The sequence below is a fragment of the Ictidomys tridecemlineatus genome, chromosome 1 (genome assembly GCF_052094955.1).
Source record: "Ictidomys tridecemlineatus isolate mIctTri1 chromosome 1, mIctTri1.hap1, whole genome shotgun sequence".
Taxonomy (NCBI): domain Eukaryota; kingdom Metazoa; phylum Chordata; class Mammalia; order Rodentia; family Sciuridae; genus Ictidomys; species Ictidomys tridecemlineatus.
The window spans coordinates 183,597,673-183,722,064 of record NC_135477.1 but is presented as its reverse complement, the minus strand read 5'-3'; the positions used below and the strand labels follow the sequence as shown (position 1 = coordinate 183,722,064).

Genomic DNA, 124,392 nt, shown 5'->3' with positions numbered 1-124,392 from the left:
AGCCGGCTTTCAGCGTCTGCCAGATCCCTGCCTGAGTTTGGCAGAGACCGTGAAATTCGAGAGTTGGAGCAGAGTCTATGTTGTCCCTGTTCAAGGCGAAACTCCAAAGTGATTTTGAGCCTGCTTCCTACTTTGGCTAAAAATCCCACGTCCCAGAGCCTGGTGAGCTGCTTGGACCTCCCCTCAAAAAGAACTCGCTGCAAGAAGCAGATTCAGCAGACAGCTGGAGGAACTCGAAGACTTGCCTTCCCTTTGGAGAAGGGCCAGTCCTTTCAGCCAGCCCCCAGCCATACCAAGCTCTGTGGAAACCCAGGCCCTGTCCCTGTCCACCAATGCAGGAGGCAGCAGGTCTTGGCTCTGTAGCTCCTGATGGGTCACCCAGGTGGAAACCTGTGTCGGGTCTGCATTGCCGTCCAGCCCCTGCTCCCTCCTCTCTGTGTCCTGCACAGGCAACTATCCCCGCAAAGCTCTTGCTTTCCTAATTCTGTCTCAGCGTCTGCTTCCTAGGGAATCCAAGTGACACATGGCTTTGGCAAAGAGAACTGGCAATAATCCATTAAAGATAATGCAGTGTTTATACGTAATTTCAGTATTTCCTCTTTGATTCCTCTCCCTTTTAATCTAAGTCTAATCCAATAGAAAATTCCATCATCTCCACTTTCAAAAATGCATCTTTAGTTTCTCTTCTTCCCCCGCCCCCCCCCTCACTCCAGTGCTGCCCCGCCCCACCCCAGAGCCTTGCTGCTTCTGGCCCTGGATAACTTGGCGAGGATCCTGAAACAAAGTACCCCAAGCCAAGGGGCATGAGGAACAGACGGACATGAGTGCTGTCATTGTTCTGCAGCCGCAAGGTCAAGGTCAAGGTGGCCACTGGATTGCTCCCTTCTCAGAGCTGTGGAGAATCTGCTTGGGTGGCTTGTTGACAGTCTCAGCCAGGCTGTAGATCTAGAAGTGTCATCCCAGGGCTGGCCTGATCTCCACATGGCATTCTCCTTGTGGGTGTCTGTGTCAATTTCCCTCTTTTTATAAGGATACCTGTTGTGTGGGTCAGAGGCTCTCCTCCTTCCAGGGTGGCTTCCTCAGTTCACTGTGTGTATAAGAACCCAATTTCCATGCAAGGTTGTGTGCTGGGCAATGGGTGTCACTGCTTCTGCACCATGTTTAAAATGGGTGATTACTATTTTTTAATTTTGCAGTGCTGAGGGGACCACCTAGGGCCTCACATTTGCTTAGCAAGTTCCCTGTCACTGAACCTATGCCCAACCCATTTTTTTTTTTTTTTTTTTAGGGCAGGACACAATTCAACCTACATTGGGCCTGGAGGAGGCCTCTTGTTCTCCCTGCTTCCTTTCCTGGGTTTCAGAGTTCAGGGTGATCTTCTAAGCACTTGATGGGACAGGACTCCCTTCTTTGCTGGGTTCTCGCTGTCCTCCTTGTCCTCTCCCAGGCCCCTCTCCTGCTCTGTTTGGCTCAGCAGGGTCCTCCCAGCTCGGGGCTCCTTGGTTGGCTGCTTTGCCTCCTCTGGAAGCTCCCACCCTGCTCTTCACCTAACTGGGTCTTTCTTTTTGTTCAGGTCTCAGCTCAAATGTTGTTTTTTCCAAAGAGGTCCTCACCGCCTACTAGTGAGGCAGTGATCCACTTGGAACTTAAGAAGGGACACCAGTCAGGATAGGCAGCACTGTTCCGTGCCAACAAGGATCCCCAACTCCCAGTGACTGACAAGAGCCACACGTCACCCAGGACCCTTGCAGCTCCCAGGAGGTCCGTGAAGGTTTGCTCTGGGACATACTTTGATGGACACTCTTTGCCTGGAATGTTACAGGGCTTAGGGTAGAGACGAAAGAGATGGTGACCATGAGCCTGTTCTCAAGGCTTCTGTCACAGGTCACTGACTGAACAAGCCCACGGACACTCTTGAGTTCCACAGGGCATGAGGCCGGCAGTGTTCTCCTGGGGCCTGCGGTCAGCCAGCTGGGAGCTGATGCCCCCTCCCCTAGGTGGCAGATGCTGATTCCAGAAAGGCGCCCCCTTCTGTGTTTTCTTTTTTTCATAGCAATTATGGCCGCTGGAAATTGTAAATAAATCCATATTTATTTAGGAATGGTGGGTCTGATGTTGCTCAGTGGCAGAGCACTGGCCTGGCATGGCCAAGCCCTGTTCCATCCCCAGCAGCATGAAAACAGAGCACAAGCAAAAAACCGCGTGTGAGTGTGTGTGTGTGTGTGTGTGTGTATGTGTGTGTGTGTGTGTGTGCATTCATAAGTGAACACACAAACTTGAAGGAGCAGACAAGAGCCCAGATTTTGTTACCAGATAGAGCTTCCTGGGAGTCCCCCCCTCCTGCTCTTGGCATGAGAATCAGCAGCAGCGTCCTTCAGTGTAAAACAGGAGACTGGGGCACAGTGGGCACTGGAGAAGCAGGGCTCCCTCCCAGGCTGCTGCTTCCCTGTCAGCCTTGTAGGTTAGCATGTGTTTATTTTAGCACATACAAGCAACAGCATCACATTTATTATGCTGTGATAAATACAAAACAGTGTTTTTATTATACTGGCTTTGATTCAGAAACCACATCCATTTGGGATTGACTGTGTTTTTCAGTCACCTACCCCAGTTAATTAATTTCGTAACTTATAAATCAATTAAAGTAAATTGATTTAATTAGTGAGCTCTTGCTTTGCTATCTCATACGTTCTAATTAATGAGTCATATTTGGCTTTAAAAAATGACATCGGTTGTCAGAGTGACTTCCACCATGCGGCCAGCACACTGGTTTCATTAAAGAGGTTCTTGGCATAAAAGTTAACTAGTGAGATCGTAATAAACACACAGACTCAGTTACCTTTTTCTATGACCAGGTCCGAGACGGCTCCCCCTCTGAACTCCCACCTCAAACCACCTGGTAGGGTAGCAAGGATTACTCAGGGCTAGCAGGAGAGAGAGAGGGGGAGCATGCCAAGGAGTAGCCTTTTATTGGGGAACAAGAAATTCAGGGGAGAATTCCATCCAATGAAGGTTGAGGAGGGTAGCACTCCAAGGTCAGGGTCAGTGATTGGCCCCCGGGGTCAGTGGTCAGTCACACCCCCATAAGGACAGGCTCTCACACCAGGAGAGGGCCGGGAAAGCTCCGACACAGTTAGCCAGAGCGCCTCAGACCCAAACCGGGAGTTGCCCAGTCACATGTGAGAATGGCTCCCCACAAGTGACTTTTGTTTCCATTTGTGAATCTGTTTTTTATGCCTTTAAGTAATTAACACATCTATTTTTCATAGTGTAAGGGTCTGTCGAAACGTCGGAGGGAGAGACCACCCAAGAGACTGACTCCATGCAATTGGCAAAAGGGGATTTACTGGGGATCCATTCCAGCGCGCTGGGACTCTGTGCTCACTCAAGAAGGGAGAGCAGCCCAGAGCCCAGAGCAGAGTTCAAGCGGAGCTTAAGTACACTTTCTGGAGAGGGCCGTGGGCTTTGCATACATCAGAACAAATCATCATGAGGCGTGGGAAAATTGAACAACAACCCTGAGTCAGGATTAGTGCATACATTGGCGGGAACAGATTGGACAGGGGTGATTGGTGCTCCTAAGTGGGGTACACATTCAAACTGATTGGTTTAGGTCCTGCAATGCCTACGTGCCAAGCAACTCAGAACCCTTAGCTATTAAAAAACCAGAAAGTCAGTGGAAATATTTACTGGGCAGTTCCAGTATTGTCCTAACAGCTACAGGGATTACAGGTTTTGGGGGTAGCAGAGGGACTCTAACAATACCTAGTCTTTTACTTTTTAACCCAATCCCTGCACTTTGGAAACTTTAGGATGCCTGGTCTTTTACACTTTAACTCAGGCTCTGCGGCTTAGAATCAGCTTGGAAATTTTACCTTTACAATAGCAATGATAAGTCCAGGCAGGGGCCTCATGGGAGGTCATGGGCTTGGCGGGGGAGGGGAGTCACCCTTGGAAGAGATCAGGAGCTCTCACAGGACTCCGGGAGTCCCTACAAGCAGGAGCTGTACAAAAGAGCAAGCCTGGCCCCGATCCTCTGACTTCCTGTCTTCTTTGGGCTCTTCTCTCTCACATGCTTCCACCTGATGCCCTCCAGAAGGCCTTTGCCAGAGCAAACCAGACACCAGTTCCCTGCTCTTGAACCCCTAGAACTGGGAGTTAAATAAACCTTTCTTAAAAAATAAAGTACCCCATCTCAGTTCTTTTGTTATATCAACTGAAAAATAGACTACCATATACAGACATTCTTTACCACAGAGAAATTAGGATTTTTGGAGTCAGACAGGCTTCCTCTTCCTCCTTCTGATCACATGGGATCCACTTGTAACTGATACAGTTGACTGTGGCTGGATAGGGTGCTGAAGCACCAGGCTTGGGAATGAACAGGGGATAAAGCATGGGAGCTTCTGGAAGCGAGAGCTGCCTGCACAGTATCCTAGCAGAAGCAGCCTGCTCAGGGGTGGAAGGACAATGATGGGAGGAACGACATCTCCTCCAATCAAGTATCTTAATCCTCTCTGTTCTGCTTGGGATTCAGAGCTCATGGAGGAAGTGCCTGGTGCACCTTCTCAGGTAGTACATCTGCCCCTCAGCTAGGGTGGGCATGCAATGGTGAGACCACCAGAATGCATCCAATAAAGAGCAGGCTATTCCCAGGAACCGGGATGTTTTCACCAGAAAAGTGGATGCCTGGCTGGCAAAACGGACAGATACCTGCTGGGCAGCCTTTGTAAGACAAAAGGTCCAAGCATGACATCTCCTGATCTGTGCCTACTTCCTCTTTCAGAGACAGGGAGTCACCTCACTTGCCAGCAATCTTATGGGGCACATAGTAACTTTCGCTTTTCTGGGGGTGGAACTGGAGGCCAGCAGGATGGAGAAGCCTGGCTACGGCCCCTGTGTAGACATTAATGAAGCCGCCCTTCTAGCCCAGGTGTGTCTCGCCCAGGTGGTCCCCCTGAGGCCGGCCACTGTCTCACAGTGTTAGGACACCTGGAGCCGGCTTGGAATAGAAGGCAGTTCTGTTGAGGGGAGAAGTGAGAACCAAGCTGGAGTGGGGGAAGGCCTGGGCACAGGATTCCCCTGGTGAGCTGAAGGGTGTTACCTCCTGAGCCCCACAGACGCGAGAGCAGCTTTTGCTTCTGACCAGCACTGACCGCTAGCCTGAGTCTACTTCCGCACTTGCTGGTTTGTTGTCTGTTTGTTTTCCTCCAGTCTCTCCCCTGAGCTTCATGTTTTCAATAAATGGTCTAGAGAAGACTCTCTAAGGTCCTCGAATAGATTGTATCACAATCTAAGCAATTTGTGTGAACTAGACTGTCTCTTTTCTTGCCGCAAGTTATGGTTTTGCTAGTAAGTGCATTAATTTTTTTTCAACAAAATTGAAACTCATGGCAATTTTATATATATATATATATATATATATATATATATATATATATATATATATTTGTGCAAAAGGTATCTGTCATTCACAACTAAAATATAAACTCTGAGGATTAGGATGCTGTTGAATTTACTGCTGTCAACTTAGTGCTAGGAAGAGAAGCCAGAGGTAACAGGCCCCCAAGCATTTTTCTGGAATGCAGGCTGGCGTGGGACCCTTCCAGCCCTGCTAAAGGTGTGACTGCAACCCCAAAAGGCTCAGCTGGGCTTGGTGCACTCCAGGCATTTCCTAAGACTGAGGGCTGTGGATGAGGAAGGGGACACCAGCCAAGGCAGAGGCACGGCCAGTGTGCGAGTTGGCTCAAGGGCAGACAGGGCCCAACAAAACCACAGGGAAGCTAATATTGCCGAGCTGTTCTCCTTGGCCAATCCTGATTTTCCTGGTCTGCCTCGATTCCTTTGCCTTTTTAGATTTAAAATCTAAAATGTTGAGAATAAAATTTTGAAGTGGAGACATTTCCTGATCTCTGCTTCAGACGAGATGGAGTCACAGGGATTGAATTTACCTCTCCCCCCTGGAACAATGGATAGCAGGACACACCACATTACAACTTGGTCTTCAAGATCCTGGGCACAAGGCACCAAGACAGCGATCCTCCAAAGACAGGAGGCAAGGGAGATGAGCTCAGCTGTCCTGGTTTCCTACACAGGCTGAGGTCAGGGAGGGAGGACACAGGGGAGTCAGTTAGCCTTCCTGAGTGAGGAAACAACACTGAGTCCGGGGGGACAGGCAGGCCAGCTGAGGCTGTGCAACGGTACTGGACTGGAGACCGTGGGGTGAGGCAGAGAAAGCTCCAAAGATCTCAGACTCACCTTTGAGTCTCATCAGGAACTAGCCAGCACACCAGAGCAAGGAAACAGGGTGGCCACCAGAGGGAACCAGATGTATCATCCACCCAAGGCCAGGAACAGTGTCTGTCGCCACCAGCTAGACCGGAAAACCTCATGCCTCAGGGAAACTGATCACACAGAAGAACCTGGCCCAGTGGTGCAGAATAATCAGCCCCAACAAAGCACTGCCCAGACCTGCCTAATAAATACCCAAAGCAAGACCTGCAAGGATTAGACTGCGTTCTAGAGCAAAACTCATTAATTTTCATAAGGGATGTCAAAAAGAGATGACATCCAACAAGATAAAATCAACAATATGTGAATTCCAATAAAAATCGATAGGCATGAAGAGAATTAGACAAATCTGAGGAGAAAAATCATCAGAGTTGAGCAAGGGTTAGAATTAGCAAAGAAGGACATTAACATAGTTACTCTAACTATATGTCATGTATTCAGAGAGGCCAGGAGAGACGGGGGCTATAAAAAGGCACTAAATGAACTTTGAGAGAATAAACAGAACTACATCTTAGCAAGAGATCAGACACTGCAGAGGAAAAATACTAGTTACCTCAAAGAAATGGCCACAGATACTCTCCAAAACGAAGAGAAAAGGGAGTCGGAAAGAGAGGTGGCGTCCTGAGCCGCAGACCAGCTTGAGCACTTGTGCTGAGACGCCAACAGGGAAAGGCAAGAAAAGAAAATACTGGGAGAAATAATGGCCCCAAATCTCCAAAGTTGACAGTCAGCTCATTGGTACAGAAAATCTCAACAAATTCCCAGCAATTCAGGGTGAACAAGACCAAACCAAGGCACATCTTGAGCAGATTGTCCCACGTCAGTGACGAGGAACAGAGTCTGAAAACTGCCAGAGGAGACACCACGTGATGGACAGAGGAGTGCTGGGGGCAGATTCTCACTGGAGAGTCAGAGCGGGCCACGCCTGAGCACACCTGCAGGAGCGCTTCAGTCTAGCTTGCCATACCTGGAAGACCCAGCTTTAAAAAATGAAGGCTCAGCGAAAAACTTCAGAGACACCAAAGCTGAAAAAAAATCAGTTCCCAGCAGAAGGAACTCCAAGAAATGTTGATGGTAGTCCTTGAGGTGGATGAAATCAGATGGAAACTTGGACCTACGGCAAAGAAGGAAGAACGTCAGAGATAGTACATGGGAAATATATATTTATTTCTCCTTCCTTAGATTTCTTTAAAAATAATTAACTGCTTTAAAGGACATAAAAAGAATGCCCTTGTAACATTCTGAACTACTCATGGAATGGTATCCTATCACTTGAAGGTAAATATCTGCATATTTAATTCTATGAGATGTAAAATCTGTCCGTCAGTTTTCTATCACTGTGACAAGATACCTGAGAAAATCAACTTAGAAGGAGGAAAGTGCTCTTTTGGCTTACAGTTTTAGAAGCTTCAGTCTGTGGTCACTTGGCTCCCTCATTTCTGGGCCTATGGTGAGGCAGAATGTCATGGTAGAGAGTCTGTGGCAGAGCTGCCCACCTCCTTGTGGTTAGGAATGGGGAATGGGGAGAGACAGGTGGATGTCAGGGACAAGAGGTAGTCCCCAAGGCCCTCCCTCCAGTAACCTACTTCCTCCAACCATAATGGGCTTCCAGCAGTTTGCACCTCCTCCCAGGAGGACATTCAAATTACTGATCCATCAAATGGACTTGCCCACTGATGAGGTCAGAGCCTTCACAGTCCAATCACTTCCCCCAAGCCCCGCCTCTCAACACTGCTGCACTGGGGACCAAGTCTTCAGTAGCTTTCAAGGGACATTCCAGATCCAAGTCACAACTCTACAGCAACTATGACTATAACCAAGAATCACAGAAAATAAGCCAATAGGGGAGAAAACAAAACGGTTTAAAAACTACTTAGAGGCGGGGTGCAGCTCACTGGTAGAACACTTGCCTAGCAAGCGAGTGGCCTTGGGTTGGTCCCAGCATTGCCCCAAACCAAAAAGCAGAAGAAAACAAAACCAAACCCTACTCAGTCACTTTTATAGAAGGGACAGGGGGCAGGAAAAAACATGAGGACAGGAAGATGTCACAATGGGAGACACGTGGCATAGGCCGCTATCTCTCCACCACTGCTGCCAGCTGAGGTGTTGATTTTTGAATGGCTTTAAACAACCTAGATGTTGATTTTTGAATGGCAATAATAACTATAGGAGAGGAAAACAGGACACAGGATTGGGAATTTTGGAGAACAACTTAAATTCATCCTCTGAAGCATTGCAGTTCTGTTAGTTACTCGGGGTGAGCCCAGCGCTTCTTTTCACCAACACTATAAGCAGTCATTTTGGGCTTGAAGTCAGCTTTAAAAATCCTGAACCCACCTACAAAGATCATCAGAGACACTTGACAGCTCCGCTGTTTTATTTATTCTTTTATAAGATTGAGCTCCCCCTTGGATAGTGTGCCTTCTGTATCCATTGACTTTTACAAACCTCGAATAAAAATCTGTTGAAAAGCAGCCTTTTAACCTCACACCCTCGTGGTGCATAAATCACCAGGCAGAGCTCAAAAGACATGCCAATCCCAGGAACAAAGGTGTTTTGTGTGGGTCCTTGCTCCTGGGGAGAGCTGATGCTAATACCTGCCTGCATTTAAGAGTCCTGAGCTTGAGGCTTTGTGGGGAGACTTTTACAGAATGAAATGAAAGGTTTGTGCTTTACCTTGCTTCAAGGGAGAAAAATCAGAAAAACCTCCAAATCTCTAGCCAAACTGTGAGTTCCTCTGAAATTCACACTCTGTGCAAAGTGAAAGTGAAGGGAAAATGAGAAATGAGAGATGGGAGAGTGAGAAGTGAAAGATGGAGACCAGGCAGACCTACCTAAGAGTTTATTTGTCAGAGCTGACAATTAAGGCCATCTCTCTATAGGAGAGAGAGGCAACACAAGCTTTACTTCTGGGACTTTTATGGGGCAGGCTCAGGAATTAGAGCTGGGCAGGTCCTAATGTGGGCAGTTAAGGGTGGGGTTGGTATGAGGGCATGGTGAGCCTTTCTCAGAAATGCCCTTGGGCGGGAAAGCGAAACTTTTCCCTTAAAATGGCAGCTGTCACTTAAGATGGCCATCCAGATGCTAAGCAAAGACCTTATAGAAACCCTGACATTTTAGCTGCATTTTACTTTTTCCTCCTCCCTCCACTATTATATTCAAAGTCCAGGGACCTACATCTGGCAGAAAGGGATCTCAGGTGTCTGTCTTTGAATTATAGAGATGTAGAGAAATAGTCCAACGCTCTTCTTCTCCTGGATTTCCCCCAGCCTCTCTTTGCGTTCACAAGTTTCTATTTGCTGCCTGGCTTTCTGGGTCTTTCTTGTATGCTAAAGAGATTTGATATTCTGACATTAAAAATGACAAATTTTCTTGGGGTTGGAAGTATGTCTCATCCACTACACAAGTGACATTGTTGATCTGATTACTTGGACCTGTCAGGTGAGGGAAAAAGGCAAAGATTGGCATGAGCTGGTTTGAAAGAATGTCAAGGATTTTTCCAGCAATGAAAGAGAATTCCTTTTGAAACACTGCCCAGCTTAAGACAGACGCAGACATGAAGTGTGTTATGAATGGCATTTTCTTTCTGCAAGATTTTGGTCAATAATGATGCTTTATAGCAGGTATATTCTGCCTGTTGAGCTGGTGCTGCGGAGTCCAATGCCCCTGGAGACTCAGTCTCTCTGTGGTTGACCTGGCTCAGGTGGGTAGAGTATCGGGTGTTGCAGGGTCTTTGTGGGAGGGGGGCAATTCTCAAGGACTGCCATTACACAGAACATTCATCCCCCAACTTGGTCTCATCCTGCCCTGCAGACCCTGCTGCCCTGATCTAGGGGTGGGTAGCCTGTTCTTTGGGGGTTTCTGCCCCTGGGTCCTGAGAAGCTTTCCCTCCCCACAGGAATAAGCAAGGGAGTCTCAGCCCTTTCCTGTCTGCTGTCTTTTATCCCAAAGTTCCCAGCTTTCCAAGGTGCTGAATCTGCCCCCTCCACCCTGCTTATTTCTGGGCAATGTTAGTAGAAACTTCAGGATGAGGAGAATGTGGGGAGCTACATACTTGGGCTCACATGCCTTGAACTAGAAACATCCTTTAATTTGTGTTTATTCCTAAAAAGGAAAGAGAGATGAAATAAAGCATAAAGAAGCCTGGAGAAGGCCTGCCTTAACTAAATGATCTGGAAGGGTCCCATTATACACACTTAAGGAATGTGGTTCTTGGGGCATGTATATGGAAAAAATTCCATGTGATTATGTCTGGGGCCCTGCATGTGACACTAAGGCTGTTGGAAGCAGGACAAAGTGATAAGCACAGGCAAAGGAGTCTGTCACTCATGCGGTCCCTCATCTAAAACCCAGAGGTAGTGGGTACAGATTCATTAGGTAGAATTATCATCTAGGTCCAAGGTTCTTACAGAGAAAATCCTGTGGTGTGTGGTGATCATGGAGGTAAGAGCATACATACTCACGTCTATTTTAGGATTCCTGGAAGTTCCTTGCCCAGGAGGGTCTGACTAGATCCCAGGTTTGGCCCCATGTTTTCTGCAACCAGCATCTCATTTAAGACTTGTAATCACCCTATTATATCATAGGGACAGAAATCTAGGCAGTGTGACTTCCCATCCCCAGGCTTATGTGAACACAGGGAGGCAACATGATGTCTCCATTTTTGCACAACTAGTGCAAATCCTGACCTGTGAGGCACTGCTGGGGGGTGACAAGGAATCCTGGGAGCTCTACCAGGCCTTCCTGTGAGCATCTTGCTCTGTCCACTACATTAGGTAGTTATTAGTTTGTGGCTTCTGGTTCTAGACTCAGTTAATTTGAAAGAACACTCAGGCAGAGGCCAGGCCACAGGCTGGGTGCCTCCTTAGCTTTGGAAATTGCCCTGGCCTGGCGCCTGCACCTCCGGAGCACCCTCTCCTACCCTGCCAAGCGGAGCTGAGCGGTCCTAGGTGCAGGGATTGTGGTACAGAACCGAACGTCATCAGGACGGTGTCTGGGACACAGGCTGCTCAGCAAATGCCTGTCTCTTCTCTCTGAGAGTCAGGTTTGCCGCTAGCTTACCTGGACACGGGAGGACACCTGTTCACGAATGGCGAACCAGCCGAAGGAACTTCCCGTCCTTATCGGCTTTTAGGGGTATTTCAAGCAGAGGAGTACCAAGTGAGGGAGATGGCGCCTCCCCTTGCCCAGGTTTTCAGGCAGTAACCGCCCAGGAGGAACAGAAGGAGGCGCTGGTCCTTTGCAGATTCCGGGCCAAGGCGAGGGAGGTCGAGACCCGGAGGCACTGCGGGCTCGGGAGGCCGCAGGCGCCGGCAGAGGGCGCCCCGGGCCCACGCAGTGGAGCGCGTGGCGCTCGGGTTGGGCGCTCGCGGGCCACCGGCACCGTCTGCAGACCGGCGTTGACCGCAGCCTGGGATGCGCGAACCACTGGGCTCTCGCGCGAAGCCAGCGCCCTCCGGGCGCAGCCGCACCGCCAGAGCGCCGCGCTTCCCGACCGCGGTGAGTACCCGCGCCTCCCCGACAGGTCGCAGGCTAGATCGGCGCGCTGGGACGCGGCTGGGGGGACGAGCGCGCCTGTGGTTGTGTTTGGCGTGCGTGGGGGAAGCCACTGGCTCTGGCTCGGGGTTTTGGGTCGAGTTTGAGGTTGACCCCTAGAGGCGTGGGACGTCAGGCCAAGCTTCGCGTACAGGCGACTTAGGGTTACTTGAGGTTTTCATGTTGGGATTTGTCCCGAGGGCCTTGCTGCGTACAGTCCAGGGGTCCAGGAACTGGCCAGGTAACCAGTGAGCGCAAGCGCTCACCTGGGCGTCACCCACCCCCTTTGCAGCAGCATCATCCAGGGGAACCACGTGTGGCTGTCACCCAACTCTGCCTGTCAAGCGCAGCCCGCCCCTAGGGCAGGGGAGGGAACGCGGGGGCCGGGAGGGCTGTGCCCCGTGGGAACCCAGCCGGACTGAGTGCCTGCCCGTGCCAGCTCGGCTCTCTGTGCCTCGCGTTCCCACAGCCTCCTGAGAGGCAGTGGGCAGCGCTGTAAGGAGGCTCAGGGTCCTCCCCGAGGGGGTGAAGGCCGCCCCAGGGCGCCCAGGCTCTGGGCTGCAGGAGGGGGGGAGCAAAACTGCCCCAGGGACTAGTCCTGGGGTGCCCTCTCCCAGGGAAGCTTCAGGAGCCGGTAGCCCTTTTCTTGGTTCCAGTCGCTTGGAACTGTCTCTAGGGGCTTCTGACAGCGGGGCGGCGCCTCCCCTCCTGGGGCCTGGCCCAGGGTCCCTTTCACTGACCCGCCCCGGCAATCTTTGCGCAGCCGGAGCCGAACTCCCGCTGCGAGCGGCTGGTCGGACTCTGGCGCGCTTCCTGGGCTTTGTGGAGTCAAGGCGCCTTGCGAAGTCCACTTTCCGAGCTCCGGGGGCTTTGAGAGAGAGGATCCAAGGCAAGGTAGGTGGCTTTGACAGGGTCGCCCAGCTAATGACTGGATTGGGTTTGACAGTGAGCAAAGATGCGATCTGCTGAAGTCTTGTAGAACGACTGTGTTTTTCCTTTGCTTTTTAGGGCGTTTAGAGAGCTGCAGAGGAGAGAGAGGGGCTTGGAGGAACAAGACATGTATTTTTATCTGCGTCTCAAAAGAGGAGAATTCTCTGTCCCCACCAGAGAGGCTGCAACCCGGAACTGTGACTGCAATTGACTGGCACAGCAGAGGCCTGGGAGTCTCAGGGTGGATGACTTAGAATATGTGCTAAAAAGCCAGTGCTTTCCTTGGGGAATTTAGGGGCCAACTGGTGGTGGTGGTGACTGTGACCTGAAGTGAAGGAGTCAGAAGACAGCTAAGGGAACAGCGGGAAGGGACAGGGGGCTGCCCTGGACTCCCCCTGAAGCTCCTGCTGCCCCTCTCTGATGGAATGCTGGTGAGGTTCTCTGCCAGGGGAGCCACTGGTGAGTGGAACAGTGGGGTCTGACCGACCCTCATCCCTGTTTAAGAACTGGAGGGGTGTCGGAGCCCTGAGGCTCTCTCCTTCTGGAAGATGGCTCTGAACACTTCCACCATGGATGGTGCCGGGCTGGTGGTGGAGAGGGACTTCTCCTTCCGTATCCTCACAGCCTGCTTCCTGTCACTGCTCATCCTGTCCACTCTCTTGGGAAACACTCTGGTCTGTGCTGCTGTCATCAGGTTCCGACACCTGCGATCCAAGGTGACCAACTTTTTCGTCATCTCTCTAGCAGTGTCAGACCTCTTAGTGGCTGTCTTAGTGATGCCCTGGAAAGCTGTGGCTGAAATTGCTGGCTTCTGGCCCTTTGGGTCCTTCTGTAACATTTGGGTGGCTTTTGACATCATGTGCTCCACTGCCTCCATCCTCAACCTGTGTGTGATCAGTGTGGACAGGTACTGGGCCATCTCCAGCCCCTTCCAGTACGAGAGGAAGATGACTCCCAAGGCAGCCTTCATTCTGATCAGTGTGGCGTGGACTCTGTCTGTCCTCATCTCCTTCATCCCCGTGCAGCTCAGCTGGCACAAGGCCAAGCCCATAAGCCCCTCCGATGGCAATGCCACCTTCCTGGAAGAGACCGAGGACAACTGTGACACCAGATTGAGCAGGACATATGCCATTTCATCCTCCCTGATAAGCTTTTACATCCCGGTGGCCATCATGATTGTCACCTACACCAGTATCTACAGGATCGCCCAGAAACAAATACGGCGCATCTCAGCCTTGGAGAGGGCAGCGGTCCACGCCAAGAACTGCCAGACCACCACAGGGAATGGGAAGCCTGTCGAGTGTTCTCAATCAGAAAGCTCCTTTAAGATGTCCTTCAAGAGAGAGACTAAGGTCCTGAAGACCCTGTCCGTGATCATGGGGGTGTTCGTCTGCTGCTGGCTCCCCTTCTTCATCTCAAATTGCATGGTGCCCTTCTGTGGGTCTGAGGAGACCCAGCCCTTCTGCATCGATTCCATCACCTTTGATGTGTTCGTGTGGTTTGGGTGGGCTAATTCCTCCCTGAACCCCATCATTTATGCCTTTAATGCTGATTTTCAGAAGGCATTCTCCACTCTCTTAGGATGCTACAGGCTGTGCCCTACATCGGGTAATGCCATAGAGACAGTTAGCATCAATAACAATGGGGCCGTGGTGATTTCTAGTCATCATGAACCTCGAGGCTCCATCTCCAAGGAGTGCAATCTGGTTTACCTGATCCCACATGCTGTGGGGTCCTCTGAGGACCTGAAGAAGGAGGAGGCAGGCGGAATAGCCAAACCACTGGACAGGCTGTCCCCAGCCCTGTCAGTCATATTGGACTATGACACTGATGTCTCTCTAGAGAAGATCCAGCCCACCACACACAATGGACAGCATCCAACCTGAGCTCCTGGGTGAGCCCAGCCACGCGCAGGCAATCTGAGAGCTGGAGGAGATTTTTTTTTGGGGTTGCTGCTAAGGTCTGGTGGGACTGAGACGTCAGGGGGACCTCTGCCCTTTTGAACAGACAACCAAGTTTATTTTCAAATACATTCCACTGTATTTTCCGTGGTTTTCATTGCCCATCAAACAGGGATACATGGGAGCCAACAGGGACATGTCTTTGGCTTCAGAATCATTTTTGAAACTTATCTTAGGATTTTAAAAATAGGGCAAAGAATCAGCAATGAACAGCTTCATTAAAATCAAAGCTTTCCGAAGGGTTGAGTTTGCTGTATACAAACAGGTGCTAAAACTGTTCCAAGCAAAGTTTTCAGATTGTAAAGGTAGGTGCATGCCTTCATCAATCATTTCTAAAAAATAACCGAGCCTTACAGTAGGAATGACAATGCTTTTTTTTTTTTTTTCAGAATGGAGAGATGTTTTGTTGATATTGGTTTTATTTATTTATTGTATTATATGGATATTTTGAATTTATCATAATAAATCTATATTTATCATATTTAATAGGATACACTCGAGTTATCTGAGCTTGAACTGTCCATTGAACTAGCACTTTAAAAAACAGTGAAGCAAACACAGAGTGAGGTTGCACAGGCTCATGAGCAACTTCTGGAACCAGCGCAGACTGACAGGACCTGCAGCTGGGATGGTCCCTTAGGATGCAGGGACTTGAGTAAATCCAAGGTGAGAAGGACAAATGCTGCGAAGGCTATTTTTTAGTCTAAAAAGATTGTGAAATTTTTTTAAAAAGCATAGCTACTCGTGTGTTTAAAACGTGGCCAAGGCTGGTCCCAGGAGCGATTGCAGTTGCGAGGGGCCAGCTCAGCCCTCCGGATACCTCTTAGGCGGCTGGGAGGTGCAGGAGGCTTTGTATTTATGTAAAATAGCTGGCTTCTGGGCTCCTCTCACTGCTCTGCTTGTGTGTCCCAGAGCTTTTCTGAGCCAAATGGCTGTCCCAGGTGGAATGATGCAGGAGGACAGTTTGCTGGGTTCTGTGTCGCAGCCGCCCCACCAACGGACCCAGCTGGAACCCTGTGTCTTCACCTTCCCAGCTCAAACCCAACTGCTCAATCGGGCTCCTCCCTTTGTGTGCTTTGATCTGAGTGGAGGACCCATTTTTTTTTAAAGGTCTTTAAATGTTAATGGTATCCTAATTAAGGAGCAGTGCCTCATTCTCGGTGTTAAGTGCCCCTAAGCCACAGCGGCCCTGCTCACAAACGATGTTCCTTTCTCTGAGCCTGGGGATCCTGTCACACCTGGATTGTGGAAAGCACCACCACAGCCTCCCCAGCTGCTCCCTTCCTGGCTAGTGTGGGGGTCCCAGTGGGGATGTGGAAATGTTTACAGTCTTCTCCAGATAAGCATTTGACTGATACGGAGATGACATTGGTACAAAGGACAGACATCTGCTGAAAACCCTCCCGCATCGGGTCTGTGACTTCTGTACTGTGAGTGTTTCTTTCATTTTGCTGCCTGTATGCTTTCTTACATCTAATAAAATTATTTTGTGAACTCAAATCAACCCTGAATGAGCTGTGTTGCATTTGTTAAATGCATTTTAAAAACTAGACTATTCAGGTATACAAGTAAGAAAACAAGGACATTTCCAAGTACATGTTACTTTTTTTTTTTCAAATTGGAAATTTCTGTTTTATATGTCATATTCTGCCTTTGAATATTTAAGCAGAAAATGTTTTCTGATTTGTTCTCTCTCTCTCCCCCTCTCTCTCTCTCTCTCTCTCTCTCTCTCTCTCTCTCTCTCTCTCTCTCTCTTACTTCTGTCATATTTTTTTTGAAAAGATATCTTTCTTCATTTGTGGAATTACCCTGTTTTTCAAATTTGAAAATTATGATATTGGCTTTTTCTTTCCAAGACCCTATTTCATATAAGGCAAAAATTTTAGCCGGGCACAGCCAAGAATTTTTTTTTTTTCCAGAAAAGACTGCAGCTTGTTATGGGTTTGAGTGGACCCCTGGCTAGGAGGGACCTCTGTATGTGTGGTATTCATTTAAAAAGTCAATTATAACAGGACTTTTTTTTTTTTTTCTGGAGAGAAGATGCTGTTGTTATGCTGGGCTTATCAAATGCCTCACAGGGCTCACCCCTAGGTCCTGCTTCCGAGTTAGCTGATATGCTTAGTTTTTTTTTTTTTTTTTTTTTTTAATCCCCAGGAAGGAGAGGGCTCAGCAGCAGGTGAAACTCAGGGTTCAGTTTACTTCTCGGGACATCCCAGGGCAGATGGTGTTTTAAGTCCCACATCAGCCTTCCCAGTATCTGACAATCACACCCCCAAGGAGAGCCCAGGAAGCACCACACCTTTGCTTTCTGCCTCCTAACTTTCTGAATATCTGCTCTTTAAAATTTAATTTTATTCTTAAATCAGAAACACAAGCCACAGTGCTCAGGCAGAGTCACCGAAACACGGAATGAAAACCTTCACTGAGCCAAATAGTGAAAATGGGTGCTTTATTAGAAATGATATTAAATAATGGTAACATTGAGCACACCTTGAGTGAGACTATACTCTGGGTTCCCGGCATATTGGATTGACTAAGGGCATCTTATAAAGTGTTAATTCTACTGAGCGAATCTTCCAGATGATTTGATTTCCAACTAAAAGCAAAATTACAGTAGGACTTTCATTTTTACTTCTAGCTCTGGCCATGAGCCTTATGCTGACTGTGTGTGAAACATTTTACCAGGACAGAGATGATTTTTGACAACTGCTCTTTCCCTGTGTCCACCTAAGAAGCTGTCCTTCCTCATGGCATGCAAGGCTCTTGCTAGTGACCGACAGACACAGTAGGGAGACTGAGCTTCCATTGGTAGATCTGAGGTTTACTCAGGAAAGTCCTCGGTTTCCCTTGGGATCTCTGCAGGTCATGTCTTCTGAGTCTCAGTTGAGCTGATCGGTTAAATGGAAAGAGCAGAACTTCTCCATTAGCTTCTTTTTCAGAGGAGCTCCCCACTCCAGAAGCAAGTCGATCTGTCATCCAACATTGGTGATTTTCTGAACCCTCCCTTCTCTCTGATTTCTCATGATTTCTCCTCAGGCAGGGCTAGCAGCATCTTAGTGTATCTCTGCTTTCCACATCCCAAGCCCCTGTTCAGGGAGCCAGCCTCTTGGGGCCCTGGGATGCAGGAGGCAGAGGCTTAGTTTCAGATAGACAAGAGCTCCCTGCAGGGACCACCTGCAGTCCATATGAACTAAGTCAGCCTCTCTGAGACTGGCCTGTGGTGCAATAGAAATAAACATGCAGATCCCTGAGGTGACAATGAACCGGCATCTGGGAGAGCCCCTGCACCAAGTCCTGGGCTCGCTGGTCCTTTCAGGATCCCTGTTCTGAAGAAGGGATCCACCACTTAATATCTGTTGCACCAGTAACAATGGACCTGCTGTCTTTTCACAGATTTGCCTGGTGGAGCGGAAGTGACTCTTAGGGGACATGTGGTTTGGGATTCTCCAGACACCATCATCTTTACTGTGGTGATCTGGTATCCCAGAAGCAAGGGGCTTTGTACCTCTGCATGGTTAAGAACGTTGATTGAAGTTAGGGACTGACTGAATAAACCTGTGCTCCATGTTTTAGTTGATCCATCTCCTTATCTTGCAGAGATCGTTTGAGGAATAATGAGTGAGTTGTTGGCCTGCCGATTCTGGGCTGCTAAGTGTAGGGCCGGCTAGTCTACATGACCTGGTCACTGTTGTCCGTTGAAGGAATTAACTGGGGAGATCACCAGCCTTTGATACCCTCTAGATTGCATGTACCTCTTTGGATTTGTTTGTGATTCCCTGGATAGAAAACATGGTAAAACAGCCTGTTTACTTTCTAGAGGATTGAGGATATGGTGAGCATTACAGCACAAACTACATTTCTAAGATTTCACTACCAGGCCAATCTGCACGGCCTTCTGTCACATTAAATAACTTCCATGGGATGCACAGAATTAAAAAGGCAGCATTTGGACTTTAGTCTGTTACATCATTCAAGATTTGGGAGTTGTAATTTAAATAGCAGAGGCTCAAGAATAATCTCTGATTTAAAAGGGCTTAACTTTCTAATCACTATGAGAAAAATCTACAAAACCAGCTAGAATTTTTCTTGTGTTCAGAGAACAGACTGGATCAGCTCTCAAAACTGGTAAATTTTTTTCAATATTGCAAAGGATCTGCTCTGAGCCATGTCCTCAGAACTGAGGTCCCCCTTCCTCCAGCCTCCTGGAGCCCAGATGCTGTCCTGTGGCAGGTGGAGGTGGACCTTAGGAGGGCTGAGTGGTAGGCAGGAAGTTTCATTTCACTGAAACTCACAACGATGCTAACTCATATCCCTTGAAAGTAAGTTTTCTTCATCTCTACTGATGGGAGTAGATGAGATGATTTCTAGGCTCTATTCTGCTTTGAGATGATGAGATGCGAGAGATGTTTGGGGCCAAGTCTGACTGTGAGAGGTTCCCCTGGATGGAATTCCCAAGGAAGGCCCCATTCTCTTTGCTATGGGAAAGCTAACATAGGGATGGAAAATGCAAACAGGACCCCGATGTGCCTTTGCTTGCCCTTCTTCAATGGCCCCCAGACTACTTTCAGGAAAAAATAAATGGAACTCATTCAAGGCCCCTGGTGATCTGGCGCCTGTGGTCTCTGCAGCCTCACGTGCTGTGGTTACCCCATGGCACTGTCTTGTGGGCCTCCTGAGCTTTGGGCTGTGGAGTCCTTTCCAGTTTTCACGCCTTTGCACATGTCCTGGCCCCTGCAGGATGCCTTCCTGCTGCCTCTGTTTGCCCATCCCTGCTCGTCCTCAAGTTCACAGGGATTGAGAGGCTCCTAGGCATGCCCGAGAGAAGCTTCCTGGTTTGCTGTGCCTCCACGCCCCTGGCCTCTTTCCTGAGGCCTATCTCCTCACAACCCATCATTCTCCCTGGGTCAGGAGCAGAGGGGACAAAGCTGTCTGATTTCAAAGCCTGTTCTTTAACTGTGACCCGTTCTGTTAATCAGAATATAGTTCTAACTAAACAAGTCACTTCTCGAGGGGATTCCAAGTCACTTCAAATATTGGTGTATTAGAAACACCTGTCACTGACACAAGCGTTCATGAAATATGGGGGGAATGGTCTGATGAACCCCTGTGGACCAGTCCTGTTCCCCAGCCTCAAACACTAGTCAGATGTGGTGCGCGGTCTCAGACAGAGTTGGGTGAGCAATGGTAACAGGAGGTACGTGTCTTTGGGTGGAGTATAGTGTTTAAGACAAGCAGAATTTTAAGGCATTTAAATTTCAAAAACACGACCTTGTGGAATTCAAGGGTAAGAAAACAGAGAGAAGGTCCATTTAAGGGCAGAAATGTTCCTATGCTTGCAGGTCAATTTGGTCAGTGTAGACTTCCTCAGTTTGTGTCCACAAACATTCCTCCACCCCTGCCTGGTTCAGCTCTATTTGGGAGCCGGTGATGGCGGGAGAGGAAGTTCATGGAGAGCTGCTGGGGCCCCAGGGGAACTGGGCACAGGCTTGGGCAGTCGGTGGCAGCAGCAGGGGTGAGAATGGCTGGGTAGGAGCAGAGTGTCTGCAAACATGGAGCCGGGGAAACGTGCTGGGTGAATTTTCTGGATGTCTCTCCATCATTGGAGAGACAAAGGCTTGGCTGTCAACTTACTTGATTGCTTTGGGGTGGTCTCCTCTGCAGAAGCCCCTGTGGAGGGCACCTAGAAGATGAACCTGGTCACTTGATGATCACTGAGTGTGAACAGGAGCCCCTCCCTCCTCCACACCCTTATTCCAGCCACCTGCACTTTTAATCACGCTCAAATGCACTGTGGTGACACCTTTGCTTCTCTTCCAAGTTGGACCCCTTGTTTGAGGCACATGTCAGGTGTGAGCCTGGTGGAGCCCTTCCCTGGCCCTTCCTTCTGCAGCCTGGCAGTCCCTGCAGGGCCATGTCCTGGCTGTGACCCGTGACTCCTTGCTTCCTGCAGCACTGTATTGCCAGTGCCCAACACAACCAGCACATAGTAGGCACCAAGTGAATACTTTGTTAGACAAATGAGTGCATTAGTAACTATACAGAAGGTCTAGGTAGGTGTTAGACACATAGCTTCATTTTTCACCATGGGGGTGACTCTGCTGGGATTTTGAGAGCTGACTTTTTCTGCTAAATTAGGTTTCTCCATCATTGATACAGTCTCAGGAAATAATTAAATAGCATTTAAATGGCAAGCGGGGGCTCTCGTATCCTTATGTCTGGATAGCGATTCACCTTTTTACACGGAAGAGAGAGGAAATGTTAACCAAATGTCACAAATGTGTCCCCAGATTATCTCGTGCACACACGCTGTGGAGACTGAGTTTCTGGGTCAGATGGATTCAGCATAAGCATGTTGACTGTGATTAAGGTAATGGCCGGCCCAATTCTAAGATGGGTTTAATGCACAGTACTGTTAAACTGGGGAGGGAGTGTGCCCACCACGATTCTGCCAAAGCAGCTGTGGCTTTTTGCTAGCTTGATGGTGTGGTCTCTCTAAAATGGTGTGTTCATCATGGGCATAAGAGGATTAAAGAGGAGCCACTCTTAGAGGGAACCAGGGGCATAAGGTGATCATTTCAGCCTGTTGAAAAAGCCCGACCCTAATGCTTTCAGGGGAAAGGGAAATTGTAATGCCATTTTTTGGACTAGCATCTGTTGGCATCAATATTGAAATGAAAGCTTATTTGCTTGCTCATGGGACTGAGCAGCTTAGAATGTCTCACCTGGATGAAGCTCTGTCCAGCAGCAGAGCCCCTGGACTGGGGGAAGGAAGGAAGTGGACGCTTTCCTGTCCTGTTCACAGCATGTAATGTGATAGGACTAGGGGAAGGGGACTTTGACAGGTGCAACCACATTTTAAAATGTGCACATGATGGGACCCAGCTTAGTTCCCCCAGTCTACTCTTCACACCTCCTCGCCCGTTTACTCAGAGACAGTGTGTTTAGGTGCACATGACAGCCTTGCTGGTAAAAGCCAAAGGGAGACAACCTAGGTGTCCAGTAATGGGGGAAACAATAACTAAAATGTAGGGCATTGTGGGAGTTCAAGGAAATGTCTTCTCCATCCTCTGAGGGCTCACTGGGCACAGTGGTGCCTGCCTGTAATCACAGCAGGTTGGGAGGCGTAGGCAGGAGGATCTCGAGTTCAAAACCAGCCTCAGCAAAAGAGAGATGCTAAGCAAATAAGTCTCTAAATAAAATACAAAACAGGGCAGGGGATGTGATTCAGTGGTTGAGTTCCCCTAAGTTCAATCCCAGGTATTGAAAAAGAGAGTGAGGTGGCGGGGGTGGGGGGGATATTATAGAGGAAACAAGGTGTATAGATTTATGGACGGCCTGGAGACCATCACAAAGTAAAATTGCCCTCCAGCCAATGTGATTCTGATGCTGATATGACATAACCTTTTCCAGTAGGGAGGGAGGCGTGTAGACAATTTCGGGGGGTGGGGGGAGAGTAATGAACTTGGAGAACATGTAATCAAGTGTGCTTGGCCCACAGGATGGATAATGGGTGAGAAATGGTTCTCTATGGGACCAATAGAGAGGACGCTGTCAGCTGTGTTGAGAGACCTCGGCTTCTCCTCCTGGGGAGGGAGTTTAGTTAGTGGAGCTCAGGGAAGGGATGGAGGTAAGCGCTTTTTCTTTTGGCAGTTCTAGACGTTGGCACCGGAGGGCGCTGTGAGGAGAGCTCTGTGCCTGGAGGTGGAGTGGGGCAAACTGGGAAGGCCCAGTGACTGTCCTGGGCGGGAGTGGGGGAGTGGGGGAGTGGGGGAGTGGGGGGGGTGGGGGGAGGTGGGGGGGGTGGGGGGAGGTGGAGGGGTGGGGATCCTAAGCCCCCTCAGGACAGAAAACATTTGTGGTTGGGGGATCACGTTCTGATTCCCAACACCGTCCATAGTATGTGGTAGTTAAAAAGAATGGTGGATTCAAATACACTACAAGGAAGAGTTTTTATGACGTATAATGAAGTGGAAAGGCAGTTTGCAAAACAATACAATGTGATTGTTTTTATTTTTAAAAAGCGTAAGAAGTATTTATTTTTATGCAAATACATAGAATGAGATGAGGAAAAGGGGCCCCTCAGCTGACTAAATAACAGAAGTAAATAAATGAACAGGTCTTGCACAGAAGATTCCAGGCAAACGCCCTTAAGTGTGGGCTGCCGGGGGTGGGGGGGGGACTGCGCCCTCTCTGGTTGAGCTTGGGGAGGAGCCCGAGATGGGGGCCTTTGCTTTTCCTTTGCTCGTGTCTTGGTTTTCACAGGAAGCTGGCACGTGGGTATATCACGGGGTAGCTTCCGCAGTGGTCTCTAGGATGCATTGCTGACCGGGTCAGGTGAGGTAAGCTCTTGTCATGGTCACTGTGCTGATGGGGAGTCAGGCTGGGGAGGGCAGTGGAGGAGGGTAGCCAGGGCTCAGGCTGTCCTGGAGAAAAGGCCAGCAGTGAGCACCGTCCGTCCCTGAGCTCCTCTGTGGACAGCTCCTGGCCTGGCTGAGGTTCAACTGGTCAACTGGCTGGTGCAGAGCAGGACCCAGAGATGGGGCCCAGGTCCGCCCCGTCACAGGACTCCTCGCCACACTCTGGAGTCTTGCTTTCTTCATACACAAGGTCCTTTCCTACTGAGCTTCCTCAGAGCCGAGGATCAGAACAATTTTGTGGATCAAATGCATTTCATTTAGAAAATGGCAGACGGTGCGGCCTTTACATAGGAGGAAACAGGTTCCCTGCCCAGCTTCTGGGGAACTTTGGGAAGAATTCTTGGTGGTGGGGCTCAGGTTGGGGGTCAGTGGGATCTTCTTTCAAGCCCTCTATTCTGCCCGGAGGACCCCCTGGGGGAGTTGCTATTTCAGGCCTTTAGAGACCCCCAGAAGTCCCTATGCTCCAGAGCCTGTTGGCTCACACCAGGTAAGACCCCCCTCCCCATGTTCTTCTTAACTACTAGGAAGACATTCATAATTCTATAAAAGCAAGAGTCTATCACCTTTAAAAGGCCAGGGAGTGAGTTAAACACAAGGGCCACCCTGACCATCACTGGCAGAGTGGGCCTGGCCTGCAGTGCCCCACAGGCTGCAGTGCAGGCCAGCAGGTCTCCAGTGGTAATGTGGAGGTGGAGCCTCCTGGGAGGGGTTAGGCCACGGAGTGTGTCCTTAAGGGAGTTGCTGTCACTCTCATGGGACCCAGGCAGTTCTGAATCCTTGTTGGCACGTGATCGCTTCTTCTACACGTGCCCCTACTATTGTGATGCCACACACCGGGAGATCCTCACCAGAGGCTGAACAGATGGGGCTGCCCAGTCTCAGACTTTCAACTTCCCCAAAACTGTGAGCTGCATAACCTCTTTCTCTATAAAGTACACAACCTCAGGTATTTTGCTATACCAAATGAAAATGTATCAATAGATTAGTACAATGGTGAATAGGCAGTTGTGGAGAGAGAGGTTGTTAAGTGGAAGGCGTTAAATTATTTCAAACACAAGTTTGTATGGGAGAGGTCTTTGGTCCTCCTCTCAGCAAGACCGAGTTCCCTGCTGTGGAGAGACTAAGGTTGTGTGTCATGCGGACTCAGTTGAGGCCCCTCTGGCATCACAGTAACCAGCCATGACAAGGGAGCCGTCAGCTTGATCATTTTTGGTCTTCACCTTGATGTATTTGACAGAGATTCCAAATTCACCAGAGAAGGAGGTGGGACAGTGAGGGTGCAGGGGCAGGGAGACTGGTGGAGGGAGAACCTGTGGAGTCTCAGAATTAGAACTGGCATCTGACTTTTAAAAAATAGTTTATTTTAGAAAAGCTTTATATTTACAGGAGAAGATAACAGAGAGTTCCCACATACTCCACACCCAGGGTTCCTTATTTTTAGTACTTTATATAAGGATGTCTGCAATTAATGAACAAATACTGACAGGTTATTATTAACCCAAATCTGTAGTTTAATCAGCTTTCCCTAAGGTCATGTCCTGTCTCAGGATCCATCGAGAGCACCACATACCGCTGGCCACTGCGCCTCCCTGGGCTCCTCCTGACTGTGCCTGCAGTCACCGGGTGACATGCCTAATCTGTGTAGGACAGTTACTTTCCCCCTCCCCTTGGACACTGTACCTTGAAAGACACCACTGTTTGCAGCTCAGACAAAAGTGTGGTTTTGTCTATGTGAACTGTGTCAGCTTCTGCATGGGACATGCGTCCACTCCCCTGGGTTTGTTTATTCAGTGACCTCTCTAGGTAAGCATGCATCATGGACGTTTGCGTTGTATTTGGAGTTATAATCCCTTGGTAATTTATTTTGTTCCTCGAATCACCAAGCTGGGGCTCTTGGGAGCCCTGTTTGTTGGCTCCTGGGTCCCTCTGATATCCTTCCATCACTGTGGGATTGATTTTTTTCCCTGGTACATTTTTGTGCTTCAGCTCATCTTGTGTGTTTCTTGCCCCAGCTGTAGAATCAGCCCCTCCTCGAGGACCCTGGCTGCTTCCACTGAGAGTGGTATTAGAGGCCAAGACCTGGGCACCAGGTGTGCTCATGGCTCCTAGTGCCCTGCTTTGGGGCTCTCTTAGCCGACAGAGCAAGGAAACATGTGCACCTATTAACCTGTGTATATATACATACTAGGAAGTAGCTTCTGGGTGGCCGTTTTTATCAAGTTAAACGTGATTTCCTATTGGAAATTGGAATCGGCCCATGACTCCCGTTCAAATCCATTACCCTGTGGGCATTCCAACTCTCTCCCCCTGTTTACCTGCACTTCCCACTCTAAGAGGCAGGCAGCTGGCTCCTGTCCCCTTCCATCCACCCACTGAACGCTAGTTGCTCAATTACAGTGAACACGCACAGAATGGTTTCAGAATGGCTAATTCACACTCCAGCGGAAATCCACTTTATTGAGTGTTAGGGACATGCTTATGTACTGTGCCCTTTGCTTTAGTCTGACAGGCTCCACCGTTCATGAACGACCAAGTCGCTTTTCTCCTCTGCCCTTGTCCATGCCGTTGTTCACACATCTATAGTTAGATTCTTTTGTCACACTCTGCAGTCCATCCTGGGATTCTCATGGACACAAGTGTTCATGATCTATGCCTACACAAGCCAGCACAGGAGAGCAGACCCCATCTCCCATGCAGAAGTCAAAGCGATTCATACAGATAAACCCACCCTTTAAGGATGATCTGCACATAATGATGTCCTTCAAAAGACTGGGATGTGTGAAGGGCGGGGAACAGTAAATTTGCAGTGGAGAAACCTAATATTCCTTCAGCCTGGTAATAGTAATAAAGAGATAATAAGAGGTTGTTAGTATAAATTTAAAAAAAACCCAAATGATGATTTTAGAATATTCCATACATGAAGGAGCACTCGGTGATGTGAAGTTCAGTAGGATTTGAGAAACATGTGTGCCGCAGTCTGGCTGGGCACAAATCACGAGCCACTGAAGCAGGAACAAACTTTATTTTTGAATTGCAAGAAAACACTTCACCCACAATCCGGGGAAATTCCCCGGGTCTCCGTGGGCTGCTTGTCCAGGAACCCCCAGCCGGCAAATCTTTCCCCGAAATCCCTCCTCCTGCACTTCCCCAACCAACGGGAACTCTCGGGAAATCCCCGGGAATCCCCACGAGAACTCCAAAGTAGCAGCGGTGGGGCTGGGGATGTGGCTCAAGCGGTAGCGCGCTTGCCTGGCATGCGTGCGGCCTGGGTTCGATCCTCAGCACCACATACAAACAAAGATGTTGTGTCCGCCAATAATATTAAAAAAAAAAAGTAGGGGCGGAGGTGGATAGTAATGCCTCACCTGTCAATCAGTACTGTTGGCAAAATGCCAGGGTCCATACAGACTCGGCCATGGCTCTCAGCACACGTGATGTTACGTATCTGACATTACTGTGTCATGCAGGATAGTTGCAATGCCCTGAAGACACCCTGTGCTTTGCCTGACCATCCTTTACCCTGATGAGCCTGGAGTGACCATGGATCTGCTTTCTCTCCGTGTAGTCGGCTTCTTCCAGATTGTTACATAAATGGATTCCCACAGGACTTGACATTTCTACACTAGCTCCTTTCCCTTAGCAATAAGCATTTGAGATTCATCCACATCTTCCTGTGGCTTTCTCATTCTTTTCGGCTGCTCAGTAGTTTTCCACTGCGTACACCTACTTCAGGTTATTATCTCTTCACCTACTGATGGGCATCCTGGTTACTTCCAGTTTTTGCTGATTACAAAAATCTACTATAAATATTTGCATGCTGGTTTTTGTGTAGATACAGCTTTTAAAAGCAGTTGGTTAAATGAAACATATGAGTGCAACTACTGGGTCATGTGGTAAGACTAGTTAGCATTATAAAATCACCACACGGGCTTCCAAAGAGGCTACACTGGTTTGCATTCCAGCCAGCACTGCATGAGAGTTCCTGTTTTTCCACATCTCACCAGCAATTGAGATAGTTATTTTCTCTTTTTTTGGTCATTTTCATAGGAATATGGTGACATCTTGTTGTTTTAATCCTAAGTTCCCTCGTGAGGAACGATGTTGATCATTTTTCACATATTTATTTGTCACCTGTAAATCTTCTTTTGTTGAAGTATCTGTTCCCATTTTCCGTCCATTTAAAAACTGGAGTATTTTCTTATTGTTGAGTTTTTAACAGAGAGCAAAAGTGTCTTTCAGAGAGCAAAAGTTTTTCTAAAAAAAATCTTTTTTAAAAATAATGTTATTGTGTGTTTCATACCTTTATTTTATTTGTATATATTTATGTGGTGCTGAGGATCACATCTAGAGCCTCATGCATGCTAGGCAAGCACTTTACCACTGAGCTACAGCCCCAGCCCTCATAGAGAAGAAGTTTTCAGTTTGAATAAAACCCAATTTCTCAATGTTTCATTTATGAATTGTTCTTTTGATGTTGTATCTAAAAACTCATTGCAAACCCCAATGGCACATAGATTTTTCTCCCATATTTTCGTCTGGACATTGTTATAGCTTAGGTAGATGTGATCCATTTTGAGTTGATTTTTGTGTGTGTGTGTAAGATCTAGGTCTGGGTCTGGGCTCCTTTTCTTCCACCTCTGTATATCCATGCCAGCAGCCTCTGGCAGTCAGATGAAGCAAGTTGCCTTTGTTCCTTTGTCAAAGATCGCTTGCCTACATTTACGTGTGTTGTCTCTGCATTCTTTATCTTGTCCATAGACACGTGTTTATTCTTTTGCCAATACACCATTCTCTTGTTTACTCTTTTTTATAATCAGTCTTGAAATTGGGTAGTGTGACTTGGTTATTTTCACAGTTATTTTGGCTACCCTCTGCCCCATGCATTCCCATATAAACTTTGGAGTAATTTTATTGCTACCTACATAATTAGTTGCTGTGATTTTGATTCTATTTGCTTGGAATCTATGCATCCAGTCGGGAAGAACCAACCTGTTAACAACATTGAATCTTTAAATTCCAGAACAGAATCTCTCTCCACTTATTTATAGCTTTGGTTTCTCCCTTCATTGCTTTGTGGTTTTCTGCATACAGATCTGAAACATATGCTGTTAGATCTGCAAGCTTTTCATCTTCTGGTGCTCTGGTAAGTGACGGGAACTCTTTGGGTTTCAATGGTTCATTGACAGTGGACAGGAAAGCTGCTGACTTCTGCAAAGGGACCTTGTAAGCTGCAACCTTGCTCGACTCACTTTAATCCCAGGAGGGCCTCTTTTTCTTTGTAAAAGTCTTGAGGTTTTTCTACCAGGATGGTCATAGCACATGTGACAAAGACAGTCTCCTTTCTTCCTCTCCCATCTGTAGGCCTTGTGTTTGCTTTTCTGGTCTTACACATTAGCTAGGATTTCCCGCAGGATGTGAAAGAGAAGTGATGAGAGAGAAAGATCCTCTCCTTGTTCCTTATTTTAGGGAGAAAGCACCTCTCCTCTCCTCAGTCAATCTGAAGCAAGTTGGATGATTTTTGCGGATATTCTTGATAAATTTGAGGAGGTGCCCCCCGCCCCCCGTATTCCTACTTTGCTAAGGGTTTTTAAAATCATGAATGCATGATAGATATCATGAAATGCTTGGGTGAATCAACTGTTTTTTCTTCCTGGATTGATTTTTGAATGCTGAAAAAGCCTTCACACGGAGGGACACATCCCATGCAGTCACGTCGAACATTTCCTCTACACTGTTGCCTTTGGTTTGCTCATGTCTTCTGGAAGACGTTGGTGAGCCTGCATCAGGAACAACACTGGCCACGGTTTGACTCTCCAGAAACATCTTCACCTGTGTTTGGGTGCTGGTGGGGGCCGGTGTGGGAGGGGTTGTCACCTTGCTATTTTCTGTAGTAATTGGGGGAATGGGCACTGTTGCTCTCTGGCACTTTTGATAGGATTCATTTGTGAAACTCTCCCGACTCAGTGCTTTCTTCTGTGGGAAGTTATTAATTATTGACTTGATTTTTAAAAATAGATGTAGAGCTGCCCAGTTGCCTCTTTCTCTTTGAGAGACATTGGTGGTTTATGTCTTCATTTCATCCACCTCCTCAGGTTTGGGCCACCGAGTTGTTCACAGTGTACATCATCCTTTTAGTTTAATTTCCAAGAACCAGTGGTAAAGAAAGAGCCTTTTTAATTTCTGTATCTTCCCTCTTTTCCTTGATTTGTCATTTTTATCAATGTTATTGATCCTTTCAAAGAATCAGCTTTCAATCTATTTATTTTCCCCTTGTTTTGTCTTCCGTTTCACTGAGTCTGCTCTGATGTTTTTGGCATTACTCTCCACTCACTTGCTTTACGCAGACGTTGATCTTGTGTTTCCAGCGTTGTAAGGTGGAGTCCTGCATGTTGATTCCAGATCTCTTTTTTTTTTTTCTCTCATATGCATTTGGAGTTTGGAATTCCCCCTGAAGAATCTGATTTTGTTGTATCGTGTGTATTTTGAGAGTCACATTTTCCTTTAAGAAACTTTTTAGTTTTTGATTGAGACTTCACCTTTGGAGTATTTAGAAATGTGTGCTTTCATTGAAGAATATGGGGGTGTTCATCTTTCCCTTGTTGATTTCTAGTTTCCCTCCACTGGGGAATGGGGGACCTCCTTATAGCTTCCTGTTTGTTAAGAGGTGTTCCGTGATGGAATCTCCATCTGAGCTGGAGAAGGGTGTGTATTCTGTTCTTGTTTTATGGAGTATTCTGCAAAGTTTTTACTTAAAAAATAGGCTAAGTGGCATGACCAGGCCAGAAGCAAGCCTGTCTGCCCTCCTGCAGGTTGCTCATGCCAGCGGGCACCTGGGCTCCAGGGCTGGCCCTGGGGTCTTCTCCTAGGTTGCCTTTGGTCTTCTCACCAGCTTCAGGACTTGGGTGCTGTGGATCAGCAAACCGAGGCTTGAAAAAAAAGTCAAGTTGCTGGTCCCAGGTCTTTCTGTCATTTGACGCCATGTCCTAGGCCTGACAGCAACACGTCTGCTCTTTCCAACGAACGCCATCACCCCGGATCCCGGGGTCTAGGATGATTGATTAATTGGAGTGTACGGAGGATGAGCTCGCCCTCCTTTTCCGTGTAGCTGAATTAATCCGTGTGGGAGGCAACAAGACTTCTACAGGTGAAAAGAAAAGTCATTTTTAATGGGAACAAAAATAATGTAGGAGGAACCAGGCAGGGAGGGATTAGTAATGGGGCCTGGGCTAAAGAATGTGACATCTGAAGTTGAGGGCAATTAGGAAAAAGTTTTAGCTTCAAAGGAAATTAAGTGGTTTGGAGAGGGGAGAGAGTTGCTGTAATTCTGCTTTGACACGCCCCGCATTGTGCCAGTGCGTCGGTGTTGATTTCCTCATCTGATGACCTGAGTGGCCTCCAAGTCCTCATGGCCCACGTGTCCTTTCTCCTACCTCCAGCTCACAGCATATGAGGCTTCCCAGGGAGGAAGAGGACCTCAGAAAACAAAGTGGTGGGGAATTTGGGCAGGAATATAGGACGGTGATTGTGCATCTTGGATTGAGGGAAATTTACCACCAACGGTCTTTAGGAAGACAGGGGACAAGGGATTAGGCATTCTGACCATCAATCCCCAGGGGCCAGCACGTGGGTGGGCCTTGATGGAGAAGGGAGGGGCTTCCTCTGGACAAGGCCAGGGTGTGTGTGGAGGCCAGGCCGAGGTTCTGATGGAGGAACGAGCACCTTGGCCTATGACCCCAGTGGACCCAATACTCTGACTCGTTGGCTTCATGCAGATCCTCCAAGAATTCAGAGAGCTCTAGGAAGAGCACATGCGATGACTCTGAATTACCTCCAACACAGGCTCCCTGAATCATAGACAGCCAGGGTCTGCGCGCGTGTGGCGGTGCGCTGAGAGAACTGTGGAAGGTGGATATGGCGCCACCTCCTCAGCTGAACAGAAATGCCCTCTCCCTCTTCAGTGTGCAACTGGAGAAAATAGTGTAGGACCAGCCATGCAGATGCTTGTCCAGGTGGACAGGGCCTGGATGTAGTGAGGCCTCATGCACCACAGAAGCTAGGGAGCCCACGTTCCTGGGCCAACAGATGGTGCCACACTAGCTTCCTTAGGTGGAGTGGACACCCTGCAGGCACGGGGATCACTCTGCGAGGCAGGAAAGACATTCTCCTGAGAGGCAGTGTCTGAGTCCATTTGGGATGCTCTAATAAAATACCATAGACTGGGTAGCTTACAAACAGCGTAAATCTCTCTCTCACTGTCTGGAGGTGGGAAGTCCAAGATGGAGGCCCCCGGGAAGATCCAGTGTCTGAGGAAGACCCCCTTTTCTGGTGGATAGGTGGCACCATCTTGCTGTGTGCTCCCATGGCTGATGAGGGGAGGCAGCCAAGGTCTCTTTTCACAGACACCAATCTCGTGAGCCCTCAGTCACCTCTAGAACACCCCACCTCTTACAATGATCCTATCAGTAATTAGAATTTTGAGGGGACACAGCATTTAAACCTCAGCAGACAGGGTTTGAAAATTAAGGAAAATGCAGAACTTAAGCTAGTGAAGTTGGATTTGTCAGCTATATAAATAGCAAGCGCTTTTCCTTGCAAATCGAGAAATGTCTCATGACTAATCCTTTTCCTTTTGGGTGATGGTGGTGGGCACAGGTGGTAAATGGTAAGTGTGTTCTGGATACCAAAGAAAAAGGACGTACGTGTGTGGTAAGAACCCGCTACGTAGTTCTTTCATGATCCTCTGGGACCCAGCACAGATTCTGCCAGCAATTCAGCTCAGTCCGTTTTTAAAGATTGTGGCAGATTCACCAGGAAGGGCAAGGATCTCTGTGAATGTTTGTTAATGGGCAGGTGAAGCAGTGAGTAAGTGGATAGACCAGGGGTGCACGGGTGGATGGATGGGTGGGAGGGTAGCTGCAGTGGTCAATGGAGCGTGGTGTCATCTGAATTTCTGGAATGTGGGGTCAGCAGCAGAGCTGGACCTGTCCCGCTGATGTGTGTATCTGGTCATTGGAAGCTTGTGGGTAATATTCCCCTGGACTCCGAATCTGGATTGTGGGCGCCATGTCTGTAATTTGGAACTGGTGGAATGCCACCTTCTCAGCCATTTCTCCAGCCACAGTCACTTTACTCCTCTGAGCCTCAGTGTCTTCATCTCTCAGGAGGGGACCAGAATCTTAGTCTTATCAGGGTGTGTGTGGAGATTTACAAAAACAATCATTATGGCTAATTCATAGAGAGAGACGGGGGGGGGGGAGAGAGCACTTTTACTGTACGCCAGGAGCCAGATTCTTGCAAGGACGCTAGAGGTATAAATAAAAAATAAAATAAAAGAGGAAAGAAGCAACAGCATTATGAATAAAGAACACTCACTAGTAAAATGAACTTGGAGCAAATTAAAATTGTAGACATTTTGCCATGAATTAAATATATAACAAAGAGATAGCATCTAAAAACAGCCATGATGAAATAGCTCAGAGGGACCCTGCAGGACCGAAGGAGAGGATGAAATGTGACCTGGTCAAACTCAGGAAAAAAACAGGAGAAGGGAAAACCAATCTTTATAAAAATAAGGATGAAATGGGAAAGAGCCCTGGTGTTGATAAACATTGGGGATCCAACACAAAGTCCATAGGAAACAGAACCAGTGAAAGGTGAGGGAGGGAGCTTGGGATGGCTAGGCAGAGGCAGAGGGAGAGGCCAGGCACAGAGGTCAACCAGCACCTACCTGGAGGTTCAGAGAGAGAACAAAACAGCCCCCAGAATAAATATTAGAGGCAAAAAAGCAAGACAGTCTTTCAAAGTAAGATGACACTCAAATCCCCAGATTGCAAAGGACACACATGCCTGTGAAAGGCGACCTCGGTGGCTGGTGCTGACACTCCCTGGTAAGGTACCGTGGGTATGAAGGTCTGTGACAGCTCTGCACACGTAGGACTCCTTTTCCCTCATCCCCAGGTGACGGCAGGTTTCAGCAGATCCACATTCAACTTCAGATGGAAATAGAGCAATGCCGAATCGATCCTCAAGAAAAGAAGCTGACACCGTCCAAATGTGACTTAGAGAGATGACAGAAATGACATTGAGAAACCACGAGAGCCCAGAGACGGTGCTCCCACGAGCCCTGTTCGAGGAAACACATGACAAGCTTCAGCACGCCTCATGGTTTCTGAGAAATGATACACGGGGTTGATAATGAGGATTCTACATATTGGGTAATAGAACCAATGCTCATGTGGTCCCACAGAATGTACATACCTTAAATTGTGAAATATAGAAATGACAAGTCTCAGAAAAACCAGGGGCAGGAACAAGGAAGAAAAGAGAACACGTTCATCATGTCATGTACTAGCTGGGAGTAAAATGATATTTAAAACTAAATAGCAGAAATACAAAAATAATAGCTGGCTTTTGTGTATAACCACCGACCTCCAGCGGGGTTGGTCTTACACTCATCTGTCACTCTTTGGGCTGATCCAAAGCTGAACTGTCAGGGAGCCTTGCTTGGGGCCATGGACCATCTGCGTTGGGCTCTGAGTTGTGGGTTGAGCTGAGCTGTTGGCCTGTGTTAGCTCTGGACCCAGGCGGGAGGGCCACAGCTGCCCAGGGGGATCTCACAGCACAACTCACCACTGGAGCACAGCTGGCCAGGCCAGCTGCAGGGCACATTGCAGGCCTGTGCTCACATTGTAAGCGCTAACATGCCATTGGCCAGATGGTGTCCCCTGTGGGGTGGGGGAATGGGGGAGAATAACACAATGCCCTGGAAGGAGGACTGAGGACAATACACTTGTCATGCATCTTTAAATGTAAGCAAATAGAAGTACTACCAAAGGTGATACTAACTGACACTTGGTGATAGAACTAACAGATAAATAAAGACTAAAGGATTTTTTTTTATCATTTAAAATTTTTATTTTAAAGCTAATCACTAGAATAGAATAAAAGCCCTTCTAAACACCAAAAGAAGTATCTACAGGAAACAAAAGGTAGAAAACTAATCAAGAAACAAAGAAAACTCAGTTATTTCCAGAACTCTGACCAGAATATTGCCTGGTGTTGAGGTTCTAGTAGGAAGGGTGCAGCCATTCACCCACACCCCTGGGCGTCGTGGGGAAGTTGCGTTGTGTGGTGAGACTGCAGGAGGAACTGAGCTGGCTGCAGCTAATCTCAGCACAGGAGGTGGATTTGCATACCTGGGTGATTGGATGTAATCACAGGGTTCTATGAGGGAAGCATTTTAATTTGATGCTGTCCTCTTTATTGATTACTGGATTTACTCCTTGCACTTCTTAGGAGTCTTGTTCAGGAAGCCAGCGCAGAATGTCCCAAAGAACCCACATAATCCTCCTAAATCCACATAGGTGAAACGAGCAGGGTCGCAGATGCAAAGTCAGCCATGAAAATGAACTATATTTTTATATACTAGCAATAAGCAATGGGAAAGCAAAATTTAAAAAAAGATGTATTTTTAACCATCTCCAAAAATACTTAGGTGAACACCTAACAAAACATTTGCAGAGTCTGTGGGCTGAAAACATATAAGTGCTGACAAAGGAAATCAAAGAAGACCTAAATAATCGGCAAGACTTGCCTGTTCACGGGCGGGAGCCTCGGGAGGCGACCCTGAGGACACTGGTTCTCCCTTTGAGGTCCACGGATCTGATAGGCCTCCAACCAAAAGCCCAGTGAGATTAAAAAAAAAATAGTTATAGATAGGTTTATTCTAAAATTTGTGTGGAAAGAGAAAAGATTTGGCATAGCCAGAACATTTTGAGACAGAACTTAGTTGCATTTAGACTTATTTAAGCGTGTAGCGCTGGAGATGGAGTGGGATCTGTGATGGGACGGGGTGAAGATGTCCCAGTAGAACTCAGAGTTTACCCCAGAGAGATGATACTTCATTCAGACAAGACCTTTTACGTGAGGGCAGGGGTGTTGCCCAGTGGCAGGGCACTTGCCTACTACCCGTGTTTCAGGCCTGGGTTCAGTCCCCAGCACCGCCACAAACCAAACCCCTTCCCACAGATGTTTATAGTAGTTCTGTGAACAACCCCCGAAAACTGGGAACAACCCAAGTCCCCTAAGCAGGGGACTGGTAAACACCTGGAGTACACACCCCATGGAATGGTGCTCAGACACGGACAGGCAGGCCCTGGACATGGGCAGCATCGTGGGCCCTGGGGTCCGTGGAAGGAAAGCTTATGTGGGGTATATGATTCCACTTATGGCTTTACGAAGGAGGCAAACCTATAGGGACAGGGAAGACTTCAGGGCTTGTCGAGGGTTAGGGACAAGGGACAGAATGACCACAAAGGTCAGGATGGGGACACGCGGTGATGGAATGTCCAGCTTCCAATGTTAGCGATTGCCTGAGCCTGGACGTGTCCAACCACGCAGTGAAAGTCCGTCATGTTGTACATTAGTTAAAAGTCTTAAAAAAGCCAAGGTTAGTAACCCAGGCAACAGAAACTCAGATAATCAACTAATGAAATCAAAAGCAATTATCCCAGAAGTATACATGACAAAGCCTCTAACCACTTGCTTAGTCAACTAACTAATCAAATCGAAATAAAAAAACAAAAAAACAAGCTTGCTAAGTGGAAAATCCCATCAGAACAGGAATTTTAAAAATTTTAATATTTGAAACCGAGATGAAATAAATTATTTTCTAGGAAAAGTGAATATGCCAAATCTGATTTTCAAAGTTAAAACTAAATAAACCAAACATAATGAAAGATTAGAAGGAACTACCATCTCATCCATTTAAAAAACATGCTAAAAGTTTCCTGGGGTAATTTTGCCAAACTGTGATGATGGAGACCCTGACAATCACCACAGAAAGCAGGTGGCTAAAGTTGACATCACTTGTAAGAGACAAATAAGCACCTGCCCCTTGGAGTGATGTACCAAGGACCACAAGGGACCACTTCTTGGGATTCCTGACAACAAAGCATATGTGAATTACCAGACACACTCCAGCTTATAAATGTCACTAGAACCCACAGCCCTCACTTTTCAGAAACATCAAGGTCACCAAAGACAAAGAGGAGGAACTGTCCCAGGCTAGACGGCAGGGGCCTGATGCCTGAATGCACCCCTGACATTGGATTAAATTCTCAACAAGATAAAACACACAGTTTTCTATGAGAGACTATTCAGAAAGAAAACTGATGAATTAGAAACAATTTTAATAAGCTTTCTTGAAAATTGGCACAAAAATTGCATTTATTCCTGGCCAGAGTATGATAATTCCATACATATGTACATTGTGCAATGATAAAACCAGGGTCATTAGTATTTCCATTTTCTTGAACATTTATCCTTTGATCGTGCTGGGAAATTTCAAACTCATCACTACTAGTTCTTTATAAAATTTATAATAAATCGTTGGAGACTACAGGCCCCCTACTGTGCTGTTTAGACCACTACAATCCATTCCATCCATCTAACCGTATTCTGGTTTCTTCTTTTCTCTAAAGACAAGTTACTTCCATTAAATCAATTTTTTAAGCCCTTAAATATGAAGGAGACTTTGCAGTGTTTGTGTCTTGGTCCCTGGCTTGTTCCAATTAACATAATGTCCCAGTTCCATGTCACAATGGACAAGATGCCATTCCTTTTTTATGGCTGAATAATATTCCATTGTGTAAATATTGACACTTTATTTATCCACTCACCCTTTGACGGACAGCACAGTGATTCTATACTTTGGCTATTGTGGATAGTGCTGCCATGAGCACGGGAATAGAAGTATCTCTTTGAGGCACTGATTTCAGTTCTTTAGATATAATCTATTCTTGGGATAGTTGGTTCTTACAGTGGTTTTATTTTTACTCTTTTGCGGAACTTCCATACTTTTTTTTATAATGGCACACTAATTTACACTCCCGTCAATGGTGTATGAGAGTCATGTAAGAGTTCCCTTTCTCTTTGTCCTTGTTCTTATTATTTTTTTCTCTTTTTAAGTACAGCCATTCGATGATGTCTCATTGCCCATCTATTTGCATTTCATAGTGATTAATGATGCTGATTTTTTATTTGGTATTTGGGATTGACCACAGAGGTGCTTAACCATTGAGCCACATCCCCAGCCCTTTTTATTTTTTTATTTAGAGACAGGGTCTAACTATGTTAGTTATGGCCTCGCTAAATTACTGAGATGGGCTTTGAATTTGTGGTCCTCCTGCCTCAGCCTCTCAAGCTGCTAGGATTACAGGCCCACAACACCATGCTCAGCTTGATTAGTTTTTAATATATTTGCTGGTCATCTGTGCATCTTGTTTTGAGAAATACCCATTCAGATCATTTGCCTCTTTTTTCCTTACATGTTCTGGGTGTCAACACTTATGGAGGGAATAGTCTGACATATTTTCTTCCATTCTGCGTTTCTTCTCTTCATGATGTTGATTATTTTATTTGCTTTGCAGAACTTCTGAGTTTATGTGGCCCTATTTGTCTGGTTTCAGTTTTTTTTTTTAAATTTAATTTATTTATTTTTTGGTTGTGCTTTTGGTATCTTTCTTTTCCAAAACACTGATTTTCTCTGCTGATGCTTTGAAGTGTTTCCTCATAGTTTCAAATTTTCAAGTCTTGGACAAAGACACAGGTCTATGATGCATTTTGAGTTGGTCTTTGAATGGAGTGAGAGACGGTACCTGGTTTCTTTCTTCTGCACAGGGTCCCTAGCTTTCCCAGGATCACTTGTTAGAGAGACAGCCCTTCCTCCAGGGGGTGCTTGGCTGTCTGCGTGTGCATCGTTTCTAGTTCTCCATTCTGTCCTGCTCGACTCTGTGCGGTGTTAATGCCAGCATCGCGCAGTGTTGGTTACCGTGGCTTAGCAGTCTGTTTTAAAGTCAGATATTGTGATGCCTCCAGCTTTGTTCTTTTTTCTGAAGGTGGCATTATCTATGTGAATTCTTTTGTGTTTCCATGTGAATGTTATTATTGTTTTTTCGGTTTCTGTGACGAACATCATTGATATTTATTGAAAATTGCATTGAATCTGTCACTTAATGAGTAGTAAGGTCAGTTTAACAATATTAATCCCTCCAATCCATGAATACGGGACATCATCCACTGCTGTGTGTGTCCTCTTTGATCGCTTCATCGGTGTTTTGTGATTTTCACTGGAGAAGTCATCCACTTCCTTGGTTACATTTATTCCTAGGGATTTTTTTTTTTTGTAGTTATTGCAAACAGTTTTATGTCTTGCTTTCTTTTTTGGTCTACACATCCATCTCCTTCTGCCTGTGAACCCTGATGCTCCCTGTTCTGCCTTTGGACTTGGACCAGGAAGAATCTGGGACTTCCTGGCTCCCACAGTTATGTGAGACTCCCATGAGCCTCAAATGTGACTCTCCACTGGGAAAAGCACAGAGAAACGGCGATCCAGGTGGCAGTCAGGTCACAGATGAGTTAAGACGGGTCAAGCTGGAGGCAGCCTGCTGACTTTGGTGGATGTGGGATTTTGAGCACCTTGGGAGGTGCGCAAGGTGCTCCGTGTTCTGGGAAAGGGCTTGGGTGGAGAAAGGAGGCAGGGCCAGCCACTTGGTAAGTCCCAGGGGGACTTGCAGACCCCACTTAACCCGCAGATCTCTGGGGAATTCAACAAACACCCATCCTATAGGACTTGCCCCCAAGGAGCTGTCCCCGAGGGTCTCTCTGTGGGAAGAAGGGGAGGGGCTGAGACATGCCCCTGAGAGGCCAGAGGGAGGCCAAGGCAGGGCCTCTTCTCCTACGGGGGGCTCTCAGAGAGTTTCCCATACAGTGGTCAGCCCTTCTTAAAGGGAGTGCGACTGCCAGTTTTTCCTGTATCCCAGATGATGAAACTGCATTCACCAAGTGCTGCTTCCTCTGCAGAGCATGGTGGTGAGGAAGAGAAAAGAAAAAAGTCCCAGGCTTCATGTCGATCCTCAGAAGCAGGAAGAATTTGCTCCATGATGAAACATTGTCCTGCAGACAATTCTGGGGCCTGTCCTGCTGTAGTTCGTGTCTTGCTGTGGAGAACCCATTACTGGGAATTTTTTAGCCCTATATGACTTCACAGCTCCGTAAATCCCACAGCAGCAGTTCCCGGGAGCTGAGCATCTGCTGCCTTCTGGGTGCTTGGCCGGTCAGTGACTGATGCACAGGGTAGTTCTGACCATCCTCACCCTACAGCGGAGGACATTGAGGCTCAGAGAGGGCGTGACTGGCTCAGGTTACACAGCCACCAGGACAGAGGTTTGACAAGGTCTGTTGTTCTCAGAGAGTGATAATGATAATGACAACTGACTGGGGTGGTAGAAACCCATTTCTAAATGCCAGGCTCCTTTGGGATGAACCAAGAGAATAAGGAAAGGTCCTTAAATTAGGAAATGTTTGTTCCAGATTTTAATGCGTTAACTTTTAGTGGGGCGCACCGTGCGTGAGATAGTGAGATCTGTAGCCACAGGCCAGGTCTGGTGTCACCTGTCTGTGTTGCTGGCTCCCCCTCCGTTAGCCCACCCTGCTGGCCACAGGCTGACCGACACCCCACTGTTGGCTTTGGAGTCCTCCTGACTTCCTCTGCGTTGCTCCAGCTCCAGCTCAGCAGGAACCAGCCTGAGCCCCTCCAGCCGAGCCCCCAGCACTTAGAGGAGCCTGCCCATCAGAAGCCTCCCACGCCCTCTGCTCTTCCAAGGCTGCCATCCGCAGCTGTCCCCTTCTGTGGTGACAGCTCCTTATTGTCCCTTGGGGGAGCTGCATCTCTCCCACTCTTGCCCATGGTGCTCAGGTGACTCTGCCCCAAACTCTGGGTCCCCTGATTATGGCAATAGCTGCATAGTTGGGCATAGGACCGAGAGCAGCCAATGGGACTCTGTCCTGAGACTCTGTTACAGCTGTGATAATCCGTCATTCACTGGAGCTTCTAGAAGTATCAATGAGGCAAACATGCATCTGAATAAAGTCAATCTAGAAAATAGTAGGGCTGAGAAGTGGAGCAAGACTCTAGATCTAGCTCTTCCTGAAGCTAATATTCTCCATGGACTTCCAAATACCAGAGTCAATAAATCCTCTAACTCCATTGGGTTTCTGTCCATTTAGTTAATTGTGACTAATAAGAAAATTGAATAGAATAAGTCCCCTTCTCTGTTTCAGTTTCTTCAATAAGAGTAAGAAAATTATAGTTATTTGACCAACAAATTGAGATGATGAGGTGAAAAGATTAAAACCCCCATTATTTTTCATTATAAAAATTCATGTTCTATCTATTAATACATGTAAACGTATCTATTTTTTAGATGTTGATGGACCTTTATTTTATTCATTTATTTATATGTGATGCTGAGAATCAAATCCAGTGCCTCAAACATGCTAGATAAACACTCTACCACTGAGCCCCAGCCCCAGCCCCTCTATTTTTATATATTACATATAATACATATCTATAAATACATACAATACCTACTCTCATTTATTAACCAAGTTACATATGTGTTTTTATAGAAATGAATTCATACACTTATGACTATGAATCATGTGTTTATATGTCAAGGTTCAGTAGCTCCCCCTTATATACAGTTTCACTGCCCATGATTTCAGTTACTTGTAGTCAACTGCCATCTGAAAATGTTAAATGGGAAATTTCAGAAATACAGAATTCACAAGTTTTAAATTGCATACCATTATGAGTAGTGTAAAAAAAAATTCATGTCATCTCCCTAGGATGTGACTCCTTGTCCAGTGTGTCCATGCGGTATGTGCTGTCCTGCTCCTAGTTGCTAGCATGTCTTGGCTCTCAGATGAGTGCAGCAGCATTGCAGTGCTTGTGTTAGAGTAACCCAGAGAGGGTAATTATGTAACCTAATGCTATGCTAGGTCAAGTCTGTGGCGTTCACTCCATTATGAGGTAGAACCACCTCATCTTGCACCATCACAGGAAGAAGAAGGGTGGGTATGGTACAGGGAGAAGTATTGAGAGAAACCAAATGCACGTGACTTATTACAGAATATCGTTACAGTTGCTCTTTTGTATTATCATTATGGTTGTTAATCTTGCCATGCATCAGATTTTGAAAACATCCACCCCCCTCTGCACAGGTTTGCTAAAAGCACAGAGGGAGAATCTGCATATGACGCACACCTGCTCCACAAGTGTCTGTCGAGGGATTGAGGCTAAAAATGGCTCTGGAATTCAACTCCATTTGCCATTCTGCATCCACCAGTAAGTGGTAGCACCTCTGTGGCTGGGACGCAGAGCTCCTGAAGGTCTCTGACTGCCCCTGCTGATCCCACCTTCTAAGCTCAGCATGGATGCTGGATGCAATGAGGAGGAAGGAGAGGAAGTTCATGCTTTTCATGCTGTGGTCTGTGTGGCCCTCACCACAGCTGCCTCAGCATCCGGGGGGGGGGGGGGCGCGTCCCAGGACCTCTGGCTGCGGGACTCCAGGTGCCCTCCAGGCTCCCTTCTGCTAAACGGTGCAGTTCTCTCACTGAGTCTCCCACAGCTTCCCGTGCACTTGACAGCATCCCTAGGTTCCCAGGAAAACCTAACAGGATGTAAGTGCTCTGTGAATAGTGGCTGTGCTCTGTTGACAAGGGAGTGAGGACCAGAGGAAAGCCTGCTCACTTAGTACAGATGCCATTTTCAAACCTATTTTTGACAGTGATTGGGGAATCCAGGGGAGTAGAATCTGCACATTAAAGGGCCAGCTGTGCTTAGTTCTCCCACCGTGGAGGGAGCCTGATCCCGCTCTCTTCCCAAACCCCTGGGAACTCACATCTCACCCAAGAAGCACGTGATACAAATGGGACAGGAATCCTTCCTGACGGCCTTCACTCAAATTTCCCCCTACTTCCATTCATTCCCCGAGGTGACGTGTGTGGGGACACAGGTTAGCTTCCTCAGATGCCCTCCACGGTGTCCTTCCTCTCCTGGTGACACCTCACCTGGGTCAGGTCACCCCTCCCCTTGGGGATTTGGATGTGGCATTGTGCACAGGGAGTGAGGTCTTGGGATGGGGCTTCCTGAGTGCCCTCCAACACACACACCTGGTGTGATGGGGCGTGTGTGTTGGGGGCTGTTTCCTTGTGGAGCAAACCTTGACCACCCAGGGCAGGAGAGGGATGTGAGCAGACAGAGCCCCTCCTCCCCCTTTCCAGGCAGTGATTGGAGGTCCTCTCTCTGTCCTCAGCTCCCCTGCCCCACCCCCACCCCCGTGAGCACCCTGCTGAGTCTTCAATCCCTTCAGAAGTGGCAGCTGTAGGTGTCCCTTCCCCTTCATTATCAGTATGTCCTCATCTACCTTGTAGGCATCTAAACCCTTGCCTCAGACTCTGCTTTCCAGACACGGACAAAGAGGAAAAGATCCAGCTCGTGGCTGTAATGCTGGGGACCTTTTAACTCATCCAGTGACCCTGGGGAGAGGAAGGTCTCCCTCCATAATGTCCTGTGTTGTGGCAGTCAGCTTCCTGACACTGTAGCAAGATGCCTGAGGTCATTACCTTAAAAGGAGGAAAGCGTCCCTATGACTCACATAGGAACCTCACATTTGGAGTTTGCAGCCTGTGGTAAGTTTTCTGCGGTGTTGGGCCTGGGTCGAGCCCGCATGCCATGCTGGGAAGCCACTCACCTCCCCGGCCAAGAGTCAGAAAAGAGGAGGAGGCTCTGGGGGCAGGAGGAGGCTTCAAGGGCAGGTCCCAAGTGGCCTAACTTCCTCACAAGGCCCAGATCTTGAAAGTTCTGCCACATCCCCATTACACCAAGCTGAGCCCAAATCCTCAACCTGCAGGCCTTTGGGGGACATTCAGGTCCAAACTATGGCATATATCCTCCGGTACGAGTTAATGTTTTCATCTGTGCTGATTAATTTTATGCGTCCACTTGGCTGGGCTATTGTACTCCGTTATTTACTGTGCAGGTATTTTATCAGTAGACTTCTTAGTAAAGCAGGTTAGCCTACGTGCTGTGGGTGGGCCTCATCCAATCAGTTGAAGGCCTTAGGGGAGCCGTTTATCTGGGAGAGGAAGTAATTGTCCTGGACACCAGGAAGGTTTCCAGCTGCTGACTTGTGGATTCAGACTTAGCCCTGGAGCACCCAACTTCCCGAGTCTCCGTACGCTGGCTGCCTACAGATTTGAGTGGTTACCCCTACCAAACATGAACTAGCTCCTTGCCATGAATCTCCCTCTCTCTTTCTCTCTCTCTCTCTCTCTCTCTCTCTCTCGCATCTCCTCCCTCCTCCACTTTGCTCTGTTCTCAACTCCAGTCCCCTAGCTTACTGCCCAGTGTCTGCCCGTCCGATGTTCCAGGCTTGGAAGGAAAGGTCCCCTACAGGGAGGGCAGGTGCCCCTCACCCTGGCAGAAAGGAAGAGATGCTCTTGCTCGTTCTTGGGGGCTCCGTGTCTTTTCTGGACCCCTCTGGATGAGCTCTTCTCTGCCGATGGTCTTGGACTCCTCTTTATTTCAGGTGATCGCATGAGACTCCTTTATCTCTAGGAGTTCAATCCAGCTATGACCACTAGGGTCCCTCGGTTCCGCTCAGCTGCCCTAAGTGACAGGGACCAGGGCATACTGGATCAGGTCCTTTCTCTCACCTGACTGATTTGCTCCCTGGAGGCTGGCAGCCCTGCCCTGGCAGCCCACCACGCCCTCACTGCCCTGGAGGAGGGGTGGCCCCGGGAAGAAATCCCTCACTGGTTGGGAGGAGGGGGCTTCTAGCATAGTTGTGCCCCCAATGAGCCTGCTCCCTAAGTCCCCTCCTCCATTGCCCTCCTCTGGGGCTCTCCAGGTGGGGGAGGGGAGCCCCAGAGATGGTTCTTCAGCCTTGAACGGCGGCAGGGGTCCTTAGTTGGAAACGCCATGGCCGGCTGCTGCATCTCAGAGCATGGGTGAAACTCAGCTTACGAAGCCTTTATGCGCCCATCGCTACAACTGCACTACCACCCTGTGATGTTTATGGTGCCAGTCAAAGCCTGTTTGTCACTCGACACATAGCCTTCAGCTGCTACCTACACTCTGAGCTCCAATTTGTTTCTTAGAAAATTGGGAGCGACATCATTGATCCCCTCAGGGTGACTGTAGGGATCAGAGCTAAGCTCCAGCTCCGTGCACAGGGCACCCCTGGTGGGCAGGGGTCTGAGTAGCTGTGTTCTGTCGTGCCCCAGGGGCGATCAAGGCTGAGCCCCTGGGAGGACCACGGTAGGACCTGAGAACTCACACCTGCGCTCTGCTTCCTTTTAACAGGACTCCACAAACATGAAAATGAGTCTCTCCATTAAATGCAGTTTAATTAGTAAGATTTTTAAAAAGACATGAAAAAAAGAATAAAACCCACAAAATCCTAACACAATGGTTATCATTTTGAAGCTCTTTGAGGCACATTTTACATAGTTTTAATCACACTGAAAATAAAATTGTGTACTCTGACTTATTTTTATAGATATTGTATTATGGACATTTTCTATTTTATTACATATCCTAATAACTATAATTTTTAATGACAACATAACATTTGAGTGGATAAACTGTAATTTACTTGGCTGTTTTCCAATTCTTTGACATTTAGGTGGTTTCTATTTTTTCTTTTTTAAAAACTGAGTCAGATAGGGCTGTTTGTTGGCAAGTAACGGAAACCAACCCCTAGGCAGGAGAGGGGTTTACTTGAAGGGTGCGGTTGAGCTCAGGAGTTCCTGAGGGGTTGGAGAAGCAGGCGAAAGGGCAGCACTGGGGACGGCTTTGGGCCTGAGTGTCAGGCACCCGTGGCCACTGGGTGTGGCTCTGTCCTGCCCTGTCAACCTGTGGCAGCAGAGCCTCAGGAGAGGAGCCGTTGCAAGCCCAGGAGGAGAGAGGCTGGGTTCTGGGCTCAGCAGGATCAAGATGGTGCACCCTGGGGGAGAGGCCTACGCCCCCCAGAACACAAGCGCACCCATACGAGTGGCCAGTGACCCGGTCTGCACTTCATGAAGGCTCCTTCTTTGCATGTACAGCCCTTCCCAGGGCTGGGGCTGTTTTCTCCATGGAATTTCCCAGGGTGGAGTGACTGGGTGAGAGGATGGGATTTTTGGATTAGCTTGTTGAGAGCCACAGCCGAAGGGGCCCCAGCAAACTTCCAGCTGCCAGCTGATTGGCTCCTCTGTGGTGATGCTCATTGGGCTGTTTCCCACCCTTTCAGACCATGGAGCTGCTCATTGGGGGACTTTTTTTGGCTCCGCCCACACGACCCAGCCAATCGGACTCAAGAGCAGGAGGAGTAGGGGTGGTTGAGAGGCTTGTGGGAAGCTGGTGGTGGCAGTTGGGCTCGGAGGGAATTCTTGAAGAGCTCCTGCAGTGTGGCGTGTGTTCTAAAAATAAAGTTGGTTTCTGCTTGATAAGTGGCTTCTGAAATGTGCCCAGCCAGACTGCGGCTTTAGCTCTTGATGTCCATTGTCCAGTCCATACATGGAAGTCCAGGGGTGCCCATATTAGGAGTCCATTGCCCTTTATAGATGTGGGGTCTGCACTGACCCACACCAACTGTGCTAGAAATATTTAGAACATTGCATCTGTTCTGCGCAGGAGCAGACTCTTGTCATTACTCCTCACACTACCCCGTGTAGCACCTGTGTGCCTGGCGTTACACTATTGGTATTTGTACTAGGAATCCTAAGTAATCAGAAATCATTGAAAGAATCTGAAAGGATTGCATATGGGCTGTATACAAATACTATGCCATCTTAAAAAAGGGACTTGAGGGTCTCTGGATTTTGGTTTGGGGGGTTCCTGGAGCCAGTCCCCTGTGGAATTCCAGGAGCACCGTAATTGGGAGGAGTTACCAGTCAATTAAAATGGGAAATGGAAACTATACCTGTTTCTGTATCTCCTCCGTTATGCCACCGATCCTTGGCTGAAGGGTCAAGACTTCTGTGTGTGCACTTCACTTGGGGTTGTGTATTGTCTTTCCTGTGCAAGAATTACTCATGATGCATTCCCCCAATTCTGAGTTCAGGACTCTGTGAGAGGGAGACCCCTGTCACATGAGGCAGAGATCCTTGAGCACGTGCACCCTCCTGGATCTGTAAGATCCCACCCCCGCCAGGTCCCTTACTCTTGGCTCGCCCACGCCCAATTCCACATCTATAATTTTGCATGAGTGATTTGCTTTTTTTTTCTGAGCCTTTCCAAAGCCTTCAATTTAGTTTCCATTTGAAATAGCAACTCTCTTATTTATCCCACTCCTATTTAATTGGTTTCAAAAATGTTTATTTTAATTACATAATTAGAAAAACAGTTCAAGGAGAGCTAATGGGTCTGGGAACAAATGCAGCCCATTCTTGGAGGCAGACAGCTTCGCCGTGGGAGCACTGGGACAGAGCGTACAGGGTGTCCCATGCTGGTGTGAGAAGGACCCAGTGGGCGTCAGCCCTGCTTGACAAGGGAGGGTGAGTTGAGCCTGGAGTTGTTCAGGAGAAATTCTTCTGTTGCAGTTTACACGAACCCTCTCCCCTTCTTACATGATAACTGCGGACATAATAACATAATAACACGTAACACAGCCTCACAGTCCAGGTGAGGCTGCGCTGCAGGGAGCCGGGCCCAGATCCCCGAGGCTGTTCTTGTCAAGGGAGGGTGAGATTTCCCCATGTTTGTAAGGCAGGCCAGCTCTGAACGGCTGGAAACCAGCTTCCCGTGTTGATGTGGTTGAGGCAACTGCAGGAGAAAGTTTGAGTTTGCTGCAGGATCCTGAGCTCCTGGGTCTCAGCCTACATTGAAGAAATTAATGGTCTCGAGGCAAGACTCTTGGGCCCCTTGACTCATTCTGAGACAGTCTGACATCGGTTTCTGCCCTTCTGGGTCACGGATCTTGGTGTCTTTTGCCCCTTTTCCAACTGAATCGATGTTTTACACACTGACATTGGGTGTCCTTCCTGGTTCTAGATGAGCCCTTTGTCAGTCCCGTGGCTTGAAGATGCTTCCCCTGGCTGTGCGCGGCCATGGTCAGCTCATCAGGGTGTTTCCCAAAGCAGAACTCTGACATTTTGATGATGTCCAATCTATCGATATTCCCCTCTAATTAATCCTGTTTTCAGCACCAGGCCCTGAAAGCTTTCTCTTGTTTTATTTTCTTCTATTTTACACTAAATCTGAAGCCAATTTCTAGGTAAGTGCTGTATAAGGAGGAGACTTGGTCAAGTTTATTTAGCCTGTGGATATCCAACTGTTGCAGCTCCATTTTTGGAAAAAGACTTTCCTTCTTCCATTGCTAGCTTTTCACTGTCAGAAGCAGCTGTTGTGCGCTGGGCCGTCTCCAGCCTGTCTTCTGTGGTGTGTGCCTGTGGGCTTACACACCCGTCAGTTCTACAGCTTGATTCCTGCAGCTGCATAGCGAGGTGATACACTTGGAAGTCAAATAGAAGGACTCCTTCCACTTTCTCCTTTCATGGAATTGTATTAGTTCATCTAGTTCTCCGTCTTTCCTTACACACTTTAGAAACACAAATGGCCAACAAGTATGTGAGAAAATGATCAACATCTTAAGCAATTAAGGAAATGGAAATCAAAAATCACACTGAGATTTCATCTCACACCAGTCAGAATGGCAGTCATCAAGAATGGCAACAATAATAAAATCTGGAAAGAAGGTAGAGAAAAAGGAACACTTTGCGCTGCTGATGGGATGGTACTAGTACAACCACTGTGGAAATCAGTATGGAGGGTCCTCGAAAGACTGGACAGGGAACCACCATATCACCAGGCTCTACCATTCCTTGTTTTTTAACCTAAAGAACTGAAGTCATCCTACCATGGTGATACATGCATATACTTGTTTATAGCAGCACAATTCACAATTGCTCAACTATGGAGCCAGCCTGGGTATCCATCAACAGATGAATGGATAGAGAAAAATGTGGCATATGTACACAATGGCATTCTATTCAGTCATAAGCAAAAATAAAATTATATATCGGGTGTGATATCGCAGGCCTGTAACCCCAGTGACTAGGGAGGATGAGGCAAGAGGATTATGAGTTCGAAGCCAGCCTCAGCAAAAGTGAGGCACTAACCAACTCAGTGAGACCCTGATTCCAAATAAAATATAAAATGGGACTGGGGATATAGGTCAGTGGTTGAGTGCCCCTGAGTTCAGTTCCGGGTCCCCCCCCCGAAAAATAAAAATAAAAAAAAATAAAATTATGTCATTTGCAGGAAAATGGATGAGAGACCATTACATTAAGTGAAATAAACCTAAACTCAGAACCTCAAGGGTGATGTGTTTTCCTTCCTATGTGGAAGCTAGAGAGGGAAAAGGAAAAGAAAGTTGGGAGGCAGGCAGGGTGGCATGAAAATGGAAGGGAGACCAGTAGAGGAGGTGACAGGGTCGGGGGAGGGAGGGGGGAGGGAGGGGAGAAGCACAGGGAGGGACACTGGCCAAATTACATTGTTATAACGTGTGCACGTACCAACATGTGGCAGTGAATCCCAGCATTACGTACAACAATCGTGCACCAGTACAAATACGGACAGACATATCAAATCTTGAGTTGCACTGAAACGTCACATCAGTCAAAGGGGTGGCTGATGACTTCACTCCGCTGTGTCCTCCAGCTCCTGAGGAAGGCATGTGCACTCTGATTCTGGATTTGTCTTTATCGGAGAGGGTCTTGTTTTACTATTTCTGAAGCACATCTTCCCTGGATATAGAATTCTGGTTTGACAGTTGTTTTTTCTAACCTTTATGGTTGTTGAGAAGAAAACCTCTGCTTCTCTAATTGTCTCCCCTTAGGACACCTCTGCTCTCAAGGTTGTTGTCCTCAGTATCCAGGAGCTGACTCTGCCACATCTTGACATGCAAGGCTGCTTTGGGTTTGTGGAGCTTCTTGGATCTGGAAGGTTTATTTATTTATTTATGTCAAATTAGGAAATTTTTCGCCATTATCTGTTTGAATACCACTTCAGCCCCCTCTCCTCTCCTCCTCAGACTCTGATGACATGAATGTTAGATCTTTCCTTAGAGTCCCATGTGTCCCTGGGTTGTGTCCACTGTCTGTTTTCTCCCTGTGGTTAAGGCCAGGGGCTGCCCAGGTTATTTCCTCTGCCCTCTCCTCTCTACTGTTGATCCTATCAGGGAGATTTCGGTTTCAATTATTATACTCTTTGGTTCTAAAATTTCCGCTTGGTTCTTTGTCTGTCTCTGTGTTGATACGTCCTGTCTCTTTGCTCAACTTTCTCCTGGGTCATTTGTTTCAAGGGTGTGTACAGTTGCTTGTTGAAGTGTTTGGATGACTAACTTTTTAAGATCCTCATCGCGTGGTGCTGGTCTTTGCCACGTTAGCGCCAGGATCTGGTTTGGCCTTCTCTTGTTCAGCTTGAGGTCTTCCTGGTGCTTGGTATGATGCGTGATGTTTCTTGCCATTGAATCCTGGACATTTTAGGTATTACTTTATAGGATTCTTGGCTTATTTAAATTTTGTGGGCTTTAGCAGATTTTCTCTGATCTTGCTCTGGCAGGTAACAGCACAAAGGTACAATCTCATCATTGGCAAGCTAAGGTGGGACTCCTGTGTGTGCTGAGAGCTAAGGAAAGGAACTCCTTCTCAGCCCCAGGGAGGGACAGGAGTTCAGGCTCTTTACTAGGACGCCACAGAGGCCACCCTTGCAGGGCAGGGAGGATGCTGCATTTCGGTCCCCTGTGGATTCCACCGCCATCAGGGTGGGGTGGGGGCGTGGCTTTTTCATCACTGGGCAGTGGTGAAGGTCCCAGCTTTGTGGGTCACTTAGGATGCTACCTCAGTGGGGAGAAGAAGAAGTATTTCATTACTGTCAGGTGGAGGTGTGTCCCCACCATGCTGCGGGAACAGCAGGGGCTAGGTGCGGGCATGCATATGGGGCTGGTTGAGATGCCTTGTTATCTTCTGGTAAGTGTAGAAGTCTAGGTTCTGTGCTTGGCCTCTGGTGGCAGAGGAGGGGGAGGGCAACAGCTGATTATTTTTTTCCTGGGGTTTGGCTGGGGCAGGGCAGCTGTTGTGTAGAAGTCTTCTGTCCTGTCAGGTTGCTTCTGTTCTGGTCCTTTGTCTAGAAGGAGTAGATGCTTTTTGTTTTGCGTTGTGGCCATTGGCATCTGCAGATTGCTAGCTCTTCTACTAGAGGGTGAGGATATGCTATAGTTTGCATCTTGAATGTCCGAACGTTTGAGTGTTAGAGGCTTAGTCTCCATCTTGGTGCTCCTGGGAGGTGGTGGAACCTTTAAGAGATGGGCCTAATGGGAGATCTCAGGTGGTTAGGAATGAGTGCATGAAGGGGATTTTGTAACCCTGGGCCCCTCCTTTTCATGAGGTAAACAGATTTTACTTGGTTATACTCTCTCCATGATGTGCTGCCCTAAACAGATGGGCCAAAAGCAACGGGGACACTTCTTCATGGGCTGAAATCTCCAAAATAAACCTTCCCTCTTCATAAGTTGAGTATCTTAGGTATTCCACTATAGTAACAGAAAGATGATTGACAGAGTGTGCCTCATCCAAAATGCTTGGTACCAGGAGTGTTTTGAATTTCAAACCCTTTTTCTATTTTGGAATATTTGCATATATACCATGAGATATCATGGGGCTGGGTCCCAAGCCTAAACATGAAATTCATTTATGTTTTATATATGCATAGCCTGAAGGTCGTTTTATAGTCTTTTAATTTTATGCATGAAACAAAGTTTCATAGTATGAAATTTTTTTTTTACCTGAGGTGTTATATCATGGCTCAAAACGTTTCAGATTTTGGAGCCTTTTGGATATTGGATTCTGGATCAGGGAGGCTCAATGTGTATATAATCTGGACGTGTGAGGGAGGACACCCGGGAGCTCACTTGGTGGTTTCTAGTTTCCCTGGTTTCCAGCCCACCTGTCCCCTCTTTCCCCCTCCGGAGCCTTTTCATAGTGCTATATGTGCTGCTCTGATTCTTTGACTCTTCTCTGTACTCAGCAAGAAGAACAGGGGAGAGAAGGTTGGCCCCACCTTCCTGGAAGTTGCATCCCCTGGAGTGCTCTTTGTTTCCATCCACTTAGCAGGAGGAGTCAGCCTCACACAGTGTTTGCATCTGCATCTTTGACAGGGAGAGCAAAACTGTTTGTTTTCCAATTTTTGTTCCATTTTGTAACTCCTGTGCCTTCTACCCATTTATGCAAAGGCCTCTTTTAATGGGTAGCTTGGTAAAAGAATTTGTTCTACCAATTAGTTTTAGCTCTGTGTATAATAACTATTTTAATTCATTAATCTCCAGGGGATGGGATTATATGTGAGGTTATTTTCATTCTTATTTATTCTGGTAATAAGGCAATCTTTTGAAAAATTAATGAAGGAGACTCACATCATTAAAAGTTAACTAGGTCAGCTCTTCTCGGAGACATTCGTATCACAGAAGAGGAAAAATCAGTTTTCTTTCCATTTCTCAGTGAGACTGTGTCCTGAGGCCTGAGCTGCCTCTTCTGCCACAGGGAGAGGTAGGAGGTTCAGGAAGTCTTGGCCTGTGAGGGAGTCAGCACCCTGCCCAAGAAGTCCCCCGCCGGGGTGGGAAGGGGTTGTGACTTAAGGGGCGAAGGTATGGAGATGTCCAGTTCTGAAAGGACCTTCATAAGTACTGGGGTGGTGGGGTTCTTGATAGAGAGGAGACTAGGACACTGCCATGGTTTGAATGTCCCACAAAAACTCAAAAGGAAATTTAATCTTCATTGTGAGGCATTAGTACATGTCTGAAGACACGAATGGTGTGAACATCCTTTGTGTACAATCAGTGACTTGAACAATTGTGCTCTATAGGTGTACTATGAAATGAATCGCATTCTGCCATCATGTATAACAAATTAGAATAAATAAATAATTTAATTTTAAAAAAAGAAACCAAATACCTCTGGGGAAAAAAGAATACGATAATGAAATAAAATATGGAATGAAAAGGAAATAGACCTGGAAACCATCATGCTAAGTGGAACAAGACAGTCCCCCAAACCAAAGGGCAGAGGTTTTTGCTGATATGTAGAAAGAAGCTAACCCACAATAAGGTGGGGAGAGGGGAGGAATAGATATTCAGAAGATTAGAAAAGGGGACTGAAGGGAAGGGTGGGGAGAGGAAAAGGAAAAAAGTGGAATGAATCTTAAATAATTTTCTTATGTCCTTATATGAATCCACCTTTGTGAATCTCACCCCTCATGTAACTCCATAAGAATGGGGTCCTAATTAGAATAAGATATATTCCACACTTGTATGATTTTATCAAAATTAATTTTATTCTCATGTATAACTAAAATAAACCAATAAAAACTCGAAAAAAAAAAGAAAAACAAAACAAAACGCAGACCGTCTCTCTGGCTGGCTGGCTCTGCCTCCCCCTGGGCTGCCTTTCACTATGTTCTGAAGTAAAAAGGGTAGATGACACGGTCTTGTAGAACCCAAATGCAAGCTGTGAGCAAGGCTGTCAGGTTTAATCATCTCCTGGGCACAGAGAATGAGGAGGGAGCTAGAACCTCACAGCCAGAGTCAGCTCTCCTTCCTGCCTGCTGCGCAACCCTGGAGAGACCAGAGGCAAGCGGTCCACCCACAGGGGAAGTGGAAGGTGGGCAGCTGGGGAGCCGAGGGCACCTGCTGTCCACCTGAACACTTTTTCCTAGATTTATTGTTTTCTATTTGTCCTCCTGCCACCTGAGTCCAGAGCGGGGAGAGGGACAAGCTTTAAGATAGGTCAAGTGAACAGATTTCATTATGACATGGTGATTAGACGTCCAGATTACTGAACGGAGGAAGCATCTTGAGATGCAAAGAAAACTGAGATTTGAAGTGACCAAATTTTTATTACTGACCAGAAGCGTCACGAGAGAGTTGCTCTGTGGTCTGTACCAACAGCACAGCGATGCCATTTCCTAAGTGGCTCCTGCTGGAGAGAAAATGTCAACAATTTACATTTTGTGGTGTTTCAAACCACAAGAAGTGAGAAGAAAAAAATCAATTGTTTTTGATTCAGACATTTAACCCGAGAGTCCTCGGATCCCATGCTGGTGGCCTGCTGGCTCATCCCTGTCCAGTCTTCTAAACAGGGAATGCCATCTTTCCTCATTAGTTGACCGCAGAGCCAAGACAAATTTGACCTCCAAGGGCACTATTGTCCCTATAGAGGTGAAGAATGACTCCTGTGTCCATGGCAATGGGAGCACAGATGCTAATGAAGGACACAGTGGGAAATGGCTGGGTCTTCCGTGGTTGGACCTCACTGCCCATGAGGCTGCTCTTGAAGCTGTAGCTTCCTTCTGGCCTCTAAATCTTGGTGCCATCGAGTGGGGGAGGGTTGGGGTCAAAGATAGACAAATGCGTTGCAGGGAGCCATGAGGAAGAGGGGAGGCAAGAGGGTGCCCAAGGTGCCCCCTTACAGAGGGTGGTCAGGAAAGTCCTCTCCATGAGGTAGTCGTTTCCGCGGGCAGTGCTTCTCCAAAATTTACTTTTGTCACATGCTTTTAAATTTAGATTGGGATAGAATCTACGTGAAATCAGGTGTACCCAATTCCCCCGCTCAGTTCAAAGAGCATGGACAGATGTATGTCCTGATGTGACCACCAGGTTGTGGGACTGAATGTCTATGCCTCTCAGTATTCACAGGTGGAACCCTGACCCACAATGTGGGGTAAACAGGGTCAGATGTGGCCGTGCAGGCCTGGTAGGGAAAGGAAAGAGACCAGAGCATGTACTCTCTGTATCTCTCCACCATCCGAGGACACAGCACAAGGATGTCTGTCTGGAAGCCAGGAAGAGGCTCCTCCTGTCTTGGATCCTGTGGTCCCCACACCTGGACCTTGAACTTCCCAGTCTCTAGCAGTGTGGGAAGCCAGTGTCTGATGCAATAGCAGCATGAGCTAAGGCTCATCCACAGAAACACACAAAGTTTGCTTCTGTCCCTTGTCAACCATTCTCCAACTCCTTCTCCTGTTCTGAGATGGGGTTTCAATTCCCCCAAATACTCTTTCTAGTTCTGTGAAATGACCACTACTTGTTTTTAAATTTATTTGTTTTAATTAGTTACACATGACAGTAGAATGCACTCATATACTTTGATATATCATACATAGATGGGTACACGACTTTTATTTTTGATTTACTTGATGAATTACATTTCTTGATTTTTCTAATATTAAACCAACCCTGCATTCTCGAGATAAATTTGTCCTTTAAAAAATCATTTTTCTTATATTTTTAGCATCACTTGATATAATTCATTAATATTTTGTTAGAGATTTTTGTGCCTATGTTCATTAGAGTTATTCACCTATTATCTTCTTTCTTGTAATGATTTTGGGGTTAAAAATCTGAAGAATGCTTATATAAAGAATGTTTATTTTATTTATGTTTTGTGGTTGAAGGTGGGAGACCAACCTACCTCTTAAAACTGCTTGAACTCCCCCTTATTGTTTGTCAGAATCCACATATCAGACAGAACATATGACCTTTGTTTTTTTTTTTTGGGGGGGGATTGGTTTATTTTACTTAGCATGACAGTCTCCAGTTCCATCTATTTATCAGCAAATGCCATAATTTCATTCTTATTTATGTCTGAATAATATTCCATATATATACCACATTTCTTTATCCATTCATCTGTTGAAGGGCACCAAGGTTGGTTCCTTAGCTGAGCTATAGTGAATTGAGCAGCTATAAACATTAATGTGGCTGTGTCACTGTAATATGCTGGTTTTAAGTCCTTTGGGTATAGACTGAGGAGTGAGATAATTGGGTCAAATGGTGGTTCCATTCCAAGTTTTCTGAGGAATCTCTACACTACTTTCCCTAGTGGTTGCACCAATTTGCAGTCCCACCAGCAATCTATGAGTTTGCCTTTCCCCCACGTCCTCGCCAACGTTTATTGTTACTTGTATTCTTGGTAATCGCCATCCTGACTGGAGGGAGATGGAATCTCAGTGTAGTTTTAATTTGCATTTCTCTAACTGCAAGAGATGTTGAACACTTTTTCATATATTTATTTTTTTTTCTGTTTGTCCTCAACTTTGGCTTAATTTGCTCTTGTATTTTAACTTCTTAAAGTCTAAGACAACTGATTCTAGGAACTTCTTTTAAAAATACTTATTTATATCTATAAACTTCCCTCTAGGAACTGATTTGGTCAGCATCCCCATTTTTTAACAATTTTTTTTACTTCATTAAAACTAATATATGTTTAGTATTCTTTGTTATTTCTTCTTTGACCCATAGATTATTTAGCTATACATAGTCTATAAATATTTAGGGGTTTTTCAGATATCTTTTCATTGGTGGTTTATTACTCAATTCCATTCTGGTCAAAGAATGTTTCCATGTGATTTCAGTCCTTTAGAATTTACTGAGCTCTGCTCTGGCTCCATGGGGGATCTAACAGTATTTTCCACGTGTCCCTGACTGGATTGTATACGTTGCAGTGGGGAGTGTTGTCTTTTTGGGGGCATCTTCCTTTCTTTCTTATTTCCTGTGGCTTCTGTGAGTTGAATGCATTTGGTTTTGACTGAGGATCTTGCCTCCCTGGCTGGTGGGTAACTCCAGCGTCCCCAGCTGGGTGGGAGCAGTGGTAACGGTGCAGGTTGCTGCTCCCCAGAAGCTTTGCACAGTCCTGTAGAGTCTAAGCCATGTACGTGTAAATTGGTACTTACTCAAAGACAGAGACAAGAAATGCATATATGATCTGAGTATTTTCTATGTCCAGCTCCCTCCTTTCTGATAGTCTTCCCCCCAAATCCAGTCAACTCTGTCCTCGAGTGTCCTGTCTGAATCTCTTCAGCTCAGTAAAATTTCTGCACTGTTTTGGTTTCTTCTACTTGTACTGAGTTCTAGAGATTCACTTGTGACAGGAAACCAATGCATGCATAAAGTTCATCTTATTTACTTCTCTACTCTCAGGGGAATAATCATGTTTTTCTGCTTATTGTTTAATGTCTGAAGTTTTATGTTTATATTTTGTCCAGGGAAGTTTTTTGCAGACATGGGAAGTTTTTTGCAGGCGAGTTTGAAGAAAGACTTTTCTGCAATGCACTAGCAAGTCTGTGTGTATGTGTGTGTGTGTTGGGGGCACAATCTACCCAGACCCAGCGTGGGCTAAGGCTCGAGGCTGGGGCACTTGGCTTGGTCAATGAGGAGGCTAAGGTCAGACAGCACGCAGCTTGCTCAGGATCTCTGGGGTGGAAGGTGGCAGACCCAACCCACCTCTGAAACCTGCTTGAACTCTTTCCCCAGAGTCTCCTTGCCTCCCAGGTTGCTGTTATTAGTGAAGAGGTGATTTAGTGACTAACAGGTGGCACTTGTTGTCCCAGGAGAATTTTTGAATTGAAAATAGAAATTGCTCCAACACATGCTTAGACAAGCACAGTTGGCAGATTCCTAATGGTTTACAGGCACTGGGGGAATTTCCTGCGGATGGCTGTTAGCTCTGGCAACGGGGCTGCCTCACGACGTGCTTCCTCTGCAGGGCTGTCCCCTGGGGGTCAGACAAGAGCAGCAGAGGTGGCGCCCTGGGCAGGGTGTGTGTGACTAGCAGGTTCACTCAGCCTCGGCCTCGGTTGCCATTCCTGTGGTCTGGTCTGTCCAGAAGTCCTGAGCTGGGGGCGCTGCTGCAGTGCTTCATGTGCAGGAAAGTAGAGCTCTGATGAAGGACCGGCCACATTCGCCTGGCTCCTGTGTGGTGGCCTCAGGGCTGCACGCCCCTACCCTGTCCTGCTGCGTTTTACACCCGTGTGGGCGAAACTTTGGGGCCCGAGGACCTAGAGTTAGCTTTTTTGGTCACTTTCCGAGAGTTGGGGCATCTCCCTTTGCAAGAAAATTAAGAAAGAGAAAGGCAAGGTGCAAGGAGCACAGAGGGGCTACTGTTCCTTCTCTCTGAAGGCTGCTTCGAGGTGTGTTTTTGGTGTGGGGGGCTCGTGCACTGCAGGCTCTGGGATGTGGACAGGGAAGAGCACAGAGCCCAGGACACATCGGGGGGAGGTCTGGGTGCCAGTGCACAGGGGCATGAAGTGGTGCAGGTGCCAAATCCCAGGAAAAGACTGATGCTGCTCCTCTTCAGCCACAGGGAGGGCACAGGAGGCTGGGGTGACTCACGCCCCACAGGTTGACCGGGCCCTGGGAAGTCTGACTACTTCCTCTGCAGGCGAGTGCCAGGGCTGCTTGTAAGGGGGATGACCGAGGGGCACAGGAAGGGGACGTTGCTTGCAGGCTAATAAAGATCTATAGGCTTACTACATGCAGACAGTGGAGGAATCCCTACAAGTGACAATCCCTTCAGAGACCAGAGGAAGACCTTGGCTCCCCTCCTCGCTCCCCTCCCCTCCTTCTCTTCCTTCTTCCCTCCTTCCTGTCCCCTTCCTTTCTTCCCTCCTTCCTCTGTCCTGGTGTTTACTAAGTGAGGATCTCCCCCACCCTCACTGTAGCCCTTAGCTCTCCATTTCATAGTTCTGTCTCCTTGGGGTTCAAAAAACCGTGGAGAAGATGTACAGCTATCTTGGTCTGAAAGTCTTGAGAGTTCACTGAAAGTTGATGTCAGCTGGAGTTTCCCCGATCCTCCCTCCCTCCCTGCCCTTGGGATTCTTACTGCGTACCCTGCCATGTACCGGGTTGGGTGTACACACAGCTAAGCCCAGAGATCCATGTCATATGTACGCACTGACTACAGTGGGATCCTCCCCTGAATCCAGAGCTCTGGCACCTGCGTCAATCCACACCACATGTTAAGTGGCTGGGAAGTGATGGGACATGAAGGACAGGAACCCACAGCCGGGGCCAGTGGCAGCATGTCCTCCAGCTGAAGTCCATGAGCTCTGAGCAGCTCCAGGTGGATCTGGGCTCCTGACAGCCTGGCACCTGGGGAGGTAGTGACAGCGCTCCCTGGCCAAGGGTGTGCCTGGCGCAACATCTGCATGAAGCCAGGCATAACCCCCATGTGCTTAAAATACCTCTCCATTCCCTACAGTGCCTAATGCCACGTAAAGGCTCTATGTATGCTTGTTAGACATGTTGTTTGGGGAACAATGACAAGAAAGAAGGTCTGCCTATGTTCAGTCACACTTAGTGCTTTTCCCAAATGCTTTTGATGGGCAGCTGGTTGATCTGCAGATGTGCAGCCTGCAGCCACAGAGGGCCACCAGCATTTTTAATGTACGATGCAGGCTCTGCTGCCTTCGGGACTGTCTCCAGGCCACGAAGTAGCTGCCCACGGGGTTCTGGGACTTCCACAGAATCTCGCTCCTCTGAGCTGAACTTCCAGGAAAGCCACTCTGACTAGGGGTTCCGAGGGTTTGCAGTTTGCACTTCTCTTCCTCCCCTAAGGGAGGGATGGTCTGGTCCCAGGTTTGGGCCCTTCTGCAGCCTCAAGACTTCCTCAAAGCTTCCTCAAGCTGGGCTCTTGCTGGTGAAGAGGCGTTGCAGATACTGGATGCTAACAAGGGACTTGGAGGAGGTGCTCAGAGGGTATCAGGTTCGGGGGTGTGGCAGGAGGAGGAGGATGGGAGACAGAGCAACAGTGTTGAGCAGAATGCAGGCACAAGACCCGAGGACACTTCCAGATCTGGAAAAGCAGCAGTGTTTAGCAGAGTAGAATATCCAAATCGGCCCTGCCATGGTTAATTGCACCAGGACCTGTGGAAGGAAATGATTCATTACACTCTGAGTGTTTGACTCTGTGGAATTGCTAAGATTAATATAGGTCTGGATGGTGGAATATCATAAAATATTTAATATAAAATTATGTAGTGACATGAAGAATATTCATAACACCATGTTAAGTAAAAAAAAATGAATTAAAAATTCTATATTCAGCATGCTCTAGCCAAAAGACACTGGAAATGACATTTGGAAAAATGTACCAAGCAAGGATCTTGGTATACCCAAGGTGGGAAGCAGGAGGGGCAGGGGAAGCTCAGACCCAGGGGCACCAGGGAGTAGACTCTCCTCGGCAGCACAGAGCAGCTGCAGGTGGTGTGGATTTCTACCGCCTGCTCCAAAGAAGACGGAGGACTTCAGCATCGTCTCCCACCCACTTCCTGGGAGTTGAGCACCTCTGTTCATGAGCTCAGGGATAATCCAACTTTCTTGCTTTTGACTTGCGTGGGTTGAGTCTGAAGGTGGAACTCACAATGCATTTCTGTCCCTGTCTCTCTGTTCTAAGAATGCAGACAAATGAAAATCATCTTAACAAAAACATGCTCGTTAATTTCTGCTCATTTAGTACAGCTGTGTAGGCAGTTCTGCAGTCCGGCCCCCACTAGACAAATGAAACAGCACGTGGCCTCAGAAAAACCCTGGAAATGGGTCACATGGTTGCCATTCTGGCTAGGGAGTTGTCTCTGACCTTGACCATGGGAAGGATGCACTCGTTGCTGAGCCTTTACATCACATTAATGAGTTTCTGGATTATAAGCTCTTGAAGACCTAAGTGTCATTCCTCTTGCTTTGCAAAACTGCCAGTCTTCCTCCTGCCCCCAGCCCCCCACTCTTCCCACCATGCTGGCTCCCGGTCAGCTCTGTGTTCCTTCTGTGGTTCCCCTGCTCCTTGCCCAGCCAATCTCAGCTCCAGGACCTGGACCTCCCTGAGCCAGAGCCTCATCATTGGTGATTGCATTCACCACATCATCACTCTCTATGTGTTCTTTTTCTTTTTCTTTTTTTTTTTTTCAAATTTTCAGTGTTTATATTCTCCACAATAACATAACCCTTCACAAAAATGTAAATATGAACGTAAATTCATAGCCCACTAAATATTTAATTACTTTAGAACATCTTTGAAAATATGGACCTAGCACACCTCAATGAAGCTTTCATCTGCCATTAAATGAACATCTCTTTACCTATGCTGTGGCATGGCTCATTCATTCACTCATTCAACGCATTTATCAGATGAAAGGCAGTACGGTGGGAAGTACTTGGATTCTGCAGTAAGCAGACAGAGAATTAAATACTGGCAAAGACGACTTATTTGTTGTGTGGCCTTCTGCAAAATGTTTAACTTCTCTGAAACTTTGTGAATTTAAAAAAAATGTGGATTAAAACCATGCTGCAAACAAAATAAAACAAACAAACAGAAAAACCATACTGCACCTACTTTAAGATGTGTTCAAAAATAAGGTGGGGTAATAGGTGTGTAAGGGATGGATAAATAGTGATGTGATAGAGCAAGTATCACAAGATGTTGGTTGGAGTGTGGATTGTGAATATTTGGGTGTTTACTGTGAAATTCTTTCAATTTCTCTGTTTGAAAATTTACACAATAAAGTATTGAAGTAAAAAGCAAAGAAAAAGAAAACCTTGCCACTTTGGCTTCAAGATTAAGTGATATGATGTTTATTAGCTCCCTGCTGGACTCAGTACCTGCAAGCTGTTCCCACTGCTATTGATATGTTTTCAGTACTGGGGACGGTGCAAGAGGACTCAGACCCCATTTCTTCTCCCTTGTGGGTAAAGGGGCAAAGGGAAAAAAAACAAACCCTTTCTCATGGAAGTTTGATATTTAAGTCTGAGAAATAAGTGGGTAGTTGACAGAGTAGCAGGAGAGAGGATGCATAAATCTATTGCAAGCATGGGGACCCCAAAGGACACAGAGGGCCCTATAACTGGAGGAGAGTTAGGGGCCCATGTACTTTCTTAGGGAGAGGGAAATGGGGAACCAGGTGATTTTAGAGGAAGAACAAATGATTTTGGGGGGATTTGGGGGATGGAACCCAGGGTCTCACGCATGCCAGGCAAGTAGGTGCTCTGCCACTGAACTGTTCTCCAGCCCAGGATAAATGACTTTTAGGGGATGTGGCTGGACCCCCAGAACACACAGAGGTAGCCTAGGACCCAGCTTTCTGGGCTCTAGGTGCGGTGCCAGCTCAGGTCTACCTTCCTGAAGTTGATCTTCCCTGTTTAATGAGAATCTGGGGAAAGGACTCTCCACATTGTGTCCTGGAGTTCCCGGATTGAAGGTGGATGGGTTCAGGGAGCGCCCACCCACCACCGCTGCTCCCAGGGCTCTGTTTCCAGTCCAGAGCGGCATCTTAGGGGTTACTGTCTTCTGAGCCCCAACGGGGGAGACTGGTACAAACTCTCCTAGCACAAGGAGGAGAGGCTGGGATAAGGTCAGCACACAGGAAGGGGTCACAGGCCAGCAGGGTCCACAAGAAGGAGGGGCTGAGCCTGCTGGGAGGAGCCCTGTGGGACACCTGCAGGCTGATGGTGAGGTGGACCTCAAAGGAGGAGCTGCTCACAGAGGGCCAAAGGAAAGGTGTTGCCTTTGGTGATGAAGTTAAATGACACTCCCTGATTAGGGCTGTTCTTCCCAACATAGATGTGATATACATTTCATCCCCTTTAGAGCTGAACTTGGAGCCCTGCCTTGGATTGCAATGAACTTCTTTAATCTTGCAGACAGGAAAATGATTTGATTTGAGGATTCATCTTTGTTTCTGGGTTTAGTCTTTTTTTTAAAATGTATTGCTTTTAAGCTTCATCAAGATAAAATGGTTATGCAAAGATTGCACATATTTAGTGTTTGCATTTGGATGGGTTTGGAGAGGTGTGTGCTCCAGGGTGGTACCATCACTGCATCTATTGCCCCCAATATTTCCTTGTACTCTTCTGTAATTTCTAGTGTGTATATGTGTGTGTGTGTGTGTGTGTGTGTGTGTGTGTGTTAAGAATGCCTGACATGAGAGCCATCCTCTTAGCACACATTTTTATTTATTTTAATTAGTTATGCATGACAGTAGAATGCATTTCGATTCATGTACACAAATGGAGCACAAATTTTCATTTTCCTGGCTGTATGTGATACAGTCACACCATTTGTGCAATCATACGTATACATGAGGTAATAATGTCCATCCTTCCCAACTTAGCACATTTTTAAATTCACAGAACCATAATGTTAGTGACTTGTTTTGCATGTCTGAAACTCTGTACCTATTGAGCACTTATTCCCATTTCCTCCTCCCCTACCCGCTGGCAAACACCTTTTCACTTTCTCCTTCTTTGAGAGTCACCATGGTCACCACCCCTACCCAGAGACAGTTCCAAGATGCTCAGTGGCTGTGTGAGTCCACAGACAGCACAAGCCTCTACACTCTTTTCTTTATACACAAATTCCTATAATAAAGTTTCATTTTTAAGGTAGGCCCAGTAAGAGGTTACCAACAACAATAAAATAGAAGTTATAAAATATACTGTAATACATTGTTTTAAATATATGAGTTGTTTATCTCTAGAGTTTTCTGTTTACTATTTTCTTTTAATATTGATTGTGGTGACTGTGGGTAACTGGAACTGCAGAAAGTCAAGTTGTGGTTCAGGTGGCCATTGAGCCTTAGTTACTACATGTGAGTGATGTCCTGTGCTATTTGTCCTGTGCCTGGCTAACTTCACTTAAAGCCCTCCAGCTCTATACATGCTGTTGCAAATGATAGGATTTCCTTTTCTTTCTTTTTTCTTTTCTGTTTTTTGTTGTTGTTTTTTTGTTTTGCTTTGTTTGTTTTGTTTTGTTTGTTTTATGGTGCTGTGGATTGAACCCGGGCCTTGGGGGTGTTAGCCACGTGTTTAACCACTGAGCTCCATCCCCAGTCCTTTTAAATTTTATTTTGAGACACTCTCCCTCAGTTGCCCAAGCTGGTCAAAAACTTGTGATCCTTTGCCTCAGCCTCCCTAGTCACAAGAATTACAGGCATGTGCCACCATACCTGGCAGAAATCCTTCTTTTTGAAGGCAGAATAACATTCCTGTATACACCTACACCTCGCTGTTGTGAACCACTCCTCTGCTGATGGGCGCCTGTGGTCCCCATTCCTGCTATTGTGAGGATTTCTGCAGTGCCTGATTTCAATTATTGTGGACATACACCCAGATGTGGGTTTGCTGGATTCTGTACTGTTCTACTTCTAATATTTTGAGAAACCTCTATATGTTTTCCTCCAACAGCTGTAGCATTTTATGTTTCCACCAACAATATGGCAGGGTTCTAATTTTTCCACATCCTCACCAATATTTATCTTTTCAAAACATAATAGCCACCCTCACAGGTGTGAGGTGCTGTCTCATTGTGTTTGTTCTGCCTTTTTCCAACCTCAATGACACTGTGCAGCATATATAGCTGGTGGACATTTGTAGGTGTTTTTCAGAGAAAGATCTACTCAAGTTCTTTGCCTTTTTTTTTTTCTTTTAGAATGTGTCTAGCTATGTTGCCCAGGCTGGACTTGAACCGGCTCAAGTAATCATCCTGCCACAGCTGCCCAAGTTTGGAACTACATGCCACCATGGTAGTTATTTTCCAATTTTTTTATTTGTCTTTGTGTGTGTGTGTGTGTGTGTGTGTGTGTGTGTGTGTATGTGTGTGTGTGGTGTAAGACATTTTATTTATTTTTATTTTGGATATTAATCCCTTATTAGATAAATGGTTTGCAGATATTTTTTCCTGGATTCTGTATTAGGAAACCCCATTTTCACATGGTGCCCAGCACACACTCATCTAAGAAGACAACGTAGTGGTCACATCTTTAGCGGCAAGGTGGCAGTCAGTGAGGAGACTTTCTGAGCCTTTAGCTCTCTTCACAGAAAGATCTGGCCTGACTGAGTCCATCAAATTTTTCTTTTCTCTGAAGAGCCTGCAGATAAATCAGATAAAGTATAATTCACTTCTTGCAACTGAAGTTTTTCCTTTATGGGAAACCTGGAGATAAGGCACTTCCAAAACTCTAGGAGCCGACTGTCAGCCTGCAGCACAAAGCTGACGTGAATCAAAGTCTTTGGCTCAGGACACAGATGTGGTGGGTTTCAGTCCTTATCTTGTCCCTCTCACAAGCTTGGGTGCTCTCTGCTTTGTTCAGGCCTCCTGCCAGGAGCTGGGCTGTGAAGAGGGTCCTGACAGGTTCTGGCTCCCCATCCCTCCTCTGTGTGCAAGCACCTGTTCTACAGAGTGCACCCCAATCCATAGGGCCATGACGGAGGCAGGGGAGGGGTCACTGGCAGCCATGCTGGTCCAATTTGGACCTGTCTTTCTGGTCATACTGATGAGCATGAATGCACTGGCCAGACTCCACTAAGACGGAATCTGCATTGACGGGGGTCAGGCTTCCTGCATGGCTTCCTGTATTATCATATGTGAACTTTGGGACTCTAGGTGGAATTTGGTAGATACTCTGAAGACCAACAGGTGGAGGAAATAAATTTCCCAGGAGAGAATAAGGAAGCTGATGACCAGAGAGAAACAGGCAGAAGAGATAAGAGGGATGCTTGGCAGATTCCCCACCTGCTCTAGATTTACCCGAGACTCCTGCTACATCCTGTCCTGAGGCTTGGTAAGTGACTCTGTGAACACACTTCTCTTTGCTTAATCTAAAGATTCTTGTTCCTTGTAACTCAAAGATAGTAAATTAAAAAATAAAAAAAAATGGGCTGGGGTTGTGGCTCAGTGGTAGAGTACTCGCCTAGCACGTGCGAGGCCTTGGGTTCCATCCTCAGCACTACATTAAAAAATAAATAAATAAAATAAAGGTATAAAAAATTTAAATTAAAAAAAATAAAAATAAAAAAGACTCCCATGTCAGTTTTCTTCTCCAATACTACTTATACATTCTTGAAACACCTTGTACTCTTTAAAAAATGAGCCCTAAAATAAAACTGGACCACATGCATTTCTTAGTTATTTATGCTAAAGAAATGAAAGCTCATGTTCAGTAGAAACCCTGTCTGTACAAGAGTATGGAGCAGCCGTGTTCACAATTGCCGCACACGAGAAACAACACCAATGCCTTTCTGCAGGGGACCGCAGAAGTGACAGAGGAGTCTGCCCATAGTGAAGTTCCAGCCAGCGCAGAAAGCAGCGGTGATGAGACACATAGCAGCGTGGATCACGTCGAGGCCATCTGCCACATGAAGGAACCGACTCTCGGCGGGGCGCACTGTGGGACCACACGAAGGAGCCTTTTTTTTTTTTTAAATTGATTCTATTCTTTAAATACATGACAGCAGAATGCATTACCATTCTTATTACACATACAAAGCACACTTTTTCATATCTCTATTTGTACATAAAGTATGTTCACACCAGTACTTTGGATAACGGTGTCCATCACATTCCACCATCATTAATAACCCCATGCCCTTTCTCTTCCCTTCCCACCCCTCTTCCCTATCTAGAGTTCCATTCCTCCCATGCTCCCCCTCCCACAATACGTCAACCTCCTTATATCAGAGAAAACATTCAGCATTTGTCTTTTTGGGGATTGGCTAACTTCGATTAGCATTGTCTTCTCCAACTCCATCCAGTTACCTGCAAATGCCATGATTTTATTCTCTTTTATGAAGAATGTGTCCTTTCCTACACCACTGTCCAAGATACCGGTACGTCTTCTCTGTGCTGGACTAGTAGCCATCTAGCTGAATTGACTGCTCATTTGTGGCCTCCTAGAAGTCCATTCTCACTGTAGCAAACATTCAGACCAAAGCAGTGAGTATTTCTGCTTTCTCTAAACTACTAGGTGATAAGCTCCATGAAATTGAACGTACAAAGTGCAAAGTGAGTCACTGTCCCTCCACTTACTGTGCCAGCTGCTCTTTTGACATGCTCTTCATAATCCTCTTGAATGGCATTGACACACTTGGTATTGTTAACTGGACTGAATTCATTGTCCTGCTTGGCCTTGGACATCTGCTATTTTTCCAGGACAGAAGGAGACATTTTGGAAATGCCAAAAGCACAGTAACAGAAAAGAAGCGGTCTCCAGGGAGCAGCGGGAGGGGGCGTGGCCGCAGGGAGAGGGTGGAGTTTCTCCAAGCGTCTAACTCTCCCGTATACAGGTGGCGGTGGTTCACAGAGATGTGCAACAACGTCCAAATTCGTGGACCTGGGCACTAAAGAAAAGGTCAAGGTTGCTGTTTGACAGTTTAAACAGTGAAGTTAAAAAATAAAGCAGGTGCCGTTACACGCAACCGATGTCGCTTATAATCTGTCTGATGGCTTTGGGGAGCTTTCTACTTGGGGTCGCAAGTCACGGACATGCAGGGAAAAGTAGGAACGGCCACACATTGCTTAGTGATGGAATGTGTTCAGAGGCAAGCCCAGGGCATTCTCTCGACTTGCACGTGTCACAGAGCGCTTATGCAAACCCTAGGGGGTGCCCTAGGTCAGTCCCCAGGTGAGGCCTCTTGGTGCCACCAAGCAACCAGTCACTGTGAGATGGACGATGGAAGGGGCACCGCCTGCCTAACGCAACAGATCTCTGTGAGCATTCACTGCCATATTGTAAAGGCTAGGTATGACAAACTCAAGGCCAATGTCATGCTGGTGGAGAAAAACTGAAGACGTTTCCTCTAAAATTCTAAGTCAATGTGAGTCTTAGCAAATTAGGGGGTTGGGGAGAGAAATTGACAATCTTGTGCATCCTATCAGATCATAATGGGATGAAAAAAATAATACAAACCACATAAACTTATGGAGATTCAACAATACTCTTAAAATTATTATTATTATTACTTTTTACTTTAAAGAAGTACTGGGGATTGAAACCAGGGGCACTTAACCTCTGAGCCACATCTCCAGACCTTTGTATTTTTTATTTTGAGGCAGGGTCTTACCAAGTTATTTAGGGACTTGCTGAGTTGCTGAGATCGCTGAAGCAGGGGAAAGGGATAAAAATGTAGAGGGCGGTGCCATCTCAGGAGGACAGAGGGAAGTGGAGGAGGGGAAGGGGTTGGGGATGGAGGGAGATGAGGAGGGAGGGAAAAGGGAGGAAATGTGGAATGAATCTGACAAAATCATGCTCTGTACATATCTAAGTATCTCACAGAAAATTTCACTTTTTTTTGTATATCTATAAAGCACCAATTAAAAAGATAAATAAATGGAAGGAAGATCAGTAAGGCAGAGGAAAGGGAATGGAGGGAGGGAGGAAGGGAGGGAAGAGGAAGCACTAGGGACAGAAACGGAGCAACTTAAATACCAGGCATGCATGAGCATGTCAAAGTGAACCTCACTATTATGTATAACTACCATGCACTAATAAAAGCATTTTAAAATTGAAAGTCTTGTTGATCCCCACCCTGAGGACCTGGTGGAGGGGCAACTGCAATTTATGCAGAAGTCTTTATTTAACCTTTAATGAGCTTTCAGAAGGAACATCTGATGAAAGTCTAATTCCAGGTTATGGAATGAGTTTCTGCTTCACGTGCTTTAACCTCACTCTCTGAAAGGGCCTCCTCTGTCCTGAGAGCGGCAGTCCTGTGTTGAGAGCCACAGCCCAAGCAGCCTCAGCAAACTTCCAGCTGATTGGCTCACTGTGACCCCAGAAAACTTCCAGCTGCCAGCTGATTGGCTCCTCTACAGTGATATTCATCAGGCTGTTTCCTGGCGCTTTCAGACCAGGGAGCTGCTCATTGAGGGACTCTTTGGCTCCGCCCACATGACCCAGCCAATCGGCCTCAAGAGCGGGAGGAGTGGGGGTTGAGAGGCTGCTGGGTGATGGCAGTTGGGCTCTGAGGGAATTCCTGAAGAGCTCCTGTGATGTGGGGGTGTGTGTCCTAAAAGTAAAGTTCGTTTTTGCTTGATAAGTGGCTTGTGAATTGTGCCCAGCCAGATTGCCGCAGTCCTGAGCTGTGGACAACCCGTGTGCAGCCCCCCAACAACACAGCCACGGCAGCAATTGAAGAGCCAGACACGGACCCAAAGTCTTCTCTGGGGACGGAGGCTGGATCCGAGATGCAGGATGACACCGAGGAAGCAAGAGGCACAGATTCTTCTGTAGCAGAATCTTCTGTGCTGGGAGCTGCTGTTGGGACATAGGAGGAGAAGAGGACGGGAGACTGGTGGCCTCTGGTTGAAGGGAACAGCAAGCATACGCTAAAGGCCAAGCTAAGCCAAAGGTGCTATGTTGGCTCCTGGGGAGGTCCCCACATGGGCAGCTGGTGGTTGGAGTTGGGGAGCAGCTGCGCTCTCCTTCCTGTGCTCTCTTTGTTTCTGCCTGGTCCCACTAGGGGTTCTGCATGCTTCCCTGGGGCACACCAGCCTATACGTTTGTGTTCTGTTGACACTTCCCACAGATGACTACTACCTGGAGGCCTCTTGCATAGGTGTGTGTATGCCACAAGCACAGATCACCCTATGTGGGACCAGGTCAGTGGCCCAGGCAGCCCTGGGAGTGGACCTGGGTTGTTTGGTTAGGAATTCTAGGAGTTTCTGACACCCAGAGCCTGGAGTAGGTGGGCCGGTTGACATGTGGACGCCTTCCCTGTGGGCAGGGCTGTGGCTGGAGAACTGTGGAGGGCTTCTAAAGTGCAGGCCCTGGGCAGGGGTTCCTCTTGCCTGAGTTCACTACAGGATGAGGAGTCGCACTGACCACAGGGCAGCCTCAGCCATGCTGGCTGCAGACACTAAAACTAAATGAAATGATGCAAACATCAGTTCCTCTGTTATATCAGCCGTACCTCGAGGGCTCTGCAGCTCACATGGCTTCCTTCCCAGCTGGATGGCACAGATGCACTGATCTCACTGCCACGGGCAGCTCTGGGGGCTCCAGGAAGCCGAGTGATTTTCCCAGGTCATGCAGCTACGTGGATCTGGGGTTGGAATTTGAACTTCAATCTGATTCTAAATTCTATACTTTTTCCTCCTTGCCCTTGAAGAAATTAAATTTACCTTTTGAATTTTAATCTGCAAAACAAAAATAAAATCCTCAAAGGGCTGCTGGGGGGGGGCGGTGGTGGTGGTGTCACATCTGCAAAATGCCCACAGCTGAGTAACTGGCTACACAATTTGTTTCCTTCTCCAGCCTCAGCAGGGGCTGGGAACAGAAGCTGTGCAGCACGGAGAGGCTCTTTTTCACTTCAGTTACTCCAAATTTGGGGAAATGGATGAAAGACACCCCAGTGAACACTGTAGTGGTCATGCACCTGCATGGCCAAGTGATAGAGTTTCATGCAAGATGCCACGGATTAGCTAATTAAACTCCAAAGCCAATGTTTTTGTTTGAAAGATAAAAATAATTTCACATGCAACTGGGAACTTTTTTTCCCCTAAAAAGGTGTGTGGGGTTATTTATACAATAACTTATTTATATAATAACTGATTATTTATAACTGAGAATGAACGAAGAATCTATTAGACATTAAATCTCCACATTTAATAGTGTATCCATTTTCTTATAAATTCTGCCTTTGAGATTAAAAAAAAGAGATAGTTCCAAAGTGTGTCATCTTGGAGTGCACAGGTTGGTGCCCTTGGAGTGCACAGGCAGGGTGCCCTTGAAGTGCACAGACAGGTGCCCTTGGAGTGCACAGGCAGGTGCCCTTGGAGTGCACGGGCAGGTGCCCTTGGAGTGCACAGGCAGGTGCCCTTGGAGTGCACAAATTGGTGCCCTTGACTGATGGTGAGGATGCTAGGCAGAGCTCTCCCCCCTCCTGCTCTGCTGCTCCAGGAACTTCACAAGTCCCCTCTCCTCTTGGGGTGACTGTCCCCCCTGGGGAAAGAGGGATGGATCAGAAGTTTCTAGAGATGATGATACAGAATTCTACAAAGAACAAGAAGAATTTTTCCAAACAGGAACTTATAAAAATAGAAGTAGCTCACTTTACCTTTGACACATCAGCAGGGCTTGAATACATGTAGGAAATCGCCCATCCGATGGGGAAGGTTTTGTACCATTTGTTGGTTGCCGTGGGAGGTGGATTTTCTTTCTTGTGGTTTTTCTTCTATTTTTCACCATCTCATTATTGATGAAGAAAAATCCAACTGGTCATGCAATAGAATGCACTCTTCTAGACAGTGTGGATTCTTCATGCACAGAAGGTATTAGGAAAGTCCTGTTCATGAAGGATCCACGCAATCCAGAAACAGCTGGAGAATTTATTTGTTCATCCACCCACCAAGTGAGCAGACATCCCTTGAGCAGCCATGGCGACTGTGGTAGTGTCCAGGTGCTGGGGACACAACAGTGAGCCAAGATAGACCATCTACAAGAAAGCAACTCCATGTGTGGCATGTCAGGTGGCCAGAAGCTTGCTAACAAAAGCCACTTCAGAGGCAAGTAAAGGACGGCACTGGCAGGCAGGCAGTCCTCAGGTGGGGGTGGTGGATGTTGCCCAACATGGACTGTTGCATGGAATGGGGAGTTCACTGCCTGGTAGACAGCGGGTCCTTCTCACAGGGGGAGCCAAGCCCAATCCCAAGGTGGAAATTCTTCACAGGGCTGAAGGACAGCAAGACAGGGGGAGGACTCTGGGATGGGGAGTGGAGCTGGCCACAGCAGGGAGGAGAGGAAGGAGGGGAGGCCTGTGGAAGGAGGACCAGGGACCGCCTACATCCAGGACCTGGCCACCACCTGGAGCCACATGCTGCCTGATGGCTGAATGTCATGGGGATCAGCACAGCTGCCACTAGCTTGCTCCACGCTGCTTCACTGAGTCCTGGCCACAGCCGACGGCACCAAAGCCCTAAAAGCCCCAGACATTTACGGCCAGGCCCTTTGCACAGAAGAGTTTCTGTCCTACCTCAGATTGAGCTGAGGGCTCCATCTTGCCTCGCACCCTGCGGTGCCATGACGATGCCTTACAGAGCAGCATGCAGCTGGACTGTTGCTTAAACCTACAACCCTTTGTGTCTTAAGTGATGGATCTGATCTTCGTACCAAGTGTCTGTGTCCCTGAATTTATCTCCAGCACTTCACGTTTTGCTTTCTATTGGTCCACCTTCGGTCTCTCTGTTCTCTGGATTCACTCCATGGGTTTATATTGAACACATTTCCACGACTCCCTTTTCCCTTTCAGATCAAATGTAAATAACATCTACTTATTGTAATGGGTTGACTTGGTAAACATCGTTTCTGGCTGACTCCTGTGATGAATTCCAGCAAAAAGATTTCTCCCTTAGAGCTAACAGTTGCCTGCTTGCTGTGTTTTTCCATGTGGTCATCAGCACTTCAAGCCTAACTCTTCTGCCAGTTAACTGGATCTCCTCTCAGGATGCTTCCTTGCCTCACATCCTTTGTAGGTTTCTTCTTCCAGAATGGATCTCTCCGGGAACTCTGGCCTCTTCCCCTAGGGTGAGTGTCCTTGTGCCAGGTGCCCTCTTGCCATCAATGGCCACTCTCTCCCTGAGGATTGTGTGAACACCCCTCTTGCCTCCCTGCATTCTGACTTCAATTGCTTGAGGCTTGCCAACTCCTTTCTAAATAGCTTGCTCTCCAGCAGGTTCCTGAGAAAGGGGCAGACAGAGTGCTGAGACCTCGTGGTTCTGAAAATACCTTCCTCCCTGTTCCCACCTCACTAGCATGGTGGCTGGCTCTAGAATCCTGCACTGGAACCTGTCTTTGGGATGTTCAAGGCACTCGCCATTGTTTCCCAGCTTGCAGCTGAAGAGTCAGAAGCAACTGTCACACCTCATCTCTTGGATTCAACAACTTCTTCCCCGAAGCTCCAGAGAGATGCTTTCCAGCCGGGTTCTGAAATTTCACTATAGGGTGCCTGGTGCTCATCTATTTTTATCTGCTGGGTTGGTGTGGGGAAGATTCTCTTAGTCTGGATGCCCCTGCCAACTGGGACATTTTTTTAAAGAAATTATTTTCATGAAGATTTTCTCTTTGTATTTGTTTTCCAGAGCTTCTACCATTTGAACCTTGGATTTTTGGACTTCTTGTTTTTTAAAAAATTGCCTTTTAGGTGTCATGTGGGGGAGGGGAGGATTCCTTAACATTAGCTGCCAAGGCTTCTACTGAGTTTATAATTTTTTTTCAAGATCTTTTGGTTCTGTTTTTTTTCGTAGCGTGTGATTTCCATATCATTTCATGTGTTTCTGAGGATGTTAAGGATAGCTGGTTCCCTGGAGAGCTTTGTTGGAAGGTGCCCAGCACCTGGGAAACAAACTTGACCTGGGTGGGGTGAGCCAGGAACTGAGGAGCAGGAGGCTCTGGGTAGGAAGGGACAGGACAGGTGCTAGGAGAGATGGGCTTTGGGGACAGTGGCGGGTAACGAGATCTACAAGGAAATCTGGCTTGGATCATTGCAGGCAACTTCCCTTGCCATGCTTCTGAGGAGGTATGGGAACTCGGACCTGCCTGACTTTTCCAGAATTTTCTAAGGCTGCCTTCAGGGTGGCCCATTTTTATTTAGATGACACCTCTTGCCTGGCGAAGTCTGATTTCACCTTCCCTCGGAAGCACGAAGCACAACACTCCCATCAGACTTGGGGCAGGTTTCTATGTTGGACCAGAGTGACCCAGGCCAGGCAGAACAGCAGCCACGACTGGGCTAGCACAAGGCAGGAAGGGACAAAGGTGGCTGGACTTGAAGAATTCTGGGTGTGTGCAACAGCAGGGGAGACCAAACACCCAAGCATGCAGCAGGAGAAAGAAGTGCTCATCTCTGGTGCTACGGCTGTGCAGAAGGTCGAGGCAAACTCCCCAACCAAGAAACGAGCTGAACAGAAACGACCCTCTAGCCACATCTGTCTGTAAGATTTCACCCATGGCTTCCCACCCTTAGTGGGAAGATAAATGGAGTTGATATCAGACCTCTGCTGACAAGGATAAAGAGTGACCATTTACCATCATGGCCAAGCATGGCCTCTTCCTTATGGCTGGCTGGCTGCTGGTCAAGGAGAAGTCAGGGATCCAGGTCCTGGTCACCTTGTGCAATGCTCACACAGTCAGCTCCAAGTGTAGACTCAATGCTTCTCGTCAGCTCGTTGTCTTCCTAAAGCTGCACCTAAGGAGCTCACCTGTAAAACAGTGCAAGGACTGTGTCCTGTTTGGAAACTTACTTTATGTATACCGAGACCTATTTGCATAGGGAAAATGGTAGAAGGTATAGCATAAAATATGTACAGTATTACTTTGATCAGTGAGATTCTATGTTGTTTAAATTTTTTTTAGTATATCTGAATTTTCTATGTTCTCATATGAAGATGGTCATTTTTATAATGAGATTAAAGGCATATTTTAGCAGTAATCATGGCTGTGGTCACTCTAGCTGACCGACATTGGGTCCAGTCCCTGTGCTGGACTCCTCTCAGGCATTAACCTATTTCCTCCTCACAGCATCCAGTGTGGCAGGACCCTCGTGCCCATTCTGCAGGTGAGGAATCCCACTCATGCTTGGGTTTCTTCAGCTGGAGAACTGGGGTCCTTCTGACTCCAAAGCTCCTATTATGAGGATTTTTATTTGTTTTTTAGTCTTCCTGAAATGTTCCCTCGGGAAGCCTATGTAGGACGATTGTAGTGAGGGTATTCTTACACCTGCTCTGCAGACGGTGTGAATTCTGAGATGACAGCTTCACATGCAACATGTCCCCTGTGGCGCAGTGTGGGGAGCTCACTGTGGACCATGCTTTGAGGCTGGGTTCAAAGCATAGTGCTTCTTCTGGTTTTCTTCCGCCCTCTGATGTGAGGGATGTTTTAGCCTCAGAATAAGAAATGTGATTTTTTTTTTTCAAAAAACTGATCTCTCTCATAAGCTGGTGTTTCACGCAGGCCAGCAAGATGCAAACCTCAGCATCTTAATAGAAACATATGAGACTGCTCTGACAGCCCTCTGAGCCCGGAGCCATAATCTCAGGCTTAGAAAAGCCACAGAGGAAAATGATATTGGAAGTCAGGGTTTCTGATGAGATTATTTCCCAGCGTAACCAGGGCTCCAGGCGAGTGTCGTCCAGAGGATATGGCCCAGGGTATGGCCAAGGCCAAGGCCAGCCTCAGGGTGTCTGGGGCAGGCCAAGCCCAGCAGGCTAAGCTACAGCCCCATGGTCTCCACTCTAACTCCCAAACCTCCAGGGCCGGCTTTTAGAAAAGCAGAAGGGCCTTTTTAGAATCTTTCTCTCAGACCATTACACTCTTTTTCTGGAGGGTTCTGGAGCCCTTCTGACCGGGTCATATTCCAGAAAAGAAAGGACACACAGGAGCCTGAGCAGGATCTGCCTAATCGCCTGGGACTGTGCAGAGCACTCAGGGTCCTTCTTGAGGCTCAGGGATAATTGCCCCAAGGTGTGGTGCCTGCAGGGGCTGGGGTCAAGGACACTGGAGGACTCTAGAGCTACTTGAGGATCCCCCCTCTCTAATCTGCCTTCATCTCCTCCTGGACCTCATACAGGGAGGGATTCTCTGAAGTTCCCTTATTGACTGAAGGAAATTCTTCCCCCCATAAAGGAACTCTTCTGAACCCTCCCTAGAATCTCATGAATGGTAAAATTAATCACCAGATAAGAGAGAGTCATTATTGCCCTGGATAGACTTCATGCATTCTGAGGGCAGCACAGAGAATTACCAGAGGCTTCATCGCACAGCGACACAGCCTCTGTCCACTGTGCAGGCCTCTCCCCTGCCCACAGCTCAGGGACCTCCTCCCTGGCTGCCTGTCCTGCCGACCATTCACTTCCTCTAAAAATCATTTTCTCGCTGGGTGTGGCAGGTCACTCCTGTGCTCCAGAGGCTGAGGCAGGAGGATCACAAACATAAGGCCAGCCTCAGCAACTTAGTGAGGCCCTAAAAAACTTAGTGAGACCCTGTTTCGAAAAAAAAAAATTAAAAGGGCTGGGGATGTGGTCAGTGGTTAAGCTGGTACCAAATATATATACAAATAAAAATAATTTTCTTCCGGCCTTCCACCTGTGTACAGAGGGTATTTAATCTCAATCACCTTCTTTGAGCTGAAGATCCTTCTTCCACCTTTCTTTGACCTTCACTTTTTGTGAGGCTTCTGTGTCCATTGATGGGTCAGTGTTGCTTTTTCTCCTGTCAATCTCTCTGCTGCCGGCTCATTCCAGAGAAGCTTCGGGAGGTGGGAAGGGGCATTCTCTCACCCCTTTGCCCTGAGAGCTTCTCACTATTCCCTTGCGACATGCCCCAGAGTGAGCTTTGTGAGAAACGAAGCCCATCATCAGATGGCTCCTGCAGCTTACATCATCCAAGGGCTGCCCGTTCCTCAAGGACAGAGCCCTCCCTCTCCCCGGGATGCTGGGCCTCCAGGACCCTCAGCTCCAGCCTCCCTTGCCAGCCTCACACTCCCCTACACTGCATCCATTTGACGCTGCTTGTTTTCTGGTGTGTATGCCCCACAGTCTGAAGCCTTCTGCCTTTGCCTCAGTTGTTTCTGGAAACCAGACTGCCAGCCTGACCCCTCGTCCACCAGGAAACCTGCCCTGGATTCTGCTGAGTCAAGTTCAGATGCAGCAAGCTCCAGGAATCCTTCCTTTCTTGCTCCCCTTCCCCAGGGCTCCTTTCCGACCTTCTTGTTGAATTGCTGCCTCTGTCCTCTGCAAAACCCTCCCTGTGGCTCGCAGCACGCAGATCCGGGGCTGCACCAGCAGTTGGTGAGGATTTTGAAGTCAGATGGACCTGACTCTGGATTTTTCCTCAGTGGCCGGCTGTGGGGCTTTTACTGGCCTGTCTCAGAGTGAGTTTCCTGCTTTTGAACTGGGAAATGACAGACCCTCTTTGCAAGGCTGCACAGACCACTGCGAAGGCACAGATGGGGCATGGATGGTGAGCAGGCCTGGTGGCTGCCAGGTGGAGGGCTGTTGTCCCTGCTGAATAATGAAAAATGAATGTTCCAGTCCCAATGGGAATTGGTGCAGGTCCTCGGGCACCATCCCAGATATCCCAGACTGGCTTCAGGTCCCAACAGGAGCACATATTTGCAAGGCTAACTCCATTTCTCCGCCATTCCAGACAGGCTCCTCTGTAGATTTTATGCCTCAAAGACTAGAGAACAGCACTTGTATTTCAGCCAAGTTTTGCATTTCACTTTCAAATATTCCTCGGTTCCTCTGGTTCCTAACAATGCTCATCACTCTCCTAGAATTTCTTCCTACGTGGGAAACTGGACAAGGCTGAGGGTTGAATGTGTCCTCCAAGAGTTGATGTGTTGGAAACTGGATCCCTGAATGCTGGACTTCCAGAACCGATGGCCAAACACACTTCTGTTGTTTATCAATTACCTTGTGGTGTTATGGTTTGGATCTTCAATGGACCCCAAAGCTCACATGTCAAAGGCTTGGTCCCCAGTGCAGCAGTATTCAGAGGTGGGGCCCCTGGGAAGTGACTGGACCACGAGGACTCTGACCTCATGAATGGAGTGATCCACTGATGAAGTCATCACTCCACAGGTTGTTTTGGGGGTGAGGGGCTTTGTCCTAGCAGCAGCTATATGTCTCTGTTTGTTTCTGGGCTACCATGAGGTGAGCAGCCATCCTCTGCCATGCACTTCTACCCTAAGGTACTGCCTCACATGGGCCTAAAAGCCAGGGGCCAAGTGACCATGAGATGAGCCCAAATAAATTTTTCCTCTATTTAAGTTGATTTCTGCAGGTGTTTTGTCACAGTAATGGAGAGATGACCTACATACTTCAGGTATTTTGATATAGCACCAGAAGATGAAGAGATAAAACCAAAACTTATACAGGAAGAGCAAAATTAATTTTCTACTTCAGTTGAATCCTTCTGCAAATATCATGGTTTTTGGAAGCTGGGGGAGAACCTCTTTTTCATGTCCCAGAACCTGAGCAAGAAGGCTGGGTCCTAGGGTCAGCTCTGCCTCCAGTCACTGTGGGATCATGATTCAGTTGCCTACTGGGTGGCACTGGTCTTCCCCAGCCTGGGGAACCTGCCTGGCTCTGTGCAGGTGCTCAATGAGCAAATTGTTACTAACAGTCATGCTTGATCCAATCATCACGATGGGAACACCACCCATGCCTGGCTCTCCCTGGGACTGTCTGAGTGGCGGGGACACCTGTCTGATTGCCATGTTTGTCGGGAGGGGGCTTCCACGTCTCCTTGCAAAGCATTTCCCTGTGGGAAGAAGGGATAAAGGGTGGACAGTTATTGCCTGGGAACCAAGTCTTAGTCCCTGGAGGGAAGCAAGCCTGGAGGGGACGTTGTGGCAGGAGGGGCTGCTCTAGGTGCAGCTGACCAGCTGTCTAGACGTGTGCCCAGGCTCCAGCAGGAGAGAGAGTTGCCACAGCATGAGCGCAACCTAAGGGCCCCTTCTCATGCCAATGGGGAGAAAGCCACCTCCCAGCCCACTCCACTGTGCAGTCCTGGGACCCGTGTCCTGGGGTGAGTTTGAGGTATCCTAGTGGCCAGTGTGGAGGGCCCTGACTCCCAGCATGGGGTCCTGGAGAGCTGCAGTGACAGAGCCACCTGGATGCAAGGCTGTGTTTGGAAGAATAGAGGTGATGCTCACTGTCCCTGCTGTGGTCACCCTGGGGCTGCTCTCCCCAGAGGGAAGAAATGCCACCGGGAGGCATGCACGGGGAAGGGGCAGCCTCACAGGATCCTCGGGGTGCCTATGGTGATCTTTTTGGCCAGCATGGTTTCCCTAAGTGATGGGGTGCTCAGAGCAGGTGCTGTCTGGCAGCATGGAGCCAGGCAGAGTAGTGCCCAGCAGAAGCTGCAATGAGGCACCCAGAGGGATGCTTTTGGGGTGGGCCTGTAAGCTGGGTGGAGGAGCCTAGGGTCTGTGGAATCTGCAGGAACAGAGCTGGGCACTGAACACAGGCAAGAGTCCTTGGCCTTCTAGAAACACTGGGGTGGGGCTGGGTGGCAAGTGCCAGCCGTGGTGGGGATGAGGCAGTGTAGCTGGAGTAATGGCTGGTGTCCTTGACCTGTGGCACTCCCAGGCACAAGGCTCGAGGATACTGGGCCACATTACATTGCACGGTGTGTATGAGCCCGGGGGTTGTTGACAGTGATAGAAACAGAGTTCACCCTCAACAAGGTCAAGGTTCCTTTCTGCTCTTAGATGTGAGGAGCCTACAAAGAGCTTTCTTTAGAATCCTTGTAGAGCTTCATCTTCCAAACGTCTCCAATTTCCCTGTAACTAATTGCAATTATAATTGTTCCCTCCCTGTTGTCAGGCTCTGGAATGTGGATGAGATTAGACTAGAATTTGCATATATTAGAGTTACAATGCAATTCCCTCCTTGCCACAGCCTCTCTGTAGGACAGTGCCTGCCAGGACCTGCTTTCTCTCCTGATCCCATTGGGGTGGGTGAGACCAAGGACTCATGGAATAATGCATGGACAGGGGACTTGAATTGGGTGTTAGAGGCTGGGTCCCAAAGAAGGGTGGCCTCAGGTGGGAGGGACACAAGAATCAGCGTAGCAAAGGCACCGACAGAAGAGTGGCCTGCAGTCAAGGGGGCTGCACAGGCTGGGGCTAGAGAGAGAGGGAGGTGAGCAACCAGAAATGGGGACCAAGAGGTGGGCTGAACCCGACCTTGACACCGAGACAAGCTTTCAGGGTGCCTCTGCCGCCTGCCACTCTGATGCACGTTGGAACCTTTGGTGCATCAGAGGTGACCCTTTGAGTCCCTTCTTTGTGCGGCTGCCAGCTTGGGGCACCTACATGCCTACTCCAATATCCCCTCTGCTCCTTTATGTGATCTCCGCTCTGAGCTCAACCTGCGACGAGCTCCTCAGCTTGGGGCTGGGAGAGTCGCTTTGATTACCTGGTGAAGTCAGGGCTGGGCTAGGGTCGGGGAGGCAGTGGTTCCTGGATGAGTCACAGGTGGGAGTCAGGGCCTGGACGCACCTCCTCAGGTAAGTCATTTGTGCTCTTCCATCACTCATGTGCATGGTGGAGCTGGTGATGCCCACCTGCAGGCCCTCGGGAGGGGATGAGTGACCCTCAATGCCTCTGGCAGGAAGTTGGGTATGTGGAGAAACCATAATGCTGTGCTTGCTAAACCAGAGCACCCAAGGGAACTCTCCACAAGTGGACTAGAATCCTGCTGTCTACCACTGCCAGGGAGGGACTCGATCCTCCAAAGCAGGCTTTTCTCTTGTTGGGAAGATGCCTACAGGGCCCTCCGGGGTGTGCAGGTGATCTGGGCTGCTCTGGTAATGAGTAGTCACCTTTGGGTATACCTGTCTCTGGCTTCCTCAGGAAGCAGGGTGTCCACTGAGGGCAAGAAGGTCATGGCCAGGTCAAGAGTGGAGCAGGAGAGGCAGCTTGGTTTTGAGTAGAAGACACTGGGAAGATGAGAGCGGGCTGGGCCACACCATTTTGTATTTGTGTAGTTTCAGATACAAATTCTCTAGTAGGGCTTTGAGATTGTCTGCAACATCTTCAGGGCTTGTATGACAATCAAAGACCCGGCATCCTAGGGAGGCGCTCCCTCCCACCTGTGAAGGGTGGGATTGGCCCCCATGGCTGGGGAAGGGGACCACAGGTCTGGGGCACAGGGGAGGCATGGAGAGTGTGGTGGCTGAGAACAGGAGGTGGTGATGTCCAGGAAATCCTCAGAAATGTTTACATGAAGGCCAGCTTTTCTGTGGTCCAGCAGGAAGGGGGCTTGGGGATTTTGTTGACAATTAGAGGCAGAGTGACCCCAGAAGGCTTTGAGGACTTGGAAGCTCTCAGGGAGAAGAAGATTCCCACGTGAAAGAATAAAAAGAAAGGGATTGTATTCACAGGTCAGAGCTAGGTGTCTTCGACTTCAAGCTCACGTCAGTCTCATTTCCACCTGTTGGGGTGACTATTCATATTGCCATTTTATATAGATGAGGAAACTGGGCTTAGAAGTGGAACAGTTTGTTAAAGCTTATGAGATCTTTCCTGCACTTCCCAGCAGCCTCTCGGCAAGGGGAGGAAAAGAGAAGAGGAGGAGGAGAAAAGAGATGGAATTCAGAGACCACTGATAAATGGGTTGGTGGGCTGGAATCGTTAATAGGCACTGCTGTGGTTGAATGTGTTTCCAAAATTCGTGTTTTGGAAACTCTATCCCCATTGCAGCAGTGCTGGGAGGTGTGACCTTAGGAGGTGATCAGGTTAATACAGTTCTGATGCCTGGGGGTGTGGCTTAATCACCACAATAGTGGATGGTTGCAAAAGCAGGTTCAGTCTTTTCTCACACTCTCTTGTCCTTCTGCCTTCCACCATGGGATGAGACCCTCACCAGATGTGGGCACCTTGACATTGAACTTCCCTGACTCCAGAACTGTGAGAAGTAGATGTTGGTTCTTTGTACATTACCCACTCTGTGGTATAAGGCTATGGCAACACAGTATGAATGAAAACAGACACCTCCAAAGTCCCTGATCTAACTTCCAAATTAGAGCACAGCATCACAGAGTAAAAGAAGTCTGCTTTAAAAGTTGGTGGGGAGTCTCTTTAGAAGTTCCTGCTTGCAGAGAGGGTTGCAGGAGTGGCGCTGGGAGAGGGAAGCCTGTGAGACTTGAGCCATTTAGGGACAGTCTCAGAACTGTCTAATATGCATGCACACGGGGGACATAGGCTCTTCTTTAATAACATCAGTGGAATTGTGTGTTAGTCAACCTTTAGCTGCTGTGATGGAAATACCAAACAAGAACAACTTAGAGGAAGAAAAGTTCATTTTGGCTCATGGTTTCCGAGGTTCAGTCCATAATCAGTGGACTCCACCACCCTGGGACCAAGGTGAGGCAGGACATTATGGTGGAACAGCATCGAGAGGGAAGCTGCTCACCTCATGGCAATTGGCAAGCAGAGACAGGAAAAGTGTCTGCAGGGAAGATGAAGCCTTCCAGGATGGCCTCCAGTGACCACCTCCTCCAGCCATACCCCACCTGCCTGCAGTTACCACCCAATGAGTTCATGCAAACTAGAACAGGCTGATTAGCTTACAGCTCTCACAGTGCAATCATTTTACCTCTCAATAACCCTGCAATAACACAGGAGCTTTTGGGTGACACTTTGTATCCAAACCTTAACAAAGTCATTCTGTGCTTTGGACTGTTTATGTGGCAAGAAGGAGAATATCCAAACTAATCTGGCTTAGAAACTGTGCTGGGTCATCTAACTGAGCAGCCCAGGGCAACTTGCTTCCATAAGACAAGATCCAGGGCTTGAATTGTTGGGCGAGTCCAAGGATGCTCTATCCCTTTGCTCTGTCCCCTAGTGGTCCTTCAGACCATGCCAAAGAATCCATGCTGACAAGGTGTCTATTCTTAGGCAAAGTTTCACATGCCCAGTCACATGCCATGAAAACGACCAGAATCTCTCGGGCAGCAGGAGAAAGAAAGAGCCTCCTGACCTCCCCTGGATGAGAGGTAGACATTTCCTTTAAAGCTTCACATCCCATTGACTCGTTGGATCCAGCTGCTGATCTGTGCAGGGGAGTCTACTCCCTTAAGCTCAGTCTCCCCAAACCCTCCATGGTACCCTGTAGCTCGACGGCCACACGTGCCGCTCCTCCTCCTGGGATGCACTCCTCCTCCTGTCCATCACTCAGAGCTGCTGCTCATTCTTCCCCTCTCTCGGGCCCTCCTGTGCCATCCACCATTAAGACAGAATTGCTCTTTACTGTTCGTGTTGATGTTATTGCATTTCCTCAAGGCAGGAATTATCTATAAATTTGCCCTTTCCCCTCTTAATCTACATGCTCCTGCCAGGTAAGGCCCAGGTCTGCCTTCCTTCCCCATCTTCCTTTCCTGCAAGCAGGAGTCTATTTAGAGCCTCTGCTAGTTCATACATTGCCTTTGAAAAAAATGGGGGGAAGTGTTTGTGGGGCATCCATATCTGTGCATGCGTGCATACACCCCTGCACGAGGCCCGCGCTGGGGACACAGGATGCGTAGGCTATGGCTCTTATCTGTGTGCTGCAGAGTCTGGCACTATGCCTTGTGCCTAGAAAGTGTCTCAGTGAGTGTGTTGCATGACGTTGGCAGATACTGCTTGTTCACCAAGAATATAAATTCCTACTTCCCGGAGGGCAGTGATTCTGACCTTCTTTTTAGTCATGGGGCTTTTTGAAATCTGGCGAAATCTGTGGTCAGTCTTTTGTAAAACACATGAAAATGTGGCATAGAACAGAATAGCGGTGGAATCTTGTGAGTGAATAAGCAGCTCCCACATCGAGTTGTCTTAGCACTGCGTTAGTCTATTTTTTTGATGGAGTTACATGTTCAGGCAGAATGGCATGAACTCTGCTCACATGGACATTCAGGGACCCGAGTGGGGGAGGTCTCAGCCTCTTAGAACACAGGCTCTTCTTAGCTGCAGTGAAACGCTGTGCAAAATTTGGAGGATGATTCAGCAGCATTTTTAAGATTTTGTCCACCAGTTGCACAAATCACTTCCACCCTACACCCCATGGGCTAGACCTAATCACAAGCCCCAGAACCTCAAGGACACTGGGTTAGTGCACCGTGCGATGAATTCCACTGCCCTCCTGTCTCTGTGTGTCTTTCTGACTCTTCTCATCTCCACTCTCAGTGTGAACCATGGATCTTTCAGGGGACCCATGTTTAAAAGCCGTCAGAAGTCAAGCCATAAGATGCCTTCAACGCTAGGCTAACGTCTGCAGTCATGGAATTCAGGGTTTTATTTTGTAAGCCGGGATTCACAGTTGAAGTCCTGCAGTGCTGGCAGTGTCAGCTGCTCCGATGGCTGGGTCTGAGCTCTGAGAATGGTCATGGTCTACATGGTGCAGGGACTGTCTAGTGGGGCCACTGCCTCTCTGCTCAAGTCAATGTTCGCTCAGTCAAAAGCAGGCTCAGTGTTTTCCCATCTTCTAATTTTTTAAGAGCAATCAGAAATCCAGACTTAGTTAAGTATCCCAATCAGAAGTATTGGTTCAATTAAGACAAAAAATGCTCTGCAGGCTCATGGAAGCCTATGTGTGGACTAGATGTGGCCAGGACACCAGCAGTTTCTGAATTCTGCCCAGGGGCAGGCTGTTTCCCAAGCCATGTGGTTTTTATCATGTGGTCTGCCTATGAAGCTTGATCAGGAGGAAATCTCCCCGCCTGGTCAGTTCCATGTCTTTCCAGTACAGACCCAATATAGAAGCAAAATGGAGTTGAACTTAAAAGTAAAATTGTAAGATGCTTCCAGTGTTTCTGAAGAGCAGAGCTGGGGTGATTCTCTGCTTGTACAGTTCTTACCTGGGCACATTTCAGGGGGGTGGGGATGGGAGTGGGGCATTCTGCTGCTGGGCACAGGACTCTTGTCATGGTCACTGCCTTCCCTTCCCATGCTCACCACTGTGTACAGCTGCTGAGGAGCTCTGGCACGAAGCATCTCATTTAATCCCTACAGCAGGCCATGAAGCAGCTGTCACCTCCTTCTCCCAGATGGGGAACAAGCTCAGTAAATCAGAGATGCCAGCTGCTCCAGCTTGCAGGAGGTAACATGTCCAACTGCAGCTCCTCCTCATCAGTGTCCCCAGACATGGATTTTGTGGGATGTCCCCACAGTGCAGGCTGTTTCCCAAGCCATGGGCACCACGTCTCATGAAACCATTTTCTTTAAATAGTCTTTGTACGGTTCCTATTTTTATTTAGCATTGCTTTGTGCTATAGCATCTGCAAAATCACAGACTTGATGTGCTGTTTACAAACTTCCTGACTTACATTAAGATGCATGGAATAGGAATCCTTTTACCCAAAGCCACGAAGTGTCCTAGTTGAATGGCTAATGGAGAAAATTCAGGTTAAATAAAATTCAGGTTATAATCTGACATTATTACCCTAGGTACATACATGCCTATGTGACTGGTGTAATTCTACATCGTGTACAACCAGAAGAATGAGAAACTATACTCCATTTATGTATGATGTGTCAAAATGCATTCTACTGTCATGTAATACTAATCAGAACAAAAATAACAACAAAAAACCCTGAATCATAAACAGCTATTCTAATTTCAAACATGTACATCACTTGATGTAAGCAATGGACTTCTTTATGAATATGGATATTTTGTTACATTTTCTAAGAATGCTGTAGCAAAGTACCACCAACCGAGTGGCTTATGCTGTAAAAATGTATTGTCTGACCTCTGGACACCAAGGGTTCCAGGTGGAGGGGCAGCAGCGCTGGCCCTTCTAGGTGTGAGGGCCAACTGTTCCTGCCTCTGTCCTGCTTGGAGGTATCTGGCATTTCTTGACTGGCAATGGACCCCTTCCTCCTCTGCTTTCACCTTCAGATGTACTTACATGTCATGTCTAAATTTCTCCTATTTGTAAGGATCTCAGTCACTTTGGATTAGAAGTTCACCCTACTCCAAAATGACCTCATCTTAGCTTAATTCATTATATATACAATGACCCTATTTTCAGTGTGCTCATATTCTGAGGTTCTTGGGGTTAGGACTTTAACTTTTTTTTTTTTGTACAGTTCAATCCAGAACAGGTGCATTATCTAGGCTTCTGTGCTTAACTGCATTCATAATGAATTGCCTACCACTTCCTTGCAGATTCTTGAAAATGGGTGAGAATTTAAACCCTCGGAAGAAAAATCTGAGTGTAAAACTCTTTGGATTTTATTGCTTTCACCTGATCTTTTTGTAGCAGGCTTTGTTTCCCCTGATTCAACAGCACAATTTATCATGTTGGTTTTATCCAGCAATTCACCTTTATCAGGTCTCTCTAAAGCCTCAATTTGATTTTCATATGATCTGGGCTTTTTTGTCTTTCCCTGCTTTGGTCTACATGATGTTTGATTGAATCATATACAAAGCCAAATCCAGTGGCACTCCTGGTTGGGGGACTAGCCCAGATGATTCCAGGTGAGCATGCTGTGGCCCTGGGGGCAGCGAGCCCATGGCTGGAGAGAGGGCCCTTATGGTCTGTGGGTGCCAGGCACCCTGATTGAGCACACGGGGAGCTGAGTGGATTGGGATAGTGAACTTCTCTTGAGGAAACAGGTGGATCCTATGTCAGCCCACTGGCAGTGGGACAGGCACATACTTGGTAAAACACCCTGATGCAGTCATTGATTTGTCTTTAAAAATCAAGTTCCCACCACGGGAAGGCCTGTGCTGAGCTCTGGAGACAGAGGAAGCAGAAGGCGAAGGCTTAGCTCCATGCGGCGGAGGAGAATGTCACCACGGACAAACATTTTATTTCATGCACTTTCTGGAACCAGAGAAAGTTCTGAACTAGATCTTGGGAGAGCATGAGTGTTTAGTCAGGGTTTTCCAGAGGACAGAGGCCAACAGGATGTGAGTGTGAATGTGTGTGTGTGCGTGCGCGTGCCTGAGTGGTGACCCAGGTCAATTTTCAGGAGCTGCCCCATGCAGCCATGTGGACTGTCGGGTGTCTGTGGGGTGGGCGCACAGGCTGGGGACCCCAGCGGAGCAGTGGCTGCACCCAGGCCTGAGGGGCCTCTGCTGGCGGGATCGATCCCTTTGCTCAGGAGAGCTCAGTCCCTTTCCTCTCATGGCTTTGGTTGATTGGAAGAGGCCCGTCCACATTCCGGAAGACAATTTGCACTACTCAAAGTCCACTGATTCAACTGTCAGTCTATCCACAAAATACCCTCACAAATAATCTAGAATAACATTTGACCAGACAGCTGGGCCTGGTGGCCCAGCCAAGTTGGCATGCAAAACCAACCAGTATAGTGACCTGAGATGGTCACCGGATGGTCTTGCTGCTTCAAGTGCCTCTTCTCAGATCTGCCATCTCCTAACCTGTCTCAGAGAGACGTCTCTGGGATGACCTGGTGCTGCTTATAAACCATTCACAACTCCGTCCCCTGTAGATGTCATCCAGACCCTTCCACACAGCATGGGGCTTGCCCCGGAGTGACCACCTCTGTTTCTAGACCTGTCTCGCCTGCTTGACCCACAGTGACCCATCCTAGACATCTGGCCTTGTCTGCAGCCACCATCCTGTGGCCTGGCCCATGTGGAGCGGGATGGGGCGGGCAGGGCTCCACCACGGAGCACATGCTCCTCAGGGCTCTGGAGACCCAAGTCCACGGTCAGGGATTGCACGGGGCGTGCCTGGGGGGAGCCCTCACCCTGCTCCATAGACAGGTGCCTTCGGGACAGAGCTGCACTTGGGGAGCAGGAGAGAGGGGGTACTATCCTCTCATGTCCCTTCCCCAAGGACACCGAGCTCACAGTGGACACCAGGCCCTGGCTGGGGTGGGGAGTGATGGGGGAGACCGAGGCTGGGGCCGTGGTGGGCCCGGCTCCTCTCCCAAGAGCTGAGGAGGCTTTCTAAGCTCGTCCTGAGACTTCATGAAGCCGTGGCTGCTGATTTTAATGGAAAGGGACATCAATTATTCACAGGTTACAGCCGAGTTGCTCCGTGCTACATGAAGGCCAAGGAGACACCCTGTTCGCCGAGCACTGGCCGCAGCCTGGGAAGTGGAAATGAGAGGCTTCCTCTCTGGAGAAGGCCCCCAGCCCTCAGGCTTCCCTCAGTTTCTGGAATGGTCCAGCCACTTTCTGCTGATGACCCAGGTACTTGCCATTGCCCCCACTGGGAATCATTGTCACCTCCCCCCTGTTTAAGTCCTGGTCACCCACAGGTCTGGCTGAGCTGATCAGAGGGGCTGCCCCAGCCTTGATCGGAACAGCCCCTTCCCACCTTCGCTTCCTCTCGTCAGCCTGCTTTCTAGTACCTCCTTACAGTTTGGGATGAGGTTTTTATTTTTCTGGGTGCTCTATGCCCCTTTCTTCACTACACTACAAACTTGATAAGGTCAGGCTGCTTCTGTCCTACTTCTTCACTCCCCAGGCCTGACTGAGCATGTGGCATGCAGGAAGCACTTAGTAGGTAGTTGTTGGAAAAAGAAAAGTAAAATAAAATGAGTTAGGAACTCATGTTGAGAACTCCTACAAGCAATTGGTCATTTAAGACTCACATTGATGGGTAGCAGAGTATTTTCCTATTGTGTAAGCGTGGAGACAGAGGCCCAGGGTTGCAGAGGGTAGGAGCAGAGCTGAGTTCAAGTTCGTGTCTGTTGAACCCTCTCACCCTAGCAGGACTCTTCTGTTGATTGACAAGCAGGCTCTGTAGTGGGTACCATGCTCTTATAACAGGCGCTCTCTCTCTCTCTCTCTCTCTCTCTCTCTCTCTCTCACACACACACACACACACACACACACACACACACACACACACACACGCACACTGCCTTATTTTACATTTTAAAGCAGCCCCCTTCTTCAAGGGCTGAATCCATTCCTGCGCCTCCTCTCCTGTTTTAAATGCTGGTTTCCATGTGGATGCACATTCATCCTCTGTGAATCTCATGGAGCTCTCTGGGCATCTGACTGTAGTCTTCTCTCATAATAAAACAGAGCTTTGATCAAAGTGAGAAGGTGCTCAGATGATTCAAAGCTACAGGAAAAGGAGATATTGACAATTACATTGTGCACATCTCAGAATATATTACAAATGCATTATAAATTTAAAATTTTTTTCCTGAGGATTGCAGGGTGACACTGGTGTATTAGCTCATTTTACTTAAAATACAAATCTTCAGCAGAGTAGCCGAGACCCCTGGAACCTTCTGAGGCTGCTACGGAGGTCCATAGCTCTTTCCCATACCTTCGAATGTGGGGTGGAAATTGTTCATTTCTATCAATCAGGCTGCTGGCTCCTGTTCCTTGCATCTACTTGGGTGTCCCTTTCTGGTCCATGTTTAATGACTTTTTCTCTTTGGAACCATGTCGTGGGGAAATTTTTTGCTTTATTTAATAAATGGTGGGTAGCATTGAAAAATACATTTGTTTTCAGGGCATCTGTGAGTCACAGAGATGAGCTTTCCAAAGATTTTGACTGGAGGCAACTAGATTCAAATGACAGTCTCAGTTCACAGCATTTTCACAGAATTCCCTGCAAGTGGAAAGTGGTTGCATAATGTGATAAGCCACAGCCTGGCCAAAGTGACCGTGGGACAGGTCCAAGTATTGCTATTGGTTCAGGGTCTGCATATTTCCGATCTGTTGCTTTACAGCCAAGTCCCCGAGCCCCACCTTGCATGGCGATGCTTGAACTGCAGTGTGGCACTGACATGATTGGCTGCTCCTGTGCTTAATGACGGCTTGCTCAGAACTCCCTGGGATGTACTTAGTACTGGCATACTCAGTTGACTGCTTTCTTACTGTGTGGCATCTCACAACAATCCTGGTGCCCAGGGTTAAAGTTTTTTTTTTTTTTTTTTTGGTAAGAAAAACGAAGTAAACAGATGTATTCCAACTCCCTTTCTGTGCTAGAACCGTGTGCACATTGCAGAGTCCTGCTTGAGACTAGCAAGAGGAAGCCCAGGGCTATCCAGCAAGCTATCCAAGGTCCTGTGGGCAGGTCTCGGAGGAAACAGATCTTGGGTGCTCTTTACTCTTGGTGCCTTAGTTTCCCCTTCTACAAAACATGGACAGTAACAAAATCAGTCTTACGCAGATGTGAAGATTAAATGAGTCAATACCCCCTACAGTGCAATACCCCCTGTAGGAAGGTGCTGGTAACCTGGGGTCTCCCAGTTATTCCTGCCCGTGACTCCTGGTGATTTCTGACGTGAGACGTTCACTCCCAGAGGGACACCAGAGTTTCTCTGCCTGTCACCAGGCTCAGGAAGCTATCATGAACATGCAGCACAGTATCACCGGCTCCCTAGGAGCCCAGTGCCTCAGTCCAAATAATCCTGCCAGGGTCACTCTGAAAATGGCCACATGGACAGAAACTGGCAGTCTGGGTGGATCCACCTGCAGGGAGTTTAGTCTTCAAAGGACACCCATCTGATTTCATTTCATGTCAACTCACACAGAGACAGAGGGAAAAGTTCAGCTCATGTGCTTGTGTGGTGCTCAGTGACAGGTGGACCTTCTGCTCTTATGGTGATGGCCTCTGGCTATGAAGTGTTCTCATTTGTGTGACTACAGATGCATGGGCACAGGTGTATGCATATTCATGCACAGAAAAAAGATGTTTGCCAGCTCCCTTTGAAAGTTCAATGATGATGATCTTAGGATGGTGGACTCCTAGTGGGCTTTTTCTCATTGACTTACCTGCATTCTCCAATTTTTCTTTAATGAACAAAGACTGTTTAATTAGGTGAAATTAAAATGGAATGGCTGTTCTTCACTAGCTGCCTCCCTTTGGTGGGGACAGTATATCCTATCCTCTTCATATTTGCTAGCCCTTGAAGCCTAAAGTCCTTGCAAGAAAGTAATTCTCACCCCCATGCACTTATGGAGTAAACCAAGACTTAGAAAAGCTAGAGAATAAAGATTGCTTGTTATCTCCCCAAACGGATCTTTTCCAGAATCTGTAGTCTTTTAATGACCTCTTTCAGATTTTTCCCCAGACCCCCATTTGATGGTCTCTCCAGCCCTCTGTCTTATTTAGCAGTCAGTGCCCTGGAAGCCTCTCTCTTTCTCTGCCCCTGGGAAGAGGTTTCTGTGACATCATGAGCTCAAAGAATCTGTTTATTTCTGAGTGGCATTGCTAAAGCCTTCTGGGTCCAGAGACCACAGTCCTTTGTCACTTGACTGAGCTGTCTCAGGGAAGGGAGACTGGGATGAGTGGCTGGTGAGCACAGAGGCCCAACTCTGCTGGGGGGGGGTGCTTCCTGAGGCTGGGCAGTGAAAATGGCCAGTGCACGGGGACCCAGAGATGGCCTACCCTTGCCCAGGAAAACTTCAGATCTGCAAACCAAAACTGGCAGGAGGTGGGAGCTGATGCCCTTTGTTTCCAGGGCTGACACCAACTTTTGAAGGCTTGTATGGAGTGAAGAAGGTGCCTTGATTTGGTTTAGTCCTTTAACTTTCACACCAGCTCAGAGCCATGTGCTCTGGTATTCCTGGTTTACAACTGCACTCAGAGGACTCCATTTAGATGATTTAGCTGGGTCATACGCTGGTTCCACACCTAGTCTTTTGAGGAACTTCCACTCTGATTTCCACAGTGGTTGTGCTAATTCACAGTCCCACCAACAGGGTACACATGTCCTCCCCCGCCACACACATATTTGTTAGTCTTATATTTTGATGATTGCCATACTAACTGGAGTGAGGAGAAATCTCGGTGTGTTTTTGATTTACATTTTCCAGATAGCTAAAGATGTTGAACTTTTTTTCATATATTTGTTGGCCATTCATATTTCTTTTTTTAAAGAAATGTCTATTTAGTTCATTTGCCCATTTATTGATTGGGTTATTTGCGCTGGCTTGTTTTTGTAGTAAATTTTTTTTAGTTCTTTTTAGATTCTGGATATTAATCTTCTACGGGAAGAATAGCAAAGATGCCCATTCCATAGGTTCTCCCTTCACACTCTTAATTGTTTCCTTTGCTGTGCAGAAGCTTTTTAATCTGATGCCATCCACTTATTGGTTCTTGTTGACCGTGGCTCTGAAGGTTTTTTCCTGTTCTGGCCCTTGCTGTACTAGTTTTGCTCTGACCAAATCATGTGCCAAAAGATACAAACACTTTTGTTCTGCTCCTAGAGCAAGGCAGCTGCTTTCTGGTTTCAGATTTTGCACTTTCTGTTCCCTCTAATGAAATTCTTTGCCCCCGAGGCCTGCTGCCTGTCTCCTCAGGTCTTTCCACATGCTATTTCTATTCATGGATGGCTTCTCTGCTCTTTTCAGTCCAGATTTAATATCAGCTCCCCAGTCTTTCCCCAGCCAGTCAATCCCAAATACCTGCTATGATTCTATTTTCCTCTGCCTCAGATTGTTTCTTGCACATCATTAGAAAAATATCATAAGGAAAATAATAAAAGACACAGAGATAAGATGCAGAATTAGGAAAGATGGCAGAGTGGCAGAGAGGCCAAGCTGCCAAGCTTTATTTATATCAATAGGTTACTTTAGGTCATTAGTGTCATAACTACATTATTACTTATTGTATCAGTAAGGTTGCTTGTTCTGCAGTTACATTCTACAATATGCAATGTCAGGAGATTTATGCAGCTCTCAAGAAAGTCAATTGTCTAAAGTTACTATTAGGTGGGCAGATTCAAGAGCAGTGGGGCTTGGTGAAACATTGTAGTTATCTAGCCAGCCAGTTCCTTTATTCCCAGGACCTATGTGCCTGAGATCCAGGTCGAGGCTGATAGAACTCTAGCACAGAGCCTCCTCCTCATGCAGGGCATTGCCATGGCAGCTAGACATTGCACATGTATTTAGTTATTTTAGGTTCCTAGGAGAAACCACAGGGCATTCTAAGGATGGTGAGCACAGAGGCCCAACAGAGTGTAGTTCCCCACCCCCTACTCCTGGTGTGGGGGTTGCTCACCAGAAACACACTTCCCTGTATAGTTCCACAGTCAGAAATTATATATATATATTTACTTTGAAAATCTTTCCAGTAGGGCATTGCCTGTTATATTGGCCACTTTTTAAGTTTTTTTTTTTTTTAATGAGCTATTCAGTAGGATTGGGATGAAACTTTCCTATTTTTTTCCCTTATGAGAATCATAAAGAAATAGCCCCCAGCTAGGACGGTTTCGTTAAGAGGACTCTACTACCTACTGAACCTAGAGGATCTTCCCAGCCCAAGGTGCTGCTGCAGAGCCAGGCAGTCTTGCGAGTAAGTTGGCGCCCCTGGGAGCTGTCCCTGGTGCTGAGACAGGGAAGCCTGCAGGACGGGATGCGCGGGTCTCAGCTCCCAGGACAGAAAGGTGAGTGCTGCCCCCGCAGCTCCCATCCTTCAGGCCAGAGGGAGGAGAGGTGACCTGTAGCTAGGGCACTCCAGGGACAGCACCTGCTGTTTGAAGTCCCCTCCCTCTTGCTGTGGTCCTGCCCCAGGGCTCCTGTGCTATTCTTCTGATGAGCATTTCAGTATTCAGGAGGGTCTCTGGAGGCTGGAGTGGAGACACTTCTGCGTCTTCCCCCTTGCTCAGCCCTCAGTGTGCACTCGGGATGATTCTACTTCTCAGATGGTGGGTGAGTGCACACCACGGAGCATCCTCAAACCTCGTTTGTAGGTCTTAATATCTGCTGATTTGTCAACATGCATTTCTTAAGCACTTGATCTGTGCCAGATCCTGCACCAGGCACTCACTTTGTCAATGTAAACTCTCATATTTTATACAAACTGCTTGAAAATTATTTTTTAAAAATTGCTTTATTTTTCATTGACACATAATGTTGTGAATATTTACAAAATGTGATGTTTTAACACAATATGTACTATATAGTGATCAGATCAGGATAATTAGCATATTAGTCTTGGTCACTTATTATTTACTATTATTATTTTGTGGTGGAAACATCCTGAATATTTTTCTCCTTTTGGGCAGACAACTGTCCCTCCTTCAGCCCACTCCTGTTGATCCTCCCTTCCCCTGAAAACGATTAGTGGAAGCTTTGTGTTTATTTTCTCATATATGTCTACACTCCTCTTACACGTGCACGTGTGCATTTCTAAAATATACGTTGCATGTTTAAAAATCTTAATATGCACATCGTCTGTCCCTCATGTGTTCTTCTGTAATATAAGTTTTCACTCCATATTAGGATTTTTGAGATTCTTCTAAGTAGCTCAGGTTCATTGGTTAGCCCATGGTCCTGCCACAAGATCCCACCCTCAAGAAAACTCAGTCCAATGGGAACATAGTACCTATCCAGCTGTCACGGGAAAGGCAGCCGTGCAAGGGGGCCGGGGAGCCTGGGGCCCCAAGAGCCACCAGCCCAGTCCAGAGGATCAGGAAGGGCTGTGTGAAGGAGGCGCCACTGGAGAAGGTAGAGAGGGGCTGGACAGTCCAGGAGGGTCGGCAGGGCAGGCAAGTGCAGGGTGGGAGGGGACAGAGAGTGGATAGGTCATCGTTGCTAGGACATAAACTTTCAGGAGGAGAGCTGTGGCCGGGTAGACTGGGAAACACTCCAGGCCTGGCGATATGGGGCTCTGGCCCTCTCCTTGTGCTTAACGCCCAAAGACAGAATGTTCATGGCCATTTTGAAAGATGAAAAATTTAAGCTTGAAAATGGAAGTCACTCTTCCAATGTTCTGCAGCTGGCAAGTGAAAGGCTGGGATCACACTGCGCTCCAGATTCAAGTGCTAGTGTGTCTGTCTTCATCACGGCGTGAAGGTTACGCTGGCAGCTGGGAAAGTAGGCAGTGGGTTTCAGGGAAGCCGGGTGAGGGACACATGGAAAACATGCACTTCAACAGATGAATGGTTAAATGATATAATATATATATATATATATATATATATATATATATATATCTTTATATATATCATTCATATATATGAATGATGGGATATTACTTGGACTTAAAGAAGAATGAAATTATGGCATTTGCTGGTAACTGGATCAATCATGTCATCTAAGCAAAATAAGCCTATCCCCCCAAACCAAAAGTCTAATGTTTTCTCTGACATGTGGCTGCTAATTCACAATGGAGGGCCCTAGGGAGGAATAGACTTACTTTAGATTAGGTAAAAGGAGTGAAGGGAGCGTGGGGACTTGGGGTTAGGAAGGGTAGCAGAATGAAATCAAACATTATTACCCTATGTATATATATACTATAAGACCAGTGGGATTCTACATCATGTATAACCAGAAGAATGAGAGATTATACTGCATTATATATGATGTATCAAAGTGCATTCTACTGTCACGTATAACTAATTAAAACTTTCAAAAAGGATCGACCATTCAAAATTTTACATCTAATAATTTCATTTTTAAAAACAAAACACACACCAAAAAATCATGATATCAATTTATAAAAAGGACATAAATTCAGGGTTCTTCATGATATTTTAAGGACTGTCAATAAATCCAAACATTTCAGAAGGTTGGTGGACCAATCCAAACTCATCAGTGCTCACTACTGACTCATGGCCACAGTGGCTTTGGTAGACTTGACTCACAATGCCCTTGGGACATGTCTTTGTAGATAGATGGATCACAGGCAGTGAGAGTGACAGTCATCTCAAACTTTAAGCCTGATGGGGAGCTGAGATCCAGAGACAGGAATGTCCATGCAACTGGGAGGGAAGAACAGGAAGGACTTAGTCCAGTTCTGTGTTGTTTTATTGCCCTCGTCAGCTCCCTATGGGAGAGGCAAGGGGTTAGAGGGATGTACCTCATTCTTATTGATCACCCAATATCTGTTTGAACACTCTCCATTTTTGAGAAAGAATCTATATTGTAAAAAATTCAAATGCCAGGTCTTTTGGGGGGTTCCTTTGCACATGGCCCTGGGTTTGATTTCAGTTACGCTTCAGGTTGCTGGAGACATCAAAATGGCAGACCATTGCAAGACTCATGGTGGATAGGTAGCAGTGGGGTGCTGGCCCCATCCCACTCCAGTTCCTGGGTCATCACCTTGCATTGGCTCCGTGAGCCCTCACGTCCTGCCCCACCAGTGACAGTGATGCCTGGTGTCTTCCCTGGGCCAGGGATAATGGAACCATCACCTTTTTCTGTGAGGATCTGAGCCCAGGTCTCCACCCTCATTGAGACTGGGAGCTCTCCGATATCCCTGCAGCAGGGCACTTTTCTGTGTAAATGAGCATCTGATACGGGGGTCCCTCTCCAGCACCCTAGGAAATAACAAGAAAATACTAGCACTTACGAGGCTCTCTGTTTCATCACTTCATTTGCTAAAGTTCCATTTAGAATTACTGACACAGTCTGCTGATTGCTGGCGATAATATATTCTGGCTATTTATGACTCCATCTGGGAGAGAAAAGTTCTCCTGATTGTCTTGAGCAACGGCCGTGGCATGCTTTCTCTTGCTCTGGGTCCTTGTGATTACTGAGCCTGTGATTAGCCGCGCTGATTGTCCTTCCTGATCACAGCAGCCAAAGTCTGCATTTTGACTGTCCCCATTTTCAGAGTTTGGATGACTGCATGGCTTCATCCTGCTCTTTCAGGAGGTATCTGTGTCTTCATTCTCCCCAAATCCTCCTTTGGGAACACTGTCAGTCAAGAGAGGCTAGGTCATGCCACGGTGAAGGGTCCTGCGGGCTCAGGGCCCCGTGATAGCACAAGTTCTTTACTGTCTATCCCAAGTGGGCAGGGCCTCCCTTCTGTCTTCACAGGAGACTCAGCTGATGAAGGAACCTCTTCTGGGACATTGTCAGATGTTCAGCAAGAAGAAAAGAAATAGGGCAAACCATGGGCTGACTCTGCAAGCTTTCAGCAGGAAATGAATCGTTACTTCTTCCTGCTGTCATGGACCAAAGAAGTCCCGAGGCTGGACCCTAAATTCAGAGTGGGGAATGTGTTCTCCTGCTGGGATGGGAGAGACAAAGAGTGGGAGTCTGTTCTCCTGTGCACAAGATCCCGCTGCCTTTACTCAACCTCTCCGTCTCCCTAGGAAGACAACTCCAGAGCCCCCACTCCAACCCACCCCAGGTACTGCTTCAAGGTCAAAGTTCAAAGTCTCTGCTGGAGGCATGACAACTTCTGCAAGGTCCCTGCCTGGTATTTAAGAACACCTGTGTCACAGCTGGGCTTCCCTAGAAAGATGCATCTGGGGAGTGAGAGAGATACTGCTGGAGGACTGGGAAGTGAGATCAAAACAAGGAGGCCAACAGAGGCGCTGGAGCTAAGTCCTGCTGGAGAAGAGGCAGGCGTGGCCCACACTCGCTGGCCGCTGGGAGGTCCCCAGGTTAATTCCCAAGCACATCTGGACTTCTGTGTCAGCAGAGAACATCCTCAGCAAAGAAATTCAGGCGATGTGGTTGGAAGTGACGGGTAAGGAGGAAAGAGCCCCCAATACAAGTTTCTTGGCACTTTCTACCCCAAAACACCTCATAGAGCATGAATAAGATAATCTCCCTTTCCTAAATGGTGACACATGGCAGCATACAGCCATCACTGGGCTGTGGCAATTTTGCAATCACATGATGAGACTTCCTGCTGGCCTGGGACAGTCCTTCTACTGTTCTCTGTCACCATCTGGGATGATATCCTGTCTTCTCCGTGGTCCTTCTTTCTGATTTTAGATCGGCTTACAGAATCGCCGGCTTTGTTATGGCTTCTCTGTACATGCATTTAGCACATTTCAATCATTTCCACCGGCCCCTTCCTGATCTCTCTCAGGTACCACTGAAGAGGACTTTGGGGAGCTCACCCTTGTGGGAGCTGGGTGATTCTCTCATCTGCTTCCTCCCACAGAAGAGGGAGGACCCACGCACGGGTCTTGAACTGTCACAATCTCCAGTTCTTTGCCAGAGTGGTGGTACTTTGGACGTCAAATTCTCACTTAGCTGGTGTCTTTCAGACAGCATATGGTGCAGCTACGCCTACAATTCTTTCTGAGGCATGACTTTCTCTCAAAATTTAATTGTGGGTATCTTGAGTTTCAGTTTTCTGAACAAGCCTCATCTTTAGGATCTGTCCTCTGAGACCCATCACCCAACAGGAAAGATTTATTAGGTGCTGTGTTAGCTTTTTATTGCTGCTTCATAAATTATCAAATTTCATTGGCTTAAGAAAATGCACATTAATAACTTCTTAGTTCTCTGCCCAGAAGTCAGGGTGTGTGTGGCTCTGTACTAGGGCCCACAGGCTGAAATCAAGCTGTCCGCTGGACAGGGCACCTTCCTGAGGCTCAGGGTCCTCTTTCAAGGTCATATAGTTGTTGGAAGAATACAGTGCCCCACAGTGAACTTAGTTCTCTATCTTCTGAAGTCTCTATCTCTGACCTTCTCAAGGGTCACTTTGAGATCTAGAGGTTGTCCTCAGGTCTTGTGAAGACATGACCTCTTACTTCTGAAGAGCAGCTGCAGATTACTCATTCTTTGAATCTCTCAAAGCTCATTTGAAGGCACCCTTGGTTAACAGGGTCACCCAAGGAAAACCTCTTTTCGTGATGAACTCCAAGTCCTCTGATTAGGACCTTCCTGATTTTTGCAGGACCTCTTATGCATACACGTGGTATATGCATACACGCGGTATCCATCATCTTCACAGTTTCTGCTCACCTCTGAGTGTGCACCTGTCAGCCTGATTGGTAGACTCGGGTCAACTTCATTCAAAGGGCTGAAAAGAAGTGCTGGCTGCCACCTGGAGCTGTCCATTTCCACGAAACCAAGTTTTAACTAGCTTTTTTAGTTTTATTCTTTCATAAGGTCTTGAGTTTGTGGACTCTGTACATGCCTCAGACTTAAACAGAAATCTGTGCGTTCTGCCCGACACACCTCCTTCTTGTACCACGTTGCCCCATGCTAAGAATACCCGTGAAGGCCACTGCTGGCCTGCTGTTTGCCTCCCCTTGGCCTGGAGGTACTTGCTCTTCAGAACTTTTGTGTAGACGGGTTTTACTAACTGCTCCACCACCACCTTCCAGGGTCTTCTGTCTTCTGGCCTCCAGGGTCCCAAATTTCTATTTTTACAGGAAGAAACCTGTCCTACAGAACCGATCCTGCTAATTGGTGAGAGTGGGCGAGTGGGCCCAGTGGGGCGGGCAGCCAGCTCCCAGCAGCCTTCAGCAGCCGTGGCCGCCTGCTTCTCTTGTGGCCTGTCTTTGCTGAGTCAGCCCCGTCCCCATCCTGATGGAGCTCCTGTCTGTGGCACCATGCCAGCTCTGTGGCAGAGGGGAGGAGACAGGCTGGCCCATCACACATCTGCCAGAAGCAACCAGCTTGCTTCTACCGACCTTCTGTCAGAGGAGCGAGTGAAGTGGACATTTCTGAGTTCACCCAAGGAGAGACGTGTTGTCCTACTTCAGGAATGGGGAGGACAAGGGAGAGAAATCGACTATGGGTGAACAGGAACAGTGCAATCCTTCTGTGGCCCTTCGAGAGGGACTTCATCTCTGTCTGGACGGGGCTCCCATTTCCTCCCTCCCATCTCCATGAACCGTAAGAAGCTGGGAAGGAGGAGTGAGCTCCCTCTCGGAGGAGGCAGAGTCATCTCCTTTGTCTAGCCTACCTTTCCCCAGGGGACCCGGGACTGTCAGGCCCTCTAACTTAGAACCCCTTCAATAGGGGACTTCAGTCATGGCCTGCTGTCCTGGCCTCCATGTTTATCTTCTCCTCTCTGATTGACAGGCAGGGCTGGTGTTGTTTTTCAATAAGAGGAGGGTCCGGGTACCAAGATGTGAAGAGTCTCTTCGGCAGCACCTGCAGCCCAGGTGAAAGTTCCCTACATGGACTTTTCAAGGCCGTCAGGGGATACCAGGGCTCTGGCAGCTTCCCGGTTGTCATTGCGATCAGCGTTGTGTCAGTCAAGGGCCAGTCATGAAAGAGAGCACGCGGGAGGGCATGTGGTGCTGCCTAACAGGAAGCCCAGTGAACTGTGGAGCAGGAGGCCCAGGTGCAGAGAGGGGCACAGGCCAAGCGCAAGCCAGGCCCCCATCTCTGAACAGAGCCTCTAAAGGTAAAGAGAAGCTTCCCAGGAGGAAGAGGGAAGAATCATGGAGGAGAAATTGAACATTCCTAGCAGAGAGTGATGGGTGGGATGACCTGGGGGGCAGTCCAGTGTGGCACTGAGTCCAGCGGTGGAGTGAGGCGGTTGGATGTGGAGGCCAGCTCCGACACTCAGGGACAGAGAAGTCTTGGGCCTTGGAGCCTCAGTCTCTTCTCCTGTTAAAGGGAAGTCATTATATTCCAACTTCAAAGGGGTGTTGTGAAAATCAAAATAGGCAACCTGCCTCAGTTTTTAGGAGAAATATCAAGTCCCAACTCACTTTTTAGAAGGGCATAGAAATACAATTGAGTAAGATGTTACCAGGAAGCACCAGTTGCCTGGATCCGTGAGTGGGTGGAATGAACATAAGGCATGATTCCCAGCACTGGGGCACGCAGACCAAGGAAGCTATGCTGATGTGTCATGAAATCTCGAGTCTTTGACGTAAGCAGCTTGATTTTACATAAAGGCAAAAAGGAATGATAGAGGCGATGGACGAGAGAACCAATGTGGTCCAATTTGTGTGCAGGAAGCTCACTGCATGGTGCTGTGGAAGTTCAACTGGGACGGCGTGTCGAGGATGGAGGACCCACGCCAGGCGGGAGGCTGTGCTTGGTCTGGGAGGGTAACCACCATGGGATGCTGACGTAGTAGCCACTCAGCCACTTGCTGGGGAATCAAAGACTGAGGGGAAGAAGACTGGTCTGCATCACCTAAGAGTCCTCGAGGTCTCCTGGGGCCTGATCTACTAATTCATGGTAGACCGCCCCTGGGATCAGCTGTGATTGCCTTGCTTCAGAAGCAGACACTGAGGCTCTGAGCCCCGCTGGCTCACTCTCATGGGCTCGGGTAGAGCTGGGAGCAGGGCTGAGGCTGTCCTGTGGAGGGAGCTCCTCCATGGGGCAGGGGTTGGGAGTGCTGGAGATCTTGTCCTGCTCTCCCCGATCCCCTGCCCTAAGGACTTCAGACTTCAGCCAGCTGAGCATGGGGCACACCACCCTCTGGTTCTGCTTTTCTGGATGACCTCTGACTGATGGAACTACTCACAGGGACCAGGGAGGAGGCGGACTTCAGCTCTGTGCCATCCTCCAGGGACCCAAGCAGCTTCTCTGCATTTTTCTACCATTCTCTAGGGACTCAGAAATCTCCCCTGGGATTTTTTTTTTTTTTTTTTTTTTTTTTTAGTTGGTGGGTAAGAGAAGAGAATGAAGCTCAGAGAAAGCACACTTGCTGGATGCTCTTGTCTTCCAGGTGAGACTAGCACCTCTGTAAATCAATATGCCATTGGCAGAACCAGTGGCTTTACTCGCAGGGGTCTGGGGGCCGTGTCTACCTGTGCTCAGGAAGAAAGCAGGGCACAGCCCTAACAGCCAGACCAGTCCCCATGCCCTCTCCTTTGTGTGGTTCAGCTGTCACTGGCCTGGTCATTCCAGGCCATAGGCTAGGTGACTTTTAGCAGTTATCCAGAGATCCCAATCCTGCAGAGCTAAGGGTTGCTAATGGCTCAGTAATACGTCCTGTGTGGGATGTCAAGAGAGATGGCCGAGGTCCAGTGTGGGAAATTAGATAAAGACCAAGGCTGTTGGAAGACCTAGAAGGCTCCCTATGTTGTCTGTGCTACATAACAAACTACCCAAACCTTAGTGTCTTCAGGTACCTACATCTGACATCGCAGAGATGCCACTGGGTGGGAGACTGTGCACCATTTGCCAGGCTCCTCTGCAGGAGCTCACCAGGATGCAGGCAGGGTGTCACCTGGACTGAGTTCTTGTCTGGAAGTTTGAATGGGAAGATCTACTTGCAAACTCCCTCAGGTCGTGTGCAGAATCAATGTCCTTGGGGCCTTAGCTGCGGTCTCTGTTGAGTGCTGGCTGGTGGTAGCTCACAGCTCCTAAAGGCCTCTGGGAGCTCCTTGGAGGTGCACCCAGGTGGTTGTACCTTGGTCCTTTCACAGCATGGCAGCTAAGTCCTACAAAGCCAGCGACAGAGCCTCTTCTACCTCGCAGCACTAAGACAGAGGTTTATGTGGCCAAGGGAGTGACCACCAGGTACCACTGCTGTGTCCTGAGGGTTAGAAGCAAATCACAGGCTCTGAGTGCTTGAGAAGGGAGAGCATAGGCAGTGGGCACTGGGAGGGTCCCTCAGGATGTGTCCACTGCACTCTGTCACAGAGATGGGATGCAATGAAATCTGTTGAAGGATCAAAAGAGGAAGATGGATGTGGGAGGTGGGTCCAGGGAGGTTCCCATGGAACTTAGTTACACCCCTCGCAGCACACATTCCACGGGCCTGGGTGTGTTTAAAGGGAATGATAGTGTGGACTAGGTCTTGGCACTACCCACTTCTCCAAGCATGCCTTCCCCTGGGCACTGGGCGGTAGTGTACATAACTGAACAGTCAGGCCTCAGGTGGGTGGTAGGTGGGTGCTGACCTCCTGGCTACTGTGTCCATCCAGGTCATTGCCAAGGTGCAGGGTCCCTGACATCCCAGTGGAGCCAGCCCCAGGCCCACAGTGAAGATGACACAGGGACTGGATTTCCAGGGGCCACCTCTTGGTGCTGCTCACTGAGATGCGAGAGCCCAGAGGCCGAGGTGACCCAGTGCCCGTTGCTCAATGTGCCCTCTCTAGTCAGAGGGAATTCTGTCTTTTGGGGGCTTTCCTGGGAAGTCTGTTCTAATCTGTAGTGCCATCTGCTTGCCTGGCTGTAAGCCGAGTGACTTTATTAAAACTCATGGGAGGCTTCCCTTGCTCTCCTCTGAGCTCAAGCCATGTCAGAAAAGAAGGGCTAGAGACGAGGACTTCAGTGCTAATGGTTTGGGGAGGTGGCCCTGGGAAGAGTGGGACAGTGGACCAGGGAAGGGAAGGAAGCTCATGCGCTGTGTGTTGGTTCCTGAGGCCTGGCCCCATGGGGACCCCTGAGACTGCCAATGTGTCCCCGGTGTCATCTCAATCACAGGGCAAGAAGGCAGGGGGCCCCTTTTTCCAATTCTTGCCCTTGAGTGGGGGAGGAGGCCCCCGGAGCCCCTCTCCCTAGTGCCATGGCCCACGGGAAAGGGTGCCCGAGGGCTGAGGTTGCTTTGCAGATGTCGGTAGCAGATGCCCATCAGGCCCTGAAGTGAGCCTGGGGCAGACTGCCAGGCCCACCCCGCCACATCAATAAGGGAGCTGGTTCACGGAGCAGGGCCTTTACTTGCTGCTGGGTTTGGTTTGCTCCTGTTGACATCGTTCTGCATTTGTGGGCACGGGGACGTCCAGGGTGGGCTTCCCTTCTGGGGATGCCTCCCTCTTGCTGTGATAGCAAGGTGACGGGAGCCTCATAGAATGAGCTGGAAAGCGCCCCTTCCTTCCTATCTTTAGATGGAGTTCGAGGAGTGTTTTCTTCTCCGTGTCAGTTCACACTCACTGGCAAAGCCGTGGTCTGCCCCTGGAATTTTTCTTGCTGGGAAGATTTTTTAATTACTAATTTGATTTCTTTACTTGATCATGTATATTCAGATTTTCTCTTATTTTTTTGAGTTAGTTTTGGTACCTTGTGTCCATTTCAATGTCCCATTTCAAATGTCTAATTTGTTGGCATAAAGTTGTTCAAAATCTTCCCTTATAATTTTTTTTTTTAACTTTTTGTAAGTTCATAGTGATGTCCTTCTCTTCATTCCTGACTTCGGTAATTTCTGTTTTTCTTCTTTCTTAGTCAATCTAGCTAAAGACGACACTTACTAGCAATAGTAAGAGTCAAAACTACACCCACTCCATGAACAGTGGTTCTACTGACGAATAATGCCACATTTCCAACCGAGGGCTGCGGGCTGCTGCTACTTTGTGCAGAACCTTCTGGAACATAGCAACATGGGTAGAGCTGGTCAGTGCATTGCGTGAGCCTGGAACCTTCATATCAGGGTGACAAGTGCAGTTTGAGAAAGAAAAACAACAAGCTAAGCTCACTTAATATGTGTAGAAAAGATAATCGAGACAGAATGCTACTGACACCATTTCTAATTCTGTGAAGTAAAATAAAGTCTCAGACACTTTAGCAACAGGCCAGGATGGACTCTCCAGCTCTGTGACTTGCAGCTGGGTGGCCCTGAGAAACCAGCCTTGGAGGACCTTGGCTTCCTCACTTACTAAGAGGGATGGAGGAGGTCACGTGCCCAGCTTTTTCTCATTCCATTTTGTCAAGGGGCTTGTGGGGTGCATACATTGCTCTTGGTTTTGGTGACCACGTGGGTATGGTTTCGACCAGGGTGGTCTGTGGAGCTTAAGTAAGTAGATGTGTGTCAGCACAGCAAGTCCCTGGCACACAGTAGGTGCTTAAAAATAGATTCCTACCTTGCAGCCCAGCCTAGATCCAAACCCTCAACAGCCTGATCTGCTTGTTTTCCACTTATTCTCACCCCTCAAATATCACCTCCCCAGGGACCCTGAACCTGGCCACCCCCCATGAGTGGCTCCCATCGCTTACTTACACATGCTCCTATTTTATTTTAGTGATAAGCCTCTTTGCTCTCTGGAATTCTCTTTTGAACAGTTCCCTTCTGATGTTGCCCTTGCCTTTGACCGTGAGCTTCCTGAGAGCAGGTGCCTGCTGCCGCTACTCTGCTGCATCCCAGCCTCTGGAGGTCTGCACACTCATATCTCCACGAATCCGTGGGGAGGGAATTGTTAAGGCCCTCGTGTTTACCTCTGTGGCTCTTTGGCAGACACCTGGCTTGGTCCAGAGCAGGGGCTCAGAAAGTCATGGAGCTGAGGTCCTGTTGTGCAGAGGCTGGGGGCCTCCCCCAACAGCGTCCCTGTGAACTGCTTCTCCACAAAGGGCTGTGCACTGGGGTGGGTGAGCATGGCCACAGCAGGGTGGTTTTCTGGAGCAGAGCCAGCTCTCCAGCCCCGAGGCTGCCTGTGAGTGAGTTTCTACAGCAGCCAAGTGAAGGGGTCCACCTGAGTGTCCACCAACAGACCCACAGAGAATGGAATATTATTCATCCACAAAAAGGAATGTAACCCTGCCATGTGCAGCAATATGGACGGGACCGGAGGACACTCTGTTAAGTGAAATCAGCCAGACATGGTAGGACTCTCATTCACCTGGATACGAATCCACTGGTCTCAAAGAATAAGACAGTAGACTGGAGCGCAGTAGAGGACAGGGAGGTGGGAGGAGGAGCCAGAGAGTAGGTACCGGAGCACAGCTGGAGAAGGAGTAGGTTCCAATGTCCTGAGGCTTGGGAGGTGACTATTTCGCAGCTGTTGATGATGTATATAGCATGAAGAATGGTGGGTGGACGTGGGACGCACATCAGAGTGGACACAAGTGTGTCAGAGGAAGTCAGCTCAGGCAGGAAGAGAGGCAGACAGACTGTGGCCCTACCTGAGGCCTGGTCAGGCTGGGTTCTATCTAAGCAGGGTTGGTGGTGTGATGAAACAAAGTTATGCTTTTTTTTTTTAGGAGATAGTAGAAGATGGGAATTCACTTTCCATCAAGGAGATGGAAATGCTGATAGTCCTGACTCGATCGCCACAGCGTCTGCAGTATGCAGTGGTCACCCTGCGCCCCACAAGTGTGCAGTTATCATGGTCGATCACGCACAGCTACGCGGCAGGAGAGCCTGGGTTTCCTTCCATGTACTTGACTCCGGTCTCTTGGGGTGACTGGGAGGCGGAATAGAGCCCAAGGACAGAGCAATCCCCAAACGCCACGTCCTCCTCCACAGGCTGCAGCTCTCAGGTGGCCCTGGGCAGCGGGGCTGGCTGCTTCTTCTCTTCCTTTGCCCTAGCGGGGGACCAGGCCTGCCCTCGTCACCCTCCATTCAGGGTGTCTCCAATTGTGCTGCACAAGTTAAAACTGGAAACTTTCCTAAAGATGGCTTAAAATTGGAAGGTAGGCACCATGGAAGAGTGAAAAAGCAATTTTTTTTTGTTTTATGAGTTTATTAAAGATGATAAGAGGGGCTGGGGATGTGGCTCAAGCGGTAGCGTGCTCGCCTGGCGTGCGTGCAGCCCGGGTTCGATCCTCAGCACCACATACAACGAAGATGTTGTGTCTGCCGAGAACTAAGAAAAAATAAATAAATGTTAAAATTCTCTCTCTCTGTCTGTCCCCCTCACTCTCTCTTTAAAAAAAAAAAAAGATGGTAAGAGGAAGAATGCAAGCTAAAAGGTTTAAAACTGCCTCAAATTTACTTTTAGTTAAGAAAAAATACCTGATGCTCTCTGTCAGGAAAGAAATTAGAGAACTTTTATAAGTAATCATGAGATGGTTTTTCTTTCCTTTTTGTTTTTTTCTTTTTTTAGGTAGAAAGTAAAAACTTTGAAGAGGACTCTAAATATCCCAGTTTGTTTCACATGCTTGAGAAAAGAAGAGCTGAGATTTAAAAGCAAAACCAACGCCCATTTCCCATGATGTGTCTGCCTGGCAGCCCCGCACTCCAGTTGTACACTGACCCACAACTCATCCGTCCACTCGAGAGTGAGGACATGTACAGAGACCTGAGGCATCTGTCTGATGCTGATAAGTGCCAGGGTTAGCTCTGACCTGCTTTCACTTGGCTGCTCATTTGGGTAGAGTGTCTCTGGCCACATGGGGCAGATGCAGCCCTGGCACGGGTTCAGAGCAGGGTTGTGTGATTGCGTCTAGAATAAGACAGCGTGGAGCATAGCGGCACCCAGAGCCCTCACTGCCATGGCCTGTGCAGGGACAGAGGGCAGATGTGGGCCCAGCAGTGTGGATACCATAGACGAGAATATGCTGGCCTCAAGACAGAGTCCGTGGGGAGCTCCGAGGACCTCAAAACAGAGCTTCGGTGAGACCAAGAGTTCAGCTCCACAGAAGGAAGTGATGGGCCTGGGTGGGGGACGTGGGGTGTGCATCAGGTAGGAGGCAGGTGGGTGGGTGGGAGTCAGATCAGGCAAGGGAGAGAAGCGAGGCCTGGCCTTGGCCCCCCGAAGGCCAGCACTGTGTTCCACTTTACCAACACTTGTGAACAGGATGTGTAGATGTGACGAGTGTGTCGAGGACACATGTGCGTGGAAGTGGAGGTGCATTGTCCACGAGTCTCTCTCACACACACATTTAACTGCTTAATAAAGTTCACCTTTTCTATCCATGGAGTATGTCTTAGTCCATGCAGGTGGTTGTGAAAGAATCCCGGAGACGGGGGAATTGTGACAAATGTATTGCTCATGGCTCTGGAGATAGCAAAGTCCGGGACCATAATGCTGCAGATCCGGTGGCTCCTGAGGGCCTCTTTCTGGTTCACAGGGGCACTTCTGCCTGTAACCTCACATGGCTGAAGGGGTGAGGGAGCTCTGAGGGGGTCTACTACTTCACCCTCACAACCGAATCATGTCCCAGGAGGGCTGTCTCCACCCGTGCTGAGCTGGACCACTGGATGCTCTCTTGACAGGAGAAATTCTGATGGGAAGAGGGAATTGCAATCATCACTTTTAACCAAATTCATAGCCCCCCAAATCCTAACACTAGTTCATGCAGAAAGGACTCTAAGCGGACCTGCATGCACATCCCGTGTGATCTAAGTTAAGGGTGCCTTTCCGTTTAGTTCTAGCACACAGCAAGTGTTTACTGGGGCCCTATAGGATAGGAAAGCCCCCAGAGAGTACTTTTCCTTCATAGCACTAACAACAAAAAGTGCCCTATGTGAAACACATGGGCTCTCTGCATCTGTAGGTTCCACATTCAGGTTTAACCAACTGAGGGTCAAAACTACTTTTTAAAAAGTTCTCAAAAGTTCCAAAAGCAAATTTGAACATTTTATAAGCCAAGGACAAATGGAGTCGTGTTGGCATCATGTTAGGCATTTAAAGTCATCTAGAGATGATTTAAAGACGTGGGGGTGTGTGCACAGGTGATATGCAAATACTGTGCCACTTCACGTGAGACTTGAGCGTCTGCAGGCTTTTGCGTCTGTGAGGAGTTGTAGAGCCAATCCAGGGGGGCACTGAGATATGACTGCACTTTGATCTGTAAGGAGCAATCAAGGAAATTCCACAATTAGATCTACAAGTTTAGTTCTAAATATTCATGTATGAAGTTTTAAATAATACTTAAAAGAAGCTTCTAGAAATTTAGAAATTTCTCAAATTCTAGAAATTCCATCAGAAGTCATAATGGGAAGAAGGCTGCAAATGCAACACTAGGTGGTGGTTTTCATGTGTGCTGTTTAGATAAAAGACATATTTTTTAGTCACTGACCCTCATTGAAAAGCTATGAATGCAAAAAAAAAAATTGACATCTGTGCAAAGCCTGCTGTAGTATTTGAGACAAGGCAGGGATGTAATGGTGGGCTACTCTGCATTTTTGACATACCAGAATGTGCCTGGGAAGGGACCCCCTGGGCTCAGCATCAGCTTTCTCAGAGGAGTCTGGCTCAGCCGTGTTCTCAGGAGAAGCAAAGGTCCTGGACAGTTGGCCATTTCTCTTTGTCTTATCAATACTAAACATTGATGAATTGCTGCAGGACAGTCCAGTCTTCCCAAGAGGCATTTCCCTATCATTAATCCAAACGTCTTCCAGCTAATCAGCCAGCAGCATCTGGAGTGCTCCCATTGCCCACAGGAGCTGAAGATCATTTTTGGCAGCCAGCACACAAGATGATTTGCACACAGAACTCTACACCTGGCCTCCTTTTTCTGCCCCCATAGTTTGGAAAGATTTCTTTAAAAGCCAGAAAATCGGTTAATGTGGATGGATAGCAGGTGGAACATGGTGTCAGCCCCTTCATCTGGATGGTGCTGTGATGTCTGCTGGTGGCTGTGATGAATCTGTGAATCTGCCCCAGCAGCTGTTCTTCGATCCACTTGGAATAGACTCATCAAATCAGGTATATGAGTCCTTTCTCCTGTCTTCAAACTTCAGATTGCACTTGTCCCTGGAACTTCTCTGAAACAACTGAAGCTCATTATCCAGGGTAATGCCCCTGAAGCGTTCAGTTACAGCTTTGATTTCTGCAGCAGAGGAAGAAGAAACAGATGACTCCCTGGTCCACAGATCACCTACCGCCTGAGCCCAGTCCGACCTTGTGGAGGGTGGGGAGGTCTGCTGGAGCTCCTTGGGCTCCTCCGGCTGCAGCACCCACCCAGCTAATGCCATCACAGCCTCCTGCTTTAGGCAGTTTGCTGGATACTTTCAGGACATTTGTTCAGTGTATCCGTACAAGCAACTGGAAAGCCTAGTACGGAATCTGTTTCAGCATTGAGCCATTGACAACAGAGTGGCTCTTTGGAACTGCAAGGGTACAATTTGAAAGAAGCCAAATGCATAGATTCTTGCTCAACTAAAAATCATCATTATTTAACATGTTATAACAATTTAATTACAAAGAGATGATCACCTCCGTGAGTTTCTAAGTGGACCAACTTCGTGTGTATTGCACAGTGGACCAGAGTGTACAATTTAGAATGCAGAGTGGACACTATCTAGAATGGGGAGCAGCATGGCGATGTTCCTGGAGCCTGGTCCCCCTAAATCCCATCATCACAGGATGTGATTGTGTTGAGCCTTGTGAGTATTTGCCTGGCTCAACCTCTTTACAGTGTTAACCCAAAAGGGCCAGGCACATATTTCACCCTAAGCCTAAGATTTGGACAATCTTAGTGTACACATGCCCACACATGATTTTTACAAAGAGCACTTTCAATCTTTCTGACCATCCCCATCAGTGAGGCTGTTTTCTAGATGTTCGTTGGCACATACAGAGGTGGCAGAGAACCCTTTCTGGAGGTCTGCACAGAGCTGAGTGGACATAACAGTGCACAGGGGAGCTGAAAGACCTGGACATGCTACAGTTTGATGCGTGAGAGCTTCAGGTGTGCTCCCCTTCCCCCGCTACGGCTTTGAAGATTGTCTATGTGCATTTAAAAATGATATTTGAGTAAGATGCTTGCAGGGGCTCAGAAAGATTGTCTATGTGCATTTAAAAATGATATTTGAGTAAGATGCTTGCAGGGGCTCAGATGTTTGCAGCTACCACAGCTGAAAACCCTAATGCCGAGGAAAAGGGGCTCTGGAGCAGAATCCTGATTGCTGCCACCAGCTGTGTGAATATCACTTTCATCTTTCAACCTTGGTTTTCTCATCTCTCCAAGCAGCTGTCCATTTCATGGAGCAAAGGTGACATGATGATGAAGCAAAGTTTAAAGCATGAGCAGCCAAGGTCTCCTGCCCAGCGAGCACCAGGCTCTGATGCTGTAAAGTCTGTTTTATAGGAAGCAGGTATTGCCAAGGGTGTGACACCTAGAGTAGGATCCATGATGCCATCAGCCTTCTGGGGTCACACGGAGAGGCTGCCTTGGGAAGGGCAGCTGTCAGCCTGCTCTGCACACGTGTCACACAGAGATTTCTGGAGACATGACGATACTTGGGCAGCAGCCCCAGAGGCTCTGGTCTGAGGAGTCTGGGAGGCGACCTAGGCATGGGGTCTTGAAAGCTCTCCAGGACTTTAGCAGGTGGACAGTGTTGGGGACCGCTGCTCCTGACAAAGGACACACTCCTACAGGTCTGGGGACAACACCCCCGTCTCATGCTGTCTCCTCATGTCGGGAGTGTCAGTTGCTCTCCAGGCTATTCCCCCAACCACTGCCGCAGGAGCTGCGCCTCCGTATGCTGTGCCAGGTGGCCACGTGCCTCCGTCCCACTCGGCTGCTGTCTCTCCAGCACCTTCTGGGCTTCCAAAGCAGAATGGTTGGCATGTGCACTGGGTGCCTTGGGGAAAATGCCAAGACTGGAATCCTCCAGAGCGGAGAAACCATGGTTGACATTCTTCTTCTTATTCTGCAGGAAGACGTGACATAGGTTGGAAAAAGAAAAAAGAAAAAAAAAAAAAAGCAAGGGCTACGGACTTTGCACAACCAGAGGATTCTTAAAACAGTGCAGGGAGGAGGACATGTCCCACCTGGCCATAGACCTGCTCTCAGTCGTTCACCACAGGTGCTCCCAGCTGAGCCCAAAGGAGAAACATTTCTTCTGCCTGGGGGAGACAGGAGCCTTTGAGGAGTAGGTGACATTTGATCTGGGTTTGGAGGAGCGTAGCAGGTGGGTTGGTGTTGGAGGGCCTGAAAGCATAGGCAACAGAGTGACCTACATGAGCAGAAGCACAGAGAAGAAAAGGCACCCACTGCATGTGCACGATCCCACCGAGGGAAGGGGTGGGAGGCTGCCAGTGCGTGGTCAGGATGGGTTAGGTCATGCTGCAGTAACAAACAGCCCCCGCGTGTCAGTGGCTTAAAATGGGCATGTCTGTCCACTGTGCTATGGATCCATCATGGCCAGTGGGGGCTCTGCCCTGTGTTGTCCCAACTCGGTGATGGACCCTCTGCCCCCTGGGTCATCATCACTCACTGTGGCAAGGGGACAAGAAAATGAGAGATGAATTGGCCTTGAGGGGCTTCCAGGGCAAGTGATACTGCGTTCATGTCTTATTGGCTGAAGATAGACACATGGCCATGCATGGCGTGAAGTGCAATCCCCCACGGACTCAGAAGGAGAGGAACGGGAACTCCAAGAAAGAGGGCCCCAACAGGTCCAGAGGGGAAGGCACACCAGCGAAGTCTGTGAGTAGGAGAGAGGGCTGGAGCTGAGGTTACACAGAGGTGAGGGACACTCGTCACCTTGCCTGGTAAAGCTTCTCTCTCTTTCTGAATTTCAGGTCTGTCTGTCCAGAGAGAAGGCACACTGTATATCTGTGGGTCACCTCTGGGAGGACAGGGAGGACAGGACAATAGGCTATTCTGAGAGGGTAGAGAGCACATTCATGTGACTTTTATTACAGTGTCTTGTCATCAGAGTCCTAGATTATCACAGTTGTTTATGTCTTGTTGTACCTGGTTTATAAATTAAACTTAATCCCAGTTATGCAGTATAGGAAAAAAAATGTTTTATAAGATTCCGTATTGTCTGTAGGCATCTACATTGCTGGGGTCTTGCAATGTTTCCCCCACAGTAAGGGGGATAGTTTGGGCACTGGGTGGGTAGAATATGGGGATTTCGAGGAGGAGCTCAGGGGCCAGGCTAACCCAGGGTCCAATCCCCAAACCCTCATCATCAGCAAGGACCAGAGCAAAGCAAGACCGCAGACGACTTATCTTTTGTGGTATTTCTTGCCTTTACAAAAATGGAAATGACTATAAAATTCAAGTCCTAGGGTTCTCGTGAGAAATGATGACTGATCCTTGGGAAGTGTTTAGTATGCTCCTGGCATAGGAATCCCTAAACGGGGTTGACAGTCACAGCTCGGCATGTCCAAGTTACAGCCGATTTGGGCTAAATGTGAGGACGCTTGGACTTCTTAGAATGAGAACGCCAGGTCCCAACTCCAGCTTGTCTCCTTATATTTTTTCTCTTGAAAACAGATTCCTGTTGATAAGGAGATCTGGCAACCCAGTGCGGATGCAGAGAGCTAATACATTTCCTCATATCTCTCTGCCTCAGTCCCCGTGGGACTCAAATTGTATTTGTCCTGGGAACTTTAATAAGGTTTTTCTTATTTTCCTTCTCCCTGGGCCAGTTTTTATTATCACTATACATTCCGGTCTCCTCAGCCTCCCCTGTGTGGTGTATGTCTGCAATTATGATGACAGTTGAGAGTCGGGGGTTCAGAGGTGAGGTGGCATGCCTGGCAGACTCCTTGGAGCCCTAGTCTGCAGTGTGGCATGCATTTTTTAATATCCCCCTAATGCAGGGGGAGTCAGATTTATTTTCATATGGAAAACTTTATTATTGTGTGGAACAGAGATTTGTGTATAGGGGGATTTTTTTTTTCTTTATCCTGTAATTTGGTTGTATTTCATTGCTCAAAACTGCCTTCCAGCTTCCAGGAGACACAAATCCAGGACTTTGGCTGAAACCGACTTTTCATTTGTGGGGCTGGAAATAGTTTTGTGAGGTCCCTGGAGGAAGATTCTGAGAAGGAGGTTTTTGTCCAGGAAGCTCAATGCTCCGGAGCCGGGAGGCTGGTTTGGATTGAGAGGGAGGCAGGCACTGTGCAGGCTTCAGGTGATCCCAGGGGCAGTGTGGGGGCTGGGATAGCCCTGCAGAGCTGTCCAGCACTGAGGCAGGGGACACCAACCAAGAGTTAGAGAGGACTGCTGGAGAGGGCAGGACAGATATTGGCTCAAGCAGCTCTTTTTAGCTGAAGGCAATTCCTGGAGAGAGACATCGGTGAGCCCCTGTAGCCAGTACCCCCAAGTGGGAACAGACCATCTCTGTCCTGAAGGGGAGGCAGGTTCCCACCCCTGCCCAGCACCCTCATACTCCTTCTTCTTCAGTATGAAATCACTGGAGCGCTAGCACAGTCGGCTGACCCCCCTCGGGGGGATCACACTCGTTTCCTCAGGCCTCTGTAACAAAGCTCCACAAACGTGGTGGCTTAAAATCTCTTCTCAGAAATCTCTTGTCTCTCCATTCTGGAGGCCGGAAGCCCAAAGTCAAGTGTCAGCAGGCCGTGCCCTCCCTAAGCCTCTCCCTGACCCCTCGGTACCTCCTCCAGCTCCTAGTGTCGGCCGTGACTCCACCGTGTCGCTGGTACCTGCGTCACTCCCCTGCTGTGGCGTGTCTCCCTGGGTGCCTCTACGTGCAAACTTCCTCAGCCAACTGCTAAGGACACCAGGTGAAGGGCTTGGGTGCACCCCAAGCCTTGCTGACCTCATCTTTTTTCTTGTTTTTTTTTTTTTTTGGTACTTTGGATTGAACACAGGGGCACTCAACCACTGAGCTACATCCCCAGCCTTATTTTGGGTTTTCTTTAGAGACAGGGTCTCATTGAGTTGATTTTTGCTGAGGCTGCTTTGAACTCGTACGCCTCTTGCTCAGCCTCCTGAGCTGCTTGTATTACAGGTGTGCGCCACTGAGCCCGGCATCCCTGACCTCATCTTTTACACGTGCAAAGGTCCTATCCCCAAGTGCAGTCACGTTCACAGGTTCCAGGACTCACACCCAGATTTCTGGCTTCAGCGTGGTCTCTTCCCTGAGGCTTCCTGACTGTGAAGTTTCTGCTTATGAACTTGACCTTCTGTGGGTGTAAACTTATCTTTCATTTCTCATAACAACTATCTAGGGTTAGGGTTTCCACATATGGTTTTTGGAAGGTACAAACACCACAGACTCAATTAAAGACACATGATGGTGGAATGTGATGAACATCATTATCCAAAGCACACGTATAAGACACGAATTGGTGTGAACATACTTTATATACAACCAGAGATAAAAAGTGCTCTATATGTGTAATATGAATTGTAATGCATTCCACTGTTATATATAAAAATAAAAAATAAAAATAACCTTACAAAAAAATAAAATAAAATTCATTCCCCCTTCTCCAAAAAAAGAGAGAGCTATTTGTCTACTACATCGTGTTCCAGACCACATCACCCCTGTCACTCACAGACGCATCATTAAAAATAACACCTCCAGCTCCACAACTTCCCTATGGGGCTGTTGACTGCATGGGTTCTGTTATCCCTGCAGTCCCTCTATCCCATACCCCCTCTGCCCCAAGGGGACCCTTCTAGGACCCATTTAGTATCATGTCACTCTGCTGCTCAAAACCTAGCGATGGCTTTGGTTACCTGTGTCAGGAAATGCACCTGCAGCAGTGTGATCCCCAAGGACCCCCTCGTCCACTCCTGCTGGCCTACACAGTCTCTTGGGTGGCTCGTGCTTGCCCTGCACACTACAAACACTAACTTGCTGAAGTGTGCCTACCACATTCTGAACACTTGAGAAATGGCAGTTTGGTTTACCAAAAGACTTTTCTCCTCCAACGATCGAGTGGAATTCTCCAGATCACCCAATGATGGAGGTGACTTCCCAGGTGAGCAGCATGTGGATGAGGGTGCCATAAGGCAGGGAGCACCAGTAGCTGGCTAATGGGGAGCCAGGACTCATACCCAGATTTCTGGCTTCAGCGTGATCTCCTCCCTCAGGCTTCCTGTTACTACTTACGAACTTGACCTTCTGTTGGGTGTAAAATTACCTTTCATTTCTCAAACCAACTATCTGTGCAAGCTGCAAATACTGAATTGGGGGGCGGGGGCAGGTCTCTCTATGTTACACTAGAAACAGAAATAATTATGAAGAAGAAACAAGTTTCCCAAATGAAACAAATTGAAGATAGAATAAAAAGGCATTTGGGTTGTGAGATACTGCTTATCTCTCGTAACTCCTTGCTCATCAAATCAGTAAGCGTCCTCTGTCCATGCATCAGGAAGGCACAGTGGGCCCTGGGAGCGGAATCAAAGCATCTGTGTACGTCTGTTTCTTTAAGATACAGCTGTGTGAGTCATAGGTGGGATGCCAGGTGCTGCAGAGGTTTCCATGGCAACCCATCCTTGTTTTCCTCCCTGAATAGCACTGCTAAACGGTGACGCTGGAGCAACACCCATGTGAGATCCTCAGCCTAAAGTTCTGTTTCATCTTCGGCCTCATTTGCATGTCCCCAGGTACACAGGAGAATGAGGTGCTTTCTGGAGGTGGGGGTGTGACTCCCTGCCGCTGGCCTAGATGGCCTACCCATTCCCAGCACCGTTGTTACCGGAATGATGCTGCACTTACTTCTGCTCTTGATTTTGCTTTTCTTTGGTAGAAGTAGCTGAAGAGACTTCACATCCTCAGCCTTGTGAAGGAGAAACTTCTAGAATGTATTTGTAGAAAAACGAGGTCAATGCCAGCAGATGAGCCTGAGGTGGACAGTTTTGCGGTGTTTGGACCATCAGGAAGGCACACCTGGGAAGCAATGAGAATACTTTCCTTGTGAGGTCTCTGTGTTTCCTGTGTCATGCTGCAGAAAGGGCTTGGAAGGGGACCAGGTGTTACTGTCTGTGGCTTCAGGCACCCAGTGGAGGTCTGTCCTTCAGATAAGAGTAAGCCACTGTCATCCAGATTTGAGAAGACCAGAGAAGGAATCAGGGTGCCTTTGACTTTACTCATAAGTCCAAGTCTGCCTCTCTGTCCCTCACTTTCACAAGGAAGATAAAAAGTTACTTCTTTAGAAAAATATTTATTTTAGTCATAGGTGGACACAGTTTACTTATTTACTTATTTGAGTGTGTGCTGAGGACTGAACCCAGTGCCTCCCACTTGCTAAGCCAGTGCTCTACCCCTGAGCCACCTCTGACCCCAGCCCTGATAAGTGGCTTCTGAGCAGGTCTTCCAGCATTTGAATCCCACCTCTCACTGTGCGGCAGGCCGCTTCCTGGGAGCAGCCCTGGCTGTCCCCGCTTGCCCAGGGCCAGTGAGCCCCCTTCCCCAGCATCTCTTCATGCTTTCCCCGCGTGAGACCCACATTTTCAGTCCCTCTTGCTTTCCTAGGACCTGTGCAAGGGCCGAACTCGCGACTCTTTACTGAACGGACAGTTGAAGGAGCAAGTGAATAAATGAATGGCCGAATCAGGTCTGGCTGAGCGGGTGAGTGAATAATTAGTGAGCAGATGATCACTCTGCTGTGGTGGAAAGAGAACTGGGGAAGCAACGAACCTGAAGTTCATGTGTGCAGCATCACAACAGCAAAAATGCTCCAGCCAATCAAATTCAACAAGTCAAACCGCAAGGAGGTAACTGCTCTCAGCCACCAAGGTGGGGTGGCACCTTGAAGTCACCTGTCGTTTTTGTAAAGCTAGACTGGGGTGGGATACCAGTTGTTGCGAAGCTAGATGCTACTGTGTTCTCCCCTCACATGCAGTGGTCCCCCTGATCTAGAGGGAAACGTCCCAAGACCCCAGTGATGCTTGAAACCACAGAGAGAGCCCAACCCACTGTGTCCTCTCACGTAGCATACACCCAGGGTGAAAGGAACTCAAGTCTTAGACTGGGCAGGTGGCACCCTGCCCTCAGCTCCACTGTGTGACCTTGGGTACCAGCCTCACCTGCCCAAGCTTCACTTTTCTAAATGTGAGGATGGGTCCCATCTCACCAGCTTACCCTGGAATAGAAGTCCAATTATGTAAGAGGGGCCATTCCTTTTTTTTTTTTTTTTTAAGTGAGATTACTCATTTTAAGCCTTAGGTGAATAGAAGTGTTCAACGTTAATGCTTTCAAAATAGTTCCCAAATCACACTTGCTTTCTGACTAGAGACCATTTGTTATTCAGTTACACATTATGAAACGTGCCCTTGGGTTCTACCGCTGGGGACGATGCCTGGGTAGAGCTGTTGACTTCCAGCAAACACGGGGAGCAGAGCGTTGATGAACAACAGGCTTCTGCAGCCACCATCAGCACCTTCTGCCTTTGGTCCTCAGAGCAGCCCCTAGAGCTCCTCTTGGCCCCTGGCTGGTCTCATGGGACCACCCAGACTGGAAATGAAGGTCTGGGATGGGATCTCAGGTCTGCCTGGACCTGAGACCGCTAGCCTTCTGTCACTTTCACAGTACGCGCCGTATTGTCTTCCTGTAATTGTTCTCTTTTTTTTTCCTGATGATCCAGTTGGCTCCTGCTCCGAGTCCTCTCCCTCCGTCACACTCAGCGTGTGGCAGGAGTACTGCCCCTGGGACTTAGCTGGCCCTGGCCCGTGTCTCACATTTCATTCGGCCTTGGAAACTGGTTCAAGAATTGCCTTATGATCCAGGCCAGACACTGAGAAAATTTTGAAATCTTGTTGGAACCATTGCAGAAGAGGAACTCTTCTTTTCTTTGAACTTGGTAGTTGTAAGGTGCCCTCAGGTTGAGACACAGGGAGGATCTGGCCAAAGACGGGCAACCACGAGGTGCAGATGAGGAGAGCCAACTTGTCCAGCTTGGCTGGAACTTTCTCGGGTTTAACACTGAAAGCCCTACATCCTGGGAAGCCGCTGTCCATCTGCACCAGGACCACTGGCCACCTAGTGTGGCGAGGGGCAGAGAGAAAGTCTTGATGCCCCGTGGAACTCTAAGAACAGACCGCGTCTAACGCCTGGCTTCACGGCTCTTTCCTGTTATTACACAGGCATCTCCCTTTCTGCTCAAGCTTGTTGAGGTGGTTTCTTTCACCTGCAGTTGTGAGGATTCTAATGACAGACAGCACCAAGTTGGAGGCTTGCAACCTCCCGGTGGAGCCCACGGGACACAGGATGGGATTTTGTAGAGAGATAAGGGCAGGCAGGGTGTGGAATCTCACTGAAGAGCAGTTCAAGATCGTTGTTCTAATGCAAGGGCTGTGGGGATGCCAAAGCCCAATGTGTCGGGTAGGAGGTGAGGTTTTAATTGAATCTTGAATGAAGTTCAAAAATTGTGTTGCCAAATAGGGTGGGAGAGGCAGAGAAAAAAGAGCACATTGAAAAACAAAAATGTGTTCAGACCAAAATAAAGCTTCTCCTTAAACAGTAGCAATGATAAAACTGTAGCTGGGCACGGAGTCGCACCCCTGTAATCACAGCAGCTTGGGAGCCTGACGTAGGAGGAACAGGAGTTCAAAGCCAGCCTCAGCAACAGCGAGATGCTAAGCAACTCAGTGAGACCCTGTCTCTAAATAAAATACAAAAATGGCTGGGGAAGTGGCTCAGTGGTTGAGCTCCCCTGAGTTCAATCCCTGGTACCCCCACCCCAAACCTGTACCAACTAGTCTTATGTTGGGGTTCTTCATTCAGGAGGGACCCTGGAAGGTGTCCTGAGGGCCAGGAGCTGTGTTTAGATGAACACACAGCAGTTAGGAGCATGAGTGTTGGAGTCACGTACCTTTGCCTGGGCAGGGAATGCCTTTGGCCCTTTCCTCTGGGTGACAAGGCAGTTCTCCCTTGATTAGCCCCTGATTCTAAGCAGGGGCAGCCAGCTGAGCAGAGAGGACCTTTTGGAGAGGTCTGTGTGGGCCAGGAGGCATTTGAGAGGAGGTCTTGGTGCTGAGACGGTGATAAATCATGCAGGGCGAGTCACCTTGTGGGGGTCAAGCTCAGACTTGGACCTGAAATTGCACACTTGCTGTGTGACCTTAAGCTGACCTTTGGATTTTCCTGGGCTTAGTGTCCTCTCTGCTTGAATGAATTAAAATGCGCACGTCATATTTTCCTGTGAGAGCATGCTCACAGAGCACGTCACCTGCCATGAGCCCAGCCCCTGACCAGGTAATTCACAAACCACAGGAACTTGGTTTGTGAGCCCAGGAGTCCGACCTGGACCAAGGCACTGGCAGGGCATCTGGTGAGGGCATCTCTGCCATGTCCCCACGTGGCAGACTCCCTCCAACAAGCCCTTTCTGATAAGGGCACCTTGTCCCTTTGGGAAGGCACAGCCCTGTGGCTCAACCCCTCCCTAAGGTGTCACCTCCCAGCTCTGCTGTGTTGGATTTGAGTTCCATCGTGAAGTTGGAGGGGACAGAGCCGTCAAGCCAGAGCTGCCCCCTACTTGCTCTGTCCTCCCTGCCATCAGCCCACAGAGCAAAGATCATCCAGACTCTCTGAACAGCTTCTCACGCATCTCCAGGGACGGGGAGGAGGCTGTTTTATGAAGTGACTCCATCCAACCCAGGGCAGTTCAGGAGGCGAGAAACTCTCTGTACTTTGAGCCCACATATGTTTCCTTGTGACTTGGTCTCACTGATCTAGGTTATGTTCACTGCACTTATTTCTGTGAGATCAACCCCTGGTTCTCTGGGGCAGCCCTTCAATGTTGGACGACTGCTTCACATGAACATGGGTGGATGTGGCCGGCATGAAGTGTGATCGTGGTCATGTGAAGCGCTCTGCACTGCTGGGGACGTGGTCAGATCCTCGCAGATGGCAGCTCAGGAGGCCTTGGGACCGGGAGGTCTCTTCAAACCCTCTCCTGCTCTCTAGGGATGTGACTCAGGGCAAGTCACCTGCTCTTCACCCCAGTTACTTCTGTATAAAATGGTGATGAAAAATCTACCTCATAGGATTCTTTTGAATTTATTAAAAGTGAAAGGAATGGCAATATTTATATAAATTAAGTTCCCTACACACCTAACTTTCCCACAGGATTCAGGAAAGAGATGGGAAGCTCCATAGACCCCCCTGGGGTTCAGAACCAAAGAAAAACAACTCAAAATGAGGAAGACATGGGGCTTAGAAGACAATGGTTCCAACCCAGAAAAAGCAACTCCCAGTGTCCCAGGGTGTCATCTGTGTCCAGAGCTGGCAAAGGACCAGTCTACAGAGATGCAGAGAGGGGAACTCCCAAAAGGTAGGGTCCCTGAGAAAGGGAATATCAGAAAACCTAAGGAAGAGAAGCTTTAAAAGACGTGGACTTCAATATAAGCAGAAAGTAAAGATAGTTAGAAACTACAGCGGCCACATCCAGCCACACCACAAAGAACCCGTAACCCAGGAGACTGTGTGGACTGAGGCAGGTAAGCTCAATGCAGCCAGGATAATGTTAACCACTCATCAGAAGACGGTGACACTGTACCGGGGACAATTGAGGCAGAAAGAACCGGTCCTCGTCTGGAAGTTCAGGTGGCAAGTAGTTAATGTCTATGACGGTTAAATTGACCAGGCTGGGGAGATGCTGGTCAAAGGATCCAAAATTTCAGCCAAACAGGAGAGAGAAGCTCAAGGAGGTCTATCGTTCAATGTGGTGACTATAGTTAATTGCAAGGAATCGTGTTCTTGAAAATTACTAAGAGAGCAGATGCAAGTGTTCTTACCAAAATAATAATAATAATAAAAATGATAAGAGTGGGAAGTAATGGGTATATTGGCCGGAATTTGTCACTCCACAGGACACCCATGTATCAAAACATTGTGCTGTATGACACAACTATATTCAATTTTATTTATCTATTTGATAATAAGAGAGAAGTATTGACATATCATTTGATTATGGATACGACTACCAAAAGAAGTAACTAGAATATTTAAAATTTGTTGCCTCTGTAGAGTAGGATTAGGAATTGGGGGTGACCTGAAATACTCGTTTATCCATTCAAATTATGGGCTTGCTCACTGTGAGCACAGAGATGTTAGGCATCGCAGAGACAAGAGTGGCCAGGACAGAGCAGAGAAGTGTGCCTCTCAGCTCCTCCATCCTGTTTGCAAAGCATGGAGATTCATGGGAGATTCTTCCCATGGTCCTTGGGGCTCTTGCCTTGCAGTGGAGGAAACAGAGAAGAGAAGAGAAAATAGATGAGTCTACAGTGGCCTGCCCTGTGGAGGGACAGAGTGAGGGGTCAGGGCACGGCAGAGGGAGGGGGGTTGTTTTAAGGGTGGTCAGGGCACCCAAGGAAGGAGCCTAGGACACCCCAGAAGAAGGCCTAGAAGAAAAAGGGCAGCGTCTGTGTTTGAGGAAGAGCCTGGCAGCTGCAGGGCTGCCCGTGAGAGTAGGGAACAGCCAGAGACGGATTAGCAGAGGCAGATGGAGGCTGCATCTGCAGAGCTGTGTGTTTTCGCGTAGAGTCCGGACCTCGTTCCCTGCGGGCAGAAGCAACTGGCAGAGCAACTCATCTGCCAGGTGAAACTGCCTGCTTGGCTGCTGTGTTCTGAGTGGTCACAGCACAGTGAGCCTGGATTCCTGGAGAACACCTGAGCGGTGTCAGTGTTTGAAGGAGGAGATGGGCGTGTTGGACCATGGAGGTAGCAGAGGAGGGGAGGAGCTCGGAGCAGCTTGTGTTTGGAAGGCACAGTTGGCTGAGAGCACTTGCTAATAGCCTGATGCCAGGTACGGCGGGGAAAAGAGAAACAAAGGGCAATGCCGAGGGGTTCAGAGTCATTTGCTGAGTGGAAACACTAGGGGGGCGGAGCTTCTGTGGGAAATGCTAGGGTTTAGTTTCAACTTCTTTATGCTTAAAAATGCCTCATTAAAGAGTGGCTTCTCCTCACCGGCTCCTTGGAACTACTTGCTATTTTAACCATTAGTTTGCTATAGATGAGGATCATATTCTAGAATCTACCATAAGAATAATTTGCAAGAGAGAATATACAAGTAAACATACGTGTGTGCTACTCGAACACATTTGTATACACACCACAATCTGCACGGATTGTATGGACACACATGTATGGACAAGCTCACATGTATGGACAAGCACATGGGAAATTATAAATGAAGACTCTCTCTTGATTGACAGTTGCCCAAAACATCCTCTCTGCGGCTGTGGTTGGCTGCTGATGCTGCAGGAGGCCTTTTTCTCAGGGAAGAGCCAATCCCCAGGCAGTTGCTGAGGGTGCTGGTGAGCATACTGACATTCTCCCCTCTGGCAGCAGCAGAGAAGCAGGCCTCATGGAGAAGAAAAGCGAAATAACTGAAAGGCTGCAAAGATCCTGCGGGGCTCTTTTGCAAGGCCAACTCCTCTTTAGAAATCTTCTGGCTATTTCCCAGTTGTTATGGTTTGGATGTACGGTGTCCCCCAAAAGCTCCTGTGAGAGAAAATGCAAGAAGATTTGGAGGTGAAATGATTGGGTGACCCTTCACATAACAGCTCATTAATCCTCTGATAGAGATTCACTGGGTGCTACTGAAGGCAGGTAGGGTGTGGCTGGAGGAGGTGACTGTAAGGTGTGCCTTTGGAGTATGGTAAAGAGCTCTCTCTCCCTCCCCTGTCCCTCTCTCTCTCTCCCCCTTCCTGGTGCCATGTCCCCAGCTGCTCTCCTCCACCACACCCCACCCATGATGCTCTGAGGAATGGAGCAGGCCATCTATGGACTGAGTCTTCTGAAAACATGAGCCCCAGATATACGTTTCCTCCTTAACATTATTCCTATCAGGCCTTTGGGTTGTGGCCATGAAAAACGTGACTCAAATACTAGTGATGGAGTAAAACGGCAGCTTGGAACCACCACATTGAGAGGTGGTGCCCAGCCTCCTCCCTACAATTTATTCACTCCCACCCCATACCCTTCCAGAGTCCGAACTCCTCACTCAGACACGTCCCCAAGTAGGCTGGGCATGCTCCCTCCACCCCTGTGACCAAGTGCACAGCGTCTGGGAGGACCCTGCCCCGCCCCCCGCCCCGCCCCCCGCCCCCTCCCCTGCGTTTCTGGGACCCTTTGTAGCTCTCCCCTGCCATAGTGCCCTGCTCGAGCTCCTCCAGTATCACAGGCTCCCACTTTCTGCCAGGGCCTCTCTCTTGTGCTTCCAGTTTGCTTCTCTATAAATTGGGGTGACATATCTCTGTCACAGGCTTCACGGTGCTTTTTGGAAGTGGTTCTCAGTGACAGCTACTATCCTTATGATCAATATAAATCATCTCCTCTAATTTTCCCTAAGATCGGGGTGGGTGGCTCGGGACAGATGGGGACTTCCACAGCTCCTATAAGATTTGGAACCACGGGGACAAGAGTGCCCATGACTTGCATGAAGCCCACAGCGGGGTTGCTCCTTTAGGTCAGTCTGTGGAGGTGTTTGTTGACTGACTGGCTGAGTGGGAAGCATGATGAGCCAGGAAACAGATGTTTGCAAGAGGAAGGAATCAGTACATGGATAAACACATGGGCTTTCGGTCTCACTGGTTCGTCAAACACGGAGATTCTGAGGTTTAGAACCAGAAGGTCTCTGATGGACGCTGCTCCGGGGCCGCTGGCCGGTCCTTCCTGTGTCCCTGGCAGTCTTCCCTGTTGGAATGTTCTCTCCAGGGAGCCTCAGGGCCTTTGTCACCTTTGTGCTGGAGTCACACTGGCTGTCCCTCTGCTGAGGAGTCAGTCCCTGGTCAGGCACTGAGACACAGGAGAGCCCAACCCACTGGTGACCTTAGGTGATCTTAGGTGAGTGACTGGAATTTGTGAAACTCCGTTTCCCCCCCATTTGCAAAAGAGGGGTGAGAATGACTCTTCAATAGAGGTGAAGGTTGCAGCCACATAGTGTCAAACTGAGAGCCTGGCCCAGGCACCAAGCTGTGCCCTCCCCTGCTCCATCCCCACCTGCCCCCACGGAACCCTTCTCACTGCTAGGTGGAAACTGGCACCGGGTGGGCGGGTCAGCACTGCACCGGTGTTGCTCTCAATGCTTTTATTTCTGATGACTTTTTAAATTGTGGTAAAATTTACATGACCTGAAATCTGCCGCGTAACCTAAGAGTAGGGTCATGGCGCTGGGGCACTGGCCTGGCTTTGCCATGCTCACCATCCCTTTATAGAGCTCGCTCATCGTCCCACATGGAGGTTCCGAGTATTAGATGGTGACTTCCCTGTGCCTTCAGCCTCTGCCGACCTGCCATTCTTTCTAATTTTTAAAAAATTTAAAATAGAAAACACAAACTACCATGTGTAGGCCCGGGGATATTAAGTACATTCACACATTGTGCAGCCGCCACCCCGCCCATCCTCAGAAGATCCTCATCTTACGAGACTGAAATTCTTAGCCCATTAAACCTAACTCTCTGTCTGTGCCGACCCCCAACTCCCCAGTTCCTGGCCTTTGTGCTTCTGTCGCTGTGATTTTGTCAGCTCTAGGGACTTCATGATCTCATGGGGGTGGGTTCACAGGGCTTCCCTGTTGTGTGGCTGCCCTCTCTCACTTGGCATAATGTCCTAAGGTTCATCTGTGCTGTCGGTGTGCCACGGTCCCTCTCACCCATGATAACCCACTGTATGTGCAGCCCACATTTGGTCAGCGCACTCAGTGACCACCTGGGCTGCTTCTGCCTTCGACTGTTGTGAGCAATGCTGCTGGGATCACAGGTATGCAAAGATCTCTTTGAAATCCCGTAAATTTGTACTTTTAGCTCTTATATTTAGGTCTGTGATCTGTTTTAAACAAACTTTTATGCATGGTGTGAGGTTAGGGTCAGAAATTTTTCCCCAAATTGATGTCCAGTTATTTCAGGACCGTTTGTGGAAAGGACTGTTCCTTTTCCCATTGAATGACCTTTCGTCAAACACCAGTCTTAGTGTGTTTCTGGGTTCTGTTCCATTGGTTCGTGTGTCCATCCTCCTGTCCTGACCACACCGACTGCCATGTTTTCTTTGTCCTGTTACATTGAGCCTGGAAACCAGAGAGTGGACATGCCCACCTTGGTTCTTCTTTCTAGGAATTGTCGCCTCTGATCCGGGGGGAGGCAGCCCTGGACATGCTTAGAGGGAAGGACCATCCTAGGAGGAAGAGACTTGAAATCTCCTTTCTTTAGGGGGGGGGCAGTAATGCCATTAGAGACCATGGTGTGGGAGGGCAGGAGGAGCTTAGAGTTCAGCCATCAGCAGGAGGAGGATTCCGGTGGGTGGGGAACCCAGCTTCAGTGTTGCAGGCCAGAGGTGGGGCTGCGTTAGCTCAGGGTGCAGCTTGGATGGAAGGCCCCTTCCTGCCCCCGTTGCCCTGGCCAGTGGAAACAAAGCTGTGCCATGAGCATGAGCTAAGGAGGCTGCCATGCGGGAGGCCATTGACAAGGGCACACTGTGGGGGCCCCAGGGGCACGTGCCTGTCTACCAGCACTGCCCATGCAGACTGTAAGGTGTGTGGAATCATCTTGGGGAGGTGTGACGATGACGCTTTCTACATAGCAGGTCTGGGGTGGTGAGCGGGATTCTGTACTTCTAACCACTGCTGGTCTGCCGTCCACACTCTGGACTCTGAGCAAGGCTGTCGAGGACTCAAGTTCAACAGGGAGACAGGTGACAGGAACAGCGGTGGCAGCAGCCACCCCTGGACTGGCTGGCCTCTCCAGGTCGGTTCCTATCTCGCTTCTGAAAGGAGGAATAAGGATTGGCAAGAGAAGGAGGCCCAACAGGTCCGTGAGGTTTTCAGGCAGTTCAGAAGTGGCAGGAAGACCTAAGATGAGCCCTGGACTGGTGCCTGACACTAATAGAAGCATTTGGAATCTGAACAGATAACGCAAACAATCATAGAAACGTGTCTGTTGGAACAGGAAGCTCATGAAGTGGGTTTCACCCTGTTAAACTTTTGCTATTGTCTTGTCATACTTCATAGTTATTAGCTCCAAACCCTGAAGCGAGGAATCAGGCATTGTAAGTGGCCCTGCGCAGAGAGATGTGTTGCAATAGCCGTGACAATGTCCATTTTATCAAAACGACCTTCCAAATGTCAACTGTTCTTTGATAATCTGCTTGGAAAGTCACTTTCTACAGTGGAGGCTCTAGGATGCAGGGGGCTAGAATGTGGGGGGCTTGCTTTATAAAATCCTGGGCACAGGAGGGATGGACGGTGAGTGCATGGAGGATGGAGAGGACGATGCGGGCAGTGCTGAGAAGGGAAACTGCAGCTCTGGGGAGACTTCTGTGGTCCACGTTTTGAAGATCTAGCAAACTGTGACAGAGGGTGTCATGATCTGCCATTTAATTTTAATTATTTCAGTTAAAGCTGCTGGGTTTCTTGAAATATGCTGAGGAGTGCAAAGCATTTATCTCTGAATTAAATGGCAGTAACCTCCACTTACTCAAGACATCGAGAGAA

The 124,392-nt window shown here is 48.1% G+C and overlaps 1 protein-coding gene across 7 annotated transcripts; it reads left to right on the top strand.

Moving 5' to 3' along the window:
• Positions 1 to 11,659: 11,659 nt before the first annotated feature.
• Positions 11,660 to 105,222, top strand: Drd1 (dopamine receptor D1). 7 transcript variants are annotated; one of them, XR_013440246.1, is made up of 5 exons: positions 11,827 to 12,720; positions 12,835 to 15,022; positions 63,269 to 63,362; positions 64,223 to 64,400; positions 64,864 to 66,033. XR_013440246.1 is itself a non-coding variant. In XM_021732327.3 (2 exons), exon 2 carries the CDS (start codon positions 13,305 to 13,307, stop codon positions 14,640 to 14,642), a length of 1,338 nt encoding a protein of 445 aa, XP_021588002.2. In that variant the 5' UTR covers positions 11,660 to 11,790; positions 12,835 to 13,304; the 3' UTR covers positions 14,643 to 16,221. The 7 variants fall into 7 exon arrangements, 2 of the variants coding, with proteins under 2 accessions (XP_021588002.2, XP_021588000.2); XR_013440229.1 differs by having other exon boundaries at positions 12,835 to 16,147; XR_013440232.1 differs by lacking the exons at positions 64,223 to 64,400; positions 64,864 to 66,033 and adding an exon at positions 104,407 to 105,222 and having other exon boundaries at positions 12,835 to 16,147.
• The last annotated feature ends 19,170 nt before the right edge of the window (positions 105,223 to 124,392 follow it).

Coding starts and splice junctions, on each gene's coding strand:
- Drd1 (XM_021732327.3), top strand. CDS start 13,305: ATGGCTCTGAACACTTCCACCATGGATGGTGCCGGGCTGGTGGTGGAG.